General features: G+C 34.8%; 1 protein-coding gene across 1 annotated transcript; it reads left to right on the top strand.

The window, feature by feature from the left end:
• The first annotated feature begins 41,045 nt into the window (after window positions 1-41,045).
• Window positions 41,046-41,989, top strand: LOC149580088 (uncharacterized). Its single transcript, XM_089812870.1, has one exon. It carries the CDS (start codon window positions 41,060-41,062, stop codon window positions 41,849-41,851), a length of 792 nt encoding a protein of 263 aa, XP_089668996.1. The 5' UTR covers window positions 41,046-41,059; the 3' UTR covers window positions 41,852-41,989.
• The last annotated feature ends 102,190 nt before the right edge of the window (window positions 41,990-144,179 follow it).

Raw genomic sequence — 144,179 nt, 5'->3', positions numbered from 1 at the left:
TAGTCCTATTTTCTTCTGTCATGGCTTTGCTCTTAACCATATACTCTTTCATATTCTTTTCCAATTCTATATTAGTGATCCTCAAGGGAACATCCCCCTCTTCCATTTCCACTAGACCTTAGTGCCTCTAATAACACATGGTGTAGAGGTCTTCAACAAAAGTGTGAATGAGTCCATACACAATCCTTCAAGGAAACCTTATACCTTTCCAAGGGTCTCTAAGACCCACTTCTCCCACACTTCAACTTTCCACAAACTCCTAGAAAAACTTCTTCAAACTTCTTCACAAATTCCACAAAGTGACTGTAAAAGCCAAGTTTGAATCCTAGGGCACAAACTTGGAAATGATTACTACCCAACCCCCTAACTCCAAGGATCAAGTTTCCACTATAGTTTGGATTCCCCAACTTCCACAACCATGAAATGGACTAAGAGGCCTAATTGCTCATACTAGTACTTTTATGGGTTTTAGGGAAATGACTTGGAAATTTTCAAAAGAACTTGGTAAAAAAACTATAGTTTCAAATACCCTTTTGGGCCTTCTATCTAGCCCCCAACTTTCAATTCTCCAACCCACTCTAGCAACCCTAAACTCACACAAGCTTCTCAGGCCTAATTGGCCAAAAGAGGCTTGGAATACCTAAAAAATAGAAAGAATGGTTTTATATGCATAGGAATTGATGTGGAAGGTATTCCCCTAACTCATTTCAACCTGAAATAAACACCTACCAAGTTCTAGACTTCGATCTCTTCATTTTCCCTACAAAACCTTACCAAATTGGTTGAATACATGTGAATGTTCAACCTAGGGCTCGATAAATAGAACCTTCAAATATTCTTCTACAAATATTCAACTTATGAATCTATTAGTACATGTCCTAACCTTGTAAAATCTAGGAGGCCATTGAATTCCAACCATGGAGTTACAATTTAGGACCAAAAAGCCATGAAAACCATGAATTTCAGGGTTTGCTGACCTAACTTCAGTAAAAACAAAGATATCTCCCTTCACAATTAACAAAAATGAATGAAATAAAATGCAATGGAATCAAGATTCATAACTCTGTCTAATCATGCCATTTGATCAAGTCAACCAATCTGTACAATTCCATACACACAATACATGCTTAGAAAATCTACTTATTTCTCCTTAAAATTTATTTATCCATAGAATAATTCACACCTCTGATTGTTTCTAGAGTGTGGATGCCTAAATACATTATTCCCAATGGTTATAATTGATATTTGAAAGGTTGGGATTCATGGGTAAAACGTTGCACTTTTTGAAAAAAGTTGTCAACAACAAAAATTGCAAATCAATAACTTTTACAATTTTTTTCTTAAGGCCTGATTACTTGTTTATTTACCTTTCTAAAAACATTATTAAGGTAAATTGATGATAAAACATATTAAAGACTCCAATTTACTCAAAATATTCAATTTTTGGATCCTTTTGGACTAAGTGAACTTGGGTTTATAAGCACACTTGAAGTTCCTTGACCAAACATGAGATCATTGCTTATTACATACCAAAATAAAATTAAAACATCTTGCTGTGGATCGTTACATGTCTTCCAAAAGGTCACCATATACCTTGATCTAATTTGTTGTTAGTTTAATCACCTTGGTGCCCTACACCAAGATGGGTATATAGGTAATCTATCAAGTTTGAGTCTTGTTCTCTAATTCTCCAAATAAATGAGAGATTGAAAAGAAACTATCTAGTTTTGGCCTATAGTTTATTTAGGTTGATTCTATACGTAACATGCCCATGACCCTACTCCTTGCATACTTGCTACTATTGAGAAGGGAAGGGGCCCTACTACTCTATTATTTGGGATGGATGTTCCTAGGGCTCCCAGAGCTACTTATGATTTGAGTTGGTTGAAACATAGGACTAAAGTTGGGGGTGGGTGGTATGTAGGGGGAAGGTGGCAGATTGAAACACAAGGCTAAAGTTTCCCATAGAATTGTTGGGAAAACCTCAAGATGATACATAACTCTAGTTTGAGAATACTACTAGAAGAGTTGGTTCTAGAAAGGAAGGGAATTCAAGAAGACCTATCCTTAGCATAACAAGTAGTTTGCATGTAGAGTAGATGTTTTTTTCATTTCAGTGATGAATCTAATGTTCCATGGGTGAATCAAGGCCTCTACATGCATTCAAAAGTCTCATTTTATTTTTTAAATTCAAGTGGATCTAGGAGATAGGGAGATGTTTTAATCTTGTTATATGCTTGTATGTATGCCTCGATGAAGAGGGGATGCCCACCAATATCTTCTAGTTGGATTATTCATCGATTGAGTTTTATCGTAAGTCAGGGAGATAGAGTGACATCATATTCCATAGACAAAAGAGTGTGGAGAATCCTCTATGGGAAATTTTGCATGCAAAGGGCCCCTATGGTGGCAACATCATCTTCATAGAAGTATTAATTATGGTCTCAATGGGAGGAGGTCTTCTGAGTGACCCAAAAGAGGGAGGAAATGAGTTAAGGTCTCAAAGGAAGATGTGACCCCTATCTATATATGGATATGGCTCCCATTTTGAAACAAACAACTAACTTGGTTCCTTCATATCAAGTGGATCCCCTTCTCCCAACTGGTAGGATTGAAGCCAACCCCATAGAAATGTAGGGCCAATTAGTTCATCAAGCTGGCTCTTCAAGTGATTGATGTTAAAAACATATTACATCTCTATATAAGATCTGGAGCACCCTTTATCTATAGTTTATAGTTGTGGGAAACATTGAGAAAGTCAAGGTCATCCCTAGCTCTGACTAGGACGTAGTTTGTTAAGAGGTGATGAGAAAGACCCTCACTTTATCAGAATGTGTCAAGCACCCTCATCTAAATGCTTTGTCCCTAATTATTATAGATAATTTAGACATGCCCCCAAATAGATTATTGTTGGTGAGTCCTACTATTCTAAAGGACCTTCTAGTAGAGGTGTATAGGGGAAATTTTGAGGTGGCTCATCACCTTCCTTATAATTGTAGATAGGTCATGAATCCCTTTAGAATATAGGCAGAAGGTTCAATATGGATGCACAGGGCATATTATATATGCAACATGCCCCACTATACAAAAAAATGGGGGCTTAGCAGCCTAGGTTTTCATGAATGAGAGTGGCATAACTTAAACAAATAAGCTCCCCTATTGGCCATGGGGATAGTATAGACTAGAGTTTAGTTGTTGAATAATTGGCTTATATGATAGTAATAGTAGGATGCTTTTCTCACAGAGAAAACAATGCCTTATTTGCACTATTCCCCTCCCATTAATGCACACCTAGGCTCTACTTTTGAGAATGGGGTTGGTGGATTTGGGTTCTTAGCCACCCTAGTTCTTCCATTCATTCTTTTGGGCCCAGGTTGGAGGAGACATTGAGACCTTCACATTGCATGGAATGACTCTATTCACCTCAAAAGCACCAACCTATTTTACTACTATCCCCCTTTCTATAGTTATTGTAGGGGGAATCAAACTACTCATTGCCTTAATTTAGTCAACCCTAGGGAAGATTGATAGAATCACCCTAAAGTCTACCCGAGGTGTGGAGACCCCCTATATAGAATTCCCCCTCTCCAACCCCTTTCTAGTTGGTTATAGTGGGGCAAATGCAACCCCATGATTACTTGAGCATTAGTGCAAGTGAAAAAATGGGATGGTGGGTGGGTCCCTACTATCCATAGCATCATTTTTTGCATATCTCTGCCCTACAATTCTATGGCCTTTCTCGATAGAGTGACAAGTAGCCACCCCAAGAATCCCACAAAAGGTGACCTGATAGTCAAGATGGGGGGGTGGGAATAGTAACGATGCTTGAATCCCCCATGATAGAAGATGATAGGCTCAAAAAGATCATCCTAAGTTTTCATTACGAGGGTCCATTTTTATGAGGACGCAACTATGCTAATCACCCAAATCACTTAGTTGAGTTTTACCTTATTCATCTTTAGTTTCCACATGGAATCACTCGGGTGGGGGAAGCGGGGGGTTGGGTGGGGGAGGGCGGGTGTGGTGGATAGTGGAATATAGAGAACAACCAAGATTTTTTTGGCCCTACTCTATAATGGTTGGTATTTCAGAGGAGTGACTGGCTAACACCAACCTCTCGATTGGGTTGTGATGCACTTTTGTCTAAGTTGACATCATAGAAGCATTTTGGTTCCTTTTGAACCAAAACTACCTATAAAATAGTAGGGCACTCCCCATCAGGTTACCCTACTATTCTTCCCCACCCTATATAGTTGGATAGTTTGGAGAGTATGCATGCACAGAACCCCCCAACCCCCCCTCCCCCCCACACCCCCCCCAACCCTCTAAAATTTAGTTCCTTTGGAGAGTAGGGGATAATTTTAACCTATTCCCCTACCTTTTTATGGTGGTGACTTAGGAGAGGACCTCACTAGCTACCTCAACCCTACTCTATAGGGAGAGTCCATCTCCATCTCTAGTTGGATACTTTGGTCACATCACATCCTAGTTATATAGGTATTCAACCTACTCTCTCTCTCTCTCTCTCTCTCTCTCTCTCTCTCTCTCTCTCTGTTCAGTATTAGGCGACCATAATTTTGACTATTGCTTAATTTTATTCGAAATCATTATTTAACTTGGTGCATGTTAAATTAACATTTTGATTTATTTATCATTGTGAGGATTCAATTGATTTTAATTTTAATTAGCATTTAATCTACCTCATGGTATGCTTTGATTTTTTTCTTTCAACTTCTTTATTTAAATAAATTAAAATAAAAAATTGAAAGTAAGAAAGGAAAATTTATAATTGAGTATATAATTTCTCAAATTTGATATATTACATTTTATTAGATATCATGATTCATTTTAATTCTATATTATGTCATGGACAAATTTATTATTTTCTTTTAATAACAAAAAAATTTCAAAAAATAAATAAATTATTCTTTATTTCTCATTTTGATAGATATTTTTTTAGTTATTTAAAAATATAACAATTTTACTGCATCAATGAATTAAATTAGTTATAGAATTAGTGAAATATAAAAATGAAGTGAAAAATAGACACATTTAAATTTAAATTTATTTAATAATAATTCTATCTTATAAGAAACAAAATCATTATTTTCTTTAGAAATTAAATTATTAAAAATATACCATATTAAAATTTACTTATATTATTTCTAAGTTTTATGAAATAAAATTCATGTATAATAATGAAAAACACAATCTCTTTTTAACTACTTTATTTTAAAAAAATCAAAATATGAAATTATCAAAAAAGAAAAATTAAAAAATTAATTTTCTATTGAATTTGGTTAAGTGCTCCTTTTAACATATGATTTTTTTAGTGTTATGATTATATTTATATTTCAATTTTAACTTAACATTAGATATAGATTTTTAAAGTCAGAATTGAGATAAAAAGAATACATCTTATAAGAAAATTGATAAAAATATTGTTTATAGATATAAAATAATTATATATTATATTTAAGAATTTGCATACCTAAAACACAAGAAGGATTAGACATCATAAACTTTAGTTGGCAGAATTGATGGGACACAACCCACGCACAGAATGGACGCAACAGGAAAAGGGAAATTGTATTAACTGTGAAAATAAGCTAGTACATTTAGTACAGAGAAAATAGACTTCAAGACATGCCCTAAGGGCTTACAATAACAGAAATTTGGAGATAATTTCTCCTTTCAGTACCTTTATTTGACCCAAATGGGTATCCAAAAATGAAAACACATGAAATAGAAACTAAGTCTAAGTACATTTTTTTTGGGTGACACAGGATTGCCTTTATACCTCTGGATGCTCCTGCATCAGACACCCAGGGTAGATTGAAAAGTGACCCTGTCACTTTATGAATGGTGGAGGAAATCCCAAATGGGAAACTTCAGCAGCTGAAATCCAGGTTGAGTCCTCTATCGGCCGTCCTTTCCACTTGACCAAATACTCTTCATACTGCCTATTTCTAGTGTTCCTACCCACATGATGATCTAGAATGTCTTCTATCTCCTCCTTCTTAGAAGTAGGAATTGGACATGGCTCTAACATCAGTTCCTCATTTGCACCATCATCATGATACTCTATTAAGTCTGCAATGTTGAAAATAGGAGAAATATGAATACAATCTTGCAACTCCAACTCATATGCATTTCTTGAGTCATGTTTCTTCAAAATTTTGTAGGGGCCAAATTTCTTCATTTTCAACTTGTTGTAAGTACCAGTTGTAAATCTTTCTTTTCGTAAGTGTACCATGACTAGATCCCCTACTTGTAATTCCTTATGTCTTCTCCTTTGATCAGCCCTAGCTTTATACTCTTGATTCATCTTGGTAATGTGTGCTTGAACCTCCTCATGTAGATGCTTGATATGTTCAAAAAATTCTTCAGCTTCAGCACTTGTCCTTTCCCCTTGCTCTATCTTCCTCAATTCTGGCACAGTCCTTGGGCTACTTTCATATACAATGTGGAATGGTGATCTACCAGTACTCTTATTTATAGAGTTATTGTAAGCAAACTTGGCTTGTGGTAGAATCAAATCCCACCCCATGGGCTTATCCCCGACTAAACATCTCAGCAAATTGCCCAAACTTCTATTTACCACTTCTGTTTGGCCGTCAGTCTGTGGGTGATGCGTGGAACTGAATTTCAAGTCTGTTCTCAACTTTTTCCACAATGTTCTCCAGAAATACCCCACAAATTTAGTGTCTCTGTCAGAAACTATACCTCTTCGAAGACCATGAAGTCTTACCGCTTCTCTGAAAAACAAGTCTGCAATATGAAAATCATCATGAGTTTTGTGGCATGGAATGAAATGTGCCATTTTGAAGAACCTATCAACCACCACAAATACTGAGTCATTACCCCTTGGTGTCCTTGGTAATCCAAGAAAAAAATCCATAGTTATGTCCTCCCATGACTTTGATGGAACGGGCAATGGTTGATATAGCCCAGTATTGTGGCTAAATCCCTTGGTAACTTGACAAACCTGGCAACTCTATACAAACTTCTTCACATCTTGTGAAATCTGAGGCCAAAAATAATGTTCTCTAAGAATGGCAATGGTCTTATCTCGACCAAAATGTCCTACCATCCCTCCATTGTGTTTCTCTTTAATCAGATTTTCCCTCATGGAACTCCTTGGAATGCACAATTGACTACCCTTGAACAACATGCCATCCTGAATCAAATAGTCTAACCACTTGGTTCTATCTACAACAACAGGCTCTTTACAAGCTTTCCATGCTTCAACAAAATCAGGATCCTCAGGGTATAAATTCTTGAGTTTATCAAACCCAACTACTTCAACCTACATTACTGTAAGCAAAAACTGTCTCCTACTTAGTGCATCTACAACCTTGTTAGATTTTCCACTTCTATGTTTCAACACAAATGTATAACTCTGCAAGAACTCTACCCACTTCATATGCCTCTGATTCAATTTACCTTGGCTATTTAGGTATTGTAATGCCTAGAGATCAGTATACAAAACAAATTCCTTTGTCAATAAATAATGCCTCCATTTCTTTAAGGCCTGAACAATTGCATAGAACTCTTGATCATAAACATAATACTTCTTCTTTGCATCATTCAATTTTTCACTAAAATATGCAATAAGCTTACCTTCTTGGCTCAATACAGCCCCAATAGCACTACCACTAGCATCACAATCCACCTGGAACACCTTTCTAAAATTTGGAAGTGCCAACATAGGTTGTTCTATCACCTTCTTTTTCAGCAATTCAAAACTTCTCGTATCTGTTGTAGTCCATTTGAACTCTTTTCTATCCCCTCTTATTGTGTCAATTAGGGGTGCACATATGCTACTAAAATTCTTAATAAACTTCCTATAAAAACTAACCAAACCATGAAATGATCTTACCTCAGTAGCAGACCTTGGAGTAGGCCATTCCAAGATGGCTTTTACCTTCTCTGGATCCATTTTGAGACCTTCAAGTGATATAACAAACCCCAAATAGACTAACTCCCTTTTTGCAAAGATACACTTCAAATTAATTAACAATTTCTCTTCCCTTAACCTTTCAAGGACACTACGAATATGCAATAAATGTTCTTCCAAAGTCTTGCTGAAAATTAAAATATCATCCAAATAGACAATAACAAATTTTCCCAAGAACTTCTTGAGTACCTCATTCATAAGCTACATGAAGGTGCTTGGGGCATTTGTCAATCCAAAGGGCATGACCAACCACTCATAAAGACCCTCCTTGGTATTGAAGGCCATTTTCCACTCATCTCCTTCTCGAATCCATATCTGGTGATAACCACTCTTGAGATCTATCTTTGTGAAGTACTGAGCTCCACTCAAGCAGTCCATAAGATCATCCATTCTTGGCAAAGGAAACTGATATTTGATGGTTATCCTATTTATAGCTCGAGAGTCTGTACACATCCTCTACTCTCCATCCTTCTTTGGTGCCAATATTGTAGGTACTGCACATGGACTCAGGCTCTCCTGAATCAAGCCCTTCCTCAATAGCTCCTAAACCTGTCTATTTAGCTCCTCTGTTTCAGTAGGAGTCATCCTGTGAGCAGCCTTGTTAGGCAAACTAGCTCCTGGAATTAGATCTATCTGATGACTGATTTTCCTTACTGGTGGCAATCCTTTTGGAACATTATCAAAGATAATATCTCCAAACTCACCTAGTAAATCTGAGACTTCAATTGGTATTTCAGTACTACCTTCTTTTTCTTTCCTAGGAATCAAAGCATAGCACATACACTAATGTTTCATTCCATCTAAAAACTTTCTTCCATCAACAAAACAAATCCTAGCATAGCTACATACCTTTTCACCTTCCTTTTTCATGGGCTTCAGTTTGTGGTGAACTCCATCCTTTTTTAGAGAGTATGTGTTTGCATGACCATCATGTACTACATGTCTATCAAATTGCCATGGTCTACCCAACAATAGATGGAAAACATCCATTGGAATAACATCACAGAGAACTTCATCATGGTAACTTCCAATTTTGAATTTCAGAAGACATTGTTCACTTACCAAGACCTTATGATCATCTTTTACCCAAGCAATCCGATAAGGCTAGGGATGTTTCTCCCTCTTGAGCTTCAGCTTAGAGACCATCTCCTCTGACACCTAGTTGTTAGTGCTACCACCATCAATGATCACATCACAACATTTTTCCTCACATTCGCACTTGGTACGAAACAAACTCCTCCTTTGTCCTGGTTCAATCTCACCACTTAATAGGACCCTTTCATTCACCAAGGTCTCTCCTCTTTCTACATCCTCTAAATTTGATGATTGTGCATCTTCATCCACATGAGCAACCCTAGCTTGGCCCTTAGCTCTCCTATCTATCCTTCCTTGTCATTGAGGGCATTCAAAGGCACGATGACCTTATTCATTGCAATGGAAATAGGTACCATGAAAGCCTCCTCTTCCTTTTCCATGTCCTCTACCTCTTCCTCTTTGATTTCCAAAGTCTTGATCACGGGAGTGGTTGAAACCCTCATTCCTCTGGTTCCTGCTAGTACCCACATCTTCATTTTTCTTTTGGGTTTCATTTTGACCTCTAGATGACCTACCGCTTCCCCTTCCTCCTTGACCATGCCATCTTTGTCTCCCTTCAAACCTCTTATTCAACTTCTCTTCAACTCGTAGGGAAAACTGGTATGCCTCTTCAATGTTGGTCATTCTTACTAGACTTAATTCCTCCTAGATGCTAGGTCGCAACCCACTGATATAATGAGAAACCTTTTATTTATTTGCTTCTGCATGCCTTGCTCTAATCAAAAGTCGATAAAACTCCTCTGTATATTCTTGGACTGATCTTCCTGCTTGCTTTAGCCCATGCATCTTCTTAAACAAATCAAGCTCATAGTCCACAGGAATGAACTGCTTCTTTAATTTATCCACCATGCGATCCCACCTTGTGATCTTCTCCTTTCCTCTTCTATTTCTTTCCAATTGAACCTCTTGCCACTAGATTTTGGCATGGCCTTTCAGTTTGGCCTTTGCAAACTTAACCCTATTTGGGTCCCTGATATCCTCATACTCAAAGTATTCTTACAGTTTATTGATCCAGTCGATCAACTCATCTGGTTTTAGATTTCCTCAAAATACACCCACATCAATTGTAGGTCTTTTCCCAAATTTAGTAATGGCCCTAAAAAACCTTTCCTCTACTTGATTCAGAACTTCTCCATCAAATTCCCCTTCTAGTCCAATTTCTTCTTCTTCATTGTCATCCTCACTGTCGTCACTTGCAGCAACATTTGTTCCTCTACAGAGCTCCTCCTGCAATGCTTGTACTTGCATTTGGAGGGCTCTAACCTCCTCAGGATTAATAGCTCCAACCCTTCCACCATGCTCTCTTCATGGAGGAATCTTCTTAACTCAAACCCACAACCATACAGTCTTGGTGCAAACTGCCTCACAGTCAGTGCTCTGTCTACACACTCAGGAAAACTTGCTTTGATAACACTTGATGGGGACACAACCCACGCACAGAATGGACACAACAGGAAAAGGGAAATTGTATTAACTATGAAAATAAGCTAGTACATTCAGTACAGAGAAAATAGACTTCAAGACATGCCCTAAGGGCTTACAATAACATAATTCTGGAGATAATTTCTCCTTTCAGTACCTCCTCTCAAACTCCACTCTGAACTACCTTTTACAATGCCAGAAATGTCCTTAAATAGACCCCGGAGGGTTAAGGACTAGGAATACATTCTAGAAAGTGCTAGTAGGCATCCATCAACCAAGTAGAAGGCTCCAAAAGCTACGTTAGAAGTTGGCGCAAATCTAGAAGAATCCAAAAATGGTAATCGAACTTTCTGGAGGCATAACTTTTGAACCATAGCTCCGATTGACGAACCGTTTATATTTCTGAAAAGCTCTCGAAGCACTCTATAGCCATATGGAAAAAATTTTCTTTTCACCCATTTTTTGGCCCTTTTTTAGGTCATTTAATGCCCCTAACCTAACTTTGAAGCATTCTTAGGAGGTCTCCAAAACCCAAAAAATTGTGATAACTTTCAAACCGTGGGGCCTTTTGACTTTATTCTTTTTCTGGAATGCTCTAAATTACAATTACATTCATCTGGCCAATTTACACCTCCTAGTTCACCAAAATGATGACTCAATTACATACTCCTATTTTTTTAGCATTATATATGTATCCCAAGGTGTTCAAATACTCTATCTTAGAACACTGATAGTGGAACTGTGAGAGTTGGAACCTTTATTTGACCCAAATGGGTATCCAGAAATGAAAACACATGAAATAGAAACTAAGTCTAAGTACATTTTTTTTTGGGTGACACAGGATTGCCCTTATACCTCTAGATGCTCCTGCATCAATAATGAAGTCTTTGGAGCCAAACTAGTATGGAGAATATGCACAAACAAGGAAAATAAGTGGGAAAAAATACCATATAACAAATATCTCAATTCAAATGACTCACTTTCTTTATTTTTACTATTAATCCCCTGCAAAGCTCTAAAATATGGAACTTTATGATGCATTACAAGCCATCAATTAGCAATAGTTTGACTTGGGATATAAGTCGAGGAGAAGAAGCATTATTCTAGGAAGATTCATGGGATCGGCTCCTCTTAGACTCCTCCCTTCTTTCGGTCTCCATAAAATTCAAGTTGACCCATCTTTGGGGAGTATTTGTTAAGGACTAAAAATATAGAGCAATTAATAATAAAAAAGAAACTTGGAAATGGAAGACCATAGAAAATACTAATCTCTTGGAACAAGAAAAATATTAGTATGAGAAATTTATTAATCAAAGATGAGTCAGACATACTGATCAACATGAGAAATTAATATGAGGGGCTTCAAAAGAGGGGACCTAAAAAGTAAAGATAGGATATCACCTAGTTATGAATTTACAAAGATGGGATTAGATGAAATCCTCCTTGCCCTATGTTGGGATCTAGCCTGTCTCCCTAAGGCTAGCATCTTTTTATGGGTTACAATCTAAAATAGAATCCTTACCATAGATAGATTCACCAAAATGTAATTTGAGGGACCCTTAAGATGTCCTTGATGCAAAAATGAATCTGAGATATCATATTATTTCCTTTACCAATGCAACTTCACAAAAACATGTTGGTTATGGTTATGTAATTGTTGGTCTCAGATTGGTTTTGACAACTAAGCGTGAACACAATTAAGAAATTTCTAAGTTGATGTTGAGTATAATATAGATGTCGAGCTATAGTATGTGCCGAGCTAGAAATTCAATAGGTGCTAATTTATTTAAGTGCCTTGCAAGTTTCAAGTGTTGAGTGACAAATTATGTGGAGCTAATATAGGCATTGATCAAGACAGAGTTACTATAGGAGCCGAGCAAGATAGAGTTTCTATAGGATCCAAGCAAGACATAATTCCTATATCTATCAAGCATTAGCAATCAGTAAGTGTCGAGTAACACAGAATCAACATAAGCGTTTTTGCCTTCAAAAACTCAAATGTAAACATTTTTGAGCTAACTCAAGATGAATCTCAAAGGATCTAAAAGATAATATCAAATCTATTACATTCCCTATGCAATCAGCATGAAACCAATCAGAAAAATGGAAAGAATTGAGCAGGAAAGATAGATGAATCTCAATTGTAGATTCATACATAACCCTAAGTCTGTAAACCTTTATAAGGAGGTCAAAACCCCATAATTCGAGTGTGTAAGAGAGAGTATGGTACATGAATGCAAGGAGAGAATGCTAGTAAGGTTTTAAGGGGTGTAAAGACTTAGAAGAGGAACAACATTACAGAATCAAGTTGTTTAGAACTAAGTATCAACACTTTGAGTAGAGTTATATCAGATCAAGAGGGATCATATTAGATTGGACAGAAAAAGGATTTGGAATCAACAATTGAAGATTGTAAGACATCAAGTCAACACATTCTACTATACTTTCTAGCCATTGTATTAGGAGAATGAAAATCCTATGATGATAGGTTGGTTTAGCAACCATATTGTAAATCCTTAATAGGGTGTTAAATCCTTTAACAAGGTGACATTCCAAGTGAATTTTTGTAAATCCTTTAGACATGTCACCTTTAACAGGGTGTAGAGCCTTTGATAGGGCAGGCTTTTCATAGGGCAGACCATCAATGGTGGTCAAACTTTGTAACCTTGATAAGTTACATATTGCTACAATGATAAGTTGTGGGTGTCACCCCCACCCTAGTTTTACCTTCTCATTTTGGAGCATTTATGGGTGATCAAATCTTGTGTTATCTATTTTCATGCATGTCCTTACTTTAATGTTAATTAGAGATGTTAGATGCATGTATTGATTTCAATTAGATAAGTTTTAGAGGTTAAAGTTTGTTACTTCTGATTCACCCCCCTCTCAGAAGTAAATCTTTCCACTTGTAAATTCCAACAATTGGTATTAGAGCCTAAGTTCTCACAAGGAGAAGCCTTATAGCTTGGAGAAAAAGATCTAGAAATGGAAGTCTAAAAACTTGGGAAGATCATAGAAAACTGGGAGATTGAGATACATCTCATTCTACATTCTCTGGAAGAAGCCAGGGAAGAACTGAAAAAATCCCTAAAGAGAGGAAGAGAGATTTCCATAGCTAAAAATGATACATAGTACAAGGAGATTGACACCTTAAAAGTGTTTGCAAATAGAGATTCCAAGGAGTTTGATGCAGCAATAGTAGACTTGATGGAGAAGAATAGAGCTTAAGCAGAAGAGATCAAAACTCTCAAGACTGAATAAGAATTTCAAGCCATGATGAGAAACCATTGAAGATAAGGCTATCATAGAAGATGAAAAGAGAAACCTTTCCAATAGATTGGAATAAAAGTCAATTGTGCTTGCAATAATTTCCAACATGCAACTAGACACCCTAAGCCAGATGACGAATGCACATCATGAGCTGAATGTCAAGGACATTGAGATCTCCACACTGAAGATGCAAAACAAACAACTACAAAATGACTTGAGAAGAGAGAAGGAAATTGTAGAAAGCTTAAACTAACCTAATGAAGCCATCAAGTATTTTGAATAGCTTCTAAAATCACAAAGATCCAACAATGGCACTTTAGGATTAGGATACACTGGCACTGAAAAAGGAGAGTCATCCAAGACTGTAGAAGAAAGAAGTGGCAAAGGTAAGAATACTAAACCCACTTGTCATTTTTGTGGTGAAAAGGGACATACCTCTAATGTGTGTAGGAGCAAGAATGCCAATTAGTATGACAAACCTAAAAACATGGGTCACTATCACAAGTGCAACAAGCAAGGACATCATGCACATGATTGTAGGACTAGAACCATTAAATTTGAAGGTCACTACTACAATTGCAAAAAGTATGGACACAGAGTCTTTGAGTGTAGATCAAAGCCTATATGGACATCTAACCAACCAATAAGGACCAAAAGTAATGGACATAACTACAATTGGGACTACAACACTAGGCAAAGTTGTCACTACTGTCAAGAATATGGACACATCCCTAAAAAATGTATAAGAACACATTTTAGTGGAAACTACAATAGATGGTTGAGGTAAACTACATGCTTCAGTTGTTTGAAGATTGGTCATATTAGCAAGAATTGCCCAACAAGGTCAAAGGCACCTAACTCTAAGTTCAACAAAGGAAAAGGAAAGGTTGATGTTGAACACATTAGAGGAGAAATGAATAAAACATGGAAGAAGAAAGATGGAGGCAACACATCCAATGAAGGGATCACTTCATCGAAAAGGTCAAGTGGTCACACTTCAGCCAACTAAGCAAAATAAGGTATGTGGAACCAATATACAAAGCTTTATCATACATGAATTCCTAGACAAGTAAGTACTAAAAAGGATAGATCAACATGAATAGAAATGCAAAGTTAATACTTCAAGTTTTCATAAGTGTTGCCAAGTAAGAAAAGTTGTCTTCAGATGCCAAGTAAAATTCTAGTACGTGCTAAGTGCCAAAGTTAGTAGAAGCCAAGTGATTAGTTGCAGTTGAGTTGGTAGTGGATACTGAGTGAAGGGAAAATTATATTGAAGCTGAGTAAGTGAAATCCTAGTGTATGCCGAGTGTTGGAAAATCAATGGAAGCTGAGTAAAGTAGAATTGCTTAAGGAGCTAAGTGGATAGCTATAAATGCACTAAGCATTAAATGCTATGAAACAAGGGTATATGATCACATTTTGAATCATTTTTCACCATCATGAGCAAAAAGAAAGAATGAGAAGAGTGCAAAAAGGATTTCAAAGCAGAGAATCAAAGTATTTGAGCAGATTTCAACATAGTTTTGATGATTCAAGGTATTTATACTTGTGCCGAGCTACGCAATTTTGAAATTTCTTTGTATTTAAACCCCAGTTTGAAGAAATGGCCTCCATCTCTAGAAAACCTTAGGATAAAGAGCTATTTGAAGTCCAAATAGTGAGTAATGAAGTTAAACAACACGATTTCAAACCTATCCCTAAAGTTGTGTATAAGAATGACCCTACCAGAGCCCTATCTGTAATTCCTCCTAAGGTTGTAATGGTTCAATATGTTAGGAGATGTTAAAACTACAAAATAGGTGCTATTGGAGACATGGAAATCAGGGAGGCATATAACAAATTGTGTGAAAATGGATTCTTGAAGGAAGAGTTCCAAATCATTGAAACAAAGGGCTTAACCCATGCCCTAGATTTTCCTACCATGATTAAGACCAAATGGATCAGAATTGTGTTAAGTAGGATACATGATGGTAGTTTGTGGTTAGAAGATGGGAAAGTTAAAATATCAAAAAGGATTATTCATAGGGTAATAGGGTATCCAACCCTAGAACAGCCTAAAACCCTAAGAAGTGATTCCAAAGAAGCTATTGAGAAAAATACTGGAGTCAAGTGGAACAAAAGAGGCATGAAAATTTATACCATTAAGGATCCTCTTGTTGATTTTTCTATTAGAGTCATATCCCACAAATTCTACTAATCTAGCAAACTCAATAGTGTTCCCTGTATTGCAATAGATGTTGGTTACAAACTTGTTAAAAAGGATCATACTTATGATCTAGTTGAACTGCAACTACAACAGATCAATGAGAATTTGGGAGCTATAAGAAGAACGAAGGAAGCTCAATGTAAGTTTGGAGCAATTTTGATATGTATATTCTTCTATGTACAAAATGAATTCCCTTCTTATGGAAAGATAAGTTGGAAAACAAATAGGTCTATAGTAGTCCAGGTGAATGAATACATAGAACAAATGGGAGCCAATTTTGAGACTATCATGATCAGCTATTTTGAAGATTTCAAGAAATCAATGAAACAAAAACTTAGGATTCTAGTCTAACTTGTGGAGCACCATATAAATGATATTTGTTTTCTTGTTGATATTGAATATACCTACATCCAAGAAGCCATACCAAGGGTAAGATGGCTTAGGCCACTTGGTTATGAGATAAATATTGATAAGGCATCTGCAACAATTACAACATTGCTTGTAGAAGAAGTAGACAAAAGTGCCCAACACTTTGGTACTTATGATGTTGTTAGGTCCAAGGTGGATATGGAACTAAAAACAGCCTTAACACTGAAGAAAAAGGATAAACTAGTAAAGAAGCTCAAGGCCAAATTTGGAGAAGGCACAACAGAAGCAAAGGAAGAAGAAGATAATGAAGAGGAAGGTGAAGATGAAGATAAATAGGGATAGGAGCCACTAGCATTAACCCAAGGCATGGGTGAAGATGCTAAGGAAAAAGAATGTGCCAAGCAAGAAGAGGAAGCACCTAAGGTAGAGCCTAAGAAGAGGAAAGCATAGAAAAAATCTACAACTCAACCTAAAGGCAAGAAAATAGCTAAGCCTAGCCCAACAAAACCCACCACAAGGGTAGATACAAGGGATACAATAAAGGTGGCCAAGGAACAAGAAAAGAAGAAAGCCACTAAATAGGGAGGACTAGTAGAGAAGAAGCAGAGGATAAAGTATGTGGCACCTCTAGAATCAAATCAAGAGAGGACAGAGTCTGATGACAATGGATAGTTTAGAGTGGTAAGTCACATCACCAAATCTAATTTGTAAAACATTTGTTACAACATTAGGGACAATGTAGACTACTTAGGGCTTAAAGACATTGATTTCAATAAGTTGATAAGAGAGGAGCAAAACATGGTGGAAGAATCAATATACACCATGATGGAAAAGTCCAAGAATACTCCACTTGAACTAGATAATACTATGCCTAAAGAGTTATACTCTATTGTAGAGAATAAATGGTATTATTGCCTAAACATGGAAAAGGAAATAAGAGAGTCAACATTGGCTCATGTGATGCCTAACCTCACAAAAGGCCAAATAAGCAAGGCTAATAAGAAACATGGGAGAAAATTTGCACCCAAATACAGAGCATTCAATATTTTACAAAATAAAATTGAAGATATTGTGAAGAAGTCCACTCTAATGTGGAAAGTAATCTATGGTCTCACAATTGTCAATGAAGGATAGGAAGATCCCTTTGAAGGAAGAAATAATGATGAAGAAGAAGAGGAAAATGATAAGGAAGAACAAGGAGAAAAAGAAAAGGACAAAGAAGATGTTACAATGGAGAAAGATACACAAGAAAGTGAAAAGGCAATTGCCGAGGAGCAGCAACAAGAATAGTGTGCAAGACACAAATGCCACCACCAAGTCCTCCACATGTAACACCCACACCTATAGAGAAAATAATTGTAAAGGATGTTCTTGATACCTCTGGTCAGAACATCAACCCACTGACTATAGAGGATCTTAAAATGATCCTTCACCAAACTACTTTACAATCACAACTATGTACCAATCCAGTTTTGGTGAGTGTGGAGGAACTTCATAAAGCTTTAGCTGAGATTATAAAGGAGAAGGTGAATCCACAAGAACAATTACAAGTGGACAACCAAAAGAGCAAGTAGCACAAGATGCATCTACCACAATCATAGTAACTTCAACTACCGAGGAGCCAACAAAGGAGCAAATAGGATAGAAGGGTATCTCTGTTCCTACAACACAAGGACAAGGTGCACCTCCTCATATCACTATAATTGATCAAGGTAGAACTAAAGAGGACAAGGAGGAGACCCCTAAGGTGAAGGAACAAGAGGTAATTCAAACATTGATCAATTTGCATACTACAGGGACTCCCATAGGAACAACATAGCAACTGAGCACTAACAACACTAGGCTTGAGCTCTACCAAGAATGGGAAGGAATGAAAAGGTAGAGATAAAGAGTATTAGAATAATCAACATGAGAAAAATCTAGCATAAGGAGTTTTGGATACAAAAATGACACATCAGCTTAGGAGGAGTTACAAGTTTTGAGGTATATAGTCTTCTACAAAATTTTGAACAAGTTTTTTGAAATTTTGTACATATGCTGAACAAGATAAACATTATACTCATAAAGATCAGATTCATAATGACTAGTTAAGTGGTTTTGATAGTCATGTCATAGGGGGAGATTGTTGGTCTCAGATTGTTTTAACAATTGAGTGTCAACACACTTAAGAAATTTCTAAGTTGATGCTAAGTATATTTAGTATAATATAGATGCCAAGCTACACTATGTGCTGAGCCAAAAATTCAACAAGTACCAAGTGAGAGTTGATGCCGAGCTAGTATAGACCCCAAGCAAGACAAAGTTACTATAGGATCTGAGCAAGATAGAGTTACTGTAGGAGCCAAGAAAGACAAAATTCCTATATGTGTCAAGCATCAGTAATCAGTAAGTGCCGAGTAACACAAAATCAACATAAGAGTTTGTACCTTCACAAATTCAAATGTAAACCATTTTTGAGCCAACTCAAGATGAATCTCAAAGGATCTAAAAGATAAGATCAAATCTATTACATTCCCTATGCAATCAACATGCAACCAATTAGAAAAATGGAAAGAGCATGCAACCAATCAAAAAAATGGAAAGAATTGATCGAGAAAGATGGAAGAGTCTCAATCGTAGATTCATACCTAACCCTAAGCCTTGAAACCTTTATAAGGAGGTCAAAACCCCATAATTTGAGTGTGTAAAAGAGAGTATGGTATGAGAATGCAAGGAGAGAATGCTAGTGAAGTTTTAAGGGGTGTAAAGACTTAGAAGAGGAACAACATTGTAGAATCAAGATGTGTAGAACTAATTATCAACACTTTCAGCATAGTTATATCAGATCAAGAGGGATCTGATCAGATTGGACAGAACAAGGATCTAAAATCAACAATTGATGATTTTAAGTCATCAGGTCAACACATTCTACTATACTTTCTAGCCATTGTATTAGTAGAATGAAAATCCTATGATGATAGGTTAGTTTAGCAGTCATATTGTAAATCCTTAATAGGGTGTTAAATCCTTTAACAAGGCGACATTCCAAGTGAATGTTTGTAAATCCTTTAGATAGGTCACTTTTAACAAGGTGTAGAGCCTTTAACAGGGTAGACCTTTCACAGGGCATACCATTGATGGCGGTCAAACTTTTTAACCTTGACAAGTCACATATTGCTACAGTGATAAGTTGTGGGTGTCATGCCAACCCTAGTTTTACCTTCTCATTTTGGAGGGTTTCTAGGTGATCATATCTTATGTTATCTATTTTCATGCATGTCCTTACTTTTATGTTAATTAGAGATGTTAAATGCATGTATTGATTTCAGTTAGATAAGTTTTAGAGGTTAAACTTTGTTACTTGTGATTCACTCCCCTGCCCCCCTCTTGTTGGAGTTGAGGAAAGCCAACTCCGAAGACGCCCAAGATCACCTGCATGTGAGACCTGTCAAAGAGAAGCCAAGAAGAGGAAGAGCATGGAGCAAGGGAAAAACCCTAAATGGACATGAGAGATAATATGTGCAAACACAATGAAAATGTATTTACAATATGCACAATGCCTTATGTGATTATAATGAGAAGAGCCCGCTTATAAAGAGCTCATGGAAGCTTGTAGAACAAGCTAGAAGGTGCTAGGAGATAAGTGTGACAACTAGAAGGGAAAAAAATCCCGTGTTGTCAACAACTAACCACTACATGCATTAAATACTAAATATTAAATAAATGCATTAACCTAAGTAAGCTTAAGTAATAGAATAAATAATTAATTATTAATTATTTACTCTAACACCTCTCAGAAGTAAATCTTCTCACTTGTAAATTCCAATAATAATAAATTAAACTAGTCATCAACACTACATCTCAACCTTTGGGAACATCTAAAAATATGGCCTAAAGAAGGGAAGTCCAAGATCTACAACAATCTCTAGAAAATTTCACCATCCATCCTCCTATGAGAGATTTGGAAAGAAAGAAATAGAAGAATTTTTTAAAATGAGGGAATGCAACTTAAAAATTTTTAAAAAAAATGTAGAAATAAACATTAGCAAAGTCATAAATAATAACTCGAGAAACAACACCAAAGATGAAGGAGCTTTCTTAGAATGGGATGCCCTAATAAAAAAGAATTAGACAAATATAATAAACCCCCCAGTGGTCTATACTAAATCAAGCAAGTAAGCAAGGGAAAATTGCAAGTGGGAACCACCCCCTTATAGGGTGGATAAAAGTAATTTTTGATGGAGCCTCCAAGGGTAATCCAAGAATAGTAGGAATAGGATCCTACATTTTTTCCTCAAATATATGGATCATAAAATAGGCCAAACCTTTAGGTAAGACAATGAATAACTTGACAAAATTAGAAGCTCTCATTGAAGGGCTACAACTAAGTTTGGATCTGGGAACTAAGAAACTTATAGTAGAAGGAGACAAACAAAACATTTTAAATGCACTCTGGAAAAAAAGTACACCTAATTGGACATTGAACTCCAAACTAGAAGCCACATTAATTCTAACAGACAAATTTGAAGAGATTAGATACCAACACACACACACACACACACACACACACACACACACACACACACACACACACACACACACACATATATATATATACATATATATATATATATGTATATATATATATATATATATATGTATATATATATATATATGTATGTATATGTATGTATGTATGTATATATATATGTATGTATGTATATATATGTATATATATATATACATACATACATATATATATATATATATACATACATATATATACATACATACATACATACATACATACATATATACATATATATATATATATATACATACATATTTTTATATATATACATATGTATGTATGTATGTATGTATGTATGTATGTATGTATGTATGTATATATATATATGTATATATATATACATACATACATACATACATACATACATACATATATACATATATATATATATATACATACATATATATATATATACATATGTATGTATGTATGTATGTATGTATATATATGTATATATATATATACATACATACATACATACATACATACATACATATATACATATATATATATATATATATATACATACACATATATATATATATATATATATACATACACACACACACACACACACACACACACACACACACACACACACACACATATATATAAGGCAATGAAGTAGCAAATTCTCTAGCAAATTTAGGAGCGAATGGACAAAATTTCATAATAAACAATATAGAGAATACTTAAAAAAAGGATCTTCATATTATAATAGAATAATAAGGGTGCAAAACGAGAAAAATATATAACTCCATTACTTAAAAACTGCCAAATATTTTCTTGTTAGGCTTTTGACATCGCTAACATCCATAATTAAACTCTAACTTCAAAATGTTTAACCTAAACAATATCTTGGAATGGGTTCGGGGTTAAATTATTCCCATTTAATTACATATTAACACCTTCATGATTGGGGAATCCCATCAATTAAGTGTATGCATTCAAAAATGAATGCTACACATGTAAACAAATAATGATTAATTCGTAATTTGTACCTATTTAATGTTGAATTGCTTGGAAGTGGACAACACATAAGGAGAAGGACAAATGCTGGGCATCGCACACTTAAAGCTAACATGAAGTAAGATTAACCAATTTTTTTGCACGAGAATCAAAATGGAGGGTAATGTTTAATGAATGAAAATCCAACTATTTAAGGAACACTGTAGAAAATATTTCAAGCATTATCACTGGTCTAATTGAGAGTTGTAGACTTAGGTTGCTAATTACAATTTTTTTAAAATAGTGTACAGGTTTAGGATGGATACTTCCATTAGGATGAAGCTTGGTTGTAGAGAAATAGCCTTCTAGGGTAAATTATGACACTTAAGATCAATAAGATGGTAAAAACCAAGAATATCTTGGTCCATAGGGCAATTAAGATCATACTGGGTGATGAATTCTCTAACCTAGTAGATAGACCCAAGCATAACATTGAAATTGTAGCCATTTTTATCACAACCATTATGCATGTGGATAGGGACAAACTTTCCATTAGGGATTTCTATAAGGCTATTTTTAAGGAGGGAGCTAGATGTAGTCTTAGGGAACATTGATGACAACCTCTGCATTCCAAAAATGAGTGAATATAATGTTTTGGACATTCCAGTTGAAGTTTTTTCAATTATGATAATGAAAGAAAAGAGAGCCTTTATGCAAAGAATAGAGAAAATAACTCGTAATTGGATGTCCCTATTGGTGGCCACAAATACATGCATTTTTGTTGACTGGAGGAGAATTGAATGGTATTGTCAGGCAGAAGACCTTCTGGAAGGATAGCATTAGAAATTTTTGTAACTTTTTTCCTTCTTTGGTATTAGCCCTAGACTAAATATATGTTTTTTTACTGAAGCTCGTAGGGTCACTTAATTCTAGTTCAGCTTAACTTTGTAAGGATGACCATCGCTATTTTGGGAGATGTTTTATTTTTACTATTACCTTTTCGACTCTAGTCTTAACAAAGATTATAAATTTGGGAATTAAAAATATAACAACAAACTGGAAGTCACTCCCTTAGATGGGATGGAGCTTTTGTAAGAATGTTTACTCTCTAGTTTTGATAATAATAAATATACTAGGTATTAATTAATATATCAAAGATTTTGTTTTAAATTGTGCCATCAATTTTGCTATTGATTATTGCAATTTTCATTTTTGTTCCTATTCCATCATTTGTGTTTTCTCTTTCCTACATCCACTTGAGTCTTCTATTAGCCAGGGGCTTTACAACTTTAGTAGTAGTTTTGACTTTTAACTTTTTCCTTGCTCTTCACATATGGTTCAGAGCTCTCATTTATTTGTCATTAGTTCATCAAGAGTTTTTTATTAGATCCAACCTAACCTTACTATGACTTACTCCTTTTACAAACATCTCGTTGACTTCGATTCTTGGGTAGTGTAACAATCACTTACTACTTCTCACATTGTTGCTCTAAATGAGAAAAGAGTTTAATTGGTAACCATTATTGTAGCCAGGTTCTAGTAGTAGGGACCAAAAGATGCTAAATATATTACATTAAGTTGGTTATAAGGAATAGTAAATGATGTTAGCCCTTTTTTATTTTTAGTATCAAGGATTTTCAATGAACTAAAAACTTTTCCACAATAGAGATAAATAACAAGCAAATAGTTACATCTAAAATAATTATAGAAAATGTTGCACAGATTAATAACATAACTTATATTTTCTAACTAAACTAACAATTTAATGAACTTGAAGATTATGATAGAATGCAAGAAACAAGGCATTATAAGCATATTCTTCAAGACTTTGACATCTACATGGCTAGTTCATTCTTTCCAATCAAAACTTGTTTTGACCCTGAGACATCCTTAGTAGCACTTTGACAATTGATGGAAAGGGAAAAAAGTATTATATCAATCAAATTGAGCTTAGTAGCAAAATCTCATTAAATTTTGTAAAATTTAGTTGTTCCCCTTTCAAATATGTAAAAATGTACAGGACGAATGTCCCAGACAAGATTGGAGGTTTTCTTTTCCGTTCTTTCCTACCAATGAACAAAGAAACTACAAATTCTTCATTTTAATAATATAATCAAATGAATTTGATGTTGTTAATTTCCTTAATCTTTATTTCTTATATTTTGGTAGATGCTTTCTTTAATTATGTAAAAATATAATTTTTATTTTTTATTTTTACTTTATTTTTGAAAAGCTAAAAATATAAAATTACAAAAAAATAAGAAATTTAAATTAGATTTGTTTTTCTTTTTCTATTGTACGTAATTTCTTTACAGAATTGGAAGCCTTTATTTCGGAGAGTTGGGAGATCATTATTACTATTTTTTTTGTAAACAAACATTTCTTTCCTTCTCCCTTGGTTTGTAAACCAATGTTTCTATATTTTGAAATCTACAAATTCTATTAGATGATCACCACTATTAAATTCAAGAAAAACATACAAGGCAATCCAAAAATTTGTGTAAATATAAAAATAAAATTCTTATAAAATGTTTAAAATGATTCTATATGAATAAATATGAAAAGAGTAACAATTTGATAATGATTAGAAAGTTTTCTCTATATTACCACTCTTAACACATTATAACTATGCAACACCCACTAGATATAAAAAGAGTGCTATTAAAAGGTAACAAGTCAAGCACTTTGGTGTTAGATAAAAATTCTACAAGGGTTTGGAATTATAATCCATAAAACAAAATGCATGGTAAAATATATGTCCAAATCATTACACTTAGAGAAAATTGGAACAATTTTTTTTTGAATTTGAAGATGAGCACCTTTAAATGCTTTAAACATTAAGACCAAGGTTAACCACTCTCACACTAAGCTGGAATGCATATATATGAGAAAAGGTTGAAAGAAAAGGGAAACAGATAAATCTTCTCAATTTATGGTGATCAATACCAATAAGAGGATGAAGGAATGTTAACTTGTGGACAACTACAAGATTGTGAAAAAAAATACAACTTCACAACATAAAAAATTTTCTTGGCACGCGGTGGATGCCGAGTGATAGGCAGTGGGTGTCGAGTGAACTTGGCATGTTATGGAGCTGAGTGGAAGTAAGCTCATCATTAATAAATATCGAGTGACTTGGAAACAATTGGACTCAAGTGAACTTAGTCACTAAAAGAAGGTGGAACTCGGCAGACTCAACACACAACCAACACAAAGATTGAGTGTACCCAGTTGATGAAGGAATCGAGTGAGCTTAGTAAGACTTGGCAGTAAGAGATTGAGTTAGCTCGGTAAGCATGGCGAGTGGAGCTTGGTAGAACCTGTTGTAATCTGATAGAAACAACAAAACAAGAACTAATTGAGTGAGCACAAGGAGAGCTCAGTTAACACATGAACCAAGTGTGTTAATAATAGACTTGCTGTCTAGTTTATTCAACCATTAAGACACAGAGAAGATAACAACAAAAATTGCAAATGTGAACTTCTCAAATGCTAAGCATCATGCATAACGAATAGAAAGGAGATAACAAAGAGCTAAACAAATTGTATTGATCAACTAGTATGCATGCTTGCTTGCTTTCTATTCATAAACTGATTCAACTAAATACAAATTTGGGAGCATAGGGCTTCAACCAGAAAAAAAATACTTTAACCTATAACTTCTACCTAAAATGTAAACTTGCAACACTTCAAGACTGCATACAATAACTCTTGGAACAATCACTTCTTTACATGACAAACCAAAATGAACTCATAGAGAAAAAAGACTATGCTACTTCAACTTCTATCTTCTTCTAGTTCCTTCTGCTCTTTGAACTTTCTACACTTTCTTCTACACTTCAAACTCACATATCGAGTTTAAGTTTGCTAGGTGGGTAGGTGGATGTGTGGCTCTAGAGACAACCAACCATTTTTCTAACACTCCCCCTTTGTCCCGATCCATACAAAAAAAGATCACTCTTGATCCAAATTAACTACACCAAGACTCCTTCTTAGGTGCACAAAACTTGTTATGCCCAGAGGCTTAGTGAAAATGTCTACTAGCTATTGCTCAGACTTACAAAATTCCATTTTGATATCTCCATTCTCCACCAACTCTCTAATAAAGTGATATCTAATTTTTATGTGCTTGCTTCTCCCATAGAAGATTGGATTCTTTGATAGTGCAATTGAGGAAATATTATCACAAACAATTGTGGTTCCATCCTCTTGCCTTTCATTCAAATTTGCGACCTTAACCAAATAACTTGATGTGTTGCTGCATTCTTGAATGCCCATGAAATTGCACCCGATCCCATATGAAACATATATCTAAAAGTGCTCTTCCTATCATCTAGGCTTCCAGCCCAATCACTATAAGTGTGACCAACCAGCTTGAAATCATTATCTGCAGTATATAAATGCCAAACCCTTTGGTGCCATTCATATACCTTAGGATCCTCTTCTCGCTTGCTAATGGGAATTCTTTGGTGTTTCCATAAATCTGGAAATTAAACTTACTGCATGCATCATGTCAGGCCAAGTTGCTATCAAATACATTAGGCTCCAACCATACTCTTGTATAATGTTGGATTCACACTTTTGCTACAATCTTCCTTGCTCAACTTCAGACCTACTACTATTGGTGTTGGGGCTACCTTATAGTTTCACATTTTTAATCTCTCCAAGATCTAATTTGCATACTTATCTTGAGAGATGAAGATACCATCATGTATTTGTTTTACTTCTATTCCTAGAAAATACTTCAAGAGGCCTAGGTTTGTCATTTCAAATTCATTCTTCATAACATCTTTGAACTCACTAATTAGGAAATTATCATTTCCTGTGAAGATTAAGTCATATACATACAAGAAAACAATCAAAACCTTACCATTTTCTGTCTTGATGTAGAGAGTGGTCTCACCATCGCTTTTGCTAAAGCCATTGCTCATCAAGTATGAGTCAATTTTGTTGTACCATGCACTTGGAGCTTGCTTGAACCCATATAGAGATCTCTTTGATCTATACACCTTGTGTTCTTCACTCACAACTTCATAGCTAGGTGACTGCCCCGTGCATAAACCTCTTCTTTCAATACACCATTCAAGAAGGTGGACTTTACATGCATTTGTGTTGGGCTACAGTTGCTGTGATAATACAAATGGTTTCTATTCTTGTAATCAGGGCATATGTCTCATCATAATCTCTACCATATGGCTACTTGTTTCTTGGGAGGAAAATTAGTTAACTCCTAGGTCTTATTTCTTTCAATAACATCTATTTCCTCATCCATGGCATTACACCGTTTCTCCTCCTTCATAGCTTCTTTAAAGTAGATTAGATCACTATGAGAAAATAATGCAAAATTGACATTCTCATCAAACTCTTCATTGTACCTTTCTTCTTGGTATATCTTCCTTAGACTCTTAGCCTTTCTTGGAAATAAGGAGGCAAGAGTGGGATCTAAATTTTTAGTATTGCTGCTACTACTATTTTGAATGCTAGCTTGGGACTATCTTGAACTGTTAGGAGCCAAAACTCGGCATGTTAGAGGTTGCTTGCCTCTTTTCCTTTGTATACAATTATCCATGTTTGCTACTCCATCATCTTGTTGATCACCAATGTCTTCTTCTTCTTGAATGGTTGACACTTTACTTGAAGTGTTTGAAGATTCATGTATTGACCCATCTCTTGACTAATTTTCAAGAAACTTGACCAAATCTCTTGAAATGATGATCTTCTTGGTGATTGGATCATACAACATATAAGCTTTTGATTTTAAGCTATAACCAGTGAGGATACACTTCACATGTTTTTCATACAACTTTTTCCTTTGTTCCTTTGGCACATGTTCATATGCTACACATCTGAACACTCTAAAATGTTCAACTGTCCATCTATTCCTTGACCATGCCTCAAGAGGAATCTTTTCATGAACTAACTTTGTGGGACACCTAATTATCAAGTACACTACTATTGCTACAACCTCTCCCCAATATTTAGTTGGGACACCCTTTTCTTTCATCATGCTTCATACCATCTCAACAATGGTCCTATTTTTCTTGTTAGCCACTCCATTTTTCTACAGAGTATAACTGACTATAAGCTCCTTCTTAATGTCATTCTTCCTGCAAAAATTTACAAAAAAATTGGAGATATACTCCACTCCTCTATCCGATCCAAGGACCTTTACATAGTGTCCACATTCTTTTTCAGCCAGGGCTTTAAATTCAACAAATTTATCAAATGCTTCAAATTTTCTTTTCAAAAAATATACCCATGTCCTATGATTGAAGTCATCTATGAATGTTATGAAATATATACTCCCCGCAATAGAAGTGGTTTGCATAGGAACAACTAAATTAGAATACACCAATTCTAATGGTGCCCTTTCCCTTCTAGAATTACTAGAATTAAAGGGAAGATTATGTTTTTTATCCAAAATACAAGCCTCACACTTGTCACATGAATCTATAATTCTTGGCAAACCATCCACCATTCTTTTCTTGGATAAAAAATTTAAACCAAAAAAGCCAAGATGTCCATACCTAAGATGCCATAGCTTGGAGGGGTCTTTAATTACTCTCTTAAGAGCTAATTGTTGATGTACTAATGTACATGCATACTTGAGAGGTGTAACACTGACTTGAGAAGAGAATAATGTCTCTATCTTCAAAGGGAACATCTAGTTCTTTATCATTTGGACTACTTCAAGTATTCTTTTACTCCCATCCTTTTCATGAATGAAAAACTTGTCATTTTCCATCAGCACCTTGTAACCATGTTGAATGAGTTGTCTAAAACTCATAAAATTGCGCCTCATACCTGGGGCAAAATATACATTTTGTATCTTCTTCTTCTCACCTTGCTTGGTGTGGACCATAATAGATCCTTTTACCACTATGGGAATGGTTCCATTATTTCCCATCTAAATTTCAGCCTTGAAACTTCTATCAATGAAAGAAAATAAACTTCCATTACCACTCATGTGGTTGCTACAACCGTTGTCTAAGTACTATACCTTAGAGCTTCCTTCTTTACCAATGTTACACATGATAAGGTTGTGAGATTTTTTGCATCTTCTATGTTCACATTAGCTACATTTGCATTCTATCTTGACCGATCACCCTACTTCTTCCAACATTCACTTGCATAATGCTGAAACTTATAAAATTAGTAGCATTCTACATTGCTCTTATTGGAGTTGAAATTATTCTTACTTCCTCTAGAGCTATTTTGAGAGGTGCTTGCTCCCTCTTGGTTGCTTGGCCATCTTGAGCTTTCTACACCAGCATTCCTTTAACCATTCTTTCCATGACCTCTACTTCTTGAGCCTCTATTAGAGCCATTTCTTCCTCTCCCCATGCCTCTTGAATTCTCTTGAGCCTTGAAAGACTATTCTTCGGAAGTTTTTGCTGATCTATTGATTTGGTGCTCATGGATTTGAAGAGTTCCCATCAACTCATTAATGGTCAATGTGGTGAGGTCCTTTTCTTCCTCAATGGTCATTATAAGATTATCATATCTCTAAGGTAAACTCCTCAATATCTTCTCCACAATCCTTTGCTCTTCATACTATTCTCCATTTGATTTGAGCTAGTTTATCAAAGTGGAGATTCATGAGCTAATTATGCAATAGGTTCATTGTCCTTCATTTGAAGGTTCTCAAACTCCCTTTTGATCATCTTTAGCTTCACTACTCTGACCTTATTAGTCCTCTTGAAGTTTTTTTCAAGGATATCCCATGCTTCCTTTGAGTAATTTTTTGCTACAATCTTGAGAAAAATAGTCTCCGTCATTGTTGCCTCAATCAGACTTAATGCTTTTGTATCCTTTCTTCTTGACTCCTTCAACTGAGTCTTCTAAGCATTTGTGAGGGTAGCATAATGTGTTGGGTCAGTTACATCATTAAACCCATTGATAAAAAAAACTCCCACAAATTATTAGCAACCATGATGGTTCTCATTTTCTTTGCCCATGTATCATAATTATATCCATTAAAGGATGATGGCTACTGCCATATATTTCTTGCATCTCCTACCATGTCAAATACCAAAAAAATAAAAATTCCCTAACTCACTGTGGATGTGGGGCCTCAAAGCTCTAATACCATGTGAAAAAATGCAACTTCACAACATAAAAAAATTGCTCGACATGTAGTGGATGCCAAGTGACAAGTAGTAGGTCCCAAGTGAGCTCGACACATTAAGGAGTCGAGTGGAAGTAAGCTCAACAATAATGGATGTCAAGTGACTTAGAAATAATGAGACTCAAGTGAACTTGGTCACCAAAAGAAGGTGGAGCTCAGGAGACTCAATGCACAACTTGTATCATCTAATTTAGTAGTGCAAAATGAATACTAATTATTAATGAAAGCATTCACAATACTAAAATAGTTAACACTTATGATAGGACCAAGGTTATCACCAAGAAAGGGAGGCAAACCAAGAATGGTAAGCTCCTCAGGTGTCACCTACGATGACGTCCTTGATGGATAGGGGATGTATGCTCATGGTGTGCTCAAGCTTCCAACAGATGGGTGTTTTTATCAAGCATGGGGGTAAATGGAGGACTTAACAATGGAGATGAAGATGGATTTTGACACATCTATGGTGCAAAATAGGTATGATGTAGTGGTCAGTGGGGCATTATAGGGTTTCATGAAAGTTCATTCCATTTGTGAGAGGGAAGGACTTTATTTATAGGCCAAGGGGTAGTGAGATGGAAGGTCAAGATGCAAGGATAGAAGAATGGCGAGGGAGGGCTAGGATGCTTTGAAAGGGGAGCACATGGATTGTGCTTGTTTGTAGCTAATAGGGGAGTGACACTTGTCACAAGGAGGATGAGTGTGAGGGGATGGAAAAATGGTTGGTCAAAGGGAGTAATGAGGGAAGATGAGTGTGTAAGAGGCATTAAGAAGGATGTAAGAGGCATTGATGGCATGTAAGATCCATAAATGCTCTTGGATAGGAATGGAAGAGGATAAGGGAGACTTTTGACTTTGGCTTGGGTTAGCAAGTCTTAACCCTTGCTTAAAGTTGTGGACATGCTTAGGAGGGGGATTAGACTTAGCTTAAAAAGGGGATTAGGGGGCAAGTGACTTAGCTTTGATGGGATGGGTTAGTTAGGTGGCTAAGTAAGGTTGTTATGGGTGGATGGGTTGGATTAGGGGTAATGGTTGGGTTTACGGATGTTTTTAGGGGTTTGGATTGTTTATTAAATGATTTATTTAATAAATGGGGGATGTGAAATTAAATTAAATAGATTTGAGGATTTATTTAATTTAATAGAGGGATAGGGATTTAATGGATAAATTAATTTTAGGTTATTATTTGATTTTATCAATCAGACTACAATTAATTAAATTAATTAATTAACTAGGGGATGATGATTAATTAATTAAATAGAAAATATTTAATCATTGATTTCCTAGGAGATGACTAAATATGATTACCTATTTGTGTAATCAAATTTAGGTGTCTACACAACCAACACAAAGATCGAGTGGAACTGGTTGACGAAGGAACTGAGTGAGCTAATTAAGACTCAATAATAAGGGACCAAGTGAGCCGGTAAGCACGACGAGTGGAACTCGGTAGAACCTGCTGTGACTTAGTAGAAACAACAGAACAAGTACTGACTGAGTGAGCACAAGGAGAGCTCAATTAACATGTGAAACGAGCATTTCAATAATAGACTTGTTGTTTAGTTTACTCCACCATTAAGACACAAAGAAGATAACAATAGAACTCGCAAATATGAAATTTTTAAATACTAAGCATCATGAATAACAAATAGAAAGAAGACAACAAAGAGCCAAAATAACTAGATCGACTAGTATGCCTTCTTGCTTGCTTTCTATTCATAAACATATTCAATTGAATAAAAATCTAGGAGCATAGGGCTTCAACCAAAAACACAATACTTTAACCTATAACTTCTAACTAAAATGTAAACTTGTAGCACTTTAAGACAACATACAATAATGCCTAGAGCAATCACTACTTCAAAGGAAAAACAAAAATGAACTCACAGAGAACAAGGAGAACAAAGACTATGTTCCTACAACTTCTATCTTTTTCCAGTTCATTATGCTCTTTGAACTCTCTGCACTTTCTTCTACACTTCTTTTGATCTGCTAATTACCTACTCTCATGCAAATGAATGAGGCTTCTTTCCTCTTTGTCTTGCATCAAAACTTTTCCCTCTCTTTTCCAAATTTCAAACTCACCTACTAAGTTTAAGTGTGTCAGGCAGGTAGGTGGACATGTGGTTGCAGAGACAACTGACCATTTTTTGTAACAAAGATGACTACTATGTAATACAAAACGAAAGAAAACCACAAAAAATCATTTATTCTTCTTAATGGTAAAGATTTTGTCATTCTGATTGACATGACTACTACCCAATACACAACAAATGAAACCACGAGAAATCATTTATTCTTCTATGAATTAGAAAATTGCAATCATAAACAGTTTTTTGTTATATTCTTCTTAATGGTAAAGATCTCAGAAAGAACCTGGTATGTGCAGAATGACCCCAATAGTTGCATCAAGAAAAACTATATTGAACTATATTATATTAAATTATGGCATGTTAGAAACAAAAACAATTTTTGCAAATACAAATCCAAAAAATTTAATATGGTTGCAGACATTCAGTAGCTCAAACTAATAGATAATTACCACAATTTTTTGAGTGATGCAATGAAGTAGAGTAAGGGACAGTTATGACACAAATAACTAAATAACAATTTGAGATTAATGACCCAATAGAAAATTATTATTTAATGCAATTTTTAATAATGTAATTTTTAATAAACTCTAAAATTATAGAAATTTTAAATTGTTGTACATTCGAGGTCTCCTCATAAGACTAAGTCTCTTGGCTAATTACCTTAGTAGATGAAAAGTGGTTTGTAAGGATCACGTGACACAAAACTTTCATGCCAAACTAAAAAAGAAATAAGTAGTACAAAGTTCAATTTTCTTTGGGCACAAAAAAAAGGATCAAAATAACAAATAATTACATAGTTTCGCTAAATATAATATTTTTCTTAAAAATTTATATATTGATATTCAATTTATCAAGTACAACATAAAAAGACATAGTTTTTGAAGTCTTTAGTTGGTTATTAGTACTATTGTGACACATTTTGAATTTTAGACTTTAACTAGTGATTAACTTTTTTAGTTTATATAACTCAGAATTAATTGATTTTAACTTTTATTATCAAACTAATATGTTGCATAACATAGATGCAAGATTTTTAACCTTACAATTTTTAGGAAATATTTTGCTAAGATTTAATTGCGTGAATTCATTTAGCTCTTGACCGGGATTGTATAGTTGAATTTTATTAAGGTGAAAAGTGATTCATTTTTAATATTTTTTTAAATTGATTTATATTTTTATATTTTTATATTACATTTTTTTATAATATAATTTTTATCATTCAATTAAAAATATTAAAACAAATATTTCTTATATTATATAATCATTTAAGAAATATTATTATTATAAAGAAATTATAATTTATTTATAATATAATACTATCACATGATATATACAATAAAACATATATTAATAAATAATATATAAATTTAAATTATAATCAATACCATTATAGAAAAATATAAATATATAATGTTTTTATTAATTAAAATATTTTATAAACTATAATAAATTTATTAAATAAAAATTATATTTATATAAAAACTAAAGACACTTGTTTTATTTGGGCGATTCGGTTTTATATCTAATACAAATTTTATTATTATCAAAGTTTCTATAAATAGAAAAACAATAGGGCATTGTATGTCAAACCTAAAAGTTCACCTTAATATTTCTTAATAACTTAAACTATGATATCTCTATTTTCTTGACTTTTGAATAGAAGCAACAAAAGAAAACATATTGGTTTGCTCAGAAGACATAATTTTTATAACTTGAAATTCAATTGTCTTGTAAGCATTAAAGAAATTGAGAACCCCCATTACTAAGAGAAGACATTGGTTGAAGAACAAAGTTTGGAAGCTCAATTATCTTGTTAATATTAGAATAGGAGAACATTCATTTCCAAAAAGTATAAAACTCATTTTATTTATACTATTGGCTTATCTAAAATTTGGAAGCTTAATATTCTTGTTAACATAAATAAAGAAAAGAAAGCAAAGCACCAAGCTTTAATAACTTCATAAATTGTTCAACTAATAAAATTACATAGAAGATTTAAACTTTGGAAGCTATATATTTTTGTAAGAATATTAAGATTAAACTTCATGAATATTTGAATGTTTTTCTAGTAACTACAATTTATAAAAAATATATTTTAATAGTAATGTTTAAATTTAAAATATAGTATTAATTCAATTAGCAATATCAACTTTCAATTCTTCTTTTTCCTATTGTCTATTTATAATTTTTCTTAAATTTAAGTTATCTGGAAAAAAAAACAGACAAAGAAACTGACAATTATCAGAAATAAATTCAATAAAAAAAAAATAGAATTAGAATTTCTCTTGTTTGTTAAAAATAAATATCAAAATATTTATTAAAATGAACCAATTCATATTCCAATCCCGTCTAATATTTACTTTCTAAACATAGCCTTATACTTTTTCTTCAACATATAAATATTGAAATATGATTTCACATTATCAATAAATTCAATTATGAAATATAAGAGAATGGAATAAAGGGACTCCAAATTCTCTTCTAAATTAAACATCAGACAACTATTTGATTCTTTCTTTTATGCAAATAGTTCATCGGCTGTAAATTTTTAATGAAATAAAATATTGAAGTTTTTGACTTTCCATTATTCTTATGCAATAACTAGACAGCCAGATACAAATGAATTAGGCACTGTGCCATTCAAGTGCCATTTAATGCCTGCAAACACGAGTTTCCATTCAAATTTAAAACTTAGTAGACTTAAAATGCAGAGATCATTACTACGTTATGATGAAGCAATTCCATCCAAAACTACATTGCAGGGAAAGAAACAGCAACCGTAGGTAAGAAGAAAACCTTCAACGTCTTCTTTGCACGTGACACCATCTACAAACCAATGTCTATGCCGGCATCAAATCGGTATTTTACTGTTTTTAAGAATTAAATTAAAAATTATTTGTAAAACTGTATCTTAAATTAAAATTTATTTTAAAATTACCATTTTGATGCAGGCATAGACATGGCCCCACATACAATATTAGATCCATTAAGACCTCAAGACCATTGCAATTTTAGCAACTTTAGCATAGATTTTCAGACATTCTTATTCTGTTAACACAAATATATAGTAAATTATAAGTAGTACATAGTTAGAAACTCATAATCTAGTATCCACCATTGCCACCATGACCAGCTCCACCATCTGCACCAGAAGCTCCCCCGGCCAGCACCATATCCGCCACCTCCACCAGACCCAACACCAGCACCATACCCAGAACCTCCACCGGAACCATACCCCACACTGAATCCACCTGCACCACCTCCAACACCATACCCTGACCCACTACCAGCACCACCTCCACTCCCTCCATAACCACTCTCTGCGCCATAACCACCACCGCGTCCGAAACCCTCACCATAGCCAGCTCCGCCTTTGCCAACTCCCACTCCATGCCCTTCTCCACCACCGCCACCGCCACCGCCACCTGCCCCATAACCTGAGCCAGCTCCACTGACTCCCACTCCACGACCTTCTCTGCCACCACCACCTGCCCCATAACCAGAACCGGTTCCACCAACTCCCACTCCATGACCTTCTCCCCCACCACCACCTGCCCTATAATCGGAGCCGGCTCCGCCAACTCCCACTCCATAACCTTCTCCACCACCGCCACCGCCACCTGCCCCATAACTGGAGCCGGCTTCTCCAACTCCCAGTCCATGACCTTCTCCGCCACCGCCACCTGCCCCATAACCGGAGCCAACTCCTCCAACTCCCACTCCATGCCCTTCTCCGCCACCGCCACTTACCCCATAACCAGAGCCAACTCCACCGACTCCCATTCCATGACCTTCTCCACCACCGCCACCTGCCCCATAACCAGAGCCGGCTCCGCCAACTCCCCCTCCATCCCCTTCTCCACTACCACCACCAGCACCATAACCAGAGCCAGCTCTGCCACCACCAGCATCCGAACCTATGCTGGTTCCAATGCCATGACCAATACCTTCGCCACCTCCACCTCCACCTCCACCTCCACCGATGCGCCACCTGCCTCTCCACCATAACCACCACTTGCACCTCCATCATAGCTCAACACTGACCTGCGTGCAGTACAGAGACTAATGCTCACTATCAATATGGCTGTCACAACAATGAAACTACGCGCCATGTCTAGAGCTATTATAACTTGATGAGTGGAAACTAAGCAAACGGCTCCCCTATTTATAATGTGAAAAACGAGCAAATGGGTGGCCTATTTGTAATGTGAAAAGAAGCACAATCCAGCATGATGCACTCATGCCAAGAATCTGCAGTCCTTTCTGTAAACCATTCTGCTGAAAGGAAGTGGGGACATGACAAAGCGTTTATGCACACAGCACTAGCAGTGTACCTATAATCTCTTCTGCTTTCTCCATGCTTTCATTACACTTATTTGTAGATTTTAAAATTTTCTGAAGGTGCGCATTAAACCTCAAACTAAAAGAGAGTTTTCCAAGTATTTATCCAAAATGAATGCACTCTCTGTTATCGTTTGCTTTTCAATTTGTTTATTCCCTTTATTCTGACGCTCCAATATGACTATTTCCACCATGATGTGTGATATAGTGCTGCGAGTGGTTGGAAACATATGATGTGCAGACGTGAGATATATTTCAACATAGTGTCATCATTGTAAACAGAGACAAATATTCTAGTCAATTTAATTGATTGTTTTCTCTATGATTTTTTTAGAGACAAATGGAATTTATAGGGTGATGCGCTTTATCTTTGTTGATAAGGGTGCTAACTATTGTTTCTTTCATTCATTTTTACATTGTGCCATAGTTTGTAATCAAATTTTTATATATTTTTTAAATTGGTTAAATTGAAAATTAATTATAATTTAATCTATTATTGTTAAATTATATGTAACAAATAATTTTATTATTAAATACTTATTGGCTATTGTTGCAAGTAGTAATAATTTATCTTGATAAGTTTTTTATTTCTAGAATTGTAACCTATTTTATGTATCAAGAATTCAAATTATTAAGATGGTATTAGTTTTTATTGTATGATGAATCATGGTGTGATTTAGAATATTAATGAAAGAAAAAACTTAAACAATAGATTCCAAATCATAAGTAGAAAGCCAAATCATATAGAAAGTAATATCAATTAGATGTAAAATAGACATGCATTGAATGTTTAAAATGTTAACTTGAGTTAAATATTGTTTTTCATTTTTCTTTTAGGATAGGAAAGGAAAGGAGAGGAAAGGGGCTTTTATAGTCTACAACACCAGCCATAGTTTTTGGGTTGACATATGGTGACAGTGACATGGGACTACCTCTGTTACCTAACTGCACTACAAACAAGGCATACATACCCTACCCCCGACCTCTCTTTTATGTAGGTTAAATATTTTTAAATATTTGATTGCTATTAAAATAATATATGACTTTTCATATTAAATAGAGATATTAAACTAGACGAGGATGGAAATGAATGAATATTCAAGTTATCTCTATAATCTAGAGTCATAAGTGAAGGATTTAATGAAACTATGTGGTGTAGTGGAACACTCACATGGTTGCATAGGGAAAAAATAACAAAACTATTGAAAATATGATAGGAGAGAAAAATCCCACATACTAAGTCTTATACATTTGATTACAAGTAGGTGAATTATAAAAATAAAATGTAAACTTATGAACTCTAAAACACAACTAATTATATAAATTTCAACTATTTTTTAATTATTATGAATAATGTCTATATAACATTACAAGGTGCAAAAAAATCTTATGACACCAAACAATTCTTCTAATACAATATCATATAAATTTGAAGGATCAATATATAATAGATCAATATATAATACTTTTTAACATATTTACAAAATTATGAAATGTTGCCATACATAGAAGTGAAACAAAAAAATTCTTATAGACTATGTAAAAGTGCTCATACATCGTAGGGTGTTCTTACATTAGAGATTGAAGGTTATGTGAGTCTCTCACTTCACATCGAAACCCTTAAAAAATTTAGTGAATCTTCTTTAGATCTTACCTTTGCAACTTACCAAATACTCAAATTTTCTACATGCATTATGTTTTCCAAATTCTTATGCAAACTTTCATCAATCTTTTCTTTGAGATATTTTGATATTTTTATTATTTTTATAGTTATTCTTACTTACTATTTCTAAACACTCTTGGATGATATTGATACAAACATACACCATTGAATAATGGTGATATAACCAATTTTTTATCTTAAACCTTTATGCATTTCTTGAATCAAATTTCTTTACAATTTTATGAAGGTTAAAAAAAAAATATCTTCAAGAAAATTTATGTTTGATAAAAAATATTTTCTTGTTGAAATATATGATCAATTCATCTCTAATTATTAGCATTTATAAATCCTTCATAGTGCAACATCAATTTCTTTCATTTTGAACTTTTCAATATCACAACTTTTTAAAATAATGTGCATTACATTATGTTTTCATACATTAATTGAAATAAATATTTTAGTTAGTTTTTAGATTGGATTATTTAGAATTTTCTAACATCATGAGAATGAGAGAGCATAAAAAAGAAGATAGTAGATTGCAAACCTAGAACTTAATTAAAAAAAGGGAAATAATAGCAAAGATGACAATTTGTGTAAACCTACATCTAACAACAAGAAAAAACAAATAAAATAATAAATGAATAATATATAAATACATTAAGAAAATTGATATAAGAAATTTTAGTAGCTTTTGAAATAATTCTTTACAATTCTAAAATATTATAATTTTAAATTTTTTTCTAAAACTAAATCAACATCTTTTGAGATTTTGTGACTTGGTTGAGATTTTAATAATTTCTTTAGATGTTTTGTAGAAAATTAAAAAGTTTATTTATTTAGTTATTTGTACTTTCTTTAAATTCTCAAATTTCATATAATTAGTTTAGAAAGTTGATAATTAGAAAATATAGTAAGTTTGTCTTAAATAGATTATTCTTATTTTGGGTAGCAGTGGCTGCTCAACTTTTTAAGAAAAATAATCGTGGAGCTGGTGGCCCCACGAATGTATATTTTTAAGTAGGAAATTTGAAATCTGAATTAATTTATTTAATAATAGTTTTATGATAATAAGAAAAAAAGGAAAAAGAGTTTGTGGTATCAACATTTTTTATGATAAGTTTTCAGTCCCAAATGTTCATGTGAACACAAATCTACTTAAATTTAAACACAAAACAAACTTAAACAGCTACATGGGAAGGGAAGACAAGGTTACCCCATGCCCCATGGTTGCTTGTAAAGTCTCTTTTGTGCTTAATAATAATCATAAAAGTGTCTATTCTAGTTTCTTAGTTAAGACAAAGAATAATTTAGAATGTTGTGCTATTTTAATAGAGCAGTCAATGATTAAAATGAAAAATAAGATTGAAAAAAGGAGGGACTTAAACAACTATGAGCTTAATGAAAAAGTCAGCTAAAAATCCACACTTATAAGAAAAAATATATTTCTAAATACTCTTTACATCATGATAATGTATTCATTCAGACTTATTTCAACTTGGCCAACAGCCCAGAATACATTAAAAAAATCCATCTTATAGTTTCTAGTATCATGATAACCATCACTAAATATGATTAGAAATGTTAGTGCAAAATATGCACAATCAAAATTGAAAACAACTATATATGAGACTTCTGAAATGTATTTCGTCTCCAAATAAAATTTCAGCTCTTTCCATAGCTCAATATTGAGTAAGAAAAGCGAATGGCAACATTGTCCTTTGCTTTTCTGAAACAAAATATATGAAGGGTACGAAACTTAATCCAAGGATGATAATGACTTCTCTGTTTCATACGACTAAATTGTAGTCAGTACAATAGAAAACCCACACCAAAGGGTACATTTCTTAATGAGAATGTGGATCAATAATATTCAGCGAGGTGATGATTTGTTTAGCACTAAATCGGTCCAGTGTCCCATATTATCTCACAATTCTGCACTGCCATCCTCAGAGATGATAGTGGAGAGTAAGAACAAAGCACTATCTACACAAGTTGGTTTTCTATTTACACCTATCATACACACATATTATTCCCTTAGAAGTTTGCTTAGTCTTCATTGAAAACACCAGCAAGGAAAATTATGATAGGATCACAAGTACTTCAATTAAGTTCAAGATGATATGATCTGAAATGCTATGTTCATAAATGTTATAAAAAATAAATTAAAAAAACTAAACATATTATGTATAAAATGTATATAAACATCAGCTGCCTAAATTGAACTTTGAATTGGGATCTAATTAAAAGACTAGATAAGGACCTTGGATAACAAACTCCCCCACAATTAGGTCATTAAACACTGCATTGAGCATTCACCGAATTATTTTCAAACTATGATTCCCAAGATTAAGATATTTTAACAAAACATTCATAACAGGACATTCATATTCAGAAATCTCTACATATTTTATTTATAAAATGTATATAAACATCAGATCTTGAGATTAAAAATAGGAATCTTATTACAAGTTGGAAATGGGTGCCTTGGATAAGGAGCTCACCGACTTTTCAGGGAAAAGAAAAAGATAGCAGCATGGTCATGACTCACATTGCACCAAGAATTCACTTAATTATTCTCAAGATATGCTTCATAAAGATTAAGAACTCCCCAAAAAAAATTCATAAAAGGGCATCGCTTATCAAGATGAGGCAAAACTAGCAGAATGGTCATGACTCACACTGCACAATCCATTCAGTTAATTATTCTCAACATTGAAAACCCTCCACAAAACATCATATCTGTATACTCATTAAAGTTTTGCTCAAGTGAACTACGTTTGAAATAGTAAACATTAGTTGAGTTAGTGGGTTATCTCCCATAGGCAATTTGGCGTCCCCACTAGATCTCAACTCAGCTAAAGTAGTGAAAAAACCACTGTACAATTGTTGGCAATGACGAAAGGAAGAGTTAGTGGGCAATCCACAATACCTCCTCTAAGATGACTATAAATACATCCCATAGTTGTTCAATACCAATATCCCACATTCCTTCAAAACATGGAGCGTGGTATAATTCTTTTAGCTCTAATCTTGGTAGTTAGTTTTGCAGGTTGCTCTGCCCGAAGATCACTTTTGACCTATGGTGGAGCAGCAGGTGGCAGCGGGGTGAGTGGTGGAGGTTACGCTGGAGCTAGTGGTGGTGGTGGTGGTTATGGTGGAGCAAGTGGTGGTGCTTCTGGTGGAGCTAGTGGTGGTGGTTATGGAGGTGGAGCAGGAGAAGGAATTGGCCATGGTATTGGCACAGGCATAGGCTATGGAGCAGGCAGTGGATCAGGATATGGCGCCGGTGGCGCTGGGTCGGGCTACGGTGCTGGTGGTGGAGAAGGCCATGGAGTGGGAGTTGGTGGAGGCAGTGCGGGCTACGGTGCTGGTGGTGGTGGTGGAGAAGGCCATGGAGTGGGAGTTGGTGGAGGCGGTGCGGGCTATGGCGCTGGGTCAGGAAGTGGTGGTGGCTATGGAGTAGGAAGTGGTGGAGCTGGTGGTTATGGTGCTGGTGGAGGTGGAGGCGCTGGTCATGGTGAGGGGGGTGCTGGAGGTGGGTATAGTGCTGGTGGTGGGTCTGGTTATGGTGCTGGCAGTTCTGGAGCTGGATATGGGTCTGGCGGTGGTTCCGGCTATGGTGCTGGTGGCGGCGGTGTTGGTGGTTATGGTGGTGGTTTTGGGTCAGGTGGAGGAGCCGGATATGGTGCTGGTGGTGGACAGGCCGCTGGTGGTGGTAGTGCAGGTGGCTACGCTTCTGGTGGTGGTGCAGAAGGTGGTGCTGGTCATGATGGCAATGGTGGATACTAGATGACCGTCTTGCTAATATAGATAGCTATATATTAATATCTATTTGTGTCTACTCTGTCTATGGAATGCTCGTAACATGATGAAATGTAAGCTAAGGAAAAATAAAATGGCTACTGACCATTATTTGGCTATTTGATACATGCACACCCTTGTCTATTTAACTTATGGTTGCACTTGGATTCTATATATGAATCAAGATTTGGTTATTGACTACACTATCCTCTCACTTATATTCTATACTTCCACATTATTATTTTTAGTTATTCATGCACATACAATTTTAATTTTGAAATTTATGCTCTTTTAATCTACTATAATAGTAAAATAAAATAAAGAAATGTAAATTGTGAAGATTAATCTACTATTTTTATTATTATAAAAAATATTGATCTTCACACTTATTGTACTTGGCCTATGCTAGTACTATTGCATTTGAATTAGTTTAAAAATAATGAATTGTTTTTTAATTAATGAAATATTTCTTAAATTAATATATTAATAATAATTGTATTTGCCAAAGGCAATATATTATTGTTTTCACTACCTCCGAAAACTTAATTAATTTTTACCAATCACAATAGATTATTTTAGTGTCATATTATTTGAGGGTTCTCATATTCCAATTTTTTTTGGCTAGATTATAGGATATATTATCTAAACACTTTCATAATATGATTATTTTAAAAAAAATAAAGAAAATTATATAAATTATTGAAAAATAAATATTAAAGTCACAAAGTTTATAAAAAATTTATTTGTTCCAATCCAAAAAAAATCAAATTCTAAAAATAATAATATGCTTCATTTGATAAAATTAGATTTTCAATTAGTCATATGTATCACTAGTTACAGTATTTTAAAACTTTATAGCTTTTACACAATTGTATACTTATATAACAAATTTTGATTTTTGAAACTCTTATATTTAGAAATTCTCTTGTGTTTCACTTAGTTTAAATTTACTCTTTTCTTATGACATAAAATTTATTTCAATTAAACTTTAAATTTTAGATTTTTATTTTTAATTGAACTAATATATATTCAATGAATTAAAATTAACGACTCTATTTTTTTTTCAAAAGATAGAATATTATAATAAAAGTTCTAAATTTATTATCTAACTTTTCATTTATAATTACTATAAAATATATTGGCAAATACATGCCACTAAGATTGCCACATAATTGTTATGTTTAATGGTTTGCTGGTTTTTGGGCTTAGTCGTTTTAAAGGTTGTTATGCCTTTGTTTAAAAACTCTTTCACTTATGGTACTATTTGAGGCAATCTTAGTAGGATGCCTTAGACTCTATTTTTATGCTCCTTCATATGATGTTTTTGTTTTGATAAGTACTTGTAGGGGGTAATTATGTTTTGTTGGTAATCTGCTGGTTGTTGGCCAATTTATCTTTTGTACGGGTCAGCCCCTTGTTTTGGCTGCTTTATTATTCAAAAACATCTGAATCATTTATCTCAATGATTATATCTAAATTATTTATCTCAATGATAGTTTTTTCATTTCATTTGGTATTATAGGACCCTTTTCTCAGAGGCTTTCTTCATATTGATTTTTTTGGCTACATTCATTAATATAGTTTTGTACATGATCATTATTATAATTGAAAAATATTTAATTTTAATAATAAAAAATACCAACATAAATAAATAACTCAACATTATCAAATTGTTAAAAATATTAATGCCCACAATATTAATAAATACACACTATTATTGTACTATTGCATTCACTTATTTTGAGTTTGTAGTGCATGCCCCTAGTTTACATTTTGTTATTGTTATCGAACTCTTTTAGGCTAGTTTTATGCTTATGATTAGCAACATTGTTTTGAGATTATTAGATATTGTTTTAGATTAAGTTGATACATGATGAGATTACTTGGTACTTCTTACTTCATGTAATGTATGTATGATGATTATTATAGTGTTTTCAGTTATTGATGATGATTAGTTAGATGGATTATCATATGTGTTTTCTTATGGATACTTACCACATACTGCATGTGTATAGTGTGCATGGTTGTTTTCTTTATGTATGGCATTTTTGACGTGGTTAAGGAAGGGAGTCGTAGTCACCTGCTAGTCCGGATCTATACGATGCACCACTTCCTGCCATTGCCTGTTTAACTTAGCATATATTGTGTTTGTACATTCGTAAATTTTATGCAGGTTGTAGGTACCAAGTATCGACTTCCTTGAATTGCTAGGATGAGCATACCTTAGCTTATTATCTCAATGGTAAGAGAGGGGAGATAATTCTTAAGTCTAAATCTTAAACCTTTAAGCCATTTGTCCTAGAAAATTAGGACAAGTATCTGAGTTGTGTACCCTTTGAATGCTTCAAATGATATTAATTCATGATTATAACCCTTTAGTCTAATTTTGTATGTGTCTTTCTATGATGGGTTTTCGTATATTGTTTTATAAGTCCTTGGTGATTTTCCTATTAATTAAGTCTAATTAAAAGATTAAATTAATGATTTAATTTAATGGAAAATTATTATGATATTTTAATATTTAATTATATTTAATTAATTGAGAAATTAATTAAATAAAAAGAATTAAATTTAAAGATAAAAGTTATAAGAATAAGTTTAGAACACGATAATATTTATTTAATTTAATAATAATATATTTGGAGTTCATTTTTTAATAAATGCCAAATATTATTATTATTTAAGTTGATTAATATATTTTATCAATTAAGTTTCAAAAATAAATTTAAAAAGTGAAAATATATTAATTTATTAAAAGGTTTCAAGTTTGCATGATGCGTGCATGAGATTAAAATATAAAAAATTAATTAAAAAGATAAAACAAGTGAATTTAATAAAGATATTTTAATTGCATAAAGTGCACATGGAATTAAATTTAATAAATTAATTAAAAATGAAGTCAAGTGGAAATTAAATAAATTTATTCAATAATTCAATTTAACGTGCATGGAAAAGATAAAGAAAAGTTAATTGGAGTCAAAGTTTGGTGAGCATGGAGTTCTCCTAGGTGAACGGACAATTAGGCTCCAATTTAAGGAGAGCACTCTTTATCACAATTAGAAGGTTCATTTTTGAGGGATAGGAATTTTGGAAGCAAATTTGGAAGCAAATTTTGGTAGGGAAAATTTGGAAATTTTTTTAGAGAGAAGTTCCTGGATAGAAGCAAATTCTCTTGGAAATCTTTTGGGCATTGTGATTTTAGCGTCAAAACCAGGTAGGTTCTTGAGTTTTGTTTAACCAATTATAATTATGTTATTTAGATAATCCTGTCTTCTTTGTGATTGTTGAAATCAATTCTCTAGATTTTGTTGCATGAATCTTTCACTCTCGTGTTCTGAATCTCTATATAATATGATTGAAAGAAAAATAATTCAATTTGAAATCTCATCCATAGGTAAAAGAAAATTGTATTTAATTTGGGAGGGTTCAAAATTAGCAGAACTTTAGTTGGAAAATTTAAATGGGTTGCCTGAAGTTTCCTATTAGAATTGTGATATATATATAAACATTAGAAAATTTTGATGAGGATTTTTGTTTAAAAAATATTTTTTTATTGAATTCTTAATAACATAAAATTATAAAAAAAAAATTTAATATTAAAAGAAAACTTTAAAAAAATATATTAATATGGGTTAGGTGGGGGAAACCCCACACCCTCCCTCTCTTCAGTGTCACCGAAAACCATACTACTACTACAGGGACTACATCAGCAGTGTTGCCACAAGCCCTATGTCAACAGGAGGCTGCACAACTTATTTAAAGGACTGCAATTTCAAATCACATTTAATTTGTAAATTATTTTTTAAAATTATTTTATTTTAATTTAATATATTAATTATTAATAATTTTTAATTAATAAATTTATTATTAATAATTTTTAATTAATAAATTTATTATTAATTAATTTAGTTAATTAATGAATTAGTAAATATTATTTATTAAAAGAATTTAATTCAAAGTTTTAATTATTAATTATTAAATTAATTAATGATTTATATATATTGTTTATAAAAGAATTTTGTTAATAGTTATTGATTATTAATTAATTAATAATTATTAATTTAGTAATGTAAATGGATATTGGAACAAATTTGAATTAGTGATAAATATAATTTAATAATGTTTTGATTAAGTAAAAACAGGTTTTAAAGGACCTAAAACCTTTACAAAATAACAAAAGTCTAGAGATAAAGAAGAGATGTAACCATCAAAGAAAAGCAGCACAAGACAACATGAAACAAACCTTCAAAAAGAACAACCATGAGGCCACCTAAGATAGCGTTGGAAAAGACAACAAAAAAATAGTAAAAGAACAACTGACTAGCTAAGAAGTCTTTATCAGGTCAATAGCCTGATCTATTAGAATATGCATATTATCAACACCGACCTCACCTCATCCTTCTTACTAATATCCTCATTCCTCTTATAATGAGCTCAGGTGCATTTGCTTGGTCCTTGAGGGGAGTCTTGCCCTTTGTCATTCTTATTTCTCTTCAAGAGGTTACCCACATTGTCTGCCATTTGTTTGAATTTTTTTTCCAAATTGCTAGTTTAGTATCCATTTTCAACACCTTCCCTTGAATACCACTAATCTCTTTATCCATCACCCTTTGTTTGGCCTCGAGTAGTTGTATCTTATGCATGCAATTTTTAACTTCTTCTACATTCCTAATAACCTATGAAAGTCTGTATATATGTTGGCCCAATGTATGCTCACCTCTGGTAGTTTTGCTAACTTGCTCCATTTCCTTGTCCAACAGCTGCATCTTTTTCTTAAGGAAGCCAATCTCCTTCAGAATTGAACCAAGGTTACCAAAAAGACACTTGGACGACTCGAGCCCACCTTCAATATTATCATCCAAATATGGATTGTGCCCATGTTATCCAACATCCTCATTATCCGAGTCCCTGTTCTTCCTAGTCTGTACCCTATCCTCCTGCCACCTTAGAGATTTTTTTCCCCCTTTCCAGCCAGTGACCCAGAGGCTCATCATTAGAAGGAGGAGAAACTTGATCATTTAGAAAGCCTTTACTAATCTTTCCTTTACCCCCACTCCTCTTATTATAGTGATCTCTCACTAATTCCTCCATGAAATCGCTCTCTCAATCAGAATCACCTTCCTCAACTATCTTTTTCTTCTTTTTGGAACTGTAACCTGAGCCCTCTTTCAAACTACTCAAACCCCCTTCAGCTTCATCTTGGGTATTAGAATCATAGCCTTTATCTAGGAGACTCACGTCCATATCCTGGTCAGCCCCTTTCAAACTACCCATGGGTTTCACAATCTTTTTGGACTTTGACACATTCATTATCAGGACCATAAGACCCTCATGGAAAACATGCTCACCATTTAGGTCTTTCTGAATAGCCTGAGTTGAAATACTAAGTGACTACAATAAATAAAATGGAAAATTGATCCTAACATCATGTCGAAAGTGATTTGCCAACATGAAATGATACCCATATAGCTTAGTGAATCTCCCATCTAAAGTTAGATATTCTATTATCACAAAAAAAAACAAATTGCCATGGTTGAGAAACAGAGGTCGGGTTGTAATACGAATTACCTATTTTAACCAATTGACTTTTCTCTTGCGTTGTCTCCACAAAATCATAGATGGCCTTGTCCGAGAGCTTCCTCTCCCAATAAAAAATAATCCCATCCATGTCTAGCCCCATGGACTCTGCAATTACTTCTTTGGTAACATCCATTCACTAGTTACCAACCATTACAGAGCCATCCTTCCAGGATTTGATAAATTGGTGCATAATAGCTAGATGGTTACCTCTAAGCTGTTCCATATACCCTATGAAATTGCCTCACGTTAGAATATCCCAAGCCTCTATCTTGTTCCTCCACTTTGAGCAACTTGCCAACTCCGCCCTTTTCTTTTTTCCTCCCATATTCTTTGCACCAAATTCACTCATTTTCATTCTCTGAAAACCCTAAATCACTCTGTAACTAAATGCCACACCATAAATGAAAATAGGAATGGGAAAAAATACCTAGAATTTGTGCAAAATACTTGACTTTCCAAAAATCATAACCCACCACGCTCCAAATGAGTTCATCTCATAATTACAAATCACTGGTACCATCATAATTAAAATATTTTTTCTTAGATCTCTATTTATCATAGTCGATAAGTTGGCAGCCATTTGGAGGTAAGGACTCATAAAAATCCCAAATGATTTTATGATCACTGATATAAGCCACACTCATAGTCCAATCAGCAGTACAGTTGGCTTCTCTAAAATTATAAGTTATAATGCAAGTTTGAAAAGAATTTATAATGTTAATAGCCTTGAAGATAATATTGCTAATAGTCCATGATGGTTCAGTAATTTTATTTAAACAATTTATAATGTTGAGGGAGTCGCATTCCACCCATATGTTCCTCAAATTCATACTTTTGGCATAGATAAGAACATGAAGAGTAGTAGAGGCTTCTGCAACATGATTAGTTTGATCCCCTATTGGAATAGCCATACATCCCACACAGTCACCATTAGAGTTTCTAATTACAACTCTGCATCCTGCTTTGCTTAGGTTCCCTTTCGAGGCCCCATCAAAGTTTATCTTAAACCAATTTAGTCCCATCTAGCGTTATCCCTTGGATTAGGATCCTTAATATTCATTCCCAAACTCCTTATATTCTAGCTATTAAGCACCCCTTCTTCCCACTCATTACAAGGTTTTCTTCTAGAACTAATAATTTTAATATTTTCAATCATAAGGACCTTAATTTTATAGAACACCTAATCAAGACTAGATTCCACTCCTCTAAATATCCTATTGTTGCGCTCCTTCCAAATGCCCCAACACAGATAAGGAGGAATGAAGTCTCACAATTTGACAATCAAAGCATTCCTAGAAGGTGCCATCCAACTAATAAAGAATAATTGGATGGTAGCATGGAAAACCCAATCCACTTTCATTAAGCTACAAACTTTATCCCAAAGCTTCTTGGTAAAGGGACAATTTAGCATAATATGATCCATTGATTCCCCATCATTCTTGCAAAGAACACATCGATTAACAATGATGAAACCTCTCTTCTTAAGATTATCAAGAGTCTACATTTTATTCTGCAAGAGAATCCAAAAGAAGATATTAACTTTGGGTTTCATGCCTTTCACCCAAGCCTTAGCCCAACAGGGTTCATCCTGATCATCAAAAGAGTTAGCATAGGCTGAGGAAATAGAGTACATACCATTGGGGTTAGTTTTCCATATCAAGACATCCTCTTCATGGGTTAAAAAGAATGCATTCAAACACTTTCCAAGCTAAACCAAGTTATGGTCCACACTATGAAGATCCACCCACATACCATCCTTCCAATAATCACCCACAAAAGTACCAAACTGATTCTTGCATTACTCCATATACTTATTCCACCTTGGATCGTCACAAAGAGGGTGGTCCAAGATCCAAATGTCTTCCCAAAAAATAACTTTTCTACCATTTCCCACCTTCCATTTAACCCCTTTCCTTAAAATATATTTGAATTTTTAAGTATTCTTATATTTGAATTTCTAAGCATTCTTCCAGATCAGAGATCCCCTTTGTTCTAAATCACTATTAAGGAAATGATGAAAATCAAAGTGGTCCCTATTATATTTATCAACCCAAATATTCTTCCATTCTGCCTCTTCCTTGTGCCATCTCCATAATAATTTAGCTAATAAGATTTCATTCATTGTGGTAATCCTTCACAAGCCAAGCCCTCCCTTCCCCTGGAGCATACAAATATTTTCCCAAGCAATTAGAGGGAGTTTTTTTTTAGTCTCTATACTAGTCCACAAGAAATTCTTTTGAATTTTCTCAATGGCAAGAACAAACTTTCTCAAAATTTTGAAAACACTCAAAGCATAAAGTAGAACACTTTGAAGGATAGACTTCAAAACAATAACCTTACTAGCTTGACTGAGAAGAGAACCTTTCCAACCAAGCAAGTTTCAAGTGGATTTTATCAATGAGTGAGTTCCAAAAGCTGTTAGGAGGGGTTAAACCCAAAGGTAAACCCAGATAGGTTCCAGGTAGAGAACTGCTCTCATAGCCAATAATCTTTTTGATCTTATTTTGTCTTGCCTCACTAACATTAATAAAGTAGATCACGCTTTTGCTCTAGTTAATGATTTGACTAGTGGCCATCCCATAGTAACCCAAAGCCTTCTTAATGTTCCTAGAATTTCTCGCCAAAGCCTTCCCCATAACTATAGAATCATCTACAAATTGTTGATGAGAGAACACTAGAGTAGAAGATGAGGGATTAAGGCCCACAAAGTCCCCTTTCACCACCATATTATCCACAAAACTCCCCAAGCATTCAACTAGAATAACAAAAAGAATAGGAGAGATTGGGTCCCCTTGTCCAAGACCACTAGAAGCCTTAAAGAAAGAGGTAAGGGAACCATTAACAAGCACCAAGAAGGAGGTCGACAAAACTAACATGATGATAAGGTCACAAAATATCTTATTAAAGCCAAATGCTTCCAATCTATTAAGGAGGAAATGCCAGTCCACTCTGTCATAAGCTTTTGGGAGATTAAGACTAGTTTCTTCTTAAGCTTGATCTCCCAAAAGCTTATGATAGAGTGGACTGAAATTTCCTCCTACGTGGATTGGAAGTGTTTCATTTTAATAAGAGATTTCAATACCTTATCATCATGTTAGTTTCATTGGCCTCCTTCTCAGTGCTTGTTAATGGTTCCCCTAACTCTTTTTTTAAGGTTTCTAGGGGTCTTAGACAAGGGAACCCGATCTCTCCTATTCTTTTTGTTATTCTGGCTGAATGCTTGGAGAGATTTGTGGATAATATGTTGGTGAAAGGAGACTTTGTGGGCCTTAATCCCTCATCTTTTTCTCTAGTGTGCTCTCATCAACAATTTGTAGATGATTCTATTGTTATGGGGGAGGCTTTGGTGAGAAATGCTAGGAACATTAAGAAGGCTTTGGGTGACTATGGGATGGCCACTAGTCAAATCATTAATTGTAGCAAAAGTGTGATCTACTTTATTAATGTTAGTGAGGCAAGACAAAATGAGATCAAAAAGATTATTGGTTGTGAGAGCAGTTCTCTACTTGGAACCTATCTGGGTTTACCTTTGGGTTTAGCCCCTCCTAATAGGTTTTGGAACTCACTCATTGATAAAATCCACTTGAAACTTGCTGGTTGGAAAGGTTCTCTCCTTAGTCAGGCTAGTAAGGTTATTGTTTTGAAGTCTATCCTTCAAAGTGTTCCACTTTATGCTTTGAGTGTTTTCAAAATTCTAAAAAAGTTTTCTCTTGCTATTGAGAAAATTTAGAAGACTTTCTTGTGGACTAGTACATAGACTAAAAAAGGACTCCCTCTGATTGTTTGGGAAAATGTTTGTACGCCCTGGGAGAAGGGAGGGCTTGGCTTGTGAAGGATTACCACAATGAATGAATTCTTATTGGCTAAATTATTATGGAGATGGCACAAGGAAGAGGCAAAATGGAAGAATATTTGGGTTGATAAGTATAATAGGGACCACTTTGATTTTCATCATTTCCTTAATAGTGATTTAGAACAAGGGGGATCTCTGATCTAGAAGAATGCTCATAAATTCAAATATATTTTAAGGAAAGGGGTTAAATGGAAGGTGGAAAATGGTAGAAAAGTTCTTTTTTGGGAAGACATTTGGATCTTGGACCACCCTCTTTGTAATGATCCAAGGTGGAATAGGTATATGGAACAATGCAAGAATTAGTTTGGTACTTTTGTGGTTGATTATTGGAAGGATGATATGTGGGTGGATCTTCATAGTGTGGACCATAACTTGGTTGAGCTTGGCAAGTGTTTGAATGCATTCTTTTTAAACCATGAAGAGGATGTTTTGATATGGAAAACTGACCCCAGTAGTATGTACTCTATTGCCTCAGCCTATGCTAACTCTTTTGATGATTAGGATGAACCTTGTTGGGCTAAAGCTTGGGTGAAAGGCATGATAGTCAAAGTTAATATCTTATTTTGGATTCTCCTACAGAATAAAATTTTAACTCTTGATAATCTTAAGAAGAGAGGTTTCATTGTTGTTAATCGATGTGTTCTTTGCAAGAATGATGGGGAATTAGTGGATCATATTATGCTGCATTGTCCCTTTACCAAGAAGCTTTGGGATAAAGTTTGTAGCTTATTGAAAGTGGATTGGGTTTTCCATGCTACCATCCAATTGTTCTTTATTAGTTGGAAGAAACCTTCCAGGAATGCTTTGATTGTCAAATTGTGGGACTTCATTCCTCCTTATCTATGTTGGGGCATTTGGAAGGAGTGCAACAATAGGATATTTAGAGGAGTGGAATCCAATCCTGATCAGGTGTTCTATAAAATTAAGGTCTTTATGATTGAAAATATTTAAATTATTGGTTCTAGAAAACAACCTTGTAATGAGTGGGAAGAAGGGGTGCTTAATAGCTGGAATATAAGGAATTTTGGAATGAATATTAAGGATCCTAATCCAAGGGATAATGCTAGATGGGACTATCCTTCGGTGAATTAGTTTAAGATAAACTTTGACGGGGCCTCAAAAGGGAACTTAGGCAAAGCAAGATGTAGAGTTGTAATTAGAAACTCTAATGGTGACTATGTGGGATGTATGGCTATTCCAATAGGGGATCAAATTAATCATGTTGCAGAAGCCTCTGCTACTCTTCATGGTCTTATCTATGCCAAAAGTATGAATTTGAGGAACATATGGGTGGAAGGGGACTCCCTCAACATTATTAATTGTTCAAATAAAATTACTGAACAATCATGGACTATCAATAATATTATCTTTAAGGCTACTAACATTATAAATTCTTTTCAAACTTGCATTATAACTCATAATTTTAGAGAAGCCAACTGCACAGCTGATTGGGTTGTGGATGTGGCTTGTATCAGTGATCATAAAATCATTTGGAATTTTTATGAGTCCTTACCTCTAGATGGTTGCCAACTTATTGAGTATGATAAATAGAGATCTAAGCAAAAATATTTTAATTATGATGGTGTTAGTGATTTGTAATTATGAGATGAACTTTTTTGGAGCATGGTGGGTTATGATTTTTAGAAAGTCGAGCATTTTGCACAGATTCTGGGTAGTTTTTTCCATTCCTCTTTTTGTTTGTGGGGTGGCATTTAGTTATATAGGGATTTGGGGTTTTTAGAGAATGAAAACCAATGAATTTGGTGTAGAGAATATGGGAGGGAAAAGGAAAAGGGTGGAGCCGACAAGCTACTCAGAGTGGAGGAACAAGATGGAGGTTTGGGATATTCTAAGGCAAGGCAATTTCATAGAGTATATGGAATGGCTTAGAGGTAACAATCCAGCTATTAGGCACCACTTTATCAAATCTTGAAAGGATGACTCTGTGATGGTTGGCAACCAGTGAATGGATGTTACCAAAGAAGTAATTGTAGAGGCCATGAGGTTGGACATGGGTTGGATTAATTTTTATTGGGAGAGGAAGCTCTTAGATAGGACCATTGATGATTTTGTGGAGGCAGAGTAGGAGAAAAATCACTTGGTTAAAAAAATAGGAAATTCGTATTACAATCTGACCTCTATTTCTTGACCATGGCGATTTGTGCTTTTTGTGATAATGGCATATCTAACTTTAGATGGGAGATTCACTAAGCTTTATGGGTATCATTTCATGTTGGAAAATCACTTTTGACATAATTTTAGGATCAATTTTCTATTTTATTTATTGCAGTCACTTAGTATTTCAACTTAGGTTATTCAAAAAGACTTGAATGGTGAGCATGTTTTCCATGAGGGTATAAAAGGTCCTAATAATGAATGTGTTAAAGTCCAAAAAGATTGTGAAATCCAGGGGTAGTTTGAAAGGGGCTGACCAGGATACGGAAGGGAGTCTCCTGGATAAGGGCTATGATTCTGATATCATCTAATAATGTTAATTATATTTATTATTTAAAAAATTGAATATTAATGGAATTAAGATTATTTTTATTTAATAATAAATTATTATTGTTATTTTAATAAGTTAATAAATGATTATTATTACTTTTAAGTCATGATATGATTTGCTAATTATAAGAACGAGAATGTGTTTAATTGAAAGGATAAATTGTGAATTTTATTTACTCGAGAACATATACTGATACAAAAAATTGAAAACCTTACATTTAACCCAACCGTGTGTCTTCAAAATAAACCTAAACATGAAACTTACACTCTGTCATCTACATATTGTCTATGTTTTGGGGTTTGGGGTTTGACCTAGCTTTGACCAGTCTTAGGTTGTTACTAGAGGCTCAGGAGTTCTATGTTTCTGATGTCATGATGATATGTTGATGTCAATCTTTTAAACCCAATCATGGCAATGTGATGGTATGCTCTATGATATGTTTTTATTTACTGTTCATTATTTCTTTCTAGTGATCTTGTGTGACATTGAGGTGGATGTGTGACTTACGTGATTTAACCATTCATGAGTCCTCAATCAGTCAGTTATACTTGGATTGCTTTCTAGTCACTTTGATAGTACTGAAGTGTTTTTCTTTATTCTTGGTGATGTCATATTGTGACATGTTTGACTTAACCATTTTGAGTCATTGATCAGTATTATTGGGATACTTTCTAGTTGCTTGTTGAGAACTGATGGATATTGTGATTTATTTTGGGATGCTTTTTAGTTGCTCATAGAGAATTAATGTGATTATTGTGGATTATCTTTTGATGCTTTCTAGTCACTTGTGTATGACTGATGTGATTTTTATATGATTATCAATTTGTGCTTTTATGAGCCTAGGGTAGGTTATCTACATGTAGTGTTGGGAAGTGGCTTGCAATGGGGGTTGGGGCCCTAAGTGGTTCCTACGCTAACTCATTGTAAGTTGTTTAATAAGTGAAAAGATTTCACTAAATGGGGATTAAAATGAGCCTAATAAGAGTCTTTGTATATTCTCACCCATGCCTTGATTGCTAGTACAAACAAGGATGGGAGTAGAGAGAATGCTTGGTTGCAAGGATACTAGTGGTTGCATAGGGATCACAAGTGACCTTGGTGTCCTAAGAGACTACCAGGGTAACTCCAATGTGATTCATGCGATGACACTTGCCCACTTACATAGTACATTTCCTACATGTCTTGTGTGCCTCTGGGAATTAAATTTTGACCTATCTTAGAACCTTTGAGTTAGAATAATTTTAAGACTTCCTAGATTTAGAGAGTATTTGTGTTATGTGGTTTGATATCCTGTTTGGGACTTGAAACTATCTCCTCAGCACGGTGGGAGTGGGCCATTAGTGTTCCATGCAATTAGGTGGCAGTACTTTTTTACTCTTACCATTGAGATTTGTCTGTAGTCACCGTGGAGCTTCCTTGTCTACATTCCCTTTCATTCTATCTTTGTATCATTATGGTGGATGTTTATATCTTTTTATGATGGATGGATATATCATGTATGGTGGATGGTTTCATTTATTTTTATTGTACTTTGTATCATGGATCTGAAGAGGATGATGTATTTCTATTTCTACATATGTATATTCTTTGAGCCTTTCATACTTTGTGACATGTACAGTGGATGATTGAGCATTCCAAATTTTATTTGCCAAGAGGCATTCAGAAGAAATGTATATTATTTCAATGGACATTGGACTTTTAATTATTCTTTCATGTGGATGTGGTATTTGTTAGACTTAGTATTAATTAAATATAAATGTGACTCAACATCTTGGAATCCTTAAGGAATGTAACCTGTTATGTTTGCTTATGTATGATTGTATGTTATTGCTTCCCCTACTTTATGTTTCATGTGTATGTTATTCTTTCTTGTTAAAAAAAAAAATGTTTGAAAAACTTAGTAAAACTTTAGGTTAATTCTTTTGAATCCCTTGGCGGGGTGTTAGAGAGCTAGTGCAATTGTTATGTTATTTTAAACCAATCAAATGTAACTATTATTTTATAAGTTAAATAATTCTAAAGTTTTGATAGTTATTTATAGATTTTTTATATTATAAAATTTATATAACTCAAATACTATTAGTTGGATAGCTTTTGTGTTATAGGAGCATTTTTTTCAAAGGCTCTACATATTATTTTTTTCAACCAAATTTTAGCTAGCCATTATATATGAGTTGTTAATAGCAATATAATATTTTAATCAATTCTAATTTCTTTCAAAACTATTTTTATTAGTTTTTTTCAATTTTGTTGTTTAGTTAAAAAGTATCTTATTCACTATATACAATTACTAAATTGTGTTGATTTATTAATTTAATATTTCATTAGTTTAAATTATATTTTTAGTATAGAAAACTTTCACCAAATAAATTTAGCTACCTAATAATATTTTATGAACAATTGCCACATAGTGACTTGTATTTGCTATAACTTGTCATAGAATATAGATAATAAAAGTAAATGATAAAGAATTATTTAACTAAAATGATTATATAGTATAAAAATAAAGTTTGAAATAATTAAATAAAAAGAAGTAAGCTATAATATTATTTTTATATATAAAATGTAATTGTTAAAAAATGATGAATTAGTGGGTAGAATATTATTTGTAGAAAAGTTAATAAAAAAATATGAACTAAGAACTTTTAAATGACTTTGTTAAGTTTATTGTTAAGATACTTATTAATTACATGAATTAAATTTGGACATTAGGCATTAAAATGAGACATTGTTATAATCTAGATAATAAATCTAAGTAAAATTATTTAATCTATTAATAAATGAAATGAGACAACATTTTTTTGGAGATGAATGTTTGCATGGGTAATTAATTATTATTAATATTTAGGACATAGGACATTTACTTCCTATGGTTTTGGGACCACTTTCTCTATTAAATTAAAAAAAAATGATTCTAAAATATCTAATTTTAATTTTTTTTCAAGTAATTTTGTTAACTTTATTTTTTAATTTAAATTATTTAATATTTCTAATATAAAAACAAAATAGCTATCACTATTTTTTAATTGATTTTTTTAATTTAATTAAATATATAAATATTTATGTAAAAAAACTTTTATAACTAATATTTCACTTATTATTGTTAAACAACAATTTATAGTATTTAAGCATTATGTATGTAAGGGGTCTGAACTTTGAGGCCAACTTCATGGCCAAGTTTATCAACTCAGATGGCCGACTTGGTAACTCTTTGTGAAGCAGAGGTAATTTAGATCTACACCATGGGCAATGTGCTAAGTGTGGAGATCATAGAGGCTTGATGATGTGTTGATGTGCAAGATAGGACCAATGGAGTTTCTATTAATCCTTGGACAACATTCTTTGGTGGCCAACCTGGGCAAGTTTAGATTCCATCTTTAAAGTAATGAGTGTATTGCATGGGAAGTTAAAATGGGTCCAATCCCAAATCTGTAATGGCTAAATGGAAGGATTCCACTATAAAGAAAGCATGACATTCATCCTTGGAGGGCAGTGGAGTCAACAGCTAGAAGTTGAAGGCAGAGCATTTAGGAAATTAGGATCAAGGCAATGGTTAGGAAATTCAGAATTTGGTGACAGACAATGGATCAACAAAGGAGAACAAGTGTAGGAGTCGGTCTTGATCACCGGGTTGTCAAAGTTTTATACTAATCTATAGTATTTCTATGAGCATGGAGCTCACTATAATAAGGACAACTAAGAGGCTTTGGCTAATCCAATATTTGAAGGTAATCTATGTTTGTTAACACTACATCCTATCTGCTTATTCATTGTAAGTTGGTTACTTTTTAATCAAGCATATTTGGGGAGATTTCCCAACCAAATCTTATGGTCTGTGTTTTTTTCATTGCACATGTTATGTTTTGGTTTTTACCTTGCATCCAAAATGGGAGGTCTTAGATATGTAATTAAAGCTTCTGCATAAGCACATTTTTGGGGATAGGCATAGGCTAGTATCCTTTATGTGAGCTCAACTTCCATTATTCCACTAGGATAGCTAGTGAAGCACAATTCATCTCCTTCAGACTGTGATAGGTGGTATCTGAGCTATATGATCTAAGCTTGAGGCGATTCTTGTGCACATTGGAATAAGTTAGATTCGAAGTAGTTTGGGCTTGGTGACAAGGAAGCAGTGAGCGGTTCTATTTTGGGAGAGTTGGTATCTAGATAGAGTGGGCTAGATTGTGGTAGATTTGAACATAGGATGTTCGAGACAGATCCAAGGGAAGTAAGGATAACATGGCTAATGTTGATAGTCAAGATGAATTGGACTAGGTCTAGATCTAGCACATCGATGAGAGGAGTAAGTCTCTAAAATGTCGCATCTAGTTGTTATCGCATGATGCAAGATTGGATGCATTGGAGGCTTCCAATTTGGAGGACAGATTAGAAGAGAAGATGAGTGTTGAAATGGCTAGTCTTGGTGAATAGATCAAGGGTAAAAGTACAAAGTTGTGGCACTTTCAAGCTGACTTATCAAAATGACTAAATTTGAGTATTCATATCCATTTTTTTTTTCTCAAATGTATGATCTAGATAAATTCATTCTAGCTAAGTTATTTATGGTCTCACACTTTTCCAATTGGAAATGTCTATGAAATGTATGTTTTATACTAGTTTGTATCCAATTACTGAAGAAATAAAATTATTTCAAAATATTGGCATTTCAATAACTCTTACTATTTTATATGATATTTCTTTAGTAAAATATAAACACCAGTTTATAGAGCTCAAAATCAAGAATATTTTCATATAGAGTTTATAGTGTTTTAATTAGATATAATATATTGTAATTAAAAAATTCTAAAAGCACGTATCTTAACACTTCAAAAGATATTGATTTTGAGAAACAGAAAAATATTAAATCATATCAAAAATAAAATAAAATTATATGGTGTTCTAGAGGAGAGAGTCCTCTCTTAGAATGTATAATTTTTCTTTTGGTTAGAATAGATCTATATTGAAAAATGTGGCATGAGATGAAAACTATCAATTTTAGGTGAGTTGAAATTTGAATCACTATAAAAGAGAAAATATAGCTCTAAAGTAATTTTTAATTTTTGATTTTTCTAGCTATATGTGTTATCTATAACATACTTTGAGTTCAAATGAAAATAAGTTTATTTTTGTATAGTTTTGTGGTGGGAACTAAACCCCTATTTTTCGGCATTTTTCAAAAACTAAAAAATTGTCTATAAAAGTTAGGAAAATATATCATTTCTTATTCCAAATAATTATTAAAAATTATAATCTTAAATTTCAACCATTTCTACACATTTCATTAGTTTACTTCATTTTCAAATTACAAAAAAAATACCAATTTTATGTCATTGAAGATGAATAATTATACTTTTGTAAGCCTTTTCCTTGACAAAAGGGTGACACAACTTTGTGCTTTTACCCTCGAGTCTTTGAGGGAAGAGGTTTGTTCTTTGAGAGAAAATCAAAAGGTCTACCACTCATTGATACAAGCAAGAGGAAAAAGTGGCAAGTCTTCTAGGATCAGCGAGTATGATGGAGATCACAATGACACCATCCTAGGTAACTTCTTTTGGGACATGGAGGAGTATCTAGCAGGTTCACCAAACTTAAGTGATAAGGCTCAAGTCAAAGAGGTGATGAAACATTTGATAGGTAGTACTAAGTTGTGATGGAGAACACATCAGTCAAATTTGTGTAACGACAAACCAGTAAAAGACATCAAATCTTGGGAAGATTTGAAGAAGGCTTTTTATGACTAGTTTAGGCTAGGCAATTCAAATTGGATCATCTAGACAAAGATGGAGAACTTGAAGCAGAATGATACCATCCATGACTATGTCAAAGTGTTTGAAGTTTTGGACTTGGGGTGCACCAAGTTGGGTGATTTTAAGCATTTTTACCTGTTCACTAAAGGCTTGCAACCTTGGGTGAAAGAGGAGATCAAACATCAAAAAATTCAAACACTTGTCAAAGCAATCACGGTTGCAAATGGCTTGCTTGATTACAAGGGAGACACTATGAGAGACTTTGGGAAAGCATGTGAGAACCATGGGAAATGGTTCCACTAGAATGAAAAGAAGGAAAATGCTCCTAACCATGAAGGTGAGAAGAAAAGCAAGAAAAAGACATCAAAGAAAAATGACAAAGGCAAAACAAAAAAGAAAGAGGTAGCCCTGAAAAAGAAAAAGAGAGTAGACTTGGGTTGTTTCATTTGCAACCAGACTAATCACTAGACTAGGGAATGTTTGGATAGGATCAGGATCAGTGTGATTATGGGAGAGGAAGCCAAGATGTCTAGGATAAGCACCTTGTAGCTTCTCAACTTGATGCACAATTCATCTAGTACATCCAAAGTTGATTGACATGAGTTGTGTTACTTGGAGAGCTTCTTTGGGGGAAGGAAGGTAATGGAAATGGTTGACTTAGGGGAAACATAAAACTAAATTTTGGTGAGACAAGATAAGAGGCTTGGCCTTAAGATGGAAGAAATATAAACTCAATTCAAGGTAGTCACTACACCAAAAAAGAAAGTCAGTGGAGATATTTGCAAGGAGATCATCTGAGTTGGTTCTTGATAGGGAATGGTGGGTTTAGTTGTCATTGAAATGGATGAGTTTGATTTGATCCTTGGCCAAGAGTTCTTGGGGATGGTGTTAGAAGTAGTGGTGCCACACTTGAATTGTATTTTTTTACTTGATCCAGTGAGGCCTTGTCTGATACCTATGGTGAAGAGTAAGGACAGAGAAAGGGGCCTTAATACATTGAGTGCAAAGCAAATTTGCAAGAGCAACACTTCTAACACTAAAACCCTTCAAGATGTGTCGCTAGAGTACATGGATCACATGCTCGAAAGCTTGCCATCAACGTTGCTAGCATGGTGACATGTTGATCATATAATTGAGTTGGAGGAAGGAGCTAGATTGCCTATGAAAGACCCGTACTGCCTTTCAAGATTGAAGATAGTCAAGATGAAGAAGTAGTTGATGGACCTTGTTAGGGATGGTTATCTCTGTCCATCTTGACCTCCCTATGATGTGCTAGTCCTATTTCAATGAAAGAAGGAAGGGACTCTTTGACTCTATGTGGACTAGATGGTGTTGAAAAATCTGACAATCAAAAATAGATATCCACTCCCCTTGATAGTGGATAGTTTCAACTACTTGGTGGATGTACAGGTTTTTAGCAAGTTGGACTTAAGGCAAAGATATTATCAAATCAGTATCGCATTGGGTGATGAAGAGAAGGCGACCATAACAACTAGGTATAGGAGTTATGAGTTCATGGTGATGCCTTTTGGTCTAACCAATACCCCTATGACATTCAACACTTTGATGAACAATGTATTTAGGCCTTTATTGGACAAGTGTGTGGTTGTTTGCTTGGATGACATCTTGATCTATAGAAGAGATTTGGTTGAGCACAAGGAGCATCTATGGGAGGTGTTCAATGTTCTCAAGATGCATGATCTGTATGTTAAAAAGGAGAAGTGCATGTTTGCACAAGAGGAAGTGTTGTTTTTGGGACACATTGCTAGGCAAGGAATGGTCAAGCCAAATCTAGAAAAGTTAAGCACTATCCAAGCTTGGGAACCCTTGCACAATGTTCACAGGGTGAGGCAATTTCTCGAGTTGGTCAACTACTATGGAAGGTTTGTGGAAGACTACTCCAGGACTGTGGGCCCATTGTCTGATTTTCTAATGAATGACAGAAGTTAAAAATGGGGTGATTAAAAATAGATCATATTTTATGATCTCAACGCAAAATTGGCAAGGTTCAGTTTCTAGAATTGTCGAGTCTTGATAGATCATTTGAGGAGGCAAACAATGTGTTCAAGTAGATTAGAGAGACAAGTCAACAGGAAGACTTGGACAATCTTGAGATCCAATCAAATTCAGTTTGGTGAGACTAAGTCTAGATTGCATTCTACTTACGTCATTTTCAAATTATGGAAGGGTGGTTCAGCTTGTTTGTGCATTGATTTCAAAATTGAGCAATGTCTACCAGATTCGTTTGACATCTACTTGGACAATGCCATTTTAGATCGCTAGTAGCGGTAGGGTTCCATTTCATTAAGGGACTTAATTATATTGGGTAGTGGCGTAGATGTGCAGTTTGAAAAGTGTGGTAGAGCCTTAACAATTTTAGAAAATTTCTCTAAGGTATTTGATTGGTGGGACTAGTCTAACTAAACAAATTCAGATCCATGGGGTGAAAGACTCGCTAACTTGGCTGGGCTCCTTTCTTTCGAGTTCGTGCACAGATGCCTAGAGTTTATGATAGAACATGAGATATTGTGTTTGGATAATGTCAAGATCATTAAGAGGAGTGAAAACTCAGATGAAATCCCAAAATATCAAAATCATATGACAAGGTTGCATGGTTGGACAAGTTAAGTTAGGATGAGATTGACTCGAATTCTGATCATAGCATAGTAGAGGAGGAGGCTTTTAAATGAACTCAATATCATAATGGACCTGAACTAAGGTTGAACTTCATAAAGTTGATTGGATGCAAAGATGGGTTTCATGAGGCAAATCTAGTGGAGTCACCTTCAGATCCTGTGGTGAGATCTTCACCCCATGGCACAACTCTGAGTGCTATTCCCCTAGACCCTTACTCCATCCCAATTAACTTTTGGCACTAGGAGGATGGTACCACTCGGCTCAATTTTGAAGGTGAGAACATCAGTTTGGATTTTCTAGAGTTAGGCAAAACTTTCCACATAGACAAGATTTAGGACACTTGGGATAGTGCTAGATTCTATCTCGGGGACAACTTGGACTTAACAAATTCTAGAGCGACTATGGAGGATGCAAAGATTTTTGGTTAGTACTCACTAGCATTGGATAACTGGGAATAGGAGGATTGGGAATATGTTCCAAGAAAATTCCTAAGAGACAAACTCATTTGTCTGGCTAGGGCAATCCATTAGGTTGAGTACCAACATATTAGATATGGAGAATGACTCTCTATGGTTGTAATGTTGGAAGATGAGTTAGGAAACTTGAGCAAGGTTCTCGGCTATGTTAGTCAAAATACCTTATCCTTAGAATAGATGGATGGTGTTGTTGGCATGACCATAAATGGGGCTGAGTTAGTTGTTCCTACCAAAGTTCCTAATATGACACCACTTCATATTGGTATACTTTGAAGTGACTTAACTCATGATGGGTCAAAGACACTAGACATTGAGATTGATTCAGGCAAAGCTTACACTGATTTCATTAACTTTCATGATGATTGGAATCGAGATCAAACCATGACTATTTAGGATAGTGATGCTTTACCTAGTTTAGAAGATGGGACATTTGATGAACACAAAGTTAGTAACTTAGATTTGATGAGGTGATAGAGATATGTAGAGATCTCAAATCAGTATGAACAGGTGGTGTGGAACTGGGAGTTTGACCCACCTACTCCTATGAAACCTTAGGATCAAGTTGATTATATGGATGAGTCAAATTGGAAATTAGAAGAAGATAGAACTGGGATCTTTATAGATCGAGATGTTGAATTTCCTCAACAAAGGAACTCCATTGGCCAGTACTAAGGATTACATGTTTGGATCTCTCAAGCACAATGCAGGCTATATAGGAATTGAGGAAATTGCTACTAGTTTAGTGGGGAGGATGTAAGGGTTCTTCACTTTGAGGCTGACTTGATGGCCAATTTTATCAACTAGGATAGCCAACTTGGTAACTCTTTGTGAAGCTGAGGTAATTTAGGTCTACACTACGGCCAATGTGCTAAGTATGGAGATCACTGAGGGTTGATGATGAGTTGATGTGAAAGATAGGACCGGTGGGGTTTCTATTAATCCTTGGACAATGTTCTTTGGTGTTTAACCTAGGCAAGTTTAGGTCCCGAATTTAATGTAATGGGTGTGTTGCATGGGAAGTTAAAATGGGTATAGTCCTAGATCTATAACAGTTATATGGAAGGATTCCACTATAAAGGAAGCATGGTATTCATTCTTAGAGGGTAGAGGAGCCAATAGCCAGAAGTTCAAGGTAGAGCATTTAGGAATTCAGGATCAAGGCAGTGGTCACTGAATTCAGAATTTGGCAATACATAGTGAAATAGTGGAGGACAACAAGTGCAAGATTCAATCTTGATCACTAGGTTGTCAATATTGTATACTGGGTTGTTATATTTTTATGAGCATGGAGCTCACTGTGATAAGGATACCTAAGAGGCTTTAGTTGATCCAATATTTGGAGGCTATTTGTCTTTGTTAACGCTGTATCCTATCTGTTTATTCATTGTAAGTTGGTTACTTTTGAATCACACATACTTGGGCAGATCGCCCCACCAAATCTTATGGTTTGTGTTATTTGCATTATACATGTTATGTTTTGGTTTTTACTTTGCATTTAAAATGGGAGATCTCAGATCTATAATTAAAGCTTCCGCATAATTGCATTTTTGGGGACAAGCGTAGTTTGGTATCCTTTATATGAGCTCCATTTACATTAATAATCTAGGATAGCCAGTGTCGCATGGTTCATCTCCCATGGACTATGACAATGTAAGTAATGGAAAACAAAGGTTGATTAGTTAGAATTTTATAATGTTTTAACCACTTGATTTCAACATCGTTAAATAGTTGAGATTGATTGTTGGAATAACTATTGTGATTTATGTTTGCATAATTAACCTAATAAATAAGAATTTTATAATGTTTTAACCACTTGATTTTAACATCGTTAAATAGTTGAGATTGATTGTAGAATAACTATTATGATTTATGTTTGGATAAATAACCTAAATAAATAAGGTTTATATATATTTTAACATTGATGAGCATTTTGGAATGTTACCTCATAATATGGGTAATGTTTTTTAGAAATCCGCTCCTATAACACTCAAATATATTAGCCAATCAAATTACATTAAAATAATTTTAATGATTTAAAAAATTAATTTTTTTACATATATACTTTAGAAAAATTAAAACTGACAATAAAATATAAAAATACTTGCATATAATAGGTTGAAATCAAAAGTTTTAATCACTAATTAAGCAAAATTGATTGCAATAGTATAGCCTGCGGAAAAAAAAAAAATATCCAATAAACAAGTATTTATATCGTGATAAATAAAATAATCCTTAATTAAATATATGCATTTTTAAAAACTTAAAATATTAAACTATTATTGAGAAGATATTAAACGAAAATTTATGTTAAAAGTTGAAATGTAGTCTAGCTAACAATGCCAATATTTTGCTAAAGATGAATAATATAATATATCATAAAAATTTAAAATAAAATAATAATATAATTTTAAAAATCAAAATACAATTATATAATATACCAATTATTTGATATATTTTTATTGAGTACAGTAGTAATAATTTTATTTTTACATTAATTAATTTAATGACGTTTACATGAAATTTGTACTTCCAAATTTTATTTGTGTAACGTCATTCTAATTTATATAATGTTTAAAATCTTAATTTGTAATGAATACATCAGAAACCAAATTAAAGGTGGATGAATCTATAAATATATTAACCTTATATTTATATTTTCTCCAAAATCATCTTACAAGTTAATGCCAAAATCAGATTCCCACAAAACATTATATTTATACTGAAGCTCTTGTCAACAATAAAATGTTTAGGTTTAATACAATTTATTAAAAGCAATTCCCTTTCTTTTGTCAATTTTTTAATTATTTCAAAATCATAATCCAATCCTTTTTATAGGGTGGAACAAAGCATCTCCAAATCTTATATTGTAGTATAGAAACAAAATTCATTTTGTAAGAAATCTTTAAAAAAAATTATCTTTTATTTAATCAATAGTTTAGTTATCTACATTTTTTTACTATTAGAATAATTATATTTAATTTAGTTAATAATAAACTATCACATAATTTTTTTATCTTTTTAATATTTCACATACTTTACCACATTAAAGTATTTTCTTTCATATTTGTAATTATCATAGTTTAGTTAGTTGTCTTCAATTTGGTTTTTAATTAGACTAGTTTAAATTTTAATATTTACTGCCGCCAGAGTAGTGGAGTCTGGCACACTTGGTCCAACTTTCGAGCTAGCCCAGATCGTTTATTAAAACATCTTGATCATGCCATGATCTCTGCGCAATCTTTTTTCTCCTTTTTTGAGGATCGAGATTTTCCTATCATTCCCCTGTCAGATGTCACTTTATCTAACCACTATCCTATTTATTTTGGCATTACTTGGCAAACAACTGTCCCCAAGGTAGCTAAGTCTTAGTTTTTCCTCAACACATCAGTGCTGATGCATGCTTCCACCATCTCACATATCCAACATGTCTAGAATTTGGAGCCACGTCCGCATTCTCAAAGGGGATGGATTCAATGGTGGAATGATGCCATTGCCAGAATTGCATGATTCCTGTGCATCTATGGGCATCAAGTCACCATTTTCCAAAAAAGGGCTTATGCAGCTAACACCCTTGCCCTCAGAAAAGCTTTTGAGGCTCTCACTCTCAACCCCTTTGATGCAAATCTACAAGTTCAACTTGCTAAGATTCAACATGACAAGCAAGTTGCTGACAACTATGTTTCCTGTGAAGCTCAACTCAAGGCTTGTCTCCACTGGTTGAAGGTTGGAGACAAAGCCTCCAAGGAATTTTTTTATGCTCTCCGAGTCCGTCATACCAAAGTTGGGATTTAGAAACTCAAACAGGGCATGACTATTCTGTCCAGTCTCCCCAACATCCTGCAAGCATTCGTTCATCATTATGAGAATGTCTTTGCTTCACAGGGAAATTTGGTTGCCTAGGAAGAAGCTCTCCAAAAATGCATCTCTGTTACTCCAAACTGCCTTGCGTGGGAGCAACTTGCTTTTTGTGAGCAACTTCTTTCCCTCAGTGATCCTAAAGAGGCTACCTTTTCTATGGCAAATGACAAGTCCCCTAGGTGTGATGGATTTCCCTATGAGTTTTACAAGCACCTCTGGGAGAAAATTGGCCCTGATCTACACAGAGTCTATCTTGAAGCATATCATTCTAAAAGCTTAGGAGCCATTATAAATAAAGGAAATATTAAATTCATACCTAAGGTTGGTGATCTGAAAGACATATGCAATTGGAAGCCCATCACCCTTCTGAATGTGGCTTATAAGATAATTGCCAAGGTAGTCTCTCTCAAAATCAGGCACATGCTACCTCTAATTGTGCGGCCTGAGCAAACTGGCTTCATCAAATCTAGATACATTCTTGATAACATTATTGCTATCTGAGAAGGGATGGAATGGGCTCACAAGTCCAAATAGAAGGCTATCTTTCTGAAGATAGATTTTTCCAAAGCCTATGACCGCATTGAATGGCCTTTCATCCTTGCTATGCTCCAGGCCCTGGGATTTGGTCCCAACTTTATTCAATCTATGGAGATGCTTTTTGGTGATGCCAATGCTTGCATTACCATTAATAATTCACAGTTTGAGGCCTTTGGCTCTTTCGCTCCATCAGGCAAGGTTGCCCTTTAGCTCTAGTGCTTTACGTTCTTGCTGCTGAAGGGTTTGTGTACCTGCTTGCTCATTCTATTTCCTTAGGACTGGTCTGTGGTATTGCCTTTCCTGATTCTACATCCCAGCTTGTCAATGGTCATTTTGCTAATGATTCCTTCCTTACTCTTCTTGAAAAGGAGGACAACATCAACAATGCATTATCTTGTCTGAAGACTTTTTGTCAAGCCTTTGACTCTACCATCCAATGGCATAAAATGCTCTGCTATCACCAGTCTTTTTCACCAACTTCACCTTGGCTCAGCCAATTTGAGTGGAAATGGGTCAGTCATGGTGAAATTTTTTGTTTTCTTGGCATCCCTTTTTCCTTGTAGGCTTCCCCTCTAGAGCTTTGGAATGTTGTCCTTGCTAAGATTGCAAAAAAGCTTTATTACTAGATTACCAAGCTGCTCTCTCTTGCTAGTAAATTCCAGATTTGTTTGAAGATTCTAGCAGCCACCCATGTTTATTATTCTTCCTATTGGGATCCTTCCAAAGCTTCCTATCTTAAACTGGAATGCCTGCTCAGAGATTTCCTCTGGGCCTCTAGTTTTGATCATCATGGATTTCACAGAGTTGCTTGGAAATTTTGTTGCCTCCCTAAAGAATCTGGTGGCCTCGGTCTGCTTTCCACTCAAAAACAAGGCCTAGCACTTTGTACCAAGTGGATCACTCGAGCTATTACTAGAGATGAAGCTTGGAATATTCTAGTTCACCATTGCATTTCTTTTGGCTTCCCTGTCCATAGACCTGCATGGAAGGGGATTGGTTTTCAAACCCTTCTCATCATGTGTAATCCTGTTTTCATATAGGGCTCATTTTTTATCAAGAGCATCTAGATAGCTTGGGAGGCCCTTGGCTTCATTGGGCTAGGGATGACTTTCATAATGGCTTCTCCTTGAATCAACAGAATATTTGGTGGTCTCCCCTATTTTCCATTCAGGGCAATCCTCTTGCCAAGACCCAAGGTGCCAGTGCTCTTCATTTTTTCAAACATGGCATCAGAACTATCAAAGATCTCTTTTCCAAAGTCAGTATGAGTTTCAAGACTTGAGAAGACATGTAGGTTCAGTATCGCCTTGCCCATGTAGATCGGTAGACTTTTGGCCTTTTGCTTTCCTCCATCCCTGTACATTTGGTGCACAAGGTTGGAATCCAGTCTGGTCATCCTTAGTGGCATGACTAGAAGTGGTATCCTAACACTCCTTTTTCCAACTACAAGCCCAATAAGGGATACCAATGGCTTTTGCCCCATCTTTAGATAGTTCACATGCTCAACAAGAGATGGCATCTGTAATCTTCACTTTCTAAATGGAGAAAATGCTTTGATACCATCTGGTGCACTATTACTAAGCCCAAGATTGCCCACTTTGCTTGGTGCCTTGCCTTCCAAGATCTTCCCCTGGGGCCTCGGCTCAAGCACATTGGGGTTCTTGATCCTAGATGCCCCTTCTGTGGTCAGCCTGAGTCCTTTCTGTATATTTTTTGGTTTTGTAAATATGCGTAGAATTACTGGCACTAGATTCATGATTTTTTCAAGCCCTTTAGGCCAAAACCATTTTCATGGCACATGATCTTGTTGGGTGATTCCCCCAGAATTCCCAAAAAGTACTCCCAAATCTGGCATACATTTAGGATGGAAATTTTGTTTACTCTGTGGAACGATAGAAATGTTGTTTTATTCACACACAACTTTTTGGATGTTAAGATTGCAATGTACACTAAAGCTTGTATTTTTAACAATGTTATTATGTAGATACAGGTGCAAGCTAACAAAGTTTCCCTGGAAGTTGCTCACCTGCAGAAGCTGCTCAACCACTAGGGCAATGCCCCTTTCACTGTGGCTCAAGTACCTCCCATTACCTTGACAGACACCTCAACACCTCGTGGCCATCAACAGTAGCGCCACTCCTCAGGCTGCCACTTGCACACTCTATGCTCGCAGGCTTCTCACCACCGCTTTCCCAATGGTGGGGCTGGTAGCTAGAGGTGCTGCTCTGCCTCACCACCCCATGGTGGCTCTAGCTTGTCCCCGATTCCTCCTCCTCATGCTAGTCAAGATAATGTTGGAAAATGGCCCTGCTTGGCACTGGTGATCTCTCCTTCGTGCCCTGAGGTCAAAGATGCGGAGGCTGCCACTGATCTGTTGCTCTTGATGATAGCTGGTCTATACCCAACCCACCCCCTAATCCCACCAATGATTGGGGTTTTAATGACAAAGATGATCCTCCCCCCTTGGTTGCCACTACTTTGGTAGTCTGAGGTTGCTATATATATATTTTTTTGATGAATAGTTGCTATTTTCAGCTGATGTCGTGTGTTTAGATCCGGCTTAGGCCACTTGAACTCTCTCGTGAGGTGATCTTGTATCCCTCGACCCCTTTTTTGCGAATTGTATTCTTAGTATATTTTTTAATAGAACAAAACTATTCATAAAAAAAAATTTAAAAAAATTAATATTTTTTTTTCTAACTATATATAAAATATAGTCATTCTATTAGCTATAGTTATAGCGGCAAGTACACACCACTATGTGACACTTGTTCATATTAATTTTTAACTACTTTGTACTAACAAAAATAAACTATTGTACTAATTTTTGAACAATTTTTTTTTTCTTCAAAAGTTTGAACAATCTTAACTTGTTGTTTTACAACTAATTAAAATCTATTTTTCCTTGTAATTTTTTAAAATCTGGTGTACATTTGTGAGATCCTCACTTTAAAAATAGTTGTAATTAATTGAATTATCTTACATCTATAAATAATATATCTAACTATTTCCTAAAAATTAAGAATAAAATTATAAGTGCAAAGTACATTAAGAGTTTTATATTTCATTAGATTATATCATTTAAACATTTATAACAAAAATGTTAATTTTAGGTAGTCCAAGTTGAAAAACTATATTTTTATTTTTCATTTCCTATAAAAAAATGTTAGAAGTTGTGAACTTTAGCTAAGTATGAGTCAAGCCTATGGAGAAAACTTATTTAGGTCATATACTATCATCCTAAGTGTTGCCCCACTTTTTTTTTGTAGTTTATTAGTGAAAGTGATTTTTTTGTGTGTTTAGATGATGTTAGTTTTGTTCCCATGAATGTTAGAGTTTAGGTCTAGATTCCTAAAGGCTAGGTGATCTTTATCAGATTTTCCCAAAATGACCTCTCTATCTACAAAGTTGGGTGGGTTGTTGTTTTTATCTTGTAATTTTTTGGGTAGGTATAGTACCCAATCTGATAGAGATCAATTTCCACTCAACCCAGATGAAGCATACTCACTTTTCATTCCAATGCTCTTGAAAGTTCTCTAAAACTCACATGTCTTTACAACACTATCAATGTGGAAATTTATATCTATGATTTCAATAAAAATTAGCAGTCAACTAAAGCCATTTCATGTCATATCAATGCTTGATAAAATAAGCATTGGTGGAAAATTCCATGTTGCCTTATCCATGACATATTTCAACCTATGAAGGTGACTTTCCACAGGGGCTCAATTGAAGACGTATCTACCTTAAAAATATTAAAAGGGCATAGATTCTAACATAAATTGATGTTTGAATCTGGGAATAGACTGCTAATCATAATCTAGATTCACTATCACTCAAGTACTAAACCTTGGCAAAAAACCTCAGTTCATCTTGTCTTTGGTGGGTTTCCAACCCATGAAGACAATTTTCTGTAAAATGGATGAAAGTGAAATACAAGATGCTAAGTGAAATCCAAGTGGATCCATGCACCTTAACTAAACATATTTAACAACCAAAAATGCAATTATCAAAGATTCAACCAATAAATAATTGTTAGCGTAAAAATGGAAATCACCTTCTCTTCAACAGATTTCCAACCCACGAAGGAAACATTTTGAATATGCAAATAAATTAGGTCAACAAGTAAAATTTGGCTCCCATGCTAAATATAGAACATGTTAGGATGATATTGGATTAAAATGAACTATTGTAGAAAGAAGATATGGCCATGATCTTACTTGCCAGATTTTCATCAACTAAGTATTCCAAGGGAAACTTTTCAAAACTAAGTGGAAAATGGAAAAGTAAATAATGGGTTAATACAAAGTTACTATTACAACAAAAAAAATAGTGAAAAGACTTTTAAATGCACGTTTAACCTTTGAATTCATTTTTAATGGGTATTTCCTTAAATTTCTACTCATGTGACACAAGCTATGAAGTTTAACAGATGAATCAAGACCCTAATATAAAAACACATAGGTAGTTGAATAAGCTACTTTGTGTCCTTAATTCTTTATTTTTTATCAAGATGCATAGCTTTTGCAAGCCAGTAATTATAGAAGTCTATTTTTTTATTAACCTTTGATTCAAAATACTACCTATAAACTATGACCACTAAGTATGTGAGTTTTGATGGTTTGACCAGGATCAAGTCTCAACTGCAAGAATTCATAGATATGTCACTCTATTTCTATGATATGGAAGATTTCCAGAAGAGAGTAAAATCTAAATGCATCCATCCTATCACTAAGAATTTTTGAGGATGTGGTTTGGTTGAAGTTGCCAGTTTCCCAATTGCAGTTCAAGCCTCAGAGCTCATTTATGAATGTGTCCACCATTACAAACTGGAAACCAAGTAGATAGTTCTACTTGATGACACCGTATTGCTTTCAATCAACATATAAATGGTGGTGAATTTCCTTCATATGAGAGAATGAGAGGAATTTCCTAACCTAATTGTCAGTGGGGATGTTTTAGAATTCTTGGTGAAGAAGATGATCTAGAGGAAGGAAATCATGCAAACTTGATTCCAAAAGCCACAGAGCAACAAGAGAAAAGTCCCCAAAAATTTATTTGGAACCAACCTCAAACCAAATATAATTGACATTTTGATTCTTTTGCACAGATTGAGAGGTGAAATTGAAGCCCTAAATTTTGTTGAAAAATACTTCTTTTTGGTTCAAGTCATATACTCAGATACACAGTATATTGATTGGGTGCAAGAGGTAAGTGATATTCTATCTGATACCCTCTAAGTGGCCAAGTTTTACAATTCATTTTATTTGTCTTTGTTCCTAATTATATGCTAGCATCTTTGCAATTATGTCCTAGTCTCCCATTCTTGGATAATTTCCCTAATGATGTCAAGTCCTATGAATTTTATCCATGCCTCTAGCTGCATAATAGTTATGTAAAATATGTAAGAGTGAATGATGCATTTACTATGAGAATTTGAATGGAATTGCAAGGGTGCCTAGAAAGGAGATTCTCCCTTGAAGCCATGGCCACAATTAGTCAATTTGGTTGTTATTTTATTCAATTTTCATCTTTTTCTTACCCACATCTTACAACTTTCGACAATTTTCTTCTAAAGCTGCCAAGATATCTAAATGATATGATAGTATTGGTTGAGATCATCTGAAAAGCTATATAGGTGAATGTCCTAAGTGGGAGTCTGAGGAAGAAAGGGTACAAGCTCCCTATGAAGGTTGGAGCATTTAGTTGTGACACTTGGTGTGATGCTAAGAATATAATGAACATTTTTGAGAGAAAGTACAAGCTAGATATGTATGAGGTCTTGAGACCTATGTTCAACCCAAATGAATATGCTAAAGATGTTTGTCTAATTGAGGGTGTAATAAAGCATGTCAGCACAATTGAAGACTACTAGGCCAATTGAAAAGATGAATTTGAAATCTGTGATCATGCTTTTGCAAGATTGATAGTAGATCAAGTTAAGATATACAAATTAAATATAGATGTGGATGGGGTTGAAGATGATGATTAGAATATGCATAGAATGACTTACTTGACCAAGTTAAGGAATACCCCTATAATCTTTGAACCATTCAAAGAGGTCATATAGGACACAGATGTAGCTATAACATCATCTTCTCTGGGTGTCACTTTAGGCACAACTCCATCACTCACTCAAGGCCTAGCTCAACTAGCGAATGGAGGTGACCAACCTTCTAAGAAGAATATCCCATTAAAAAAAACTTGTCAAGATGGTTCAGTGCCTATGATCAAAATAGAGGCAGAAGCTAAGATGAAGAAGGCACAAGATCCAAGAGACACTACAATTCAAGTAGCTCTACAATCCCAAAGTAGTTTAATTCCATCTATAAGTGCAACACTACTCTTACCAAGTAGTCCCCAAATAAAATTAGTTGACTTTGGAGATGGAGTGAGAAGAGAAAGAAAATCCACAAATTCAAATGAAGTAGTGAAGAAAACATCTCAAGTAGAGAAGATACCAAAGAAGGTAGGATTGAGGACCTAACTATAGCTAACTTCCAACTATAGTCTCTAGATCTAGGAGAGGTTAGAAATGATACCAAAGTTGTCTTATGGAGAGAAAATAATGAAGTGATAGAAGAAGAACTTGAAGACCTCAAGCTTTCCAAGGTTAGATTGTGTCATGCCCAAAACTTGAAGGCAAAAACACACACACATTTTTATTTTTTTTAAATTAATGATTAAACATGCCCTAGGTTTGAAATGATTGAGTATAGTTTTAGTACAGGTTCTTTACTTTACGTCTTAAGGTTATAAACATGAGGGCGATTACATCATTGAGATTTTGAAACTTTTGTTATTAGATTGAAATCGATCTTGAGTTATGCTATTTAAGAATTAAACATATCAAAAGATACTAACAATGTAAGTTACACTTAAATTTTGGCTAAAAGATAAAGGAAACAATCCAACATTCTCTATTTGTTTAACATATGCTAACATAATGGAACAAGATAGTAGTTTCATAATGAGTTGCTAAAACCTTAAATGTTTAAAATTTATACTAAATATATTAAAATGGATAACCTAAAACCAACTCGAAATTACACAACATAGTTATCAACTAACTTAATAATTAAAAGATTTAAAGTAATTTCAACGTTAACTTAAAACTTTATTAAATTAAACTAAGTACACTTTAACAATTTAAAGTTTCATTTTAAACTAACTAGATATATATATATATATAAAACAAATATTAATAAAGAAACTAAGATCAAATAACTAAATAACTAACTAATCTAAGACTAAACTTAAAGTTTAAAACTAACTAAACACTATCTCCTAATCTAACTACAACTTAACTAAACTCTAACATTTTAATAACATTTTAATAATACACAACTTAAAATAATTAATAAACTAACTAAACATACTAATACAACTAAAAGAAAACTTACATGGGAAACTACCTACAACTAGCCCCCTATTCTAAGCTTCCCCCCCTACACACCTACTAACTCAACCAAACCCCCCCCCTGCCCAAAGCCCTACGCTCATCCCAAGAGCTGAGCGTGCTACCCAAGCTCGCTGACCTGCGTCAATGTACTCTGTCCCATCTAGCAAGGACGAGCCCCAAGGTCAGCGATAAACAAGGGGGAAAATAAACACAACCAACCTTAGAAACTAATGCACCCAAGCCAAAGAAGACGTGAGCTACCCTTTTCTCAGGACGCTTGGCCCAAGGCGAGATGAGGCGACGGGGGTGACATCATCATTTATGATGACTTAGACTTATATATATAATTCAAAACATCACTATACTCTTCCCTCCATACTGACGTTGAAGAAGGAGGTGAGACATTTATTCCATAAAGTTTTATGGTTGCAAGTTTAGATACTTAAGATATTAAATAAGATATTAAAGACTATAATAAGTTACTTGGGTTAATCACAATTAAACTATTGATTATTAATGAAATTTGAAATCAAGAATCAAATGGAATATTCTCTATTCAACAAGGGAATAAATCTTTTCTCCATAGAATTTCCAGCATCCTTTAGGTGGATGTTTTTTTGAAAATTTTCTAAAGGGGATGGTATGAAAGGTTAAATTACTCTTTTTTTTTTAGGTCAAAAATTGAAAGGTTAACATATTGCTAATGCTATCCCAAGTATTAATTCTTAACGTTTCTTATGGCTTGCAAAATTAACAGTGCTTCTTTAAATCTACTTGATGATTAAGATATGATTCAATGCAATTTCTATCACTTCTAAAATGGATTGATTCAAGGGTTAAATACATTATTAGTTTCCTTTATAGACAAATCGATAATGACTTGGTACATCCAGAGTCTATCAAGAGTTGAATTATTCGTTCCATTCACTAATGCAATGCTTTATTCATGAGGCTCTAACAATCATAAAAGAAAAATGAAACTGTATGCATGGTCATAGTCTTCGTTCCATCATATATGAAAGCTTGGAAAAGTTGCCAAATTTAGCATCATTGATTTCTTCCTATTTGGTTTCCTACTTCAGTAGTCTAAGTTCCTCATGATAAGATATTACAATTGATAATGAGAGTTATTCATTGGACTAAGTTAAGTTTAGGGTGATAATTCATATAACAATCAACATAAAACTTAATGCAGCCGAAAAACAATCCATAGCAAGGTTAAAGAGAACTAACAGATTTATGCTTTAGCATTCAAGGAGATACATAATCTCTTAGTCCAATTAATTCATTCAAAGGGAAATTAAACAAGGAAGAGATCATTTGAATTCTCCATGTAGGGATCCTGATTCATCTAATACTTATACATCAACTGGAAATCCATTCAATCAAATTGTTCTTCTATAACAATTTAAAAACTTGAAATATCATAATTCATAACGTTATCCGTTATTCTTAATTATTTGTTTTTAATGTGCAACCATACTAAATTTAATACACAATTTAGATCACATGATAACCAAATATGCTCAGCACCAATTTTATTGGTAATCCTGATTCAAGGCTCAGCCGGGAAAGAACTAGGAAGAAAACCCAGCTTCGTTGCCATATACAATGAGGTTTTAAAAATACAATTTCATAGGATATCAATCCCCATTTACAACAATTTTATCCAATTTTCTTCATAATCATAATCAAGGAGTTTGTAATATTTTCTGAATCTCATTTCAAGAACCATGGAGGAAATCAATAGCTGATCGGGTGACAACCAAGCAGAGCCAAAAGAACATCAAGCATGCATAATCATACATGGTTTACACAATAGGATTCACAATGAATCAAGACTAGGGAGAGGTGGATTCTTCCAACTAGAGAAGTCAAGCACAACACCAATTCAGATGCCCAACCGGGGCCAATAACCAAGAACTTCCATTCTTCCATTTAAACTTGCCATACTCATACCAGGTTTGTGCTGACGGGTAGGGGCCCATAACACCCTACCCTTTATCCCTCTTCTCATCTTGAGAAGAGACTCTACACAGGTTGGAGTCCAACTAAATAGACCTCTCCCAAAATTGGTCACTTCTGCCCTCTCCTAGGGTGAGTAATACCAAAACACCCATGCAAGGAACTCAAAATTGCAAACATAAACAAGAAAGGAAAACAACCAAAATGACAAGGTTTACAAATCTTCCCAACATACCCACAACCATACAATAGTAAAACAACAACAAGGTAACAAGAACATGAACCAAAACACAAAAACTGAATAAGGGAGGTGGGAGTTTCCTACCTTCACAAAGAGGTAATGGCAATGAATCAATTTGAGTAGAGTATCCCTCCTTCCTTCAAGCTTCAAGAAATCTTCTCTAAATGTAGAGATTGGGCAACCCAAACCACTAGACCAAGGAAGGCCTCTAAATAAGCCTCCAACTCCTCGTCCCAAAAAGGAGCAATAACTATTTCCACCCACTAGCCACACTAGAAACTCCTAACTCAACCTACACCATGGTTAAACTCTAAAAGGAGATGGGGTAAGACAACTCATGACAACCACTTGCAATTTTCGCACAAAGGCAAAAAGGGACTTTTTGAGTGCCCTCAAAAGTCAAAGCTAGGGGCTTAGGGGTTGGAAAAGACCCCTAACCCATACCCATACCCTTTGGTTAGAATAAAAACATGTTAAAAGCCTTAGGAAAGAGATTTAGAGACAAAATAAAATCTAGGAATAAAATAGGTCCATCTAACAACTCTAACTAGAAAATTAGGCACATAAACATTTTACGAGTGTCAAGCGACACTGAAAAAGCATAATTACGAACAATAGGGTTTCCAAATTTTAGCACATGGAGATCAGTTTTGTTCCTCCTTAGGGTTTCTTGGCTAAATATCTACACACTCATTGCACACATCAGTAGTCCCATAAAATCAGATGTATATAAACGTATATGTATCAGAAATTTTCATAATTTAAAACATACATTAATAAAGTTTCTTCTGCCTTCATAATTCTTAACCATTTGAAATATCTTAAATCAAATCTCAATCCTACATCTACTAATTTCATCAACATACATATACATGAACATTAAATGACAATCATCAAATATATCTAGAAATAACATCACACAACATGAAATAATAAAATATGTTCTAAGCATCAGATAATGTCTCGACATCTCGAGTCGTGAATAACAAAATAAGGGTAATGTATCACTACGCTACGATGGGTCGGGGCGAGGTCTCACAAATTGAAGACAAAGATCCATGAACTCAATTGCTTCATCAGGCAATTAGTTACTCGGTTAGCAAGCATTTTGGGGATACCAACTACCAGTGATCCCACAGCTAAATAAATTCAAGCCATCATCTCTCAACTACAAGAGGACAAGAATTTTGGGAAAATTGGCAAGAGCCAGAGTGAAAAACTCAAGTATGAAGGACATGTAGCTATAGATCAACTTTGTAATGCAATGTTGAGGCTTGAGATGGAAAATGATAACATCCTAGTTAACTACACAACTTTGTCAGTAGAAAAGACAAAATGTGTAGATTGCATCTCTCTCCTACATATGATCATCCAAATGAAGGACAAAGAAGTAGTTGAAGTCAAGATTCTACAAAATGGAGATGAGCCTTTGTTTGAATGACAACAAAGATTGCAATTCAAAGCTAACATGATCTCTTCAGCATAGGAAGGGTTACAAAAGATAGAGAGAAAAGTTAAAGAGGAACAAGATGAGGATTATGAGTAGTTGAAAGGCCTACACACTAAATCCCAAACAAGTGGGCAAGGAAAAGGAGTAGTAGGAGTCACTATTATATAAAAGGCTTTCTCCAGCTACTTGGAAAAATTAACAGAGAAATCTACTAGCCATAGGATAGAGTGTTAGATCTCCAATGGCTCAATAGATGCATACATGTAGCAATATAGGAAATGCAAGAGTGGTTGAGAGTAATCAAATACTTGGCCAAAGAGCACTCCAAGTGGCTTATCATATACACCAACATCCACATCAACAAACACAAAGAGCTCATTCCAATCATCATTGTTGTTAAGGCCTATAATGTGACATTCAAAAAGGGTTTGCCAATTTACTCACCAATTGGCTATTGTTTATATTTCCCAATTTATGGCCAACATGTTTTAACTAATTTTAACCCTAAAGCAAAAAAAAATTCTTGTATAAAAGGGCTTAGGGTTAGAGATTTTTTCATAAGGTGTGATGCAAAAATTGATTCTTGTGGAGGTATTGAGATATAAAGGATTACAAATTGTAATCATTGGATCGTAATAATATTGGACTTTCTATTTGGTGGATGTAGCCTAGGGTTTGGGTGAACCACGTTAAATCTTGGTGTCTTGTGTTATTTTTTGTGTGATCTATTATTTTCTAATATTTTTTATATTTGCATGTACTTGTTATTTTTGTCCGAGGTTTAATCCTAACAAGTGGTATCAGAGTGAGGTTGTCTTTCAGTTATCCTTTGCAGGAAAGTCTCACAATTGAGTGGGAGTCTCATGGTTGAGTAGGACAGATGGTAGATGAGGGTAAGTTGAGTTTTGACAGGTTTAATTGACAAAACTTTCAATTATGGAAAATGCAAATGGAAGACTATCTCCATTAGAAGGATTTATGGAAGCTGTTGGAAGGAAAAACCAAGAGTCAAGGATCTATGTCAAATGATGACTAAGATCTTTTGGAAAAAAGGCACTTGGAAGAATTCAATTATGCTTGGCACCATCGATAGCATTTAATATAAAAAAGTGAAGACAATAGAAGAGTTGATGGAAACCCTAAAGAAATTATATGAAAAGCCCTTCGCTTCAAAAAAGGTATTTCTCATGAAGTGTTTATTTAATATGAAAATGATAGAAGGTGGATCTATTGTAGATCATTTAAATGAGTTTAATATTGTAACTAGTCACTTATCTTATGTGGGTATTAATTTTGATGAAGAAGTTAGGGCTTTCATGATTTTGTGTTCTTTGCCTAAAAGCTGGAATGACTTGGTAATGGCTGTGAGTAAATCTATTTATGGATCTATTGCCCTAAAATATGATGATGCAATCGATGTTATTTTGAGTGAGGAAACTCATAGGAAAACCTTAGGTGAATCTACATCAAGAAGTCCTTTGAATGCACAAAGTCAAGGCAAAACAACTGAGAGAGGAAGTAATTCTAGAAATCATAGAAAATTAAGAGGAAAGTCAAAGTGGAGGAGGTTTCAATCTAGAGGACCAAGAGATTGTTGGTATTGTGGGAAATTAGGTCATAAGAAGAAAGATTGCTGGGCTCAAAAGAAAAATGAAGGAGATAAACTAGATTGATTCAAGGAGGAAAATGTGATCAGTAACAAATCTGAAGAGGATGCTTTGCTTCTGTCTTTATAAAGTGTTGATGATTCATGGGTTTTAGATTTTGGTGCTTCATTTCATGCTACACCTCATAGAGGTTATTTCATTGATTATGTCCAAAAGGATTTTGGACTTGTTTATTTGGGAGAATATGAACCTTTTTAGATTGTTGGAAAGGGAAAAGTTAAGATTAAGTTACAGAATGGGAATTGTTGGCTACTACATGAGATAAAACATGTTCCAAGGCTTAGTAGGAGTTTAATTTCAATAGGGAAACTTAGTGATGAGGGTTGTGTAGTTATTTTTAATGATAAAAATTGGAAGATTTCAAAAGGTTCTCTTGTAGTAACAAAAGGTGTGAAAGTAGGCACCTTATATCTTTGTACAAGTCATATTGTTCCTTCTACATTAATTGTTTTAGAGAAAAATAAATGTTCAGGAATAGTTGTTGTAGTTGAGCAAGGAGAACAAATAACTACTATAGATTCTAATACAATGCTATGGCACAACAAACTTGGGCACATGAGTGAGAAAGGTATGAAATTACTTCATCAAAGAAAGTTTTATCAGGTCTAAAATGTGTTAATATGGGTTTCTGTGAAAGTTGTGTGTATGGAAAACAAAAGAGAGTGAGTTTTGTGAAGAATGGGAAGGAAAATAAAAGGGAGAAATTAGAGCTTGTGCATATAGATGTATGGGGACTAGCTCAGGTATCTTCCCTTGGTGGCTCTCATTATTATGTTACATTTATTAATGATGCAACTAGAAATTTATGGGTTTATTTCCTTAGAAATTTGATGTATTTCAAACTTTTAAGAAATGGAAATGCTTGGTTGAAAATGAGATTGGTAGAAAATTAAAATGTCTCAGATCTGATAATGGTGGTGAGTATTTCATTCATGAATTTGAAGATTATTGCTCCACTAATGGTATGTTTAGATAGAAAATTGTTCCAAGGACTCCACAAGAAAATGTAGTGGCTGAATGCATGAACAAGACTATAATGGAGTGTACAAGGAGCATGAGGTTGCATAATGGTTTGCCCTTACATATGTGGGTAGAGGATGTCAATAATGTTGTATATTTGATTAATAAAGGTCCCTCTACCCGTTTGTGTTGTGGTATTCTAGAGGAAGCATAGTTTGGTTAGAAGGTGAGTTATTCTTTTCTCAAAAGCTTTGGTTTAAAGCATTTTCTCATATAGATTTTGAAAATAGAACCAAGCTGGAAGCTAAGCCAAAGAAATGTGTATTTTTTGGATATGGCATTAATGAATTTGGCTATAAGCTTTGGATTTTGAAAATCATAAAATTATAAGAAGTAGCAATGTCATATTCAATGAGAAAGTGTTGTACAAAGATCTATTGCATGAACATGAAAAGAAAGAAGATGATTATGTAGTTCTAGATGATACTCCAAAAGTTGTTGTTCCAACAATTCTTCATGATGTGCAACAATCGCAATAACAAATACCACACACCTTAGTGAATGTTAGACAATCAAAAAGGATAAGTAGACCTCTAGAAGGATTTTCTCCTTCCTTGTATTCTATTTTACTTACTGATGCTGGTGAACCCAAATGTTATGATGAAGCTGTGCAGGTGGATACTAAGATTTAGTGGGAGTCTAAAATGAAAGAAGAAATGGACTCTTTGCTGAAAAATAAGACATGGGATTTATGCAAGTTGCCTGTAGGTAAAAGGGCTTTGAAAAATAAGTGGGTTTATAGATTGAAAGAAGAGGATGGAGGTAAGAAACAATTTAAAGCCACGTTAGTGGTAAAAGGATTTTTATAGAAAAAAGGCATTGATTTTGATGAGATATTCTCTCATATTGTTAAAATGACTTCTATTCTCACTATTTTAAGTATTGTGGCTATAAAAGATTTGCATCTAGAGTAGCTTGATGTTTAAAAAACATTCCATCATGGTGATTTGGATGAAGAGATATCTATGACACAACCATGGGGATTTGAGGTCAAAGGTAAGGAGAACTTAGTGTGCTAATTGAAGAAACGATTATATGGATTAAAGAAAGCACTCGACAATGGTAACTAAAATTTGATAGGTTTATGCATGAGCTCTGATACAATAGGTGTCATTTAGATCATTGCATTTATTTTAAGAGGTTGGATGATGATACTTACATTATTTTATGTTTATATGTTGATGATATGCTTGTAGTTGGGTCTAACATAGATTATATTAAGGGGCTAAAATGCCAGTTGGCACATGCATTTGTTATGAAGGATTTGGGGGCAGCAAAAAAAATTCTTGGTATGAAGATTTGTAGAGATAAGAAGAATATGAAATTGACTTTATCTCAGGATGATTTTCTTGAGAAGGTGTTGTTACATTTCCCTATGGAGAATGCTAAAGTTGTTAGCACACCTTTACCTAGTCATTTGAAGTTGATTAAGGAGATGTATCCAAAGACACAAGAAGAGGAGGATAAGATGTCCAAGGTACCCTATAATTTAGCTATAGGAAGCTTGATGTATGCTGTGGTATGTACAAGGCTAGATATTGCACATGTAGTGGGAGCCATTAGCAGGTTTAAAAGTCTTCTAGGAATTGAGCATTGGAATGCAATTAGATTGATTCTCAGATATTTGAGAGGAACATCTAGTAAGTGTTTACATTTTGGGAGCTCTACTACTAAATTACAAAGCTATTTTGACTCAGATTTGGTAGGGGATATTGATACCAGGTGAAGTACTATAGGTTATATATTTACTATTGGTGGGGCAACCGTGAGTTGGGTTTTTAGGTTTTAGAAGGTTAATGTTTCATCCACTATAGAGGTAAAGCATGTTGTTGCTAAAGAGGTAGCCAAGGAGATTATATGGCTTCAGTTCTTCTTGGAAGAATTGGGACAACCTTAGAGGGCTAATTATTTGTTTATAGATAGTCAAAGTGTCATTCATCTTGTGAAGAATTTTTCTCTACATTCAAAGACAAAACACATACAATTGCGGTACCATTTCATTCGATCAATTTTTAATGATGGATAGTTAAAGATCGATAAGATACATACATATGACAATTCAAAAAATATGTTTAGAAAGGTAGTGACAAGGGAGAAGCTAAATTCTTCTTCAATTTTGGTTAGTGTTGGTAAAAAAAATTATTCTTTTTAATTATAACTCTTAAATACCCAAACTTGGAACAATATCTAATTAGAAATAGTTGAAAAGCCACTTATGGATGGATTGGATTTTCTCTAAATTAGTAGGTACAACTCCCTTGAATAGATTTGGAATGAATTATGATGTTCTCCTAAAACTAATTTGGAGTGTGTTCTTGACCCGAGAATAGAAGAGGTAGAACCAAGCCAAACCTAAATAAGATCTAAGGAAAATAAAAATTTCTGAATATCTAAATAAGTTTATGAATCCACACATCTTATGAATTCACAAAGCTTAATAGAGAAATAAATAGTACTAAACTAAGTTAATTTGAAACTGAACTATGATTAACAAATGGAAAATGCTGAAGGGATTTCTCTTTGAATGAACAATGACACTACTTATCATATTCCTTCATTGCTTTGAAAAGGGGGAGAGAAACTTTGGTCTTTCCTTGCTTCAATTCAAACCAAATAGAAAACATAATACTAAATCTAATAGAATTGGAATATAAAATAATTGATATAAAATACCATTCAATTTTCTCTACAACATAAAGTACTTCACACTAAAAATTTTCCAACCTTTTATTAATCTTTCAATCTCATACATATACAATTTTGAGATGACCGTTACAATGGAAGTTCAATTGGTTCATCTTTTTGAAAATGAAAAATGACAAGGCACTAATTTGTCATATTTCAATAATTACAAAAGAAAAAAATAAAAAGGAGGAAAAAGGAGAATCACTTCAACTTCTTCCTCTTTTCTACTTTTGCACTATAGGCGTTAGTGGCAACTATGATTGGAATGAGCTCTTCATGCCTAGGCACATGTATATTGGCATATCTTAAGAGCCATTTGGAATGTTTTCTAGCCAAATCCTTCACATCATTCAATTGATTTGGCAGCTCTGCTATGACCATGTGTATGCATCTACTGAGTGCCTAGAGTTTAGTAACCCTATTTTGACTACTGGAAGATACATCAGACACACTATCCTAAAAATTGGAAAAGTTCTCCTTCATAACATTGATCCAATTGAGTTCTTTTCCTCAACCACTAGTTTGCAAATTTGTATGTAGTACCTTCATGAGTTCAAATCCTTTGTCTTGTTTCTTCTTTACTTTATCCTCTATTTCTTTAAGCCCTTTCTCTACTAACTAGAACACTTCCATCTTGAACTACATGCTCTAAAGCCATTCAAAAAAGGTTTCATCTCCCTTCAGCAAGATTTATGCTTCAACAACTTCCTTTACCTTCATTTGGATGATCATCTTTAGAAGGGAGATGCAATCATCATAGTTTGTCCTTTCTCCAACCAAAGTATTGCTATTTGATATGATGTTATGGTTTCCATTTTCAACCTTAGGATAATATTACCAATTTTCTCTATAATAGTGGCTCCTTCTAATTTGAACTTTTGAATCCATTCCTTACCAATCTGACCAAAATACCTATCTTCTTGAAGTTGAGAGATGAGGGCCTAAACCTTAGTAGTAGTAGGATTTTTGGTCACTGATACTCCAGAGATGGCTACCAATGGAGTGACTAACTATCTAATAAACCTATTCAATTATTCTATCTTAGCCTTCATTTTGGTTTTGGACAACTTTAGACTTTCTAATTGTCTCTCAATCACCTCGTTGGTTTGTTGGAAATAATCAAGACTAACAAGGTTACTAAGAGGGGAGTGGTGAATCAGTAGCTCTAAAACTTTAAATCAATTTTTCATAATAACATATTCACCATTCATCCATCTAATCTACTGTATGCATGAAAATATAAACATTTATAACACATGAATACACAGATTTGGTGACCCAGAAACCTTCCAGTTAGAAAGTAAAATTGTGGTGGGGATGATGCCCACAAAACTTCAATACTGCAGTATAAAGTTGGCCTGTTAAGGCTTACAATGATCACTTCTGATGATCTGCCCTGTTAGGAGCAAGTAGGATTGCTAGATCCACCTTGTTAAAGGATTTACAAACATACAATCAAGTATGCACTTTGTTAGGAGATTTACACAAGACTGTTAAGTCTACCCTATTAAAGGATTTACAAACTGATTCACCTGTTAGAATGAAGCAATGGATCTAGTTACAACTGATTGCTAATAAGATCCTTTATGCTTTGATCACCTGATGTGATAGATATAAATTTTTTGCATCTATGTTGACCTTGCTATATTCCTCTGTTCTGCTGCTAATTCACTTTCCCTCTTCTCAAAATATTGCAATACAAAATCCCATCCAATTTCCTTATTTGTACAAATGATATAATACATCACATATATACCATTCCAATATTTACTTAACAAGGTCGGCCAAACACAAGTGAACAAAACATTACTGAGTCGGCCAGATGGTAGAAAATTCAGGTTCCTTAAACTAACTCGATGACCTTCTAATACTCGACATCCACTACAATACACCGCACCATCATGCACTCAGTAAGAGTAGAGGCATGATTCATACTGACCATTCTAAGTAGCTTGGAACTCGGTAACCATTGGTGACTTAGTGAATATTGTGTTACTCGATAAAAATTGAATCCATTGACAACCTTCTTCACTTGGTAAATACTGATTCCTTCATTTACCTTGATCACTCGGTAAACACTAAGTTTTTTGTTTACCTTGATCACTCGGTAAACACTAAGTTCTTTTTTTACCTTGATCACTCAGTAAACACTAAGTCTTTCATTTACCTTGATCACTTGGTAAACACTAAGTCCTTCATTTACCTTGATCACTCGATAGACACTGATTTCAAATGATGACTAGGTGAGCACTAATAACTTGGTAAACACTGTGAAGCTCAGTAACCACTAACTGCTTAGAGAACACTGTTCTGCTCAGTAACCACTATGAACTTGGTAAACACTGCTGAACTACCCATAAGCTCAGTTTCCAAAGGAATGCTCGGTAAGCATTCAGAATTGAATAAGTGTTGTAACTAATGACAAATATATCATAATTCCAAAAATCTCCCCCTTTGTCATTAGTGACAAAAACACTTATGAGCCAAAATTATATACAACATCTGACATACTGATGACTGATTCTACTGAATATACATGGCTTCCTTACATATAACTCCCCCATACAATATACACAAGGTATTTACATGAGTTATATGAATTTTATTCATAGTATCTCTTTGTCCCTTTTGTACATTTATCTCACCAATATTTCTTCTTGAGTATCTCTTTCTCCCCCTTTTTGACAATAATGCCAAAGAATAAAATAATGTATTTACATAGAGACACCAAAATGTGAGATAAACTTAGAATGTACCTAGAGAATGAGTTGTAGAGTCTTATCCCAATTCTCTTGCAAGATTTTACATGTGGATAGAGCTATTTGAACTTCTGCAGAGAGTTCAATCACATGGTCTGCAATAGATAAATTATTGTCATGGATCAATGTTTTTGAATGTGCAATGTGCTTCTGCATTGTGTCCATGATGGGAAGGATCATATTATGAATATCTAACAATGTAGATCGGATCCTTGCCTCTTCTCTCAAAATTTTTGCCTGCTTCTCTGACAAAAAATTGATCCTGAGGTGATGAGATGAGCTTGAACTAGGGTCAAGCTTCAAGTTTTGTGCGCTTGCCTTCAGATCCTCATCTATCTTATTCAATTTCTCTCTTATCTCCTTAGTATACTCGGTAACATCACAAAGCTTAGCAAAAAGAGATGTTACATTATTAAAAGAAATTTCAATGTTGGCCAAAACTATGGTCAATTCAACCTGTTTTATTGCTATATGCTGAGCAATGTGCTCAAGCACCTTATTATCAAACTTCTTTTCTACCTTCTCCATCAACTTTTCTTGACCAGAGGTATCCTCATTAAATTTATTGACTACCTCTTCTAATTGTATCAAAATGTGTTGAGAAGTATCAACATCAACACCTATAGCCTCAACAATTATATTTCGGGCATTCTCAATTATTCTATATTCTTTATCCCTTTCAGACCTTAGCTACTTTTGTGTAGCCTTCATCTCAATTAGTTGACTAGCATACCTCATTTCTTTAATGGTAGCATTTTCATAGTCAATCTTTGGGATTACTATCTCTATGTCTAAGTCAATATCTTCAGGAATTTCCTTTCCAGTGATCATAAGTCTTAATGGTTGCTTTTGTTTGACTTTTGTGATGACTGGTTTGACCTTAGGTAGACACAATAGTAGAGATGGATGGACTAGTAGTGAAAACTAGGATGCTTGAGGGTTGAGTGCCAATAGGAGTATATACCGGATCAAAAACTAGAGTACTTGCCAAAAATGGTGATACACTCAATAATGCAGTATCTGAACTAACTGTGTCTGAAGAAGATGCAGATAATGCTGACAAAATTGTAGAAAAAATTGGAATTGACAAAATTGTGGAACTTACTACTATACTAATTGATGATGATGGAGTTGAGGAGGCTAGCTCAGTAGCTGAAGAAGAGGGATGCAACTTGGTAGATGAAGTGTTAGAAACTTCCATTAATGATAACTGGAGCTAAGATATGGTAGTTGCAGATGATAAATCTGATGTAGATGTTATCAAACTTGCTGAAGTTGACTCCAACCTTGATGATGTCACAATTTTAGATGGAGAGTGAGGAAGGGATGCAATAACTGCTGTTGCAATTTTCACTGGATCATCTTCCTCCTTATCTTCCTCTTTCGCTTCTTCCTCCTTGTCTTCCTCTTTATCTTCCATCAGTGCATGTAGCTCTCCTGGTGAGACTGTGATGGATGGAGTGCTATCAAACTCATCATTGTTGCTGCTATCATCATCTTTGATTTCTATTGGGTCTTCACTGGGCTTATGTAGATGATAGATATTTTTCCACATGTTTGTAGCATCATTTACAACATGCTCAATGTCTTTGATCAAAATCAAATAGGTGTGGAATCTAATCATCATTTTACCTTCATGGCTTTTCATTTTAGTTTTTACTTCTGGTACAGTGAGACTCCCATCTTGGTTGCAATCTCTCCAGTAGTTCTTTTGAGATTTGAGGGGCAATCTGGTCTGGGGAGTATTTCCATTTACCCATCTTACTGAGTACCAGTTCCTCAATCTGCATTTTCTTAGCATCAGTTCTAGTTTCAAATTTCAATGCCTTGAAATTTGTGATTCCAACTCCTTCTTCCAATAGTTTGAGCCTTTACTCGAATGTGGGTGCAGGCTTGACTAGTATAGGTTCCTGCATACCTTTTCTAGTTCTTCTGGTAAATACTGCAGTAGGCTTCTTCTTATGTTTGGTAATGATTACGTTACCTTTCTTCTTCATAGGCTGTTCTTCTGTAGATTCTTCTTCTCCTTCTTCTTCTCCTCCTTCTTCTTCTTCACCTTCTTCATCTTCACCTTTTCCCTCGATGAGCATAAGAGGACCGGTTGCAGTTTTCAATTTGGCTATTTTCCTCTTTCCTTTGCTTATGGCCTATGGTAGCTTGATTTCAAGCTCAATTCTGGCCTTAGCTTCATCATAGGTTCCACAAATTTGTTGCTTTGGGTCTACTGGCTCATTTACAAGTGCTTCTATGATATCTCTGGCTTCATCAATATTTACCTCATAGGGAAGAGGTTTCACCCATGCAACTCAGGGTTTGACTGCCTGAATGTATACCTTGTCACAGTCAACCATGAAGCATACATCATCCTTATAATCTTCAACAAGCTTAGGAGGAATTCTAAATATATTATTCATCCTTTCCTTGAAGTCTTCAAAATAATTATCCATAATACTATCAAAATTTTCACCCATCTCTGCTACAAACTCATTTATTTGATACAAAATTGGAATGTCTTTTCTCCATTCTACTGTTCCTTTTGATGGAAAGAATTTTTGTACATAGAAAAATAAACATATTAATAGAGATCCAAATTTACAGGGGTTATTCTTTGAAGTCCTTATGCTATCCATATTTTTATTTAGCTGTCTTAGCATTACTTTCGACATATCAAATTCAAGATTTTTCTTTACAATCTTAAGGTCCAAATCCACAGCTTCACAAGGTACACTATTTAATCTGCTGGAACTATATAATTTATATGCAATAATGTGAATGCCAAATCTTAATTCCACATCAGGTACAATGTTAACCTTTAAACCTCTACTGTCCCACTTGGCTAGGGTTTGTTTTTGTAGCTCTTCCCAACCTAGGGTTTTGGTGGTTTTGGTTTTGCTGAGCATAGGAAGACCCATGATTTTGTGAATCATCTTCTTTGTTATCACTATGGGTTGCTCCAACCACAATTGACCATTATGCAACCAACTTAGGATATACCTAATCCATTTGGTTTGGAAGTTTCTAGGCATATGCACGATATGAGTCAAACCCTTGGTTCCTAGATGCTTATGCTCGAGTTTGAGGGTTCCATCCACACATAACTCGACTAGGGCATTGTCCATATCTAGTGTCCCTATCTCTTGAAAAATGCATTTGAAATGAGTACAAATGTCCTTTATAAGTAGTACCTTTGGTGGAATCTGTGATTGGGCTCCATGTGGGTCGAGCGATTTAGCTATGGCAAGAACGAGCTTGAAGCTAGGTTCTTTCCATTCCACTCCCTTCACAAGCATTTCAAAGCCTCTCTTTGCCTTGCTGCTATAGGTGCTTGTGGATGCCATTTCTGCTTGGTGAGTGAATGATTTCGTAAAACAAATTTTTTGCTGGAAAATAACTTCAAGTCACTTGAACTCACTTGCGTGCTCTTGGAAATTTCTTCGCTCTATATATTTTAAATTTGCGGTGAAAAATGAGATCAAATTCTGGCCTTTTGATGAAAAATCTGCCATTAATGCTCAAGTACGAAGGTAGCTGAGATGACCTAGGGTTTTTCAGATAGTCACTGACTTACTCGATAAACTTTGAAACTCGATAAACAAACAAAACCTTTCATATTACCGACCTAGCTCGGTTAAGTCTGAAACCAACCTTGCTCGGTAGATGCATCATAGTGAACTATGTCTTATATCTGGAATACTAATTTTCCATTTGCACTCCTTCATTCTAGAACTACTTAGGATATTGCTTGAAGATGCAGTCCCTACTTTTTCTTGATGAGTCTTAATTAGAAATGGTGGAGTCACTCACTTCTTGAGTGACATTGCCATCATTTGAACTTTCTAGCTCGGTAGATTTAGGAATCCACTGTTGTCTCATTTGTTTTCGAATGCTGTTACCTCTGGCTTTCTTTTCATCTTCAATTCTTCCTATGTTCAACCAATTCTTAGATATATGACCAAGTTTGGTACATGTATAACATATTATAGGAGTATCTTTCTTACTTAGGTGATGCCTTGCATAGTTTATTCCAATGTGTCCATATTCTCCACAATAGTGACATTTGCACCAAGTATTCTAGTCCCAACCAAATAATGCATTGACAATTTGTTCTATTAGATTGAATGAGTTAGATCTGCACTTAGATACCTTGTGACCTTGTTTCTTGCATTTGTGACATTTGCCTTCAAATTTTGGTTTCTCTTTGCATTCATTGGCTTTGTGACCATGCTGATTGCAATTGTAGCATTTACCATTGAATTTTCCTTTACCATTGCTCCAACATCTATTAGATGTATGACCTAACTTACCACAATGATTGCAAGTAGGTCTTTGATTCTTTTGGGTACCCTATTTGGAAGATTCACCTTGTTCATTGTATCCAAGGCTTGCTTTACCTTTTTGTCTATGAAGATTCTTCTCATTTTGCTGATTCAATTGATCCATATCTGTTTGAGATTTTATCATTCTTTCATTGACTTGCTTTCAACATTTAAGCCATTTTCCAAACTTTCATTGATTTTTCTTTCAGATCTCAGATCACTTTGTAAGCTTGTATTGATTTGTCTTTCAGTGACTAAATCATTTCTCAAACTTTCATTCTCAGATCTTAGATTCATAATTTCTTCATTTGCATTAGATAGTTGACCTACAAGATCTTCATGTTGAAAGGATTGATTATTTCTTACCTCTAATTCTTCATTTTCCTTGTTTCTCTATTCCAAAATTTTACATAGCCTAATGGATTGGATTTCTTGTTCTCTTCTAAGCTTTCTTACTTCTTCCTGTAGTGAACCATTCTTTGCTAGGAGTTCCTTGATTGCTTCATTAGCTTCATTTGAACTGCTTGATTGTAAAAGGTCTTCAATCTTTTCTTCAATATACTGATGATCATTCATTTGTCTTGCAAGTTCCTTCCTTCTTTTTAGAGATTGTGAAAGATGCTCCTTTGCTTCTTTGAGTTGAGCCATGGCCATTTCCAGATCTAGCTTTTCATTCTCAATAGATTTGTCAAGTCTGAATAACTCCATTGTCCTTGATCTTTGCTCAAGCTGTCAAACTTTATCCTGAGAACCACAATGCTCTGATACCAATTGTTGGAAATAATCAAGACTAACAAGGTTACTGAGAGAGGAGGGGTGAATCAGTAACTCTAAAACTTTAAATCAATTCTGCATAATAACATATTCACCATTCATCCATCTAATCTACTATATGCATGAAATGATAAACATTTATAACACATGAACACACAGATTTGGTGACCCAAAAACCTTCCAATTAGAAAGTAAAACTGGGGTGGGGATGATGCCCACAAAACTTCAATATTGCAGTATAATGTTGGCTTGTTAAGGCTTATAATGATCACTTCTGATGATCTACCCTATTAGGAGCAAGTAGGATTCCTAGATCCACCTTGTTAGAGGATTTACAAACATACAATGAAGTATGCACTCTATTAGGAGATTTACACAAGACCATTAAGTCTACCCTGTTAAAGGATTTACAAACTGATTCACTTGTTAGAATGAAGTAGTGGATTTGGTTACAACTGATTGTTGATAAAATCCTTTATGATTTGATCACCTGATGTGATAAATATAACTTTTCTGCATCTATGTTGACCTTGCTGTATTCCTCTGTTCTGCTACTAATTTTCTTTCCCTCTTCTCAAAATATTGCAATACAAAATCCCATCCAATTTCCTTATCTATACAAATGATATAATACATCACATATATACCATTCCAATATTTACTTATCAAGGTCGGGCAAACACAAGTGAACAAAACATTACTGAGTCAGCCAGATGGTAGAAAACTCGAGTTCCTCAAACTAACTCGATGACGTTCTGATACTTGGCATCCACTACAATACATTGCATCATCATGCACTCGGTAAGAGTAGAGGCATGATTTATATTGACCATTCTAAGTAGCTTGGAACTTGGTAACCATTGGTGACTCGATGAATATTATGTTACTCGGTTAAAACTAAATCCATTGACAACCTTCTTCACTTGGTAAATACTGATTCCTTCATTTACCGTGATCACTCGGTAAACACTAAGTTATTTGTTGACCTTGATCACTCAGTAAACACTAAGTTCTTTGTTTACCTTGATCACTCAATAAACACTAAGTCTTTCATTTACCATGATCACTCAGTAAACACTAAGTACTTCATTTACCTTGATCAATCGGTAGACACTGATTTCAACTGATGACTAGATGAGCACTGAGAACTTGGTAAACACTACGAAGCTCGATGACCACTAACTACTTGGAGAACACTATTATGCTCGGTAACCACTATGAACTGGGTAAACATTGTTGAATTTCCCATAAGCTCGGTTTCCAAAAGAATGCTTAGTATGAGCTCGGTAAGCATTTAGAATCAAATAAATGTTGTAACTAATGACAAATATATCATATTCCAACATGGTTGACTTCCAAAAGCCAACTTTGGTGTCATGCCTAGCTTCTCCAAGCTCTATAGAGTGTAGAGTAAAATCATCAATAGTCATGTCTTCAATCCTTCATCCTTTGTTGGGCTTGGCTATCTCCATTTTTAGGTGCCTTGTTTTTTGATACTTTTTGTCAATGTAGATCTAAAGAAAACTGCAAGGGATACAATATCTTTAGCACAAGTGCTTTTATATGTTCTTTTCCTCTTTCTTTCTAGAGTATCCTCCAACCAGGAGTCAATATCTATCTCTTTAGAGGCCATCCCAAGTGATTCTATACTAAGCATTTTCTTCTTAAATGGAGTCATTGTCATAGTAGTTCAAGGGAAGGGAATCTTTATATCTTGAGAGATGAGCTTAGAAGAGCTCTAGCCTTTATCTACTTCTAGAGTCTTCTTCTTTGCCTCATCAGACATGGTAAACTCACTACTACTTCTCTTTCTATCTCCCAAATCTACTAATTTTATTGTAGAGACACTTGGTTGTAGAAATATAGCACTTGTTCATGGAACAGGGCTATGATGAGGAGAGGGAACATGAGTAGTATGATGGGAAGGAAATGGAGAAACATGAGATGATGGAACTAGTGTGACATGAGGGGATGGAATAGGGATGGTAGCACTATCCTTTGCCTCCTCTATCTTCTTTTCTTTGACACCAGTTTGGGTTTTAATAATTGGGAGGGAGCCATCATGATAAGTCTTAGCTATGGGAATATTCTTGTTCAGAGGTTGATCACTTCCACCTAAAGGTTAAGCTAGTCCTTGAGTGGTAGCTATTGTTATGCCTAGTGTAGCACTCTGGGATGAAGAAGGTGTCATAGTTGCTGGAGAAGCTTGAGTGGCTACACCTTTGCTCCAACTCCTCTTGGTCATCCATTGAACCCACTTCCCCATTCTCTTGATGATCCTAGCCATCATAAAATCTAAATTCTCCTCAACATCTACATAAGGCTCTGAACTGATAGGAATGCCCCTTAACTTAGTTAAATATGTATTACTATACATATTTTGTCCATCATCTTCCAAGCCTTCTACATTGAAGTTAATACCATATGTTTTAATCTATTCCACTATGAACCTAGCGAAAGCATGATCTCTACTATCAAGTTCATCTTTATAGTCTGCCCAATAGTCTTCGATAGTGGTAATGTGTTTGATTACACTTCCAATCTACAACACATCCATGGCATATCCATTCAGGTCGAACATAGGTCTCAAAACCTGATATGCCTCCAAATTATATTTAGTCTCAAATGCTTTGAGCATATTTTTCACATCAGAATGAGACTCACAACTATAAGCTCCAACTTTCATAGGGAATTCATACCCTTTCTTCTTTAGGCTTTCGCTCAACACATTCACCTAGATCGCTTGTCTCATGATCTCTATTGGCACAATCATATCACTTGGATACTTCGGTAGCTTCAAAGGAAATCCATTGAATGCTGCAAGACACAAATATGAGAAGGATGAGAATAGGATAAAATAGCTACTAAACTGATTAATAGACGCCATTGACTTTGGGTTGAACCTCCTCTTCGGGCATCCTTGGAGTTCCCTACAATTTCTCATTGTAAATGTTTCATTAACCTTGACATATTTTGCATAACTATTTTGCAATTACAAACATGGATAGAGCTCATGAATTTTCACATTATAAGGAAATTTCTCTATTCTGGGAAGGCCTAGCCACAATTGTGGAGAAGCTAGCATATAAATCAAAAAATAAGACATATAAAAGGTGTTGTAAAACTTTGTGGCACTAAGGGCACTGGATAGATTCTCACTTACCTCATAGGTCCAACCAATATACTATGTATCTGAATAGATAATTTATACTAGAAGAAATATTGTTCAACAAAATTGAGCACTTCTACCTCACCATTCAATTTGTGTAGGAGAACCGGAATGTCTATGATCTCAGGCTTGAGACCAATGTTAAATAGAGTTTTAGGAACCTTACTCTTGGTACCCCATGGCTTTTGAAACCAGGATCACATAATTTATTTTCTTCACACCATCTTCTTCAAGGAGAACTTAGAGATTTTGCCTCCTACTATCAACTTAGAAAACTCCTCCCACTCTAGAATTTGGAGTCAATTCACCATAGTTTTCCTATCAATGGAGATTAGAACTATATGATCAGGTAGCAAAATTTGATTGGTATCCATGTTGTAGTGCTTTATGCATTCAATTATCAATTTAGGAGCTTAGACTACCACCAAAAACCTAGCTGCCTCCACTAGGCCACTTCCTTAGAGCTTCTTGATTATAGGATGAATTAGCTCCGACCTCAGCCTCTTTAAAAATCTTGCATGTCATAGAAACAAAGCGAGGTATTTGTGAAACGATTTGATTCTATTAAGTCTATCAAATCCAACAAATGTGGTTGCCATTTTATCTGAATAAGAAGTGAATCAAAACTTTGAACTTGGATGAGATGTAGATTATAGAATTTGCAAGTGCAAGAGATTTGAAAACATTGTGCAATTTAACAACATAACATTCAAGAAAAAGTGGTAGTTTGAAAAACTATTATGTTTCCCTCTATATAGAAATCTTAATTCACCTATTAACCTTCAAGATTTGTGCCACACAAATGAATATAAGGATAAATCCATTGAATTAGTAAATGCAAGAGCCTCTAATAGACATTTGGGTGTCTTTTCACTATTTCCATTGGCGTAACAATAACTGTCTTTCATTTCATATTTACTTTCTCATTTTTCATTTAGTTTCAGAAAATTAAGAATAGAGTACTCCGTAAGGAAATATCTGCTTAGCTAGATTCTGTCCAGCATATCTTCCTAAGAGTGGTTAGATTATTTTTATTAACATCTTGAGATGTCTCATGTGTAATTTATGAACCCAATTTTCTTAAAAAGCTGATTTCTTTAAGAATGAAGAAAATCACCCTCATGGGTTGAAAAACCATTAAGGAGAAGGTGATTTTCAATTTTCTGCTTAGGCTTGATTTACATTAACATTTTCTCTGTGTTTGAAAAATCACAAAAGGACTACGAAAGTCAAAGGGGCTCCACTTCTTTGCCTCTTTCCTTCACAATTGTTTTTGAAAGAAAATAGACATCATGGGTTGCAAGCCCACCAAGGAGAAGTCATTTTCAGGTTTTTCACTTAAGATGATTTTGAGGATTGCGATGAATCATAAGTGTTTCTTAAAGTAAATACTGTAATGAAAAAAAAGATTTTCCATAAAACAAATTTCTATCTTCTTATCTTGATCCATAATCTTCATTTGTTAACCACTATGGGGAATCACCTTAATGGGTTAAAAACTCATTGAGGAGAAGGCAATATTTGATTTTCTGCAAGCATCATTCCTTCATGGGAAAAATAAGACAAGTCATGAACTAGTCTAGTTTTGCAAATAACTTTGTCAAATGCAAGAATCTTGATCAAATTAGGTACTAAGCTACCCATACAAAATCAAAGAGAAACCCACCTAACCATGAAATGTGAGAGAAGGAAAAGATGGGAAATTTGATGGAGAAGCTTTTCACCTAAGGAGGAAAGACTAGACCTAGACATACCTAGACCAAACTAAGACTCAAAATTTTCCACTTTGGCAAAATGGATATAGTATGATAAGTGGGGCAACAACTAGATCTAACTAGGGACTTGGGTAGAGCATATCCAAGAAAGGAACTCAAAATATCTAGTTTTGCAAAAATAAAAGACAACAATCACATCAAAAGAAAAAAATGAGAAGAACAGGAAAACAAAGGCAAGGAAAGAAACTAACTAGGAAAACATGAAAAGAAACTAAACCTAAATATAATACAATATAGGGGTTACCTATTCTCAATTTGTAATTTGATAAAGCTTTAGATCCTAACCATCATAGGTCAAAGGTATCACTTCACCATCTTGATAAGCCAATTTGAATGAAATATTTTCAAATGATTGATGAATTCTGAAAGAACCTTTCCACAAGGTGTCAAACTTTTTATGCATACCCTTTGGAGTACTTCACTTATCCCAGAGTAACACATTATCTCCTACCATGAATTTTCGTGGTCTAGCCTTCTTATCAAATAGATCTTTCACCCACATCTAGTGTTGTGTGATGTGATCCACTAGATTTCTTTTCTTTCCTCTTCAAGCTTGCTCAGATACAAAATTCTTTTCTCTAGACCATCTTTATAGATATTATCTTTGATCACTATTCTAAGTTTTTTTGTAGCCAATTCTAAAGGTAATGGGAGATTAGCTTTAGTTCCATATACTAATTCAAAAGGAAATTTTCCAATTGCTCTTTTAGGTGTCACCCTGTCTGCCCATAGTGCCTCATGATTCTCTTGTGCCAAGTCTTTTGATTATTTGAGACTAGTTTCTTAACAATATTTATCAAATTCTTGTTACTAGACTCAACTTGACCATTTCCTTGTGGAAAATAATCAGATGAATTACTAACAGTGATTCCATACTCAAAGAAAACATTAGTAATCTCAATTGAGGAGAAGTAGGCCACGTTATCCATCATTAATTTGATAGGAACACCAAATCTGACCACTATGTTCTCCTTAATGAATTCACACACTACTTCAGAAGTAGTTTTCTTGTTTACTTTTTCTTTCATCCACTTAGTAAAGTAATCAGTTGTAGTTATCACATACTGGTGACCAGCACTAGATGTTGGACTAATTGGACCAATAAAATCAAGACCCCATTTTTGAAAAGGTCCTTCAATGATGACATGCCTTAATGGTAGAGAAACTAATTGAGTATGCCAGGTGAACAACTTACATTTGTCACACTTTTCCACCCGAGAATAGGCATCTTTGAACATTTCAAGCCAGTAATAGCAATTTCTCAATATTTTGAAAGTTGTGACTATGGATGAAAAATGCCCCCTACAGGCTTCATTATGAAATGTTTTCAATAGTTTTTTTTCCTATTGTTTGTCTACACATCTAAGAAAAGTGCCATCAATAACCCTTTTAAAAAATTTTCCATCCCAAATTACTTAGCTACTTTCAACTTAAGATCTCTTCTTTGTCTTACATTTAGGCCCTCTAGACATTCTCCATATGTTAATAGATAAGTAATCTTTTTAAACCATGAATCATGAAGACCTACCACCAACACTAGCTAGTTTTATCCTAATTCTTCTAATTCTTTAGCGGTCTTTTTTTCTACAATTGCTTTACACAATGCATTACCCCTTACTAGCTTGGTAGGTTTGATTTCTATATCATATTTTTGTGTCTTTGCTATCCAAACTCCTCTGGCATTACAACTTACATCCTGTTGTGTCAATATGCTTTTCACTGCTACATCTGAGACATAGATGATAGAATGTGAATGCAAGATATAGAACTAATTTTTTTAAAGTGCTTTGACTACTGCAAAATCACACTTCTCTATTTTGGAGTATTTCAATTCATGATTTCCATTTGAAATTTGAATTTCCCTTCATTGTGTCCACAATATGTTTAGTGGTTTCTACAAAATTTGGTACAAACCTTTTGAGGAAATTCACCTGCCAAAAGAATGAATTAACCACTATTTTATTTGAGGGCAAGCTTAATCTTTGAATGACCTCTACTCATTTAAGATTGATTCTAATGCCTTCCTGAGACACTATATGACCAAGGAGCTTTCCCTCTGTCACATAGAAAACTAATTTCTTCAGATTGAGTGAGATTCCATGTTCTTGAAATCTTTGTAAGACTTTCCTTAAATCTTCCATGTGATCTTTTCTCTTTTTTGAAAACATGGTGAGGTCATCTAGATATATAACCATAATCTAGTCCTTTAGATCAACAAATATTTTTCTCATACATCTCTGGAATGTGGTACCAACATTGATGAGCCCATAGGGAATTCTATGATAGTCAAATGTACCCTAAGGAGTGGTAAATACCATGTTATGTTGGTCTTTCTCTTCTACCTCAACTTGATTTTGACTTGAAAACCCATCAAGCATATACATCATTTCAGATCTAGCCATTGTTTGTAGTAGGTAATCCATACTAGGAAGATCAAAATTATCCTTTAGAGGTGCCTAGTTCAAATTGTGAAAATCAATGCAAATCCTTATTTCTTCATTCTTCTTTTTGACTGGTACTATGTTAGCTACCCAGGTTGAGTGATGAATGGGATAGATGATTCTCACTTTCAAGATTTTATCTACCTCCCAAAAAATGGCATCTGCGACCTTAGAATTATAATTCCTTTGTTTTTGCCAGAAAGGGACCACATCAGGTTTGAGTGGAATTTTATGGTTTACCTCCCCACCTCAATAGCTTCTTAAGTCTTCATAAATCTAAGCAAAAACATTCCAATATTCTATGAAGAGTGATTTTGCAGCTTCCTTCTCTTTAGAGAAACAATATTTCCCAATATTGATCATTTTACAATCATGAGTGTCTCCAATATTTACCCCTTCATACTCTCCAATGGTAGGTTCCTTTTTTTCCCTTTGCTGCTTTATGTAGGCATCATGTCTATTAAATAATTTTTCCAAAGCCACAAAGTATAGGGGAATGATATTACCTCACAACTGAACTTTATAATTTTGATTCCTCTCAACATCATAAGTTTCATGATTATTATTCTTGGATTCATGTGCATAACTAGATTTTTCATTTTCTGGGAAAAGCTATTAGCTCTTGTCATCTTCAAACACTTGCCAAGATTCTACATTGTTTGGAATAGAAGCTTGATACACAATCTCAATTTGGTATTTCTTATCCTTGAATTCTGGATGAGGTAGTAGCAAAGAAGTAGAAACTACTAGGGAATCAACTTTGGTGTTCATCTCCCTTAGCACTGCTTCAATAGAAAAGGCATCTAGACCTTCTATTTCATCCAAAACTCTATTTATATAGTTCTTTAACTTGTGATTTTTCATAGAATATTGTCCTTTAATTTGTCAGATAATGAGTTCTGCATCACCTCGAGCTCTTAGGATCTTTACTTCTCTTTCTTTTGCTAATATTATCCCTAATAACAAAGCCTGATATTCTATAGTATTATTCATATTCCCAAACTCTAATTTAAAAGCCATGGGCTTAGGTTCTCCTTGAGGGGGTATCAACACTACACCTACTCCAGACCTTGAGGAGGCACAACTTCCATCAAATTCAAGTGTCCATATGCCTATTACATCTTTATCTCTATTAAGAATTCCTTTTTTTAGATCTCCATCTCTTTTTTCATCTAGGGCCTCTTTAGTAAATAACATGTAGTTTCCAAATTCTAGCTCTTGATAGAGGATCTGGGTTTTAGGATCATTTGACTTTAGAACTATGAATTTTTCCTTTTCTTGGGTTCTAAATTGACTTTCTTATTCTTGATAGGTATGACTTCTTGGGACCAGTCTAGTTTAATTTCTTCTCCTAAGTCTTAGTAGAAACTCCTACTTAAAAGAAGTCCATAGCTTGTTGGAATATCTACTACTAGAATGGTCAATAAGAGTTTCATCTCTAGATGTGAGGCCAAGGCTACTTGAGCATCTTTGATTTGCCCAAGCAGAGGGACTTGTTTGGAATCCATAGAATAACATCGCCCATGCATGTTAGTAAGGTTGAGACCTAGGGCCTTAGCTAAAGAATACGACATAACATTGTTTGATGCACCTAAATCTATTATGCAATTGCTTAGCTTGCACCCATTGATATACAATGAGATATAAAATGTGTCAAGTTTTTGCCCAAGAGATGTTGCTAAAATAGTAGAATCCTCTTGATTAAACAAGCTAGATGTCAAGGTTTCATTTCCTTTTTGAACATTCACATTGTGATTCAAATTTGCTACATTCCCTTTACACTAATCTACCAGTCTTTAACTCAGAAGGGTGAGACTTCAAATAATCTATAGGGAAAATTTGAATTTTTGATTCTTCATAGAATTGAATGAAATCAAAGGGTATTTTTTCCTTACCTATTTGTGAGGTTGATATTCCTTGATCAGTATGAACATTACTTGTTGAAGGACTAGATCTTTTTTGTGAGCATGACTAGAAGATTAATTCTTTAGTCTTTGGCCCGAAGTAAGCACTATATATGAAGTTCCATCAATGGTTGTATAACATTCACCTTTTGGTTTGGAATCTAATTTTTATTCCAAAAATAAATTTTTAGAGTTGCCATTTGAATACAAATAAGACTCTAAACAAGGGGTTGTAGTGTTTAATTCATTGGTAGATAATAATTGCATCATACGAGCAGTCTCTAGACAGTTCTCACTATCATGATCCATGGTCAAGTGAAAGACGCATATGTTTCTCTTCTTTGGTGCTACTTCAATATGCAACCTAGGTTGTGAGTGTGTGAGCTATGTATATTTTCCATCATTGTTATTTCCTAGCAAATTTTGATAATTTTGCTGAAAGGAATAATTGAATCTTGGTAATTATCTTTTTATTGCTATGAATTCATTTGACAATTTCTAAATCATTTCATTAGATGATGTGGTATTATTGGAGCTTCCTTTAGTTTGAAGTTCTCACTCCCATTTTCCTGTAGAAATCAAATCATCTTCAAATTTAGTTGCTTTCTTTTGTACATCTACCAAATCTGTAGGATGTGCTCTCCTCAAGTCATAATTGACATTTGGGGGCATCAAACTTATAAAGAATGTTTTCAAATTACCTGCTATAGGTCTATTAGAAGTTGGAATTATGCTAATAATCTTATTGAACCTGGAAAAAAAATTTCTCATACTCATGGTGGATTGATTTTTAATAGAAGTCAACTATGTTAACAAGGCATGTTCATCTTCCACAGTTTTGGACCTTGTCTCAAAGGCCATTCTCATTATATCCCAATCAGTGATTAAGCCATCATCTAGATGATATAACTAGTCTATAGCCCCTTCTATTAAGGTTTCCACAAATAATCTTATGGCAACATCTTCATGTCCAACACCTAATATGTGAGTAGCTACAAAGAAGGCTTTAATATGTTCATCTATAGTAACCTTTCCATCTCCTGATAATTTTGGGAAATTCTTCCTTGAACCAACTAGGAGGGGATGGTAAGCTATTAGTGCTAATGGTCATGTTGCTATAGCCCATGGAGCAGCCATGATTATTCTAGCAGTGTAGGGTAGGAAATTAACAACTAGGGGAGCAATAATTCCATGCAAGGCCAATACTTGATAGGTAGAATGAAAAGTATTAGTGTCTTGATTCCTAATAGGGGAAGGTGGTCTCCTCTGAATTTTATTTTCATCTTTGTGGTTTGAAATGTCTAAGATGGGAAAACCAAGCCTTGTATGTTTATCAAAAATAAGGTCTGGCCCACCTTGTTACTTGGTACTTCTAAGGAACCTTGTTTGTTCTAGGATACTAAGTTAATTTTGTCTCTAAGCTACTTGTCTCAATTGTCTTCCTGCTCTTCAGATGTCCCTCCTTTGAACAACTCTTTCCCAAGCTTCAACTCTTCTTTCCTCTTCTTCCAATACTTGGCTAGAATTCTTGTAATGCTCAGTGTTCCTCCTATGTCTCCAAAAAAAATGTATTAAGGGATGAAATTATGTCTTCTTGATCATCTTGGAAACCAAGATTAGGTTGGAGCACTAGGATAATGTTTTAATGAGGTAGTACCATTTTTCCTCATGACATAGGATTTTTTAGTCAAGTGATTATTCATATCCCTAGCAAAGTCACCAAAAATCTATTAGTAAACATATTTGTTCTTTTTATTTACAACTCTTAAATACCCAAACTTGGAACAATACCTGATTACAAATAGTTGAAAATCCACTTATGGATGGATTGGCTTTTCTCTGAATTAGTAGGTACATCTCCCTAGAATAGACTTTAAATGAATTATGTTGTTCTCCTAAAACTAATTTGGGGTGTGTTCCTGATGCAAGAATAGAAGAGGTAGAACCAAGCCAGACCTAAACAAGATCTAACTCAAGCAAATAAAAATTTCAGAATATCTGAATAAGTTTATGAATTCACATGTCTTATGAATTCAAAAATCTTAATAGAGTAATAAATAGTACCAAACTAAGTTAATTTGAATCTGAACTACAATTAACAAACAAAAAATGCTGAAGGGATTTCTCTTTGAATGAAAAATGACACTACTTATCAAATTCATTCATTGCTTCAAAATAGGGGAATGATACTCTATTCTTTCCTTGCTTCAATTCAAACCAAAGGGAAAACATAATACTAAATCTAATAGAATTGGAAGAAAAAATAATTAATATAAAATACTATTCAATTATCTTTGCAACATAAAGTACTTCACAACAAAAAATTTCCAACATTTTATTAATCTTTCAATCTCATACATATACAATTTTGAGATGACCATTACAATGGAAGTTCAATTGGTTCATCTTTTTGAAAATGACAAATGGCAAGGCACTAATTCTTCATATTTACATAATTACAAAAGGAAATAATAAAAAGGAGGAAAAAAGTGAATCACTTTGACTTCTTCCCCTTTTCTCCTTTTTCTCTATAGACCTTGGTGACAACTATGATTGGGATGAGCTCTTCATGCCTAGGCACATGCATATTGGTATATCTTAAGAGCCATTTGGAATGTTCTCTGGCCAACTCCTTCACAACATTCAATTGATTTGGTAGCTCCTCTATGGCCATACACATGCATCTGCTGAGTGCTTGGAGTTTAGTAACCCTATTTTGACTACTAGAAGATACATCAAACAATCTATCCAAAAATTTGGAGAAGTTATCCTTCATAACATTGATCCTAATGGGTGTTTTTCCTTGGCCACTAGTCTTTGAATTAGTATGTAGTCCCTTCATGAGTTCAAATCCTTTGTCTTGTGTTTTCTTCACTTTATCCTTTATTTCTTTAAGCCCTTTCTTGCTGACTGGATCATTTTCATCTTGAGATACATGTTCTGAAGCCACTCGAATAGAGGTTAATCTCCCTTCAGAAAGATTTTTGCTTCAACAACTTCCTTTGCCTTCATCTGGATGATCATCTTCAAGAGGGAGATGCAATCATTGCACTTTGTTCTTTCTCCAGCCAAAGTATTGCTATTTGATATGATGTTATCCTTTTCTATTTCCAACCTTAGGATAACATTACCAATTTTCTCTCTAATAACAACTCCTTCTAATTTGAGCTTCTCAATCCATCACTTACCAATCTGGCCAAAATGCCTATCTTCTTGAAGTTGAGAGATGAGGGCCTTAACCTTAGTAGTAGTAGAAGTTTTGGTCACTAATACTCCAAAGATGGTTCCAATGGAGTGACTAAATGTCTGATAAACCTATTCAATTCTTCTATCTCAGCCTTGATTTTAGTTTTGGACAACTTCAGACCTTCTAATTTCCCTCAATCACCTTGTTGGTTGACTTCTACAAGCCAACTTTGGTGTCATGCCTAGCTTCTCCAAGGTCCACAAAGTGTAGAGTAAAATCATCAGCAGTCATGTCTTCAATCCTTCCTCCTTTGTTGGACTTAGCTATCTCCATTGTTAGGTGCCTTGTTTTTGGATCTTGCCCAAGTATAGATAGGGTTTTCTACTTCTTTACTTTTGTCAATACAGATCCAAAGTGAACTTCGAGGGATACAATAACTTTGGTAGAAGTGCTTTGATCTTTTATTTTCCTCTTTCTTTCCTGAGTATCCTCCAACCAAGAGTCATTATCTATCACTTTGAAGGTCATCCCAAGTGATTCTATGGTAAACATTTTCTTCTTAGCTAGAGTTATTGTCATAGCAGTCGAAGAGAAGGGATTCTTTAGATCTTGAGAGATGAGCTTAGAAGAGCTCTAGCCTTTATCTACTTATGGAGTCTTCTTATTTGCCTCATTAGATTCATTAGACTCACTAATATTGCTCTTTCCATCTCCCAAATATACTATTTGTATTGTAAAGCCACTTGGTTGCAAAAGTTTAGCACTTTTTGACAAAATAGGGTTATGATGAGGAAAGCAAGCTAGAGTAGTATGGGGGGAAGGAACTAGAGAAACATGAGGTGATGGAACTAGTGTGACATTGGGGGATGGAATAGGGGTGGTAGCAGTATCCTTTGGCTCCTCCATCTTCTTTTCTTCGACACCTATTCGGGTTCCAATGACTAGGAGGGAGCCATCATGACAAGTCCTGGCTATGGGAATATTCTTGTCCGGAGGTTGATCACCTCCACTTGAAGGTTGAGCTAGTCCTTGAGTGGTAGCTATTGTTATGCCTGGTGTAGCACTTTGGGATGAAGAAGGCATTGTAGATCTTAGAGAAGCTTGAGTGGCTACACCTTTTCTTTGCCTCCTCTTGGTCATCCATTCAACCCACTTCCTTGTTCTCTTGATGATCCTAGCCATCATAATATCTAAATTCTCCTTGACATCTACATAAGGATTTGAATTGATAGGAATGCCCCTTAACTTAGTTAAATATGTATTACTATACATATTTTTTCCATCATCTTCCAAGCCTTCTACATTGAAGTTGATACCATATGTTTTAATCTGCTCTACTGTAAGCCTAGTGAAAGCACAATCTCTACTTTCAAGTTCATCTTTATAGTCTACCCAATAGTCTTTGACAGTGGTATTATGTTTGATTACACTTCCAATCTACAAAACATCCTTGGCATATTCATTTGGGTCAAACATAGGTCTCATGACCTCATATGCCTCCAATTTATATTTGGTGTCAAATGCTTTGAGCATATTTTTTGTATTAGAATGAGACTCACAACTGTAAACTCCAAATTTCATAGCAAATTCATACCCTTTCTTCTTTAGGCTTCCACTTAGCACGTTCAACTAGTTTTCTTGCCTAACGATCTCTATTAGCATGATCATATTGCTTGAATACTTGGGTAGCTTCAAAGGAAATCCATCAAAAGCTACAAGATGCAAATATAAGAAGGATTAGAACTGGATAAAATAACTACCAAATTGACTAATAGCCACCATTTCCTCCAAGCTAAACCTCCTCTATAGGCATCCTATGAGTTCCCTACAAATTCTCATTGTAAATACATTATTATCCTTGATATATTCTTCATAACTATTCTACAATTGCAAACATGGATAGAACTCATGACTTTTCACATCATTAGGAAAGTTCTCTATTCTTGGAAGGCTTGGCCACAATTGTAGAGAAGATAGCATATAAATTAAAAATGAAGACATATAAAAGGTGTTTTAAAACTTAGTGGCACTAAGGGCTCTCAACAGATGCTCACTTACCTCATAGGCCCAATCAATATACTATGTATCTAAACAAATAATTTGTACCAAAAAGAAATACTATTCAACAAAATTGAGCACTTCTACCTCACCTTTAAATATGTGTAGGAGAACCAGAATGTCTATGATCTTAGGCTTGAGATCAGTACCAAATAGAGTTTTAGGAACCTTCCTCTTCGAACCTCGTGGCTTTTGAAACTAGGATCACATAATTTCTTTTCTCCACACCATCTTCTTTAAGGAGAACTTAGAGATTGGTCCTCCTATTGTCAACTCAAAAACTCCTCCTACTCTAGAACTCAGAGGAAATTCACCACAACTTACCTATCAATGGAGATTAGAACTATATGTTTAGGTGGCCAAATTTGTTTGGTATTCAGGTTGTAGTGATTTACGCATTCAATAATCAATTAATGAGCTTGTACTACCAATGGGAACCTAGCTGCCTCCACCAGCCCACTTCATCAAAGCTTCTTAGTTATAGGATGAATTGGCTTCGACCTTAGCCTCCTTTGAAAATCTTGCATGTCATATAAATAGAGCAAGGTACCTGTGAAACTCCACAATGTGGATTTAATTCTATTAAGTCTATCAAATCAAGCAAATCTGGCTACCATTTTATCTGAATAAGAAGTGAATCAAAACTTTGAACTTGGATGAGACACTAAGGATAGAATTTTCAAGTACAAGAGATTTGAAAATGTTGTGCAATTTAACGACATAACAGTTTAAGAAAAAGTGGTAGCTTGAAAAACTGTTATGTTTCCCTCTATATAGAAATCTTAATTCACCCATTAATCTTCAAGATCCATGCCACATGAATGAATTGAAGGATAAATCTATTGAATCAATAAATGCGGGAGCCTCTAATGGATATTTTGGTGTCTTTTCACCATTTCCATTGGCCCAATAGTAACTTTCTTTCCTTTCATATTTACTTTCTTCTTTTCCATTCAATTTCAAAAAATTAAGAACAAAGTACTCCATAAGGAAATATTTGCTAAGCTAGATTTTGTCCAGTATGTCTTCTCAATAGTGGTTAGATTGTTTCTATTGACATCTTGAGATGTCTCATGTATAATTTGCAAACCCAATCTACTTAAAAAGTTGATTTCTTTGAGAATGTGGAAAATTTCCCTCATGGGTTGAAAACTTATCGAAGAGAAGGTGATTTTCAATTTTTTGCTCAAGCTTTATTTACATTCTAACTCTTGAGTTTTTCTTTGGGTTTAGAAAATCACAAAAGGATCATGAAAGTTGGACGGGGCCCAATTCTTTGCCTCTTTCCTTCACAATTTTTTTGGGTGGAAAACAGACTTCATGGGTCACAAGCCCATCGAGGAGAAGTCATTTTTAGGTTTTCCACTTAAGATGATTTTGAACATCATGATGAATCCCAAGTGTTTCTCAAAGTAAATACTACAATGAAAACACAGATTTTCCATAAAACAACTCATTATCTTCTTATCTTGATCCATGATCTTCATTTGTTAACCACTACAAGGAATCACCTTCATGGCTTAAAAACTTGCTAAGGAGAAAGCAATATTTTATTTTTCACAAGCATCATTCCTTTGTGGAAAAAATAAGACAAGTCATGAACAAGTCCAATTTTGCTAATAACTTCATGAAATGCAAGAATCTCCATCAAATTAGGTACTAAGTTACCCATATGACATCAAGGAGAAACCCACCTAGCCATGAAATGTTAGAGAAGGAAAAGATGGGAAATTTGATGGAGAATCTTTTCACCTAAGGAGAAAAGACTAGACCTAGACATACCTAGACCAAACTAAGACTCAAAATTTTCCACTTTTGCAAAATGGGTATAGGATGATAAGTGGGGCAACAATTAGTCTTTTAGACCAAACATGAATAAAAGAACATCATAGTCTAGGGTGGTTTGATCCAGTGGGAGCCCCATGTGGTAGTGGTATTGCTATAGGATTAGTCTCTAAGTGGGTGATTGTTGTCTAGTGTGGAGTCTGATTAGTCCCTGAGTGGGAGATTGTTAGTTTGTGGTGACTAATCAAGGAATTATTGTAAATACTTCATAAATTCTTAGGGGTTCAAGGCATCTATTTGCCAATGGTGGGTTACTATTCACCAATGGCTAATATTCATTAATTGGCTATTGTTTATATTTGCCAATTTATGACCAACATGTTGTAACTAATTTTAAACCTAAAGAAAAAAAATATACTTTTATAAAAGAGCGTAGGCTTAGGGATTGTTTCATAAGGTGTGATGTGAAAATTGGTTCTTGTGGCAGTATTGAGCTATAAAGGATAACAGATTGTATTCAGGTTGTAATCACTAGATCATAATAATATTGGACTTTCTATTTGGTGGATGTAGCCTAGGGTTTGGGAGAACCATGTTAGATCTTGGTGTCTTGTGTTCTTTTCTGTGTGATCTATTATTTTTTAATATTGTTTATATTTGCATGCAATTGTTATTTTTGTTTGAGGTTTAATCCTAACACAAACCCCATCTTTGGATTAGAAATAAGAAAATTCATTGCAAATCAAGAACTCAAGGGAACTGTACCTATAAATTCAGAGGGAAATTGGTCATTCAGTTACAGTTTCCCATATGTTGTAATCAATCATTGTTCATAGATATTGGGCATTTAAAGAGTTAATTAAAAAGGAACAATCTATTTACCAACACTAAGTAACATAGATTTTTTCTATTAATTTCACCAATTACATTTAACTATTTTTTTATTAATTAAAGTTTAATTATTAATTTTCATATATCCTTCTTAAATTTATATTTCTTCTAAATTACTATAAAAATAAGATACAATATTGTGATAAAAACATTTAATTTAGTATTCAATTCTAATTTCTAATTAGTATAAAAGCTATGAGGAGAAGCACACCCACTATGTGGCACTTGTACTTTATACATTTCTTGGCTTGACATAATTGCCTTTTATCCTAATTCCTATTTGTGGTTCTCTTAGATGGGGAAAATTTATTCTTTGAAACTCAAATTTTAAATTTGTTTGCATTAACAAATTCAACTCATAGGTCCCTTTGAATGCAGATGTTCGCAAAGGAAAATAATGGCATCTTAATATTTAAAGGTGCTTAAAATGTATTTGGTTCATTAGCCAAAATCAATTATAAAGGCAATCTGAGGAATTTAATTATTTTAGGAACATCTGATTTTAGAGCAACAAAAGCATCTTGTTTTCTAGCAGATTTATATATGAATCTTGCGTGTCTAAAATGTTTGGAATTTTTAGGATAATTTCACGATGTGCAATTCTATTACATATATAAAATTAACTTCTAAAATTGATTTTAAAATGTGTTTGCCTCTAAATTTTGGTATATATTATGAGCCAATCTTATATATTTTAGTACAATTTTTTTAATAATATGTCTTAATATCTAAATATGTTTAAGATATGCAAATAATTCATTAATAAGAAAAAATACTAAAAGGAAAATTCTAAGCATTACAAGAAGAATTATTCTAAAAAGATATCGTTCTAGAATAACAAGAAGAATATTAATGTAAGAAAAAGAATCTATAAGTTACTCGTTTAATATTGTTGCCTTCCTATAAATTTTTGTTTTAAGAAAAGTGATATAATCAATAATGTTTAGATTTGGGATTAGACTCTTAAATTCCTTTATCCCTAAATTACTTTTCAACACCACTAGCCTTTATTATTAGTAAGTTGACAAAGCAAAGGGATAGTTTTAAATATTTTTTATTTTTTTGTATTAAACAATGAAACATCGGATCGATTTTGACACCACATTGACATATTCCATGTGGAATTTAGTGAGTATTCTAAATCTAGACTTTTTTTTCACCATAAAACATTCATTTCAACACAATCAACAATAAGAATGTACGCTTCATCAAAATCTAATTATTTATAATTTATAGTTTATTTGGGTGTATTTATTAATTTATTCTACTTTCACATTAGAAAAAGTATATAAATGTGTTTAGGGTATGTGCAGGATCATGGTCAACCAAACTAGGCTCTTAAGTGAAAATAAAATATTAGCAAATTAGGGTTATGTCAACTTGACGTGCAATTTTATACTTGTTAGCAAATTTATATCAAAATGTTGAGAGAAAAGAATCTCAAGGAAATTGAATTTTAGTTTCTAAACTACTAAGCCTTATTTGAAAAAATAAAATTGATTGGTCAAAATTTTGAATTTTAATGCAATAGTACAAAAATTTTAGTACAAAAATAAGTAGATGTATGTTTGACCACCTTAATCAAAATCAAATGATAATATTTTGAAATAATATCCTAGATAGAAGAAGTGGAATCAAGCTTGGATGTGAAAAATATTTTTGGGTATTTTTATTCTAAATAATTATTAACTTTCTACTTTAGTATTTTTGGAAAAAAAAAACTCTCGTGTCTTACCACCTTAACTAATTCAAAACTTTGAAAATTTTAAAAATTTCTTTTTTCCCCTTATATAGTAGAAGAAGCATATGTCGAGAAGGAGATTGTTGAAAATAGATTGATACAAGTATTATAAATGTGTTTCAGTCATTATTTTGTCACTAATGTCAAACCTACTTTTTTTTGGTAAGATAACAACTTATATGATTTAAGTACTTTCACCTATTTGATTGATGAAGAGGGTTTAATCAAAAGATGTAAAAATAGCACCTAAAGGAAAGGTTGAGTTATGATATAAGAAAGAGTGCAAGAATTAGCTAAGACAATGATATCATAGTGCATTGATAATCTACTTAAGGCTGCAAAGGTTGGTTATACTAAGCAAGTTCAGAAGAACAAGTTAAATAAAGTTTGTCTGCCAAGATTGACTGAATGGATAGTAGGTGCCGACAAAAGTTAGTGCAAGCTAAGTAGAAAATCAGTTGGTGCCAAGTAAAAGTCTATTTTAGTGTATGCTAAGAAAAAAATTGGATGTCAAGTAAACTTTAGTTGATAACAAGCACTAGTAAACCTTAGTTCATGCCAAGTGATTTTACAGAGAATGCCGAGCAACATTGATGCAGGAGCATCCAGTGGTGTAAGGGCAATCCTATATCACATAAAAAAAAGTGCTTAGTGATAGTTTTTTTTAAATGTGTTTCTATTTATAGATACCCATTTGGGTCAAATTAAGGTTCCAACTCTCACAGTTCCACTATTAGTTTTCTAGGTAAGAGTTTTCAAGCACTTTGGGATACATGTAAATGTAGAAAAGGGTTTTTTTTAATTAAACCAAAATTATGATGATTTATAGGGTTTAAGTTGGAGGGATGACTATACTTGTAATTTAAAGTGCTCCAAAAAAAGAATCAGGTCAAAAGGCTTTACGGTTAGAAAGTTATTACAGTTTTAATTTTCCTAGAGACCTCCTAAGAGGACTTCAAAGTCAGATTTGGGGCACTAAATGGCCTCATATAGGAAAAAAATGGGGATGAGAAAAGCTATTACATAGGGCTATAGAGGGCTTCAAGAGCTTTCCAAAAATGTAAATAGTTCATCAATCAGAGTCCCGGTTCAAAAGTTATGCCTCTCGAAAGTTGGACTACCATTTTTTGATTCCTCTAATTTTACACCGACTTCTAATGTGACTTTTGGAACCTTCTATTTTGGTGGAATATGCCAACTAGCATATTCTATAATGTATTCCTAACCCTAAACCATTTGGGGCTTATTTAAGAACACTTCTGGCATTATAAAGGCAATTCTCAGTGGAGTTAGAGAGAAGGTACTATGTGGATGATTTCTTTCTCTAGAATCATACTATTATAAGACCATAGGGCATTTTTAATTGATAATAATATTTCCCTTTTCTTATGTTTTCATTCTAGTCTTTGGTATTTTCTCCATCAAGTGGTATCAGAGCAAGTTTTCTTGAGTGTGTAGACAGAGCGCTGACAGTGAGGTAATTTGCACCAGGACTGTGTGATTGTGGGTTTGAGACAAGAAGATGCCTCCATAAAGGGAACATGATGGAAGGGTTGGAGTTGTTACTCTCAAGGTTACAGCCATCCAGAGACAAGTTCAAGCATTGCAGGAGGAGATCCATAGAGGAATGAATGTTGTCGTAGGTGAAGAAAGTGAGGAAGAAAATGAAGAAGAAGAAGAAAATATTGGACAGGAAGGGGAAGGTGATGGGGAAGTCCTAAATAAAGTAAAGGAGAGGCTTTTTAGGGCCATTTCTAAGCTTGGAAAAAGACCTAAAATTGATGTGGGTATGTTTTCAGGAAATCTAAACTTGGAAGAGTTGATTGACTATATGAATTTACTAGAGGAGTCTTTTGAGTATGAGGACATCAGGGACCTAGATCGAGTTAAGTTTGTGAAGGCCAAAATGAAAAGCCATGCCAAAATCTAGTGGCAAGAGATTCAACTGGAAAGAAATAGAAAAGGAAAGGATAAAATCACAAGATGGGATCGCATGGTGGAAAAACTAAAGAAGAAGTTCATTCCTATTGATTACGAGCTCGATTTGTTCAAGAAAATGCAAGGATTAAAGCAAGTAAGAAAATTTGTCTAGGAATATATAGAGGAATTTTATCAACTTCTTATTAGGGTAGGGCACATAGAAGCAAATAAGGAGAAAGTTTCCCATTACCTTAGTGGGTTATGACCTAGCATTTAGGTGGAGTTAAGTTTGCTTATAATGACTAGCATTGAAGAGGCATACTAGTTTGTCCTATGAGTTGAAGAGAAGCTAAATAAAAGGTTTGAAGGAAGGAAAAGAGGGCACAATCAAGGAGAAAGGAGTGGTAGTAGGTCATTTGGAGGATGAAATGAGACCCAAAAGAAAAATGAAGATGTGGTTACTAGAAAAGACTAGAGGAATGAGGGTTGCAACCACTCCTGTGATCAAAACTTTGGAGACCAAAGAGGAAGAGGAAAAGGATGTGGACAAGGATAAAGAAGAGGAGACTTTCATGGTACCTATTTTCATTGCAATGAAGAAGGTCATCATGCCTTTGAATGCCCTCAACAACAAGGAAAGATAGATAGGAGAGCTAATGGTCAAGAAAGGGTTGGTCATGTGGATGAGGATGAATAGTCATTATATTTAGAGGATGAAGAAAGAAGAGAGGTTCTTGTAAATGAAAGGTTCTTACTAAGTGGTGAGTTAGAACCTAGACAAAGGAGGAGTTTGTTTCATACCAAGTGTGAGTGTGAGGATAAGTGTTGTGATGTGATCATTGATGGTGGCAACATTGACAACTTGGTGTCTGAGGAGATGGTCTCTAAGCTAAAGCTCAAGAGGGAGAAACACCCCCAACCCTATCAAATTTCTTGGGTGAAAGATTATCATAAGTTCCTAGTTAGTGAACAATGTTTGGAGAAGTTCAAGATTGGGAGTTACCATGATGAAATTCTCTGTGACATTATTCCAATGGATGTCTGCTATTTATTGTTGGGAAGATCATGGCAATTTGATAGGCATGTTGTACATAATGGTCATGCAAATATATACTCTCTAATGAAGGATGGGATTTTCCACAAACTAAAGCCCTTGATAAAGGAAGGTGAAAAGGTATGCAATAGTGCTAGGATATGTCTTGTTGATGGAAGAATTTTTTGGATGGTATGAAACATCAACATATGTGTTATGCTTTGATTCCTAGAAAAGATAAGGAAGGTAGTAGTGAAATTCCACCTAAAGTTTCAAGTGTATTAAGTGAGTATGGAGATGTCATCTCTAATAATGTTCTAGAAGGGTTGCCACTAGTAAGGTAGATCAGTCATTAGATAGATTTAATCCCTAGAGCTAGTTTGCCTAGCAAGGTTGCTCATAGGATGACTCTTACTGAAACTGAGCTAAACAAACAAGTTCAGGAGCTATTGAGGAAGGGTTTGATTCAAGAGAGCCTGAGTCCAGGTGTAGTACCTATATACTACCACCAAAGAAGGATGGAGAATGGAGAATGTACATAAACTCTTGAGCTATAAACATAATAACCATCAAGTATCAATTTCCTTTGCCAAGAATGGATGATCTTATGGACTGCTTGAGTGGAGCTCAGTACTTAACAAAGATAGATCTCAAGAGTGGCTATCACCAGATATAGATACAAGAGGGAGATGAGTGGAAGACTACATTCAAGACCAAGGAAGGTCTATATGAGTGGTTAGTCATGCCCTTTGGACTAACCAAAGTGCCAAGAACCTTCATGTGGCTTATGAATGAGGTACTAAAAAAATTCTTGGGAAAATTTGTTATTGTCTATTTGGATGATATTTTAATTTTCAGCAAGACTTTGGATGAACATTTATTGCACATTCGTAGTGTCCTTAAAAGTTTGAGGGAAGAGAAAATGTTGATTAATTTGAAGAAATGTAGCTTTGTAAAAAAAGAGTTAGTCTACTTGGGGTTTTTTGTATCATTTGAAGGTCTTAAAATAGATCTAGAGAAGGTAAAGGCTATCTTGGAATAACCTACTCCAAGGTCTACTACTGAGGTGAGATCATTTCATGGTCTGGTTAGTTTTTATAGAAAGTTCATTAAGAATTTTAGTGGCATATGTGCACCCCTGACTAAAACAATAAGGGGGGATAGGAAAGAGTTCAAGTGGACTACAATAGCTCTAAGGAGTTTTGAACTATTGAAGAAGAAGGGGACAAAACAACCTATGTTGGCACTTCCTAATTTTAGTAAATTGTGATGCTAGTGTAGTGCTATTGGGGCTATATTGAGCCAAGAAGATAAGCCTATTGCATACTTTAGCAAAAAATTGAATGATGGAAAGAAGTATTCTATTTATGATCAAGAGTTTCATGTAATCGTTCAGGCCTTAAAGAAATGGAGGCATTATTTATTGCCAAAAGAATTTTTCTTGTATACTGATCACGAGGCATTGCAGTACCTAAATAGCCAAGGTAAATTGAACCAGAGACATTTAAAGTGGGTAGAGTTCATGTAGAGCTATACATTTGTGTTGAAACATAGAAGTGGAAAGTCTAATAGGGTTTTAGATGCATTGAGTAGGAGAAAATTGTTGCTAGCAGTAATGCAGGCTGAAGTGGTTGAGTTTGATGAACTCAAGAATCTATACGTTGAGGATCCTAATTTTGCTGAAGAATGGAAGGCTTATAAAGAACCTATTACTATAGATAGAACTAGGTGGCTAGATTATTTGATTTAGGATGGTACATTGTTCAAGGGTAGTCAATTGTGCATTCCAAGGAGTTCCATGAGGGACAATTTGATCAAGGAAAAATATAGTGGGGGGATGGCAGGACACTTTGGTCTAGATAAGACCATTTCCATTCTTAGAGAACACTATTTTTGGCCTCAAATGTCATAGGATGTGAAGAAGTTTGTACAAAGTTGTCAAGTATGTCAAGAAACCAAAGGATTTAGTCATAATACTAGACTTTATCAGCCATTACCTATTCCATCGAAGCCATGGGAGGACATTGATGAGACTAAAATTGTCTTTATTTTGTGGCATTTAAGATACTTTTTTGATACTCTATTTGTCTTTTTTAAAACACTTATGGACCTATGTTTACTAAACTTTTGATGAACCTATGGGGTAGAAACTATGTCATCTTTTGCTCATATTATATCTCGTATGCAGTATTTCATATACTTATCAAAATGTGTGTTCTTATGTTTGAATTTAATTTGATAAATTTTTATTTGCAAACATGATTTGTGTCATAACTAACCTATTAATGAATATTGAAAGATTATTGGAGGGATTCAAAAGTTAGGTGTCAACAACATTCAAGGAGAAGCGAGCGCTAAGGAGCAACCATGGTGGAGAAAGTTGTAATAATTTTAGAAAACATAGTAGCGAGTAAGGAGGAGCTATGAAGATTCATTTCCTTCTCTACATTTACTCTATGACAAGTGGATGATAAGATTTTATTATTCTCACCTTAAGTCATTATTTCTTCTTCTCGCCTTTAGTTGTTCTTCCTGTTGTCTCTCCTAAAAATTTAAAGCTAGGACATTTACTTTTCTATTATGGAATGAAGTGTTGATCTCCTATATATGTAGGAATTGACCCTAGTGTGTTAAGTTTTTTTAGCAAGAAGAAAAGTTTTGAGAGTAGACTATTAACTTTTACAATTGTTTTTTACAGTTCTGTGTTATGTAATGAATATCTAAATGGAATGAAATTGTTTTCTTTGGCTTCTATCCTATGTTAATAGTTTAGAGAAGCCAACCAAGAGGGCCCACTTGGGAGGTGGATTAGATCAGGATAGAATAGATTTATTTTCAAGAATTAGTATTAATTTAAGTAGAAATAGTAAGTTCCTTCCTATAGCATCACACTCCGTGAATGTTCCTGCAACATATGTGAGAACAATTTTAGTGGATGAGCCAAGCTGGAATATCTATTATCTTTTCCATTGTATTTCTAGTATTCATAGAGTTAAGTGTTTTACCTTCCTGTAGTAGTAGTTGTAGACACCTAAAATCCTTTAAAAAATAAAGTATTTTTATTTTCTGAAAAATTCCTGATAACATCATCATTAATTAATTAATTAATTATTTTTTATGCCATTAAATCCCTTTATCTTAATTAAAAATATTTAATTAAGGAATCCCTCCCAAAAATGTTTAAATCTTATTTAAACATTATTTCCTTATTTATTAATTATTTAATTAATAAATTGGCCAAAAAACCCAAAATAAATAAAAAATTTATTGTTTGCCCAAAACTTGGCCAATTTCTTTAAGACCACTAACCTCTTCCAAAATATTCTAATCCTTCTTTAATTTTGATTAAAGGCTAATCCCATCATTTCCTACCCCTAATCCCAACTCAAAATATTTAATTAAGATTAAATATTAATCCTCATGTTAATAAAAAAGGTTTTAATAAATATCTCCTCAACCCAAACCCTTAAAAATCTAATTTATCCTCATCCTAAGAAGTTCTATACTCTTCTAGAAAGTCTTCATCCTCATCCTAGGAAATTCTAGACTATTCTAGAAAGTCTTTATCCTCATCCAAAGTCTAGACTCTTCTAGAAGATGTCTTTAAACCTAATCCTAATCCCCTCCTAACCTTGTCACATTCCCTAAAAATGGGTTAAGACTTACTAACCCAAGCCAAAGTTAACAAATATCTCCTCCTTCACCCACCCTCATTAAATGCCATCCACTTGCCTATCCCTAAGCTAATCCTAAACCATCCTAATTCATCCTCTAATCATTTGCACAATCCTAAGAAAGCTTAAAACCCTCCTAATCAAGCCCAAGTCAAAATTGCTCTCATCTCCCTCAAAATATCTCAACCATAAAACTTTATGAAGTCCACTAGGCCATAAATGACTCTTCCAAGCCCTTTTATTGCTCTTACAAGCCATTATGAGGGTCTTTATGAAGATTTTATCCCTTGAGCCTCCTTTGTTGACTCATCCTTCCCCTTTCTTCCATCCTCTCACCCTATGACTTGTGTCACTCCCTGATTGGTTGTAAGGAAGCACAATCCATGTGCTTTCCTCTCATGCAATCTGAGCCCTCCATGAGCTTTTTCTCATCCTTGCATCTTAGCCCTCAATCCCTCAAGCCTCTTGCCTATAAAGTGGATCCTTCCCCTTTGCAAAATAACACAATCCATGAAGTAAAGTCATAATGCCATTTTAAGAAGCCATTTTACATCAAAACCATACACTCACACCCAAATTCCAACTCCATTTGAAGCCCTTTTTGAAGCATAAGCTTGAGCATACATCCTATCTATTTAGACAAAGCCACTCAAAAAGAGAGCTTCTTATTGAGAGAGTCCATTAATGGCTCATATTCTTAATTGAGAGTTCATCTTAGTCTATCTTGAAGTTTATGAATTTTGTTTAGTTTGTAGAAGCTTTATTTAAATTTGGTTTCTATTAGCATACTAACATTGCTCATATACAATAGTGTAAGTTCTTTTTCTTGCATTTTTACTTTCGTGTAGCATAAGCTTAGTGACTCATTAAGAGACCTAATGCACATATTGTACCGACCATTTAAGGTATACGTCCTTGAGTTGATAAGATTAAATGCACCTCATGGTGGGGAAAATAGTCCTTAGTTTGAATATATTATTCCTAACGAAGGCCTAGTGCATGAATATGATGCACCTATTATGCGGTGGTTCATTTTTGGCACCATTTTCGGGGATGGTGTCAAGCTAGGAGCATTTTTTAGTCATAGTTTTTAGTTTGAGTTCTTTTTACTAGTGTGAAAAGCTTAATTGCATACATCAAAGAGGAAGATGACGAGATGAACATGGAAAATTTCTTTCATGAGGATATGTTAATTTGAATGAAGAAGTTGAAGAAGAAGAAGTTGAGTTACCTTTTGAAGATGCAAGTCTTGTTTTTCCCACATCATCATCATCGAGAGCTGAACCCATAGATATATCTAGTCTCCAACCTTTCACTGAAGTATTGGCTAGTTTCCTTGATAACACTACCCCAAATATACTAGTTGTTAATCATCCAATGCCCAACATTCCTTTTCAAAAGCAACCTCAAAATCCATTACCACCAGTCATGGCACAACCTACTTTTCCATTTCCACTTCCAAGTCTTGTAACCAATGCCAATCTCAAGAACATAACTCCCAGTACTCTTCCAAAGTTCTATGGCCTTGCAACCGAAGACCTTGATACTTTCTTGTTTGAGTTTGACATACTTTGTCATAGTTTTGACTAAAACACTGATACCCATAAGCTTAAATTATTTCCAGCAACATTGAAAGAATCAACTCTACAATGGTTCATGGGCTTTGGAGCCAATGCAACCACAACTTGGGATGAAATGCAAGCTTTGTTCCTAGAAAAGTATAAAGAATATTGCAAAGCATTTGGTACAAGAGGGGATGATATCTTCAGGATATCATAGAAGGAGGAGACATTGGAAGACTATGTTTCATGTTTTCTATATGCATTGTAAAAGAATCCTCAGCACATGTTGTTTGAAGACTCACAAAAGCTAGTCTTTTTGAGAGGTGTGAATGATGACTATTTGGAAGCATTGGACCTAATGGCTGGCGATGATGTATATCAAGCTTCTTTGGATGACCTCAAAAAGATCTGTCAGAACTATTCAAGGTCAACTATGAAGAAAGGCTAAGAATCACATTCTACAATCACTAAAGGGATTAGTCAAGGCATTTCAAAGCTTGAGATATCCAATCTATTGTCATATTTCAAACAAGACATTATTAATGATGTTGCCAAATAGCTGGACATGATGAATACAAAGAAGAAGCAAGTAGAAGCCAAATTACATCTAGCTAAGTATTGTCCTCATTGTTCAAAGAAAAAGAAGGATTGCCAATGTAAATTGGTTGCAAGCATGGAGAACCAACATCTTCCAACTGAATATGTCAAGATAGATGGAGATGATGAGAAAGTATTCTTTTTTGCTCAATGCTTACCATGGGCCCAATGTCAAGGTATGCCTCGAGACCCTTTACAAAGTTCAAATTCATATGGTAGTCAATGGAAAAACCATAATGCCTAAGGTCCTCCACAAAATCAATCCAACTAGAACAATGCTAGGTAAAATAACCCACAACAATCCCAATGGCCTCAGAATTCCCAACAACCCTAGCCTAATCAATAGAATAACCAATGGCCAAAGAACCAACAAAACCAACATAACTACTAGAAAAACTAGCAAAACCAATGGCAACCACCCCAAGGGAATTGACAATCTACAAACCAATGGAAGGGATCTCAACAATGGCCTAACCAAAATACTAGTGCTCCACAATTACCCCCTCCAGTTCAATAGCCTGCTTTAATGCCACCACTTGCAAATCTTGGACCTCAAAAGAAAATATAGTTACCCACACAACCTCAGCCAAATTGAATAGCCAACAACCATAGTAGCCCATGTATAGTGCTAATACCCAACAACATCTTGCTTATGCTTTAGGTGTTGTAGATATACATCTGAGATCTAGAATGACTTTACCAACACCTAAACCACTACTTATAACTAAAATACTAGACTCTCTTGTAGCATCAAAACCTTTAGTTGTTGAACCTATTGACTCAACTAATGTTACCTTGATAATGCTAGTTCAACCAACATTAGAACCTCCTTTTCCAAAATAACTAATACAAAAGAAACTTGAACAAACCAAGGAACAACCTTTTGACATTGTTGATCAATTGAAAAATATACATGTCCAAATACCACTTTTTCAAGCTATTAAGGACATTCTAGTTATGAAAAAGCTATCAAGGAAGCCTGCTTGAAGAAACTTGGAAGGAAGAAAAAGGACCCCACCATAGTCCATGTTGTGGGACAATTGGTTGATATCATACTAGGGAAAGTGATTACACCAAAATATTTTGATCCAAGAAGTCCACTAGTGAATGTTAGTATAAATGGTTAGTTTGTTAGAAATGCTTTAATAGATCTTGGAGCTACTATAAATGTGGTGACCAAGGATACTATGAAGAAGTTGCAATAGAAGGATTAAGGCCTACACCAACCATTCTGTAGCTTTTTGTGACCTTAAATTCTCTAGAGTATCCTGCAAGCTTTATGATTTTGTCCCCTAAAGTCAATCTGTCTTGTTATCCTGTCATCTTAGGTAGACCATGGTTAGCCACAACTGATGCAAAATAAGTTGCAGATTAGGGAACATGACAATATCAAATGGAAAAGCAACAAAGTAGTTTGATTTATATCCTCCAACCCAACCATTACTAGATTTGAGTACATCTATTTGGCCAGATTTAGGAGATGAAGAAGAAGAGTTAAATTCTATAGTACAACTCATGATGTTTCATAGAAAGTCTTTTCTAAAATTGCAAGAAGAAGATTCAGTACTCTAGAGTATCCTCACTAACACTTGTGTGGTAGAGAAAGATGTATCTAAAAGCCCTGTGTTAGAATTAATCACATATGAGGAATGCCATAAGAATTGTACTTTTCTCAAAGAACCTAAAATTATTTTTTCACTCTTCCCTGTGAATTAGAAGCAAGTCCAATCTCTAAATTTTCTATGATAGAATCCACCACTACTATTGAATTGAGTAAAGGCCATAAACTGCACGTTAATCCCAAATTAACATCCATATAGATGGAACAGTTAAAAGGATTTCTTCAAAGACATGAGAAGGCTTTTGCATGGGACTATGGTGATATGAAAGGATTGAGCCCTACATTTTTTTACTCATATAATATACATTAATGAAGGTTTTCTACCACTCTGTCAATCCCAGAGAAGGATAAATCCAAGCCTTAGAGAAATAGTCAAAATTGAATTGTAGAAATTGCTTGATGCTAGTTTCATTTATCCTATATCTGATAATAAATGGGTATCACCTCTAGTTATATTGCCTAAGAAAGGAGGGAAATAGAGAATTTGTGTAGATTATAGAGAATTGAATAAGGCTACTCAAAAGGATCATTTTCCTTTACCCTTCATAGACCAAGTTCTGGATACACTTGTTGGAAAGAAGTATTTCTCCTTTCTAGATGGGTATAGTGGTTATAATCAAATCAATATTGCTCCTAAAGATCAAGATAAAACCACATTTACATGTCCATGGGGTACTTTTGCATATTTTTTTTTACCATTTGGTCTATGTAATGTTCCTGCAACATTTCAATGAGCAGTTATCAGTATCTTTTCTGATACATCACATGATTGTATGGAAATCTACATGGATGTCTTCACAATATTTGGAGTTACTTTTGAAGAAGAAATGATTAATCTTGAAAAGGTTTTGGTGAGATTTCAAGAACATAATTTGGCATTGAACAGTGAAAAGTGTTTCATGCTCATGCAGGAGGGCGTGGTACTTGGTCATTTCATATCCACTGCAGGAATACAAGTGGACCTAGCTAAGAAAGGTAATTCAAACATTACCAATACCTACAAAATCAAAAGATGTAAGATCCTTTCTAGGAAAAGATGGATATTATAGGCATTTTATAAAATATTTCAATAAAATAGCTAATCCTTTGTATAAGTTACTTACAAAAGAAGCTGAGTTTAGTTGGACATTTGAATGTGATGAAGCCTTCTTGCAGCTTAAGAAACTTTTAACCATAGCCCCAGTTTTACAAGGCCCTGATTGGAATTTACCTTTTCACATATATACAGATGCCTCTGATTATGCCATAGGTGCAGTCCTAGCACAGAAATCCCAAAATCTTGAAAATACCATCTATTATATCAGTAAGAGTCTTCATGGCCTAGAGCTGAACTACACCATGAATGAAAAAGAATTGCTAGTAGTAGTTTATGCCTTGAATAAATTTTGGCATTACATAACTGGTTATTCCATTTATGTTCATACTGATCATGTAGCAATAAAATGTCTCATGAACAAGCCTGCTATAACAGGTAGGTTAGCAAGATGGTTACTACTATTGCAAGAATTTGACATAACCATAATTGATAAGCCTAGTAAAGCCAATGTTGTGGCTAATTATTTATCAAGAATCCATCATGATGATAATGACACTACTTTGGTAGATGATGCATTTTCAGATGAGCACTTGTTTCATATTGTTGTTCAAATTCCATGGTATGCATATATTGCTAACTATATTGCAAGAAATAAGATAACAGAATATTTTTCTTATATGGAAAGAAAGCTACTTGTAGAGAAAAGTTTCTGTTTCTCTTGGAAAGATAATCTTTTGTTCTATACTGGTGTAGACACCTAAAATTGTCCAAATCTCATTTCCTAGCCAATTAAATAGATATTCATTATTTATTTAATTCCCCTACCTTTAATTAAATAAATTTTACATTTATTTAATTATGTTCACCTTTCCTTTATTTAAATAAACTAAGGTTTATTTAAATCCTAACCCATTCACTTTAATTAAGTTAATTCCTTTCCTAATCCCACTTGGAATTAAATCTTAAATTTAATTCTATTTGAGCACATGGCTTATAACTTAACCCTCACCTAACCTCACTTTTCTAACCTAACCCATCCTTCTAACCTAGGTCAATCCACGTATCCACTAATTAATCCTAGTTCCTCATCTAATCACATCCTTAATTATTTGCATAATCCTAATCAAAGGATTAGAAAACCCTAGTCACATGTGACATGTGACTCTTACATCTCTTACAACTTTGTCCCCCTTCACATGTGAACCAAGGTGTCTCACAAATGTGTGAGAAACCTTGAGCCTCCAACCCTCTTACACATGTCATAGACATGTCACATTAAAGGTTGCTCACACATGTGTGAGCATCTTTACCCCTTTGAATGGTCAAAAACCATAATCCACTTGGAGTCTACTTGGCCTCCACCTTATGGACACCTCATTGATCCTGAGAAATCCTAGCCCTCCATCTTGCATTCAATCTTAGCCATCCATTGCATCTCTTTTCCTATAAAAGGAGAGCCCTCTCCTCATTTTCAAAAAGCACCATCTACCCCATTGTTATGCTACTAGATTTGTGAGCAACCACATCCCACAACAATGAAAGCATCTACACTTGATGATTTCATGAGGTTTGCATATGTGCTATTTTGAATAGTTTAATGCTATTTTGATTTCATGTTATGCTTATTTACATGTTCATCTTGCATATTTTGAGGTTTGCATAATCATGTAGGAATAGATGTTAGTTGCTTAATGTTTATTCCTTTTATTACATTTTTATGTGATACAACTAGACTTGATCAAGTTATGAGAAGATGTGTGAGAGAAAATGAGACATATGAAATTCTACATGCATGTCATAATGAACCATGGGAAGGAAATTTTGTAGCCAAAAGGATAGCTTTCAAAATCCTGACAATTAGTTATTATTGGCCTATACTTCATAAGGATGTAGTCAACTATACAAGGAAGTGTGACCAATGTAAAAGGATGGGTCAACGAACAAGAATAGATAAAATGCCTCTTAATCCTCAAATGGCATTCACACCATTTAACAAATGGGGAATGAACTTCATTGGTCCAATTGATCCTCCATCCAATGGGAAGTCCTATATTTTGGTATGCACTGACTACCTAACAAAATGGGTTGAAGTTAAGGATATGAAGCATGCTCGTGATGAAAAAGTTTCTAAATTCTTGTATGAAAAGGTTTTTAATTGCTATGGTGTTTCCAAAGAGCTAGTTACTGACCAAGGTGCATAATTTACTTCCAACCTAATCTCAAAATTGATGAAACAATATAACATCAAGCACCCAAAATCCAGTCCTTATCATCAACAAGCTAATGGACAAGAAAACGTTACAAACTGTGAACTAGAAAATATTGTAACAAAAATAGTCCATTTGCATTATTGGGATTGGACCAGTAGATTACAAGAAGCTATTTTGGCTTATAGAACAACCTAGAAGACTGCTATAGGATTCACACCATTTGAGCTCTTATATGGAAAGGTGGCAATGCTTCCAATTGAATTTGAACATAAAACTCTAAGGACAACCTTGGCATTGGATATTGACCTTCTTGTAGCACAAAGAGAATTCCTTTTGCATCTTAACTCTTTGGATGAGATGCATAAAGAAACTTTGGAACATACTGAACTGGTACAAAAACAAAGGAAAAAATGATATGATTCTCATATTATTAGTAAACAATTTGAAGTTGGTGATTGGGCATTATTATATGACTCCTGCTTCAAGGCTATGCCAAGGAAGCTACAGACACGATGGTTAGGACCATATGAAATCAATCATATCTTTGAGAATGAAGATGTGAAACTAACCACAATTGATCAAGTGCCTTCCAAATTGTTAGTCAATGATCATCGACTCAAGTTATACAAAAGGCCACAAACGAAATCCAATTTCTTGTAGTAGTTCCAACAGCCAAATTCAACTACGACTCAAGCAACTCTTCCTACAGTTGAAGGTGTCAACCTTTTGACTATTTCTCTTCAACATTAGTTTTTAGTTTGCATGCTCATAATAATAACTTTATATTTGCATAAATTTCACTTTCTATCCATTTTTTCTTTCCATCTCATATCTTTATCTTCCACCCATCCACCTCATCTCATTTCTTAATCTTTCATCCACCCACTTTCCACATAATCAAATTTTCCATGTTTTCAATAAAATCTACAAATGCTAACAAATGTTGCCACTGACATTATTTCCACCACCTTTTTGGTACATGCAACAATCAGCTCGACAGGTATAACATTTTCAAATTATCTTTCAGTTATAAGTCCATAGATTTTGTCAATTATATTTAATACTTCATAAAATATATAATGGTGGCATATGTTAGTCCCTCACTCGTACTAATCTAACAAGTGAGGAAACTAGTCTAAAATTAGTAGGGGGCAAGGGAAGGTCATACTATCCAATGGCATGTTTGATTATCCATGATGATTTTCTAAATCTTTGCATTCCCCCTTATTAATGAAAATTTGTTGCCATAAGTATGCAAAGTAAGGTGTTGTACTCCCTATTTTTGAATGATTTTTTGTGTCAACCTATGATGTGACCTATTTTTAAAATTTTCATCATTTGAACCCTATTTCGGGATGATTTCCACACAATCTTATAATTTACCTTCATTCAAAGCTTAATTATTGTACACAACAATTTTTTATGGCAATTAATTTCTTCCTAAAGTAAAGTAGTGTGATGAGTCAATGGAATAACGCAAAGTTTGAAGCCTAAATTCAAAAAAAAGGGGAGAAAATAGAGTAGTAGAGGAAGTGCTAAGAAATGGGTGGGAATATTCAAAGGAGAGAGCCAGTAGAGAACACTATGTTGCTCTCTGATGTAGAAGGTGTGAGAAGATTCAATGCTTGTGGATGGCTAGGTTATTGTTTAATTTTAATGGCATATGATGAAGAGGCACCTATAGAATTTAACAGGACATTTGATGAGGGTGAAGCTTTTGTTTTGGGCTTGATAGTAGTTGCAACAAAGGAGTGCATCATAGAAGTAATAGGGTTACTTGTGGTTGGAGAGAACTACCCAAGCACACATGATGCTAGGTCAGTGAGGGTTCAATTTACTAGACCAAATGACCCTCAATTGGATGTCATGAAACAAGGATGTAAGAGGTTGTTGTTGGTCTTTTTTGCCTTCCCACCAAAATCACCACATTTGAATTCAATGTACTAATGTTCACAGGTTTTAAATATCCAAATATTCAAAAGGGGCACAAAATACCTTATGCTAACCTTATAATATTTCTTCCCTGTGCATTTTAATGTTTCTGCGGGCCTGCAAGTCCCCATCATTGGATCAATGAAAATAAATGGTTGGTGCTATCTCGCTATGGGAAGTTGCACATTGTTTTTCCATACCAACATAGTGCCTTTTGGCCACATTTTAGGTGGGCCCTCCCTTTTCCTTGTTATTTCTCCAGCGCCAAGTTTTGATAGATCCACGATGGGTGCTATGGTGCTATCAGAAAGTCTATGTTCCTTGCCGTTAGCAACATAACACCTAGATAGAAAATGATACTGTGGCAACATCAAAAGGAAGGTGGGTCCCAAGTATGCCCCGTCAGGTATCAGTGATGAAATTTGTCAGACACGTTGGCAGTTGGTCAATTTTTTCATTGGCTAAAGTATGACTATGTAGAATGTGGGTCCTGCTTCACTTGGTGGACCAAAAATGAGGACTTGTCAGATAGGTTGGCATGTGGCCAATTTTTATTGGTTGGTATACTGATAGGTTAGATCCATCTTGCTCACCACCAGATCTCAAAAAATCAACGGTGGGCACTATCTCGCTATGGGAAGCTATGAGGATATTATCCATAGCGACATAGTGCCTCGGTGATGCATGGCACAGATGATGTAATGGGCCAACCCTTCTCCAAAATAATATTATGGCTCGTCCTTGGTGGAAATTTTCAAATGGGTCATAGTATAGTACTAAGATTTCATTGGTCCATTTAGCCAACTTAGTGAGCATTTGTACAATTTTGTTGATCGCCATAGATCTAAGGAAATCAACAGTAGGCACTATCTCGCTATGGAAAGCTGTGAGGATATTACCCATAGCAACATAGAACCATTGTGCCACATGGATTAGTGGGGCCAAGTCTCACCAACATGAGGATGCTAGGTTGTTCCAGGTGGTTGCCAAGTGTTTCATGGGCCCAGAAGTTTTAAGGAGATAATGCAGTAATATGACAAGTCTTCACAATTGTCAGATCAGTCTAAATCCACGGTGGGAACTATCTCTCTATGGAAAACTATGAGGATATTATGCATAGTGACATAGCACCTAGGTGACACATGTCCGAGTGGGTCTGGCAGAGGCAGTTACAATTAGTGGCCGACAGTTAATGTGACTGTCGCGGTCAGGGTTGCAAGGTGGCACAATTAGTAAAGAAAGATTGGTCAACCTAAGGAAGACCTTATGGGTGGCAAAGAGAAATGAACTAATTGGTCCACATGTCCTATTTCACTTACAGTGTTCTTCTGACTTGCTAACTCTACTAATTCGTGCACCAAAAATGATAAGAAATCGAGGTTTTACATGCATCCGATCTTATGATCGATTCCAACCACCAGAAGTGAATGTGAAGCATGCAGAGACACTCTACCACCCTAATCTAATCTATTTATTTGGTCAAAGCATAGTTATAGTGCCGCCTCTATCTTTTCAAGGCCCTATTTTAGTTAAAAATTAGATTTCATGGTACCAAAAAGCTATATTCAGATCAGATTTTCTCCATGATTATTCTCTGTAGGACTTAATGGCAGGTTGTTGCAAAGTAATTATAGTTGGAGGACACCCTAATTATGCCTAAGCTATAAAGGAAAAATTTTATGAATTTTGTAGGGTCGACCTTTCTCTATTTTCTCTGTTACTGCTCTACAGATTCTCAGTGTAAATTCCCTTGTGCCTCTAAACTACATGATTTTCTATCTTATCTCCTTTAGCCATTGCTATGAAAGTGCAAGAATTCTTTGCCTCTTACTGGTGTTTTGTAGAGATCTATGATCTACATGACTGTATCTCCTTGGCCTGTGAATGATAATATAAGTGAATCTCTCTTTCCTTGTATCATTCATCTTGGTCTTCTAATCTGCATGTGATTATTAGATTAAAGCAAGTATGAATGTGTATATCCTTAGTTTCATTCTGGTTTAATAGTGCATATATGGGCAGAGATTGATCTGAACACTCTATTTTGGTGCATCACCTCTTTAGATTAGATTAGGTAGATTTTCTTTCATGCTCTCCTTCTCCCTTTTTCTCTCCAAGAGTAGTTAGGTGCATCCTGATAGTAAGAGGAAGCCAGCCTTCTCTGAAGACTCAACCTCATGGTTCAAGTCCCATAGCTTGGAGGTTGTTTCCATGTTTCACTAGGTTGTCCTCATGCATAGGCTTTGGACAAGGGTGCAAACCTAAGTGATAACAGTTTTTGGCACACCTAGTGGATAACTTTTCAAAAGATTTCAAGCCTACCAGTGTCAAAAGGGAAGATTTAAAGATCAATACTGAGGAGATAGTACTAGCTTCGGTGTTAAGCCTTCAAGAGGCTCATTCTTCAAAGTACTTGGTGACTCTAAGCTTTAAATACATATTGGTTCTAGACCAAAGTTGTAGTGATTCATGCCCAAAGATGAAACAAGGGCATCTTCTAGAGGTAAGTTTCAGTATCAAGAGATTTCATTTTCAAACCCTAGAAGAAGGAGGACTAGAATATCTTTATCACCAGTTAGGAGTGTAATAGTAAAAAATACACCTGGAAGATCTATCTCTACTCCTCCTGCTATTAGATCTCAGCCTAGACTGCCATCAATACATATAAATAGATCACTTGTCTATATGGAATTGCCTAGAGCTCATAATTTTGCCACCTTTAATGGTGGGAGCCCTCTCTTATTAGCCCAAAGACATGACATACCAGAAGCTTCCCTCAAGAGTATACCAGAGTTTACTGGTGAAACCTCCATTTCTCCCTCAGAACACATTCAAGAGGTTGCAAATGTCTGCAATATCCATGGTATTATAGAGGATGATGTTGTAGTTAGGCTCCTAGCCTCATCCTTGAATGGAAAAGCACTACAATGGTATAGAGGTTTAGCTCATGGTTCTATAATAGATTGGGATGGATTAGGAGCAAGATTGTGCAAACATTTTGAGGATAAAAGTGACTATTTGTCACTTTTAGAGCAGTTGACTACTATAAAAAAAGCCCCCCATGAATGTATGACTAATTTTAATTATAGATTTCAAAAGACATGGGATAAAATACCTAATTCAGTGAAGCCTACCCTTGGTAATGCCTTCTTGTATTACCTTAGAGCTTTTAATAGTGATATTGCCACTACAATCCAAACTATTGGAGGAGATACCTTGCCTAATGCTTATGATATAGCAATAAAATTAGAGAACATCCTAATACAAGGAGGTAAATTAGCTCCAAGGCCTCCTATGCATTTCTTTCCTGATGTTCCAAATCATCAACCAGTAATGGCTCCTCTTCCCACAACTTCTACATCATAATCCCTTGTCCCAATCCCTCAAGCTTCCACATCTTCAAATGGGATAGATGAAATCAAAGAGATGATGCAATCTCTAATGCAAAACATGGATAAAAGAGAAAAGAACCTAGAGAAAAGATTGCAAGATTATGGGAAGAAGCTGGAGGATAACTCCTCTATAATGTAGAAAGCAAGCAACAAGTTGGTGACTTTAGAAAGATAGCAAGCTTAAGGTAGTAAGCCTCATCAATTGTAATATCAAACCCCAAGCAGTGGTAAGCCTCCAAATCCTAATCATTGGAACAATTCTTTCGATCAGAGTAGGTAGGGTGGCCATGCTTCAACCTCAAATGTAAACCAAAGTAGGGCCATAGTCCCTCAAAACTATATGGCTCAAGATCAAGATTTTTGTCCCTCCTATAACTACTCCTATTCCTATTGTATGTGTCAAAAGTCTGAATCTTTTATGGCTTTGATATTCCAAGAGCCTACAATACAACCATCATACAAAGAGGACCAATTTAAAGATGCCTCAGATATGCAAAGATAGGGTGATTTCTCTTTTATGAATCATCAGATGGAGGAGCATTGTAATGTAAACCATGATTCTGTTGCTCATAAAACTAGAAGCAAAAGAAGATCTATGGAAGATGCTATCCCTCCTCCCAAGTAGGCCTAAACTTCAAATACAATATCTCATGAACAAGAAGCAAATAATCAATCAAGTACCTTTCAGCAGCAAAGGCAAAATCATGGCAGAAAAGATACAAGTGATCCTCAAGTTATTCCATCTCAACCTCATACAATTGCAGCTCCCAAAGCTTCTACCAAAGCACTTACTATGTCATTCAGTATGGTAGAGCAAACGAAGAAGACAAATGTGAATATCTCCATGTAGGATGTTATTGCTACTATACCCATGCAAAAGAGATTGCTGCAACAAGAATTGGAAAGAGTTGAACCAAAGGATCAGACACTCAGCATGGAAAGTGCCACAAGCCTAGTACAACCATTAAGGGCAGTAGAAAAAAGTAAAAAGGTTACACCTCCTCCATTCTACATTTCTCTAATTATAAGGGGCAAGCTAGTCCATAATTGCATGAGTGATTCAAGGGCTAGCAGTTCAGTGATGCCTAGGTGTGTTGCTGATGCTTTGGGAATAAAATATGAGCCCATTATTATTGATGTATTACAGTTGGATGGTAGTACTATCAAGATTTTAGGGATACTTAATAATGTGGAGATGGCCTTACATGCATGCCCTAGTTGTACTATAACCCAAGATATCTTTTTTGCTGAGGTCAAGCCATATTTTTCCATCTATCTATCAAGAGACTTTATTGCCCAAATAGGTGGTTTCATATCTTCTTATTGGTCATATATGTCTTTTAAAATGAGATATGGAGCCAATGCTTCAATTAGAGCAGAGCCTCAAGCCCTCCATCAACCCCATCAACATAAATTGCCCTATTCTAGAGATGGATGAGAATGACATAGTGGATGAGCCCACCACTTCCCTAGTAGAGATACCTAATTTTTTCTTGGATGAATGGGCTAATGCATATCAATTTGACCCTATGTCAAAGAACCTTGAGATAGGGCTCAGTACGTACTGTATATTGGAGAAAGATGCTCTAGTTCCCAATCTTGTGGAGACTAAAGAAGATATGAGTGAGATATGGAGTATGTGCTTTGATGGATCAAGGAATAAAAATGGATCAGGGGCTAGTGTGATGTTAATTTCTCCTGCACAAGTAAGGTACTACTTCTCCTTTAGGCTCCAATTCAATTGCACTAATAATGTGGCTGAGTATGAATCCTTGATTCAAGGTCTCCTACTTGCTCAAAAGAGAGGAATTCAAGCCTTAAGTGTGTATGGAGACAGTGAGTTGGTGGTTAATCAAGTGAGAAATCAAAATACCACCAAGAATGGTTTGCTCAAGTCTTATAAAAATAGGGTATCGGATTTGCTTGAAGGTTTCTATGCATTTAATATTCAAAGCATCCCTAGAAAAGACAAACATGCCGATAGACTTGTAGAAATATGTGCATCTTATGATGTACTAGAGAATCTTGAGGAGGAGAAGAAGCAACGAATTAGAGTGGTAGTAAGGCCTGCTATCCCTAATAACAACATCCATTAGCAAGTGTTTGAGTCTGATGAGAAAATTGTGAGCTTCTTGCAGAATGAGTTAGAATTTTTAGGTAGGAACCAGTTGAGACTGCAAGATTAGTATGGTGATCACATCATTCATCTCAGTTCTAACAAATTGCCTAAGGGTCTCATTACCTTAGAGAGTGTTTTTAATCTTGATGATCAAGCAAGAGGTAGGGCCATGAACCTAGCTGCTGATGAAGACAACTACACTCCAGTCATGGTTGCTGATGGAAAATCCTTGAACATGGGCAAGGTATGTTCTAAAATTGAACAAGGAAATTTTATTCATCTATGTCAAGAATTTAATGATATATTTGCCTGGACATATGATGACTTAAAGGGCTTTGACCCAAGGTTGTTTCAGCATACCATAGATTTAATTAATGATGTAAAACCAGTAGGACAAAAATAGAGACTAGTGAATCCTAAAATTGAACCCTTAATGAGAAAGCAGCTATCCAAATTGGTTGAGGCCCACATAATTTTCTCTATCAAACACTCATCATGGGTAGCAAACCTTGTCCTTGTTAGGAAGAAGAGTGGAGAAATTAGATTGTGTGTGGAATTTAGGGACCTTAACCAAGCTTCTCTTAAAGATCACCATCCTCTCCCTTCTATGGAAAAAATTTTGTCCAAGGTCAATGGTTCAAAGAGATTTTCATTTCTTGATGGATTTTCTGGCTACAATCAAGTGTTGGTTAAAGAGTCTGATAGGTACAAGACTGCATTTACCACTAAATGGGGTACCTATGCTTATTGTAAGATGCCATTTGGGCTAACCAATGTAGGTGCTACATTTCAAAAGGCAATGGAGATGGCCTTCAAAATATTGATTGACAAGTTTGTCTTAGTTTACCTTGATGATATCATTGTGTATTCAAAGGATGTAGAAGATCATTTTGATCATCTAAGATAAGTATTCCTAAGATGTAGAGTATTTGGGGTTTCTCTTAACCCAAGCAAGTGTGTCTTTGCTACTAACCAAGGAAAATTATTAGGGCATATTGTATTTGAGGATGGCTTAACAATTGATCCAGAGAGAACAAAAGCAATACTTGCCCTTCCTCTTCCTAAACACAAGAAAGGGCTGCAAAGTTTCTTAGGAAGGATAAATTTTGTGAGAATATTTATCCCTAATCTTGCTACCATGGTGAAATCTCTTACAGCTATGCTCAAGAAAGCTATGGCCTTTGCATGGACCAAGGAAGGGAAGGAAATTTTTTAAGAGATCAAGATAGCCATAGCCTTAGCCTCTACTCTCATGAATCCAAATTTTGAGAAAGATTTCATCCTTTATACCCTAGGTGGTGAGTGAAGCATTTCTGCTGTCCTGACTCAAAGAAATGATAATGGTGACAAGCAGCCTATAGCTTTCTTTAGTGAAGGGCTTAAAGAGTATGAAGATAATTACAACTATGTAGAGAAGCAAGCCCTTGTAGTCATCAGAGCTTTAAAGAAATTTAGACACCTCCTGTCTCATAATTAGATTCAGTTGTTAGTACCCCATGCTAGTGTGAAGGGTTTCCTTTTGAGTAAAGATATTAGTGAGAAAAGAGCTAGCTAGATTACTAAAGTGATGGAATATGATATTAACATTCAGATTACCAAGCTGGTAAGAGGGAGAGGGTTGTGTAAATAGATGTTATCATCTCAAGAACCTGATGAGGAAGCTGCTATGATATTGACAAAGCAACAAGAGGTAAGAAATAGTGACCCAAAGAGTTGGATGGATGATATGATGAATTTCTTATTAGGCAATGGATACCCTCAAGGATTAGATAGAACTAAAAGGAGATATAATAGAGTACAGTCAATTCCTTATGTCATAGTTGATGGTGTCCTCTTTAGAAAAGATTTTAATGGAGCCCTAGTAAGATGCCTTGATACAGACCAGGATGAAAGAATGATCAAAGAACTTCATGATGGTCTTGATGGTGGCAACTTCTCAGTAAGGACAACTACAATGAAGATCATGAGGGCTGGTTATTACTAGCCATCTCTATTTCATGATTGTCATAAGTATGTGAGGAAGTGTGAAAAATGTGCCTTCTTCTTTGGCAAACAAAGACTTAAAAATCTTCCCCTTCATCCTATTTAGGTGGACCAGCCTTTTTCTCAATGGGGATTGGATTTCATAGGCCCTATCAATCCTCCTTCTAATTTGGCTCACAAATGGATTTTAGCCACTACAAATTACTTCACTAGATGGACAAAGGCAGTTGCATTGAAGGATGCCACTGAATCTTCAGTTGTTGAGTTTCTTGATGCAATTGTGACTAGGTTTGGTGCCCCTTCAACCATTATTTCAGATAATGCAAAGTCTTTTGTTGGAACTCAAATTTGTGCATGGGCAATGGATCATAATATCTATTTGAGCACATCCTCAAATTACTATCCTCAGGGTAATGGTTTAGCTGAGTCCTCCAACAAGAACCTGATCAAGATCATGAAAAGGACAATAGAAGATAACCAGAGGTGTTGGCATAAAAAACTAAAGACTGACTATGGGCTGACGAAATAACACCTAAAAGGCCAATAGGGAATTCACCATTTGTGTTAGTCTATGGTAGAGAAGCAAGGCTTCAAATTTCATTGGGGTTCCCATCCCTAGAGCTAGCTCATCAGCTGGAGTTGATTGAAGATGATACCATGACCATAAGAATGGCAGAGCTAATGGAGCTAGAAGAGAAGAGAAGTGAAGCCATGCAAACCCTAGAGACACACCAGTAGTAGGTTAAAAAGAGTTTTGACAAGAAGGCTAAGGTCAGAATCTTCAGAGAGGGAGATTTGGTTCTGAAATGGGATGCAGATAGGGAAAAACCAAGAAGACACTCAAAGTTTGATGCATTGTGGAGTGGCTCCTATCTGATTATACGTTGTAAACAGACCAATTCTTTTAAGTTAAGTAGGCCTAGTGGTGAAATTTTTCCCATCCCAATCAATGGGATCTATCTCAAGCCATGTTTCTGAGGGTTTGAGATTCCATGTACATAGTTAGCTTAGTTTCATTTCCAGTTTGTTCCCTACTTTTCCAAGAAGTGCACAAGCATGGGATTGTCTCTGTGAGATAGCAAGTTCCAAAATTTTGAAGGTCATAGAGGAGGTTTTGGTCTCTAGTTACAGTTGAGATAGGGGTTTCAGGGTTTTCCTCTTGGAGGTAGGGTTAGGGTCTCACAATATACATAGGATCCACATCTTTTTGACTCTGTAGCCCAATGGATGCATGAGGTCATTGGTCTATGCATAACTGGCTTGCATCCCTTCCGATTCACTAGATTTGTTGGTCATTTTCCCCTTCCCACCAAATCACCACATTTGAAGTCAACATACTAATGTTCACAGGTTTTAAATATCCAAATATTCAAAAGGGGCATGAAATACCCTATGCTAACCTTATAATATTTCTTCCCTATGCATTTTAATGTTTCTGCGGGCCTGCAAGTCCCCATCCTTATATAAATGAAAATCAATGGTCGACACTATCTCGCTATGGGAAGTTGCACATTGTTTTTCCATAGTGACATAGCACCTTTTGGTTGCATGTCAAGTGGGCCCTCCCTTTTCCTTGTTATTTCTCCAACACTAAGTTTTGATAGATCTATGGTGGGTGCTATGGAACTATCAAAAAGTTTGTGTTCCTCGCTGTTAGCGACATAGTGCCCAGACAAAAAGTGATACTATGGCAACATTAGAAGGAAGGTGTATCCCAAATATGCCCTATTGGATATCAGTGATGAAATTTGTCAGACACATTGGTAGTTGGTCAATTTTTTCATTGGCTAAAGTATGACTGTGTAGAATGTGGGTCCTACTTCACTTGGTAGACCACAAATGAGCACTTGTTAAACAAGTTGGTACATGGCTAGTTTCTATTGGTTGGTATACTAATAGGTCAAATCCATCTTGCTTGTCACCAGATCTCAAAAAATCAATAGTGGGCGCTATCTCACTATGGGAAGCTGCGAGGATATTATCCATAGTGACATAGCACCTCAGTGACGCATGGTACAGATGACATAATGGGCCCACCCTTCTCCAAAATAATATTATGGCTCATCCTCAGTGGCAGTTGTCAAGTGGGTCATAGTACAATGGTGAGATTTCATTGGTCCATTCAGCCAACTTAGTGTGTAGTTGTACAATTTTGTTGATCACCATAGATCTAAGGAAATTGATGGTAGGCGCTATCTCACTATGGAAAGATACAAAAATATTACCCATAGCAACATAGCACCATTGTACCATGTGGATTAGTGGGGCCAGGTCTCGCCGAGATGAGGATGCTAGGTTGTGCCAAGTGGTTGCCAAGTGTTTCGTGGGCCCAGAAGTTTTAAGGAGATAGCGTAGTAATACATCGAGTCTTCATGATCATCAGATCAATCTAAATCCACAGTGGGAACTATCTCACTATGGAAAGCTGCGAGGATATTACACATAGCGACATAGCACCTAGGTGACATGTGTCCCAGTGGGTCTAGTGGACGTAGTTATGGATAGCGATCGACAGTTAATGTGACTATCGTGGTCAGGGTTGCAAGGTGGCACAGTTAGTAAGGAAAGATTGGTCAACCTTAGGAAGACCTTGTGGGTGGCAAAGAGAAATGAACTAATTGGTCCACATGGCCTATTTTGCTTATAGTGTTTGGCTCACTCACTAACTCTACTGATTCATGCACCAAAAATGATAAGAAATTGAGGTTTTGCACGCATCCAATCTTATGATCAATTCTAACCACTAGAAGTGAATGTGAAGCATGCAGAGACACTCTAGCACCCTGATCTAATCTATCTATTTGGTCAGAGCATAGTTATAGCACTGCCTCTATCTTTTTGAGGCCCTATTTTAGTTAAAAATCAGATTTCATGGTACCAAAAAGCTATATTCAGATCATATTTTCTCCATGATTGTTCTCTACAGGACTTAATGGTAGGTTGTTGCGAAGTAATAATAGTTGGAGGACACCCCAGTTATGCCTAAGCTATAAAGGCAAAATTTTATGAATTTTGTAGGGTCAACCTTTCTCTATTTTCTCTATTACTGCTCGACAGATTCTTAGTGTAAATTCCCCTGTGCCTCTGAACTACATGATTTTCTGTCTTATCTCCTTCAGCCATTGGTATGAAGGTGCAAAAATTCTTTTCCTCTTATTGGTGTTTTGTAGAGATCTATGATCTGCATGACTGTATCCCCTTGGCCTATGAATGATAATATAAGTGAATCTCTCTTTCCTTGTGTCATTCATCTTGGTCTTTTGATTTGCATGTGATTATTAGATTAAAGCAAGTCTGAATGTGTATATCCTTAGTTTCATTTTGGTTTAATAGTGCATGTATGGGAAGAGATTGGTCTAAACACTGTATTTTGGTGCATCACCTCTTTAGATTAGATTATGTAGATTTTCTTTCATGCTCTCCTTTTCCCTTTTCCTCTCCAAGAGTAGTTAGGTGCATCTTGATAGTAAGAGGAAGCTGGCCTTCTCTGAAGACTCAACCTCACAGTTCAAGTCCCACAGCTTGGAGGTTGTTTCCATGTTTCACTAGGTTGTCCTCATGCATAGGCTTTGGACAAGGGTGCAAACCTAAGTGACAACAGTTGTCATTGCCACCACCATACCCTAAATTAGTGATGCACATTATTAGGTATTTTACTTGTGAAGGTAGATTATCTCACTTGCATTCACATCATTTCAAGCTATTTAGCTATGTAAGGCATAATATTACTATGAATATTCTGAATTTCTTATATAATATGCTTTGCACTAGTGCGGAGGAGACTTGGAAAGGGAAAGAGAATTATGTTACTCACCATGCTTTAATTAAGTTGTTAATAGAGAAGTCTCTTAGGGATGTATTCCCTTTAACATGGGATGATTTTGTGCAACTTAAAACCTTGCAACCCCAAGCTAGCCCTAGTGAACAACATAGTGAGGAAAACATAGCTCCTAGTAGTAAGCCTATAGAACAAAACATTCAAGGAGCTAAAATTGAAAAGACTCAAGGAAATGAACAAGAAATTTCCTGTATTCAAGAAATGTGCCTCCACTTGTACAAGAAATCCCTAAACCTACTACCAGAAAAGCTAAGAGGAAACAAAAATTACTAGAAGAAACTTCTATTTAGCAAGAACCAAGTCCTACAATTGTAAAACAAAAGAGAACAAAGAAGGGTCCTGTTGCAATTGATCCTGTAGCAGTGACATTGAAGCAAAAAAGTAGTTAGAAGGTTGTAACACAGGAAGAGACCCCTATACAGAGAAGCCCTAGAATAAGAGGGTAGGTTTCTAAGGATACTATGTTGTCTAAAACATCCACTAGGGAATCTCATGTGCAAATTGTTTTTGATCATTCTCCCCCTCATCCTAAGATAAAAAATACTCTTAATAATCTTACTAAAAAGTGTAGAAAAGAAATTAAAGAAAGTATAGATGATAACCCAATAGATTTACTAGACACTTCCAATCCTAGGGATGAAATAGTTCTTAAGTATGTTGATCCGAATATTGCCTTAGTTATACATAGATCAACATGGATCAATAGTTTGGTAGAGCATCAATGGAAGGAACAAAGAAGGAGGAAAAGGGATCATGAAGGAGAAGACAAAAGTGTTGTCACCTTGCAAAAGCTCCTTTTTCAACTTTATGGATAGTATTTGTTTGCTAAAGCATTGTGGAAAGAAGAAAAGAAGAAGATGAATAAGATTATAGTATCACAAAAAGAGGAAATTATAAAAGTGAAAAAATAGCTAGAAAGCTAAAAACAATGCATGGACCATGCCCTTAGCTAGCTAACCAAGCCCTTGCTTGTAAGCCACCACCTAGAGTCTATGCTCTTTCCTTGAAAGAGAAATTTATTTTGTTTCAGTTAATATTAACTCTCAAGAATGTGAATGTAGAGTTTAAGTCAGCACATGAATTTTATGGGCTATATCAAACTTTACCACCATGACAGCAGAACTTATTGTGTAAATTATATGTTCATAACTTTGTTATTCCTGAGAGACTGAGTGGAATCCTTTTCTTTACAGAGAAGATGTACATTTAAAAGCTCTCATGTCATGGATGTCCAATGAATAAAATTATGATAGGAAGATGGATGACTATAGAGATGAGGAGAGAGCAGAACCTTTACCTTTGAGAGTAGAAAGTAGTAAGCCAGAGGAGATGCTTTGAGATTGGTTTACATTGACCTATGGAAACAAGAATCCAACAATAAGGGAGAAGATATTTGCTGCTAGAAATAAGGTTTATGCTGAATATGAAAATTTTCCCTACTTTACATTTTAGAGAGCCATGACCAGTGTAAGGAGCAGGTGGGTGAGACTACTTGAATCTCTTAAGAAATCATAATCACACAACACTATTAACTTGGAAGCCATGCTAATAGAGTTCCAAAATATTTAGAGCTAGGAAAGTAGCCATGAACAGAGTTGTGGTGTGCTTTAACAATTCAACCTCCAATGTTCCTATGGCCCTTGTATGATATCAATGTTGATAGACTTGATAAGTTGTAGGAAGATCATCGAAGAGAAGTGTGGGAGAGAACTAGAGGATTTTACTACACCTTTAAGAGAAACAGAAAGGGGAGGACAAAAATTGGAGAGTTTAGGTCTCTAACAAGGAAGTACAATGCTTGAGGACAAGCATTAGTTTGGAAAGGGGTAGATGATGAGACTAAAATTTGCCTTTATTTTGTGGTGTTTAAGATACTATGCTGATACTCTGTTTTTCTTTTTTAAAACACTTATGGACCTATGTTTACTGAACCTTTGATGAACCTATGGGCTAGAAACTATGTCATCTTTTGCTCATATAATATCTAGTATGTAGTATTTCATATACTTATCAAAATGTGTGTTCTTATGTTTGAATTTAATTTAATAAATGTTTATTTGCAAACATTATTTGTGTCATAACTAATCTATTAATGAAGACTAAAAGACGATTGGAGGGATTCAAAAATTAGGCGTCAACAACATTCAAGGAGGAGTGAGTGCTAAGGAGCAACCATGATGGAGAAAGTTGTAATGGTTCTAGAAAACATGACAGTGAGTAAGGAGGAGCTATGAAGATTCATTGCCTTATCTGCATTTACTCTGTGGCAAGTAGATGTTAAGACTTTGTTATTCTAGCCTTAAGCTGTTATTTCTTCTTCCCGTCTTTAGTTTTTCTTCCTATTTTCTCTCTTGTAGATTTAAAGCTAGGGCATTTACTTTTCTATTATGGAATAAAGTGTTGATCTCCTATATATGTAGGAATCAACCCAGTGTGTTAATTTTTTTTAGCGAGTAAGAAGAAAAGTTCTAAGAGCAAACTGTTAACTTTTATAGTTGTGTTTTACAATTTTGTGTTATGTAATGAATATCTAAATGGAATGAAATAGTTTTCTTTGGCTTCTATCCTATGTTAATAGTTTAGAGAAGCCAACCAAGGGGGCCCACTTGGGAGGCAGATTAGATTAAGATAGAATAGATTTATTTTCACGCATTAGTAGTATCTTAAGTAGAAGTAGTAAATTCCTTCCTGTAGCATCGCACTCTGTGAATGTTCCTATAGCATATGTGAGAAAAATTTTAGTGGATGATCCAAGTTGGAATATCTATTATCTTTTCCATTGTATTTCTAGTATTCATAGAGTTAAGTGTTTTACCTTTTTGCAATAGTAGTATAAGCTCTTTTCCTTGCATTTTTACTTTCTTGCAGCATAAGCTTAGTGAATCATTAAGAGACCTAGTGCACATACTGTGCCAACCATTTCATGTATGTGTTCCTAGGTTGATAAGATTAAATGCATCTCATGGTGGGGAAAATAGTCCTTAGTTTGAATATATTATTTCTAAGCAAGGCCTAGTGCATGACTATGATACACCTACTGTGAGGTGGTTTAGATATAAGTATGGATTTTGCTCTTAGATTCTCAAGGACAAAAAGGGGTAATGACTCAGTATTTGTGGTGGCTGATAGGTTCTTCAAGATGGCACATTTCATCCCATGCCACAAGACTCATGATGTTGTACATATTGTTAATTTTTTCTTTCAGAGAGGTGGTGAGATTGCATGGCCTCCCAAAGAGTATTGTTTCCAATAGAGATGCTAAATTTGTGGGGTATTTTTGGAGGACTTTATGGAAGAAGTTGAAGATAGAATTGAAGTTTAGTTCTACACATCATCTGTAGATTGATGGACAAATAGAAGTGGTAAATAGAAGTCTAGGTAATTTGTTGAGGTGTTTAGTGGGAGATAAGCCCAAGGGATGGGATTTGATTCTACCACAAGCATAATTTTCTTACAATAGTTCTTTAAACATGAGTAGTGGTAGATCAACATTCTAAATTGTGTATGGAAGTAGCCCAAGGATTGCACTAGAATTAAAAAATATGGAGCAAGGGGAGAGGACAAGTGTCGAGGTAGAAGAATTTGCTAAACATGTCAAGAGCCTACATGAGGAGGTCCATGCACACATTAACAAGATGAATAATTAGTATAAAGCTAGGGAAGATCAAAGGAGGAGATAAAAGGAGTTCCAAGTAGGGGATATGGTTATGGTACACTTACAAAAAAAAAAAATTCCAGTGGGTACTTACAGCAAGCTGAAAATGAAAAAATTTGGCCCCTACAAAATTTTGAAGATACATGAATCAGGAAATGCATATGAGGTGGAGTTTCTAGATGGGATTCACATTTCTCCTATCTTCAACATTTTAGACTTAATAAAATATCATGATGATGGTGCAGATGAGGGTTTGATGTTGGAGTCATATCCAATTCCTACTTCTAAGAAGGAGGAGATAGAAGAGATTATGGATAGTTGTGTGGGCAAGAGTACCAAAAATAGGCAGTATGAAGAGTACTCGGTGAAGTGGAAAGGATGACGAATAGAAGACTCAACTTGGATATCAGTAGCAGAGGTTTCCCATTTGGGTTTTCCTCTACCATAAAGTGATAGGGTCACTTTTCAATCTACCCTAGGTGTCTGATGCAGGAGCATCTGGTGGTGTAAGGGCAATCCTATATCACCCAAAAAAAAAATTCTTAGATATAGTTTCTACTAAATGTGTTTTTATTTTTGGATACCCATTTGAGTCAAGTTAAGGTTCCAACTCTCACAATTCCACTATTAGTTTTTTGGGTTAGAGTTTTTAAGCACCTTAGGATACATGTAAATGTAGAAAAAAGGTTATTTTGTAATTAAGCCAAAATTATGATGATTTAGAGGGTGTAAGTTGGAGGGATGGTTATACTTGTAATTTAAAGCACTCTAGAAAAAGAATCAGGTCAAAAGGCTTTATAGTTTGAAAGTTATTACAGTTTTAATTTTCCTAGAGACCTCCTAAGAGTACTTCAAAGTCAAATTTGGGGCACTAAATGGCCTCATATGGGGCCAAAAAATTGGAAATGAGAAAATCTGGTCCATAAAGCTATAGAGTGCTTCAAGAGCTTTCCAAAAATGTAAACCGTTCATCAATTGGAGTCCTAGTTCAAAAGTTATGCCTCTCAAAAATTGGACTACTGTTTCTGGATTCTTCTAATTTTACACCGACTTCTAATGTGACTTCTAGAACCTTCTATTTTGGCATTGGATGCCAACTAGCATATTCTAGAATGTGTTCCTAACCCTAAACCATTTGGGGCTTATTTAAGAACACTTCTAGCATTGTAAAGGTGATTCTTACTGGAGTTGGAGAGAAGGTACTATGTGGAGGATTTCTTTCTCCAAAATCATACTATTGCAAGCCTATAGGGCATTTTTCATTGATAATAATATTTCCCTTTTCCTATGTGTTCATTTTGGTCTTTGGTTGTTTCTCCATGAAACACAATATGTGTCGAACATCAGAAGCAAGTTAATGTCCAGTGCCAACATTATTAGAAAGATTGTGAATTTGATGTATCTGGAGCCAACAAGTTTGTTTTCTTAGATTGTGTGAACCAAGTGGAAGATAAGATTGATGATCTAGTGGGACAAAATTCTTGGTAAACCATTTTGAGGTGAATTCAAAGATGATTGAAGAAATTTCTAGAAGTGATATGGAATGAGGGGTAGATTCATTGAATCCTACCTAATTTTTTCTTACTCAAAAAAATTATAAAAATTACAAGCATAAAATTCATCCAATTCTACAGATTTTATCATTTTACATCATCTTCATATTCTAAACACAAATACTATTTTTTTTCTCATTAATGTTGAATTGTTGCATTCTAATATCTTGTTTCTTTATAAAAGGTGACACACTTTTGTGCTTTTATCTCCAATTATTGTATCAGTCTATGGTAAATATTTTGGATTAAGGTTGACCTAATAGTCATTTGTAAATCCTTTAACTAGGTGACATTCCAAGTGAATGTTCTAAATTTCTCTAACAATGCTCACTCCTAACAGGGTGATTGAAATCTTTTAATAGGGTCACATTTAGTAATGTGTATTATAACCATCAACAGGGTTGGCCTTTCATAGGACATTAGTTTTAGAAGAGTGAAAAAGAGTAGCATGTTACTGATGATTTTTCCCAAATTGGATTTCAGTGTAAATCATTGTGTCAAGTGTGTTGATGAATTTTTCATGTTTCATGTTTACATGTCTACCAATGGATTTGATAGTAACTTACAAGTTTTAAGAGATTCCATAATCTTATGGATGCATGCATGATGATAAATATTTTATGGGTTCACTAAGCTGTGAAATTTTTTATTTATACATATGGAACTTGGATAATTGATTTTCCCCCCTCTTATTTATTATAAAAAATTCCAAAAATTGGTGTTAGAGATATCTACTTAAGAGGACTAGTTTGAAGGTACGAGAAGCACAAAGATTAAGATGTCAAAAAGAGATGTACCCAAGCTTAATAGAGATAAATTTCTTACATGGTAAAGTTTGATGAAGCTACGCCTTGGAGGAATTGGAGATCATGCACAATCTACCATTATTACTAACCATGTTGATCCTATTGGAGCCCTAACTACTGAAGATCTAAAAAAGAAGAAAGAACACAACTAGGCAATATTGGAGATTGCCTTTGCCCTATGCTATGTTGAATTTAATGATATCAAAATTCTTGATAGTACAAAGAAAATGTGGGATGCTTTACACACCATCTATGGAGGAGACAAGAATGTTCTAAGAGTCAAATATGAGAGTCTCAGAGGTAAGTTTGATGAGATGAGAATGCAAGAAGGTGAGAATATTTTTCAAGGATAAAAGATGTTGTTATTGAATAAGAGGAGCTACTAGTACAATAGATAATGATACTGTACTAAGAAAAGTTTTAAGAACACTGGTACCTATATGTGCTATTAGAATTTATACAATACAACTGAGATGTATCCTAGGGAATACTCTATCTCTTGAAGGTCTAGTAGGTATACTCACTACTTTTGAGCTATCTAACTTTGATAATTATAAACTTGAAAATATTGAATTTTCTTTCAAGGTTAAGTTATCATTGAAAGAATGTAATATGAAGAAGAAAAGGACAAAGTATGTGTCCAGTGACACTGATATAGATGAGGAGGATATAGATAAACTTGAAACACTATGGGAAAGGAGATTTCATAGAGGTAAAGGAAAGTTTAAAGGTAAATTCCCTATCATTTGTTTCAATTTCTTTGAGGTTGGTCATATTGCTACTAGATGTCTAGAGAAGAAGAACTACAAAGGTGGTGACAAGTATAAAAGTAGAAGAGATGAAGACAACAAAGATTACAAAGACAAAGGCAAGAAGTCTTGCTACATTGCTAAAGAGGAAAAAAAAGATTAATCTGATGAACATGATGATGAAGTGGTCTATGTTTCAATGAAGGACAAAT

Source organism: Cupressus sempervirens, chromosome 1 (assembly GCF_028749045.1).
Source record: "Cupressus sempervirens isolate cs-2001-9-10 chromosome 1, ASM2874904v1, whole genome shotgun sequence".
NCBI lineage: Eukaryota > Viridiplantae > Streptophyta > Pinopsida > Cupressales > Cupressaceae > Cupressus > Cupressus sempervirens.
This window is presented reverse-complemented; position numbering and strand designations above follow the sequence as displayed.

What these genes read in the sequence shown, in the direction of transcription:
- LOC149580088 (XM_089812870.1), top strand. Translation starts at nt 41,060, where the DNA reads ATGGAGCGTGGTATAATTCTTTTAGCTCTAATCTTGGTAGTTAGTTTT.